Source organism: Equus asinus, chromosome 13 (assembly GCF_041296235.1).
Source record: "Equus asinus isolate D_3611 breed Donkey chromosome 13, EquAss-T2T_v2, whole genome shotgun sequence".
NCBI lineage: Eukaryota > Metazoa > Chordata > Mammalia > Perissodactyla > Equidae > Equus > Equus asinus.
In genome coordinates this window covers 52,987,238-53,131,416 of record NC_091802.1, presented here as the reverse complement: position 1 = coordinate 53,131,416, position 144,179 = coordinate 52,987,238, and the positions used below count along the sequence as shown (strand labels likewise).

At 44.4% G+C, this 144,179-nt stretch overlaps 1 protein-coding gene and 1 long non-coding RNA gene across 6 annotated transcripts; one reads left to right on the top strand and one right to left on the bottom strand.

Annotated features, from left to right (window-relative positions):
* Window positions 1-26,799: 26,799 nt before the first annotated feature.
* Window positions 26,800-32,228, bottom strand: SOX9 (SRY-box transcription factor 9). The gene is made up of 3 exons (XM_044745626.2): window positions 31,406-32,228; window positions 30,221-30,474; window positions 26,800-29,630 (listed from the first exon to the last, which is right to left on the bottom strand). The coding sequence occupies exons 1-3, from the start codon at window positions 31,834-31,836 to the stop codon at window positions 28,786-28,788; spliced, it is 1,530 nt and encodes a 509-aa protein (XP_044601561.1). The 5' UTR covers window positions 31,837-32,228; the 3' UTR covers window positions 26,800-28,785.
* A 143-nt stretch (window positions 32,229-32,371) lies between these two features.
* Window positions 32,372-138,989, top strand: LOC106830240 (uncharacterized). 5 transcript variants are annotated; one of them, XR_011493923.1, is made up of 9 exons: window positions 32,372-32,456; window positions 69,781-69,908; window positions 76,053-76,303; window positions 79,617-79,712; window positions 103,790-103,998; window positions 116,493-116,758; window positions 121,804-121,885; window positions 135,432-135,541; window positions 138,829-138,988. It is a non-coding gene; the product is annotated as an uncharacterized lncRNA (long non-coding RNA). The 5 variants fall into 5 exon arrangements; XR_011493924.1 differs by lacking the exon at window positions 32,372-32,456 and adding an exon at window positions 36,290-36,420 and having other exon boundaries at window positions 138,829-138,987; XR_011493927.1 differs by lacking the exons at window positions 135,432-135,541; window positions 138,829-138,988 and adding an exon at window positions 129,689-129,823.
* Window positions 138,990-144,179: the final 5,190 nt, after the last annotated feature.

The window sequence follows — 144,179 nt, the reverse complement described above, 5'->3', positions numbered from 1 at the left end:
GCTGTAGGTATGGCGGTTCTCCAAGACAAATTACTGATGTTGTCGAGGAGGTCACCCGGGTGTCGTTTGAGTGGGGGATGGGGAGAGAGATGTCTCTGGTGATACACTCCTGGGGCCGCCTCCGCCTCCTGGCCTGTTCAGTTCTTGTTTGATGGCTAAAGTGCTGGGCCCCAGGAACCCAAGCTGCGAGCTGGCAGAAGGGGAAGGAAGAGACGAGCTTTACCTACTGGCCCTGTCATTTGATGAGGGGGAAGCTTGTATGGGGCAGACCTCGGGCAACAGATGTTGGTGGAGGACCTGCCAAAACTGTGTTGAGGGTAAGGGCGTGATGCATATGTTACTTGACACTGGAGGATTAAGGAAACCATGAGGAAGCATGCCTTGTCCCTTCACACCGTGACACCTCGGGGAAGTGAATTATGAGAACAGAGAAGCACAGTCCACGCACATACAGGGAATGACGGGCCAAGGGCAGGCAGCTTGAATGATGCCTTTGCTTTTCTCTCCCTCACCAACTACCCCCAACTCCCCTGCTGGGGCGATTGGCAGGCGTGGTGAGATGTATTGTGCAAGCTGCAAAATCAAAAGCAGGAGTGGTTTGATGGAAGAGCTGCCTTCAGGGTTGTCTTCCCTTGCTCTGCCCAGTTAGCCTTCCCCGCCCATCCCCACAGTGATAAGGGGATGTGATGCGATGCCCGGTCCTTTTCCCCGGGCTTTGCAAATGAAGTCATATGGAAGGCGGCCAGAGGATCCAACCATTCCTTTTTGTTGATGGCACAAGGGAGCATCAATGAAAATGAACACAATTCAACAGCCTCGGATGGTCAGAAAAAACAGGCAATGGGACCATTGGAAACCTGAGCCTGGGCTAAATGAAAACCAGGCAACAAGTGGGAAGAAATGGGTAGATTCCACGGTTCTCTTTGGCCTTGATCTTAGACTTCACTCTTGAGTCCAATTACTCTTCATTCTCCTGCCCCTCATTCATTTCTAGTTTAAAAACATGCCCAGCGCTGTAAGTCTGTATAACGTGTCTATGTTTCCAGTCTTCCAAAGGGATTTAAGCTTTCAAGGGTGCCACATAAAAGCAATATTGCATAATTGTAAAATTTCCCAAACTCTCTCTCCAATCACACGTCGACACACACACGCTAAATTTCTCACTATGGTTATTTCTTATAGTTTCAAACTTTCCAGAAATTTTATATTTCTAGTGATTCTAAGTAGAAATACATTGAGGCCTAGGATTTGCTTTAGTACTAAGTGCTAAGGTAGGAAGGGGTCTGACCTTGGTCCGGGCCATGCTCTGGGTCAAGGTGAAAAATAGTGACCATAGTCTCGATAGCACCTATCATGTGCAGAGCTCTGGTCTAAGCACTTTGCTTATATCAAGTCATATAATCCTTTCTTATGGGATACATGCTCTTATCATCATCATCATCATTTCCATGTTACAGACGAAGAAGTTAAGAAGTAGTTAAGGAGATCTGATTAACTTCTCCGAGGTTGCAGAGTTCCTGGGATTGGATTTGGGCAGTCTGCCCAGCCTACACCAGGAGTTCTCACCCTTGGCACTACTGACATTTGGGACTGGATCATTCTGTGTTGTGGCGGCCTGCCCTGTGCATTGTAGGATGTTTAGCAGCATCCCTGGCCTACCCACTAGATGCCAGTAACACACACCCCTTTCCCAGTCGTGACAGCCAAAAGTGTCCCCAGATATTGCCAAGTGTCCCAAGGGAGGCAAAGTCACCCCTGGCTGAGAACCTCTGCTCTCACCCTTGACCTTGACACGGAGCTAACTATGGAGTTCGAGCAGAATGCCTTTCTGTGATCAATGTCTCTCTAACATCTATTCTCCTCTGAGGTCTTCTTCCACCTAGCCAGCGGGTCCCCCCCTGAATTTTGCTTATCCATTCAACTAGGAGGCTTTAGGAATGGGGTCAAAAGGCTTTGATCCCAGTCCTGACCCTACCAAGGTTACTATTACTGTTATTAGTAATTAATAACTTACCATTTATTAAACATCTGCTTTGTGCTAGAACCCATGTTAGTCACTTGAGATGAATTAGCTCACTTCCTCTCAACAACCCTGATATGATTATTATCTTCAGTGTACAGATGAGCAAGGATGTGTATTACAGCATAATTTGCAATAGTGAAAAACTGGAAATAAACACATACATTTGCAAATTGCAAATTCCTCATTCCTAACCCTTTGTGCACTTATGTGAGTTCATTTTAATCTAGATTCTGAGAACTCGAAGAATGCACACTTAAAATGACAGATATTGCCATGTTGCCCTATGAAAGGCCATAGTCATTGACACAACCCGCTAACAGTGTATGGGGACACCCGTCTCCCCACACTCTCGAGCACACTGGATAATTTTTGCCAGACGTTTAGACCTGTGTTATCTAACACAGTAGCCATTAGCCATGTGTGGTTGTTTAAAGTTGATTAAAATGAAATAAGAGTAAAAAGTCAGCTTCTCAGTTGCACCAGCCGCATTTCAAGTGTTCAATATCCACACGCGGCTACCATATTGGATAGCACAGATCTGGAGCATTTCCATCCCCACAGAAAGTTCTACTGGAAAGCGCTGCTCTCAGACAAGGAAAGGGATGTCCTTGTGTTTGGATGCATGTCCCTGATACTAGTGAGTCTGATCAGCTTTTCACAGAATAAGTATAGCAAACTCTTAGGCACACCCGCTCCATCACAGGCACAATTCTAAGCGCATGATAGAGCTAATCCATTTAATGTATTTATCAACTTGTTTGAATGCTGAAGAGACGAGCGAGCTCAAGAAGTGAAGGCAGATTTGGAGGTGTCCCAGAGAGAGGCCTCAGTGAGGGAGCAAGGTCCCTGCAGAGGATCCGGAGCAACTGGTCCTTGAAGGACAAGGAACATGTCCTCCATGGAGGGAGGGCAGGAGAGGCATGGGTAGTCTGTAGATTGAGTGTGATGACTTTTGTGTTCTCTCTGAAGTGTGACCCGTGATCATCACCCTGGAATAAGGAAACACAGGAAATAGGAGGTTTGAGGAGAGCAGAAGTATGACCTAGCCTTACATTAGAATGGGAAAGCGAGCTGACTAAAGAAACACAGGATTTCTGGCCATTGTGAGGGCCCACTTGAAGTTGGGAATTGTGAATTTATAATGACACTAATCTAGTTATATGATTTTCTCCCAGAAACTGTGCTGACATGAAACTTAGAGCAAGGTATGCCTTCTGAACAGGATTCTTCTCTCATGTGGAACGTCTGCCTTCTGAGAAGCTTAGATGAGATACTTTGCAATGGCTGGGGCACTGTCTGACACCCAGTGTCGGTGTTTGTTGAATGAATGAATGAGTGAATGAAGTAGTCATATTTTCTCTTTTCCTCTTCCCACTTCTATCCCCACCCCCAATTAAGTTAGCTGTGCTTCTTTTTAAATCTGGTTAAAGAAATGAAGCATATGACCAGACCTGGTAGAGTGAACATCAGGCAAGGGGTGTTTTTGGTGCCCCAGGTCCAGGAAGGGGTAGCCCAGTGGCCTCAGGAGTGTAGCCTTCCCCAGCCCAGCCAAAGGCCGCTGAGACCTTTGCAGTTGTGTTGGCTCTTGACCTTGTCTGGAGCTCTTCATGTTTGCTCTTTCTCTTGGCTCGGGGTTAGAACTCCCTTCAGTCTGAGAAGTAAGCTATAGGAATGTCCACTGCCGAGGTCTCCTCAGCCTCTGCCCCCTGACAAGCAGGTGAAATGCACTCCTTGAGGGGTTATGTGCACCTCGGAATCTTTATAGTGAATTCCAAACTAACCAATCAGAAAACAAAATGCAGCTTGGGAAGCAGGCGAGAAAGGAATGAGAATGTCTCCTCAAGGATTTTCTCCCTGGGCCCAAAGTATTTACATTCAGATTTGCATATGATTTGCATAGAATTTGTGTCTGGCCACAAAGCCCGTCTGTTGTTCAGATAATGTTTAAGCTAAAGTGGATTTCCACAATGTCCATCTCTCCCCCATCTATCCTTGCTCCATCTCCCTGGATGGAGGGTAGAAATGGCAGGACTTTTGGGAGACAAGGGCAGTCCCTGGGTCACATGCTTTCTGTCAGCAATGCTGCATGTTATTATGCATTTTATTGTCACAACAAAAGAAACTAGGACAGGGTTGCCCAGAAGGTTGGAAGCAATAAGGAGAGGAGCAAACTTTGGCTGGATTGGAAAGGAGAGAGTTAGCCAGGTAAGCCACAAAAGGTCAAGTCGGGGAAAATTAGTTAAGGACACTAGCTAACATTTGTGAAAGTGTTGACAGTGTGCCAGACGTTGCTCTCAGTGCTTTGTCTGTATTATGTATTTACTCATCATAACAGCCCTACAAGATGAGTACGACTGTTCCCCCTGTGTTATGGAGGAGTGAACTGAGACACACAGAGGGTAAATAAGTTGCCTAAGATCATGCAGCTAGAAAAGAGAACCAGGACTTGAATGGGATCTGAGACTCCAGAACTGTGATTTAGCTAGTCTATCAGGCTGTGTCCAGAACAAGAAGGCATAGTTCTAGAAGTAAGAGAGAGCGCTGCTCTTAACTTGAGGCTGCGACTATAGGACCTCTGGCCAGGAGAGTGTTGGGAACAAGATGTCGGGCTATCCAGGGGGTCAGGGGGTGGAGAGAGGCTGCAGAGCCCACGCCTGCAGCATGAAGGGACTGTGGCTTTCCTCTCACCCCATCTGGCTTTGTCCGAAGCCACCCTTGTTTACTCTTTCTTTTGACAGAGAACTCCCTTCAGGGCAAGAACTGGTCTCAGCCTGTGGCGGTGCTGAGCGGTAAGCCTGCTGATGTGGACAAGTGGGAAATGCTTGGTCAGTGGCCTGGAGGAAGAGGTTGGCTGGCTAAACAATGGCAAGGATGAGTCACCCTCTCTGTAGTCAAACTCAAAGAATCCATCTTATCAGGCTCCGAATGATCAACAGCAGAATGCTGCCCACTGGGAAGAGAGATGCTGCTCAGATAGTCTTCCCACCATGGAAAAGGACAAAAAGGAGCCCCTGCTCCGCGGAAGCCTGGAAATAAACTCTACCTCTCTGTGTAGTCAAACTCTTTGTTTTCAGTATTGATTTGAAATAGGGATTTTCTTCTAGTTTGTATGTATTTTTTCTCATATTTTATTTTGTTTATCGGGATATTGTCAACTGCTCCAGAATGAAAAGTAGCCAGCGGCAGCTGGGAAGTGAAGGGGGTTGTAGCTGAAAACAAACCTTGCCGGAGTGAAGGGGGGAAAAATAATTAATGAAAGATGGTGTGGAGGCCGCCAGTTAGTATTGGCTGAGGCAGTGTGAGAAACTTCCTTGTGCTGGGGTGTGTTGTCGAGGAGAGAGTGCTGTCATCTGAATTAATTTGCATGACAATAGCCAGAAGCCTTATTATGCATAGGGATGCTAATGGGCACCAGCCAGAGTGCATTTCCATGGGAAAAGGATCTTCCTTTGAGGAGGCAACCTCTTCCTCCTCCCACTTCTCCGTCTCCCCTCCCCCTCTTCTCCTCCCCTTCCTCTACCTTCTCCTCTCTCCCCCTCCTCCCTCCCCTCTCCTTCTGGCCTTTCCCCCTCTTCCTCCCTCTACCTCCTCTCTTTCTCCTCCTCCCCTCCCCTCCTTCTCCTTCCCCCTTCCCCCTCTCTTTTTCACCTGCCCCCTCCTCCTCCTCACAGTGGAAAGCCCTTTCTCCTAGGGGAGGACACTCCTAGTGGGGAGGAAAGGGTGCTATAAGGTGGAGGGAATGCTTTTCAAGACCTCCCGGACCCACACTTCTCCCTGCCACGTCTTAGGAAAGAACCCAGAAGGAGGTGTGAGTGTGTGTAGCATAATCGAAAACAAATGGATCCTCAATACAGCCAACCTCGCTGTAATTGGTGATATTGGGGGAGAAGCCGCCGTGGGAGCAGGTGGGGCAGAAGATACCAAGGTTTAGGGTGGGATTGGGGTCCGGGGGAAACGATAGAGACGAAAGTGGCATGGACTTGGTTCAAGGACCTTGAAATCTATTTTGCAGGGAGCTGTTCTTTTGTAGCTTTCCCATCAGTGCTCCCTTGAAGAAGGACTGAAAACTTGGCATGATGTGGCTCTGCTGTGTCTTGCTTCCCTCGCTGCAGTCTAGGAGGCTGTAGTATTCAAGGTGGGGGGGGGGGGCGCGCACTTGGGGCCAGATTATCTGAGTTCAAGTCCTGTCTTGTGCTGTTTGCCAGCCATCTGACTGTAGTCCTGCGACTTCACACTTTATTGCCTCGGTGTCCTCACAGGTAAAATTGGGATAGTGCCTTTCTACATTAAGCAAAGTGCCTGGGACACACCTGGCACATCGTAAGCATCCAATAAATGTCAGATGTCACCATCCTTCTTTTCTTCTCTACTTAGTTCTCCTTCCATTCAATGGTCTCCATTATCTTCACTTCCCTTTATAAATAACCCAAGTGGTCTCTTAGACTGTTAGATGACCGATTGTAGTGACCACCCCACTTCCACTCCTCTATCCATCTCCCACCACTGAGAACGAACAACTCATGATCGAATACTGTTCTTGAGAAGGGAGTGTCCCTATTTTGTCACATCGTATGTAATAGGTCAGCTGAGGAGCCCAACTCGTTTTACTGTGGTTGCTGCAAGTTCTAGAAAGCTTATCCACAAATGTGTCACGGTATGAAGTGTTCTCTGGTCCTCAGAAGCAGGTTTGATCACCAGAGTTGAAATTCCTGCATCTAAAGGTAATTTCGAGTTTCTCAGCTTTGCCCCACAGTGTCCCTGAGGAGGAGAAACAGGACATCTCACTGATGGAGCTGGTGACTCACCCACCTGCTTAGAGAATGAGACCTGGTGCGTCAGCAGCATTTCTCACACATTCTTTTCAAACTCCAGGTCAGTATTGAAAAATGTAAATGTTTGCTTTCCTACTGGTATTTAATATTTCAAAACATATTTTCACTAATTGTAAATCAAACAGGTGGTCATTTAAATATACTTTTAGTGAGTTCTTTATTGAAGAGAGTGATGGAAGTAACAACCAGTTGTCTAGTCTCAATTCACAAAGCTCTACCACCGTATCTGGGTTGTACCCATGGCAGAATGGCATCAGAGAATGGAGGGATTTGAGACAGAAATGAAGCCTGCTTGTCCTTGTGCACAAGGTGTCCATAACTCATAAACATGTGTCAGCTGTTCAATACTAAATTGGAGTTAACATGACAAAAAAATCTCCAGAGGAGGACCATTTGGGTTCTACTCTGCCATGGTCTTGCTCAACATTTGATCAGTAAAAATTAGATGAAGTCATAAAAGAAATGTTTCTGAAATGTGTTTGTGATCAATAATTGGAAGGGGTAACTAATATTCATAGCTTTGCCAATCAAAATCCAGAATGATCTGAGAGTTGGTAGCAGTGGGTCCAAATAAGCCAAATGAAATTCAATAGGGTCAAAAGTAAAGTCCTGAAAATTTTAGTGTCAGAAAGCAACTGGTGATGGTTTTTATGGGAATAAAACGAGATATTTGGGTTAATGACAATCTCAGTAAGAATTAAGAGTATGGAGAAAGCAGCTAAAACTATGGACTCCAATTGTATGGTCTATTAATAAAGATACATGAAATTTCCAATATTAAACTTCAGAATAGACTCTTTTCTAAGCCTTCATTTGTAACCTTCTTTGGAATTCAAAATTTATCTTTTCCCCTAGAAACACTGTTATCAATTAACCAGGCTTTGATATGGCATCAGTTAAAATCTAGCTGAACAACAGTATTAGTAATGACTTTGATTCCCATTTGCAGACAGAAAGACAACGCTGGCTTAACTTATTCCAGACGTTCCACATGTTTGTTCTTCTTCATCCTCCCCAGACCCTGTTCTTCACCTCCTCACACTCCTGTCAGGCAACGCGTCCCACTTGTTTCCCAATAGCTGAGCTGCAGGCTGGAGGAAAGGTGGCTGCTAGAGCAGCCGTCGTGAAGAAAGATGCAGAAAGTGAAGCAAAAGACATGGGTGACGAAATTCGAAGGCAGCCCAGCCTCCATTTTGGGAAGAGTCTTTCTTATTTAATTTGGCTGCAAAACAGATTAGTAACTCTAGGTAGTAATCTGCATTTAAATAGATTTCCCATAAAAGGTACACATTTAAGGCCCAGACTTCATTCTACTATAATTTCAGAACTTAGCAATTTTTACTTTTTCCCTTGGAGATCTTTGAACTGTTAGATCTTGCTGTTAATACTGTCTTTTCCAGGCAAAGCGAGAGAAATCACAGCAACTACACGTTGGTTTCCAGTTTTCAGAGGTTGAAAATTCTTAAGCAGAGGAAATCTCGATGTGGTTTATTTTATTTTACTATTTTATGATTTTTTTACTTTCTAATTCTTGACACACCTAAGTTTTGAATATGGTTAAAATAATGATATGTCACTAATGAAGCCATCTCGTAATAAGATCTTCTGGCCTGCGTGCATGGAAGTTGATGTGTTTCTGTTATGGACTGAATGTTTGTGTCTTTCCCAAATTCGTATGTTGAAATCCTAACCCCCAATGGGATGGTATTAGTAGGAGGGGTCTTTGGGAAGTGATTAGGTCATGAGGATGGAGCCCTCACGAATGGGATTGGTGCCCTTATAAAAGAAATCCCAGAGAGCTCCTAGCCCCCTTCTGCTACGTGAGGACATAGCGAGAGGATGAGGGTCTGTGAACCACAAAGTGGACTCTCACCAGACACAGAGTCTACTGGAGCCTTGACTTGGACTTTCCAGCCTCAAGAACTATGAGGAATAAATTTCTGTCGTTTGCGAGCCACCCAGTCTATGGTATCCTATTACAGCAGCCCGAACGGATGAAGACAGTTTCCCTCAACCATCCCAATTATGCCAGGATGAACCAGAGGCAAGGATAGTTACCAGTCGGGCCAAAACTCTGACTGCTCTTGAAGCATTGTTTTCCTTCCAAATCTTTCGAAGGAATGGGAGTCTCAGTGATTAGGAAATAAAGCATTCCACCAAGTTTCATATTGTCCCAATTACATTCACAGCAGTGACTCAAAAAAGAAAAAAAAGTGGCTACTAAGCTCTGGTAGGTATTGGGTTGTAAGTGTAAATAAAACACTGAAATCATCTTCACAGAAGGCTCAGTCTCATGGGAGAGACAGGTACGCAAACAGGTTATTGCAATACAGTGTGGTAAATGCTAGATCGTAAGGTGCTCTGCGAGTACAGAGGAGAGACTGAACCAGCTGAGGGGGAGGGGAGGCTTCCTGAAGGCAGTGACTCACCGTTAAAGCCGGAGGAGGAATCACGCAGGTGAAGGGGTCAAGAGATCAGCTGAGAGAACCCAGCCATCACTAGGAGAAACAGCAAGGAGTGACAGGTAGTATGGCATTTCTTTCACCTTACAGAGCAAAGCAAAGAGAGGCAAGAGATAAAGCTGTTCAGAGTAGAGAGAGGCCAGGCCACAAAGAGCTTTCCAGTCTCGATGAAAGAGATTGGATTTTATTCCATAAACAAGGGGGAGGTTTTGAAATATTTTGACATAGAGTTTGGTACAGTCAAATCTTTTTTTAGAATGATCACTCCTTAGGCAAGAGCATGACTCCAAGTTCTAATTTCCATAAAATAGCATTCAGGAGCAAATAACAGAAGGCTTCATAAAGGAGGAAACATTTGAGATGAGTCTTGAAATCCAGGTAGAATTTGAATATATAGAGATGGGGGAAGACATTCCAGATGGAGGGAGGAATACAAGCAAAAGCAAACACAAGAGATTTGGGGAAGAGGAGGAGGAGGAGAAGGAGGAGAAAGGATAGGTCATTAAGTATGAATGGCACACAGAGTGGTTGAAGAGGAGAAAAGTAAGAAACCAGATCAACAATGTAAATTGAGTCAAGATGACAGAAGGCTTCCTTGTCTGTCTTTTATCTGTGTTAGTTCCCCACCATCTTGACTCATGAAGCCCTCTGAGCAATAATCAGTCCTGCCCCATCCATTCCTTGACATGACACATGCATTTGCTCTTGGCAGCCCTGCTCATGGTGCTTGGTTATGATGCCTCTCTCTGACTCAATGGCCAGCGCCGCAATGCCAAGGGTGAGAGACTTGCTCTGTGCACCAGTATTTCCTCTGCTTCACTACAGGAATGATCTGTAGACTCTGTCATCCATGCTGGTGCCCCTAGCCACTGACAAACATGTCCATTTGGCCACTTTGCTATTTGCTCCAGCTACGTACACACTTGCATGTAAATTGCCGGGGACAGAGCAGACTGGTAAAAAATATACAGGCTGGTATCTTGTAGGACTTACTTGCACAGTTACTCCAATAAAGTAATTTGGGTAAAAAGAACAACTGGTAGCCAATGTGATTGACTTATAACCCACATACACATATGACATTTGCACAACCCTTCCTCCTCATGGCTGGCTCCCATTTTGAACTTCTTGTCTCCATAGCTTCAGAGAGATTCTAGTTGTGAGACTCGAGAAAGCTTTCTAAGTCTTCCTTAATGTAAAGGAGTTTAGACATGAACTTGAATGGCTATTGAGCTGATTTTCCAGCTGACGGGAGATGGTTAATTGTATGCTGTCTATAGGATTCTTAAAAATCTGTCAGGCCACATTAATAGGGGCTTGAAATTTATGAATCGAGACCACTGGGGATGGTAAGGAACTCAGGGTCCCTGCAACTCAGGTTAATAATCCCTTAGGTGGAAAATAAAGCTCAGTATAGAACTCACAGCCCTATAAACAGAGATGATCAAAAGCAAACATGATCCAAGTTTAGGATCTTGGTGGTATGATTTTTTTTCCTGTGGGATAGCATCTGTTTGTTCAAAAGCATATACAGTCAGTTGAGATTAAGACCATGGGTCAGTCAAGGGTTATCGAACGGCCTGCATGTAGCCGTAGGGATGGCCGCTCTGCATCATTTTCAGGAATCAACTTTCCTGATATGGAATTCTATTCTAACAACTGAAAGGTAGGACAGACAATTTATTATGAGGGGACGAATGGATAGATCTTTCTTCTCCCTTGAATCCTGAGTTGAAATGCAGTCTTGACACTCCCGGAAGGAAGATGCCCAATCTGTCTCCCAGGGAGAGTGTGGAAACCTTTCCCAGAGTTTCTGTAGGATATCTCATTGAGGGGTAAATTCCAGCACACTCTTTGGGAGAGAGGACAGGATCAGCAGTGGTGTAAGCTGCAGCCTCTCTGCCCAGAAGCTTAGAGTCATAAGTGAGGATCTGGTCAGTGGTCCTCTGCTGGTGGCTCCTTGCTTTATGGCCCTGGTTTAGCTCTCAGTCTGCCTGACTCTCAGTGTCTCATTGGTTCCTCTAACTGCTACTTCCTCACCCCAATACCTGGAAAGTGGGACTAATGGGCCCTATTTACTTCATGGGGTCATCGGGGGGTCAAATGAGACAGATGCTCAGCCCAAGGTGCTAAATAGATAGAAGTCCAGTAAATCATGCTGCCCTACTTCTCATTCTTGCACTTAGAAGGCACACGTGCATGGAGTTTCCACTGGGACCAGGAGTGTGTGGGTTCTCTGTTTCTTATTTCTATGTGTCCGCAATTAGTTAATTGTTCACAACGTGCATGATATTTTTACAGTTAAAAAGAAAAGCTTAAATGCCATACTATGGCATTGAGGATCTTTTATTGTACCCAACACATAGTGAAGTGACTCAGGGGAAACCACGTCGTCCAGTGTGAATAGCGATTACTTGGACTCATAGAGCAGACGAGGAAAGGCAGCGGCTGTGACTAGGATTGTTAAGGGTGTCTGAGCTCATGGGCTGAGCCAGTCTCATCCCTTTCTTCAACAGCCGTGCAATTTCAACACACATGTACACAATCTACTTTAATTTAGTTGAGCATCCCCCTTCCTCACCTCCCATGAGAGTGCACCTCCACCTGCAAGGAGCGGGGTGGACCAAAGGCCTCAGCAGCTGCTCTGTGAAACCCAATGCCGTGTTAGTACAGAAGTCACACCTCCGACACGCTGTTCCCAGCCAGGCGCTGAGGGCAACAAGGGTGCCAAGCTAAGGGAGACCTGCTTTTCGGAGACCTCACATTTCCGTGAAGGCTGACTTTGGCTGCATAATTCCCTTATGGCCTTGCCTAGCAGTCTAGGATGCTTTCACCTCTCCTCCGTTCATAGTCAGCCTTGCATTGTGGTCGGATGGCTCTTCTAACTTTTCTGGTTCCCTTCCTATTTTCCCTCACACAGGCATTTCCTCTAATAAAGTCTTGCACATTTAATCCCATCTCGGCATCAGCTTCTCAGAAGACCCAAGCTAACACATTTTGGGTTTTTGTTTGCTTTTTAATTTGTTTTTGCTTGTTTGTTTTTGTTTTCCCATCTGAAACCTCCAGGGTGCCAAATGGGAAGATCCTTGCTGGTTGCTCCCTCTGAGGAGGGAGGAAAATTCCAGGATTCCCTGCATGGCCTCGCATGGCCTCCCTTGGAACCAAATCCTGAGGTGTCCTGATTCCTTCCTCGAGCGGCAGCAGAGTAGCTGCAGGCTTGGCAGTGAAATTTGCTCGTTTCTAGGAGAGTGAATACATTTTTGCTGCTTTAATGAGAGAACTACACTAGACATCCTTTAGAAATTCTTGAGCCCAGACTTTGATGTAAAGATAACGTGGATTCAGGTTCTGTCTCAGCCACTTCCAAGTTGGGACCTGAGGCTGGACAGATGACCGTATGGGTGCTCATCTATAAAGTGGAGATCATAGTGCCCATGTCATAGGGCTGTTGTGAGAATTAAGACAAAAATGCATCTGTCGGGTGGGTTGTAGAGTTTCCGCGCTTAGTAGGTGCAATGTGTTTTGGCAGTTTCTGATTTTTATGCTCTTCCTCATTAATTTGTATAAATGTCTATATTTTTCAATATAAGCTAATATTTTGACATGTATGAGGTAGGCTTTTAAAAGTATATACGTATACATTTTTAAGTACAAAACCAAATGAATTGAATATCTGTACAGGGATTCCTGAAGCCGGGAGTGCTTCTTCATTCTTAGTGGCAATTTTTCATGAACACATGAGTCTGTCTTTATATGTGTATAAAATAAAGTCTTGGCGCTGTGCTAGGTTTGATGAGGAGCACAAAAGTCGATCAGCTGGAGACCATGCTTCTGGGAAGACTGCACTTCAGAAAGGGAGAGAAACACATACGCAGTAATACAATATGGGTCAAATGTATAGATAAGATTAGGTATAAGAACACATATTTTTTTCATTGCTTTTCTTTTGTTTTTTTTGATGAGGAAGATTGTCCCTGAGCTAACATCTGTGCCACTCTTCCTCTAGTTTTGTATGTGGGATGCTGCCACACCATGGCTTGATTAGCAGTATGTAAGTCTGTGCCCAGGATCCAAACTGGCGAACCCCAGGCCGCTAAAGCAGAGCATGTGAACTTTACCACTATGCCACCAGGCTTGCCCCTTTCATTGTTTTTAAAGATGCATATTTTGTCTTTCAATCAATGGCGTCTTTGATTTGATCAGATGCAGCAATCCCTTCCACGTGCTTGGGTGTTTTAGAGGACGGAGAGATTCTTTTAGCTTGAGTGAGAGAGCGGAGGCAGGCAAGGCTCTGGAAAGGATAAGCGAGTGAGACAGACAGATGTGGATGGAAGGCAGTGGAGAAAAGGCATTTTGAGGGAAAAAATACCATGAACAAAACACAGAGACAAGGAAGGGAAGCAGCAAGAAATTGAGGTTGATGAAAACATAGGGGTGATGGGAAGGAGTAGTGGGAACGGAAGACGGGTGACAAAGGCAAGGTGAGACAGGGGCTGGCCCCGTGGCCGAGTGGTTAAGTTCGTGCGCTCCGCTGCAGGCGGCCCAGTGTTTCGACGGTTCGAATCCTGGGCGCGGACATGGCACTGCTCGTCAGACCACGCTGAGGCAGCGTCCCACATGCCACAACTAGAGGAACCCACAACGAAGAATACACAACTATGTACCAGGGGGCTTTGGGGAGAAAAAGGAAAAAATAAAATCTTAAAAAAAAAAAAAAAAAAGGCAAGGTGAGACAGAGGAAAGCTCAGGAGCCCATGAAACTACTGGCATGAGTGAGGTGGGATAACTGTGTGTGAGTATTAGGGCGGTGCTCCAGGATTATTGACTTGAAAGCAGCGTAGAAAATGAATGGGAGTTAGGGTGTGAGATGACTGCAAAGGCCATTATGACAGCCTGTGGAGAAGTAATGAAGACAGATGGAAGCCCATTTCTCGGCCCCATACAACGTGCCAGGCATTATCTCCTGTGCTCTTTGAAATGACCTTGGAAGTTATTGCGAAAATCCAATGAGTTGACTCTGTCTTCCACTCTCTGGCCTCAGTTACTGCCTTCAGACTGACTTCAAGCTTGGCTAGACCTTGCCCCAACCCTAATCCACATGAATGTGTCTCGTCTGAGACATGGGCAATGGGTGTCCATTTTGGTTGCTTGGTTTTTGAGCATTTGCTTGTCTTCCCTATCTTCACCACTGATCTGCCATCTGGATGTGGTCTCAATTCTTCAGAGTTTGTGTTGATGACACCCAAGATCTAGACCCTACTTGTAGCAGCTCCTAAGTGCACTCAAAATGCAAAAGAAAAAAAAAAACCCAAAAACCCACAATTAAAACCACAGATGCCAGAGCTTTTGGTTTAAGACTGTTGCATTTGGGGAGGTTTTCAAATTGGAAATTGCCGTTTATCATAAAACAGGGTCCTATTTGCATCCAATTCCCAAACCAGGGTCACCCAGACTTCAGCTTTCTTGATGATGATTTTGGTGATTCAGGAAGCAGCTAAAAGTAAGGGGACAGAGGAATACCTGGGCAAAGACAGAGATAATTAAGGAAAACTGCTCATTCTCGTATTCCGTAAGAAGCTACGAAATATCTTTCCTCCCTCTCTCCTTCCCTGCCTCCTTCCCTTCCTCCCTCCCCCTCCTTCCATCCTTCTGCTCTTCCTCCCTTTCAGTGATATTTATTGAGGGCTTACTATGTGCCAGGTCTTCTGTGATGAGTGGAATGCTGTATTAACTGTTAAGTGCTATGGGAGATACATAAAAAAAAAAAAAAGAGTTAAGGCATAACTCTGTTGGGCTAGAACTTTGAAAGCAATTGCGGTGAAAGAGACAAACCCATACAAAATAGTTGGGAAACAATGACAAAGTAAAATTCAAGTAAATACCTGGGGGTTATCTAGGTAGCGTGGGAAAAGGCATAGGCTATCCCAGCTCAGGAGTGACTCGCTCAAGGTTTTGGGAGGAGATGATTCAAGTTTTCCAAGTTCTGAATAAGGAGAGGTAGTAGGAGTGTGCCCCAGACCAAGAATCACGTAACAGAGACTCATCGCAATCGTTCTCAACCAGGGCAATTTGGCGTCTCAGGGGCGTTTGGCAATATGTAGAGATGATTTGGGGTTGTCACAACTGGGGACAGATGCTACTGGCATTGAGTGGATTAGAGGCAGGGATGCTACTAAACACCCTACAATACACAGGACAGCCCCCACAACAAAATGTCAATAGTGCCGAGGAAAAGAAATGCTGATCTACAAGGACAAATGATCCAGCAGTGTGATGGGGGCGTGGGACAGATGATCCAGAGAGATGGCTGGAGATGGATCCGTGGTGGGAGGCGGGGGTAAGGGGAGTGGGGCTTGAAAAAGAACCTAAAGTTTCGCTTGGCTCTTTAGAATCCAGTGCCATAGGTTCTTGACCAATCCAGAAACATGAGAAAATTGGTGCTCCAGAAAACTCTGATGACAGCAGAAGCAAGGAGACTATCGTACCATTGCCAGCACGGGCTGCAACAGTTCCCTCCAGCCGGGTGGCTCTGGAGATACACGCTGGAGAGAAAGAATTGGCAGGATGTGAAGACTTACTCCTGCCCCACAATGAAGGAAAAAATAGTCATAAAAAGTCCAGTTTTGGTACGTCAACGTGACAATGTCCTCCAAGACCTAGCTTTGTCCTTGGGGTCTTAGGGACTTTGGCTGGCTTTTACAGTGTCGTTCTTTTTAGGAATGATACTATTTCATTCCATTCTGAGGGGAAAGTGATCTTTTTAATTAGTTTCTGACTTTCCTTAAGCCTGCTAGAATCATTTCTCTTAGGCTTTCTGGGCTTGAGTGAATTTGCAGTGTGGCCTGTTTCTTTTAATACTAAAGTTTAAGGAAAAACAAAAACAAAACAGAAGGTCCTCCCAGGAAGCAAACCTGTTGTTTTAGTGAGAAGGTTTTGCTCCTGCATCTGATGCTCCTCTGACCCTACACGTTTCCTTTAAAGCTTTCTCAGCACGCCACCTCCTCTCCCCACGACTGCCTCTCGTGTCAGGACTCTGGCGCGTTGGTGGGTGGGTAACGTCTACTTCTGGCTCCTGTTCTTCATTGTCCTAAGAGGAGTTTGTGGTGGCCTGGTGTGGAGTGTGTGTGCACGCGTGCATGTGTGTGCTTTGCTTCTGGGAACAGGAAAGGGCAAGAGAGAAACAGATGGGCCCCCTGAGCTTCTCCTTGGCCTGAAAAATGAAAGGCGGAGAAAATCGTAATAAAAAACGGAAACAGCTGTGGCGGGGCCACAGCAGCTTGTGGGGTGGGTCCCAGCCCGAGGGGGGTTGCAGCCTGTCAAGATTCTGCTGCTAGGCGGGGTGGGCATCACCAAAAATAGTGTTCTCGGCGCAGACGTTGGCCACTCCGTAGGGCATTATATCTACCCTACGTCCTTCCTGCCCTCTTCACTCTCCAGGCCGGACAGTAAGATGGAAACTGAATGGTCTTTTAATATATTCTACCAGGAGACTGGTAGGTAGGTCCTGTGGCCTCTGCTGGTAGTTAACTGTCCATGCAGTGTGGCTGTTCTTTCTTCAATCCCATAGCAATTCCCCCAACATTGTTTAAACCTGCTTTTTGTCGGGCTCTTGGCACATAAAGTCAACAGCAGGTCAGCGCACCACATCATTTTTGTCAACAGTTGACCGAGATGATACACTGAATAAGCAGAAAAGACATTTAGTCATAATCGTTGGCTCCCTTTCAAAAGCTATTGGACTCTTTCTCCAGAGGGACTTTTTGGCTGGGTACCTCTGAGAAATCAAGATGAAAATGTGGCAACTTGGGGGAAGAGTGTAGATATTCTATCAGAATAGACAGAGTTTCTGGGAAAGTAAGGACTTTGCCAACCCTTACCCACCGCCCCCCCCCCCCCCCGCCCCCGCCATCAATAACGAACAGTAATTATAGTTTCAGTTAAATCACTAAAGTTGTAAGAAAGTATAACCTTGCCCTGTAGGGTAATATAAATGCTAATCAAATGGAAGATGGCTCGACAAATCAAGATATTGATTTTTTTCCAAGTAATCAATTTATTAAGTAGTCTTTGATTTTTCATTTGGCATTTAAAAGCAATACGCATTCAGATGATGAATTTTAGAAACTAAGGAACTCCTGTCTATAAGCTCTTTATTCATTTAACTCCCTTGACTATATTTAATCCAGGAACATAACTCCCCATAATTTATTAAAATTGCTTGTTTAATGTGGATCTCTCCCCACTAGGTGAGGGGTCTCTCTTTACCACAAGCTTCTAGCATTGAGCCTGTCAGGTGGCAGATGAGAAGTATTTGTTGTTTCGATGATTTTGACCTCCGGAGCAACGTGGCTGAACAGACCAGAGCAAGACAGTTCTTTCCAGATGATATGCCATGAGGACCATTTTGATTAATAGCTATGGGTGCTGGCCTCTAGCTGGACAGCTGAATTTCATTTGGCCTCATGTCCATTGATAAGCTACTAATCATCGCTGATTTCTGATACTCTTTTGGCTCAAATTACTTTCCTGCCATCTTGATTTTAGTGTCTGGCATGAGGTACAGGCTTGGTTTGGATAGTTAACCACTGAATCGAAATTACCAATAAGACAGATGAAAATTGGGCATAAAAGAGTCTTGGTGGAAATAGGCGATCGAGGGGCAGGGGCATGGGGGAGACTTATAAACTCCATATCACTTTTTTTCGAGTCCCAGAAAACAGCTGCAGGTGGAGAATAGGATGGATTTCAAGAATTCTCCATGGAGGCAGGGGTTCAGACAGGGGCCAGCTGGGTGATGAAATCAGCTCAGAGGTCAGATGTGCGCTCATGTTCGGTGGAGGCTTCAGAAATTTCAGGGACTTTCAAAATTGGCTCTGGAGAGAGGCAGATCTGTTGACTAGGGACACGGGGACTACGGCATGATCATTCTGGGATTCAGGGGCCTCAAGTGTTAGGGGGAACAAGGCTCCAGACTCCTTCTCCTGTCTCTGTTTTGGGGAACCCTAGAAGAGAAACACCTCTTTTGTTCCTGAACCTACAGAGATGAAGGACACTCAGAAGAGGAGCAAATCTTACCCTTTCTAGGGGCTTTCAGCTATAAAGTGCGAAAGCCTCACAAATGTCATCTTTCCATAAGGTCCTTTATCTGCCTGGATGCGGGTCAGCTCCCCACAGGTCAGACAATTTGAATAAGCACCACCCAGAAGTTCAGATGTTTATTTGGGCTTTAACATTTCTCTCCCTTATCCTGACTTCCTCCACCTCCCAAGCTGCCTGTGAGGGAGTGGAGGCTCCTGTTTGATGCTCCTGGCTTCCCACCCCTGTTTGCCTCCAGCTGGACCTGGAGGGCCAGTACAATCGGCTCCCTCACAGTGCTTGGCACGCCCTATATGGGTCTAGCTGGATTCATACAGTGCCGAGGCAGCTGCAAAAATGAAAAGTCATAAGAAAAATGGATATCAAAGCTATTTCCTTCCAAAGAAAGGAAAGAACATCTGGGTTCCAAAAGATTGTAGGGGGTCGTGAGATCTGATGTCACATTAATTCTGTAATGCAAAACAGTGTGCGAGGGAATTACACAGGGCATTGAGGGAGGGGGCCATTGGAAATGCAAATTGAAAGCAAGAGATGCCATTTCACACCCACAAAAACGTGTCAAGATTTTAAAATCTGACAGCAAATGTTGTTGGTATTGATGTAGAGGAACTGGAACTCTCTTACATTGCATAAAATTATTTATGCATTTGGAAAATGGTTTGGAAGTTTCTTACAAAGTTGAGTATTTATCTATTCTATGACCCAGCCATAACATTTCTAGGTATTTGCCCAAGAGAGATTTATATCATCTTTGTTCACAATAGTCTCAAACTAGAAAAAAATCCAAATGTCCATCAGCGGGAAATATGGATAAACACATTGTTGTATATTTACACAAGGGAATACTAGAGAGCAAGAGAAAAGAATGAATGAATGATCCACGCAACATTGGTGAATTTCACAGAAATTATGTTGAGCAAAAGAAGCCAGACATAAATGGGTGCAGAGTGTAAAATTCCATTTATATGAAGTTCAAGAACAGGCAAATCTAATGTGTGATGATAGAAATCAGACCAATGATTATCTATGGGAGATGGAGATTAAAGAAAGAGGGAATGAGAGAACTTCCCGGGGTGATGGGTTTTTTCTCTAATTTGATTAGGGTGGTGGTTGCTCAGATGAATATATTTATCAAAAACTATAGTCAAATACACTTAGGATCTGTGTATTTCACTTTTTTTTTTTTTTTTTGGTAACTTTTGGCAATAAAATAGGAGAGGGGCAGAGTCAAAAAGGGAAAGGAAACCTGTGAAGGATCCTTTTTAGAGAGTTCTTGGCACGCAACTCATTCTCTCTTCACTGGGGAGGTGTGGTGGCGTTATTCACTAACCTCAGGTTTAGCAAATGGGGCTTTAAAAAGAGGTGGCTCAAGAAGCTTTGAAATGAGTTCTTAGAGTTGAGGAACAGAGACCTGGTGCCTGACAGTCTAGGGAACTTGGGTGAGATGGGAGAGGTGGTGACTTCTCTCGGGTAAGTGATGTGCTTCCACTAACCCAACGTGGTTCCTCTTCTAGGGTTCCCCAAAACAGAGAGAGCGAGCCTGGGATCATCCTGGGTGCTGTGTAGCGGAGTTCCCTGCGGGGGCAAGGAGACCTCACAGGAAGAGGCTGGAGGTGTTCTGAGCATGCTCAGCAGTGGGGTAGGAGTTGAAAACTACCAGTCTGAATAGGAATGTATCTGCCTGAGCCAAGCACAGAAGAGGAGTCATGAAAGTGCCCCAGAGGATAAAGGGTCAGCTCTGATGGAGTGCTTGGCCCGCCAGGGATACCAGCTTGAACCACCTCCTAGGACCTGACAGTGTGACTGCCATCCAGATAAATGTCCCTTTTGCTTTCCTCTCCTCTCCTCCCCTGCTTGTCCCATCCCCTTGGCCTCTGTTGAGGAGAGAGGAAACAGAACTAGTTAGTGGGAGAGGGGACAGATAGGGGACATGCAGAGGAGGGCAGGACTACCCCTCTTCCCCACTACAGGATTCCATCGGGAAGCAATCACGAGTTAAAGAGACGAGAAGATTTACTATGAAGCCATCTTGTGTATTTCCTGGGATGAAACTTTTCAATTACTGAAATGAGACTTTTTAAAATTTTACATAACCAGAGGACTTTTTCTTTTCTGAGAATGTTGGGAAAAGTCATGTTTTCATCCCCCTAAGTCCACATCCTGCCCCCAGAAATCCCTCAGGGCCAAGGGAGGGTCCCAGCCCCAAAATGAAGTGTAGAGAGACAGCAAGGGCCAAAATAGAGCTGCATTTGGATCACAGTCCACGTGATATGCTTCTTGACTATTATGGGTTCCATGTCTATGCAAGCCCCCACTAAGCATTTCCAACTACGTTCCTAAATGCCACAACTTGTGAAATGGGACCACCTCTCACCTTGTCATCAAAGACAGGGCACAGAGGTTATCCTTTCAGTCCAACTTCTTGGTCTACATCCCACCAGTTCTCAACTCCTGCCACTTCTCCCCCTCGAGTCTCCTCATAGCCACCCTCTTCTCTCCACTTTTATTGCCACTGCTTTGACCTTAACTCAGGCTTCTGTCTCCTCCACAATGGACTAAACAAGAGACTCCTAAGTGGCTCCATTTTCCAAGATTTTGACATTTTGACATTTACCTACCTCTCTCCAATCCTAGTCACACTGAACCAACTTGTAGTTGCCCCGAAGGGTGCACCTGTCTCATATCTCCATTTTCTTGCACAGTCCCTTCTCTGGATCTGAAATATCCTCCATCAGCTAGCCAACCTCCTCTTCCTCCAGGAGGCTCTCTCTGCCTTCCATCTTCTTTATTTTTAAAGCATTCAGTGCATACCTCTAACTCAATACTCAACTGTTATTGGTTTAATTACTTTACTTCCATCCTTTTTCTTGTGAACTCTTTATCTTGTCAGTTTTGGAGTCTCCAACTCCTATATGGCAATATTGTACACTCATCAAACATTCGCTTAATTGGTATTTAATTACCGAGTAATTGACTACTTTTTGTGTTTTCTCCCCTAATACTCAATTCCCACCTGAGGATCTGGGGGAGTAAAAATGGCTTAATATATCAGTGGATTCATGAATAAATAGTTATTGAGTTCCTGTTGTGTATAAAACACTTTTCTAGGTACTGGAGATAAGTTGGGAGTAAGACCAAGTTCAGAGCTTTAGTCAGAGGAGATGAACACATAAATGAGAAAGATAATTTCAGGACGTGATGGTGTTACAAAAACAGACAGGATAATGGGAGAGTGACTGGGGTGATAGCAGTCTGGACCACTCGATCTAAGACGATCGGGTCAGGTCCCTTGGAAGAGATGACATTTGAGCTGAGATCTGAAAGATGGAAAGGAGACAACAGGGAAAATTCTGAAGAAAGAGTGCTTTAGGCCAAGGAAGTAGCAAGTGCAAACGCCCTTACATGGCAAAGAGCTTGACAGATTTGAGAATGAGAAGGAAGGCAGAGGGGTGGGGGCATAGGGAATAAGGAGGATAATGGCAGGAGATGAGGTCACGGAACTAGGCAGTCTCTGGATTGTGTGGAGAAGGAGTCAGCAAACCTTCTGTAAAGGGCGAGCTAGCAAATATTTTAGGCTTTGCAGGCCATGATGCCTGTTCCAACTGCTCAATTCTGCTATCATAGCAGGAAAGCAGCATACGTGATATGTAAGCTAATGGGCATGACTGCGTTCTGATAAAACTTTATTTACAACAATAGGTGGTGGGCCAGATTTGGTCCATGGGCTATAGTTTACAAACCCCTGGAGTCAGGCATAGTATCCCATCATAAAGAATTTGGATTTTATTCCAAGTGACTAGGTAGCCATTGGAAGATTTTTAATGTGGGGGGGGGGTTGTCAGACGATCAGATTTTACTTTAAAGAGATTCCCTGTAACATAATTTACAACATAAGAATTTACTCTCCCTTCCTCATTATGAAACTCTATTTCAAATTCTCTTTTGAAAACTGAGGACTCAGTTGGAGGGAGCAGGTAACGGGGCAGGGGGTGTCCATGGTAATTATCTATGCTGTGTATTAGTTATGTGACTTTAGGTTAATTGCTTAATCTCTCTGAGCCTCAGTTTCCTTCTTAATAAAATTGTAATAGCAACACCTGTCTCTAAGGGTTATTAAATGGATTAAATGAGATCATGTATATAAAACATCTGTCACAGTGCCTGGCAAAGTAAGGGCTCAATGATGTAAATCCCTTTTCCTCTTTTTCCTTTCATTGAGCCTGTATATGTCACGCTCCAGTCAAGAGAGAGGTAAATGTAAAACTTGGTCATTAAGTTTAAAAAATTAATGACACGATTACAGGACAGGTGAGAAATTTCTCACCATAACAACTGGGTGATTTGGCTACTACTGTAACAAACACAATTTTAATTTAAATTAACAGAAGCACAATTTCTGATTACAAACGGGATGGATCTATTTCTATTCCATATTATTCAAACCATATTTAGATCCTGGAAATGCTTCTGGGCACGCTAATTTGAGAGGAATGCTAGTAAGTGAAGTATATTCAAAGAAGAAGAAGTTATGGAAGGGTTTGGAAACCACATAATATGTAAAATGTATGTAATGGAAATGTGTAACACGGGGGAAAGAAAACCTGAAAACTTTACAAATAGCTGAATGGCTGTCATTTGGAAGAAAGACGAGACACATTATATTGATGTAGAGGTTGGTCTCCTTGGACCGTTGGGTGGAAACTGCAGAGATAAGATTTTTCTGCAATTAAGGATCTCTGTGATAGGAGAAGTGAGCTCTCAATCAACGTAAGCATTCTGGAAGAGAGTGAAGAATATTCAACCGGTGAGATATTGTGTAAAGGATTTTTGCAACGAGAACACAAGCAAGCTAAACGACCTCCCATCCTATCTTCCGAATTTCTGATTCCATAAAACTGTGGAGTACATTAACAAAATCTCTGGAGATCAAGAGGCCCTTTTAGGTACCAGGGACTGGATCCTTGTCTTGAGGTCTCTGGTAACAAGAGGATTGTGAGATACGCGGATCTGTGGTTCGTCAGGAGGTAGAGAGACCAACAGAAGGTTATTGTGGGGGGGCAGGAGGAAATGACTAAGATAAAAAGAGAGAGGCTCACTTTTATGTAAATTGGGTCAGAGTAAATTTCATGGCACTGAAAAATGGATGGAGATGAGGAGAGAAAAAAAGAAGTCAGGAAGTTCTCACTAAAATCCTCCCAAAACCCATCAACGCCCTGTCCCTCTACCATCTTAGACTGGGCCACCATCATTTCTCACCTGGGTGGTTACGATAGCCTCCCAACTGTCCCTGAGCAGTGCATTGTTTTTCATAGCATGTGAACAAGAAAATGTCCGGGGGTACTATTTGTTTTTGCCTGCCTTCTCTACCCTGAAAGGTAAGCCCTGTGAGGACAGGGACGTCATCTGTCTTGTTTACTGCTGAATCCCAATGCACAGGGGATGCTCCACGAATGTTTATGGGGAGAATGAGGAGTAGAAATCTTCCTCAAGTGAAATGTGGCAGCGTGAAATCATGGTAATTGGATTAAGTTCAAAATAAAATCCTGAAATTTCAAGGGATGTGTCAAGCAGCGGCTTCAAGGTAATGTACATATTGCCCCGAATTTTGCCTGGTTGTCTTGAATGAATGCGAATCTGACATGGCCTGCCCCATGTTGTATTTGGTCTAAAAATAATTCTTCTCCAGATATCCAGAGTAAGCGAGTTCTAGACTGTGAATGATTGAAAGGAATAGCCCAAGCAGGGCCCAGCAAACTTTTTTCAGCTGCAAGAGTCAATGGGGGACCCTAAAGAAATGCAGAGGACAGATGGCATAGAAAGGAAAAAAAGAAAGGAGTAGGAAGAAGGAAATGAAGGAATGAGGAAGGACAAGTAATTAACATTTCATTCACCCTCTGTTATGCCCATGAGATAATAATGCCTGTGAGCTTGAGAAATGAAAATCATTTGCGTCTCAGAGGGATGAGAAAATTGTGTAAGGTAAGCGGTGGAATATTGTGGTAGCAATTCCCAATAACGTGTTCGTGATATTACCACCAGGTCCATGGATGCAACGAAAGGTCGGTATTTATAAAGCACCTGCTATGTGTCAGGCACTGTTGACAGCAGAAAGAAAAGCATCTTACGTGCAGCCTCTGATGTCATGGTTAGCTGTCCAACAGCTATGGTCATGGGCAGGCTCAGGTTTTGTGGGGCCTGAAACTTACACAGTTTTTGGGGGGGGCGAGGGGCTCTTTAAGAAAAATAATATAAATTTTAAAAATATGAGATTAAGCATAGGGCTTTAATAGGTGCCTGTGCAAGAGTCCTAACGCTTAAGCTCCTTTAGCGTCACAGTAAGTCCAGTTCTGGCTATAGCAATAGTGCATCAACTAATTTAATTTAAAAAGTGCCACAGCGAAGCCTCAAAAATGTTCATTTTGGAAATCAGGGGAAGGGATGGGATGGGGTGGAGTTTGGCTTGGGAAAGTCAAACACATGGCTTAAATTAATCCATAATTTTCATTTTAATAATAGCCCAAAAAAGACTGATTCTAAGTGAGTTTTTAAATTCCCTTTTGGTAAAAAATTCCCTTTTTGTTAAAATAATAATAATAAAAAAGATTTTATTTTGTGCAAATAAGCAAATAACCCTGGATCTAAACACAAGCTTTTTCTGGTCTGGATGACTCTTTCCTAGGTTTCCACTCATGTCTTGTTGTCAGGGTGATAAGCTCTGTGTTTCTGGATTTAGAATAAAAATTCCTCTAAAATATTTTCTAAGCTGGTGATATCGGGCTTTGACGAGAGCTGGAGGACTGGGTGAGCGGATTCAGAGGCATGCGTTCCCCGTGGGAATCCTGTACAGGGCATCTGGATGCAGTCAATTCCCACTGCTCCTTGCTAAAACTGCTCTATTAACAATCCTGTTACATGACAGAGGGATTATAAACGTTCTCAACCAAAGGGGAAACTGAGGCACAGGACAATAAGCAACTCGCCCTAGGCGACCTAGCAAGTTTATATCCGAACAGAACTTTCTGGCTCTAAGAAGGTCTGTCAAAGTCACATATTGAGGAAAAAAGAATATTTCTAGGAGAAGAGAGAACCATCGAGCAAACTATAGATTTGATAGGGAAAGGGGTGATCATGATAGTGTGGTATCTGTTGATTTTAATACACAAAGGATTTGGGCAAATAAGGGTGGACAAGAATTAGTGAACAACGCGGAGACTTTTAAAAAGGACTTTGTGAGTGTTGGCAAGGAGAAAAAAAACTGAGATTTTTTTTAAGAGTGGAAGATAAACTCGGGGCCTAAGTGAATGGGACGCTATGGCATAAACAAGGAACAGAATCTGATGTCTAGGGGGCCGGGGTTGGGGGAGGATTTGCACAGCACTCGGCAGATCACAGGCGCTCAATCAATGTTTGTAGAAGGAATTTGCAGAGGAGGCCAGGTACTAAAGTTGCCTCGATTTGATAACTACCATTTTCCTGGTTGCCATGATCCTGGCATGGGACGCAAGCCAGGAATCCAATAAGCAAAAACAGACAATGTGAGGTAATACCAGAGAGTTTGGACGCAGGTTAAGACTCAGAGACGGGGCGCAGTAGTCAAACCAGCTTGAGGTGAGAGAGGAGACTTGCCTCCTTAAAGACACTTCCCCAGTCAGCTGGGGGGTGGGGTGTCTCTGTGTGGGGGTGGGGGGGGGGGAGGAGTGATTTCATCTGTTTAATGAAAAATGACCTGAACGGTTCTCTGATCCTGGAAACTCCCCATGTAACTGAGGCCAAGGAAAACAGGATTAGGTCTTATTACTTCTGTGATGGCTTTGCATCTTCTCAGAATGAGTTAAACTGGAGGGAACAGAAAAAGAAGGGAAACTCCTTCCAATGGGTTAATAGGACTGACTTCCCTCTGGTCCTCTTCGGATCCCGTTTTACTTTGGCTTTTTTTGCGTTTTAAATGGACACCTATTTTTTGGTATGTGTTGACGACAACAGAGTGTTTCCTCTATTATATTCAGACAACCAAGTCGCCCCCTTTGGCATTCTGTCTACTTGACAAGCTACTGATTTCAGGGCTAGCATTCCCTTCTGAAGTCCACAGGGCAACAGCTTTTGCCCTGAAGCATGCGGGTGTTAGAACCACAACAAACATTTCGCCGGAGACGGCAACTGCTGAGATGTAATTCTCTATGTGACCAAATGGGGTGGCACTTTTCAAGATTTTTCTGCTTTGATTTTTGGGGGACACACAGTCTTTTCCTCAGTGCCTATTTTAAGATTGCCAAAAATGTACATAAAAAATGAAAACGCAGTGATCAGCAGGTAACAATCTCCTTTGTGCCCAATACTTCAAATCGTCCTTTTAACAGGAGAACAGGGTGAATAAGTCCATAGGCCGTTTTCTTTTTAATGCAACGTATATTTATTGTAAACAATAATATACAAAAAAAAAAAGAAGGAAAGAAAAAAAGGAAAGGTAAGTTTCACAGAGAGAACAGAAGGTTTGGAGGGAAGCGAGCGAAACAAACAAAACACAAACACAAACCAAACCTTACCTAAAGACAAAATATGACTTAAATGTCAGGTTTCTTAAGTTACAGAAATATTTTTTTTTAAAGATCTGCTTTTATACAGAAATTGAAAGATGCCATATTATAAGAGTGCTTTAAGATTTTATTCTACTGACTTCTAAAACTGTTAATATATCTTTTTTTAAATAAAAAAAAAAGTTTGCTGTCTTTTTTAAAAAGCAACCCTCAAACTCTCCAGCCACAGAAGTAATTAAGAACTAAGGTCTGTCAGTGGGCTGATTCCCTCCCCCTTCCTCCCTCCCTGGAGAATATGCAGGGGAATATTGATGACACAGGCTTGCGTTGTTTTGTGTCACAACACACACACACACAACTTAGGCAGCCCAAAGATCTGTGGCAGAAAACACTGCAGATGACTCAGTGACACACTACATTTGCAACCTCTCATTTGTACAAAAAAGAAATAAGCTTCCAGTTTGTTTTCAACAAAAACAAAAAAAGGACAGACAAAAAGGTGTTTATACAAATCTAGGACAAGGAATCCAAAGAAACTTGCTTTTAATAATAAAAAAAAAGATTAAAGAGATAAATAAAAAAAAAACTGGTTACAGTTAAGAACATAATTTAACAGATGACCATACCCTTTGAGGAAGGCTCCAACAACCTATTTTAAAGAAGGTAAATTAGAGGAAAAAAAAAAAGGAATTTTTTTCTTTACTTAAAACCTCTCCTTGCAAAATAAATAATTTTAGCACGTGGAATGTCTTGAAGGTTAACTGCTGGTGTTCAGAGAGGCACAGGTGACAGTGTAAGTGAGAGGACTCTAGCATCTGTGTCCCACATGGGGCCCAGGCAGGCAACCAGGGGGCAGTGTGCTGGGGCACCTATTGGCTGCTGAAACATTCTCAAAACACGTCTCTTCTCCTTTGCTTGCCTTTTGCTGCTTTCTTAAGATTGCAGCGAACACGCAAATGCAGGAGGAAATACACTAAAAGAGAGCACAAGTATTTTCCAGCAGCATGGTTTTAAGGTTCAAGGTGTTTTTCTCTTGTTTAAAAAATATATATATGATAAAGCTTACCAAATGCTTCTCTAGACTATTTTGACTTCCATAGTTGCGAAATAAGGCCTTTACTTTTCTTTCTAAGGCAGCTCCTCCTTGAATCAGAATGCCTGAGGAATTAAGCAAAAGCTAACCCCCCAAACTGATCACATAACACAAATCTGTGCTTTTTTTTAGGTTAATACAACACACACACTTTTTTTTTTGTTTTTTGTTTTGTAAGAGAAAGCAAATCTGTACAAAAATACTCTGGTTGCAAGAAAAGCTAGGGCACACTGTTCAACTAAGTAGTTTAGCTGTTGGAAAAATAAGAGCATTTAATTTTTTTATCTAAAAATATGTATAAATCCCCTCAAAATGGTAATGAATCATACACAGTACATACTAAAAATATTTAAAATAGAGAATATTCCTCACAGAGGACTCTTTTCTTTAATTACTGCTAAAAAATAATTACAAAGTCCAAACAGGCAGAGAGATTGAGCAAATTGGTCACACGGTTCTCCATCATCCTCCACGCTTGCTCTGAAGAAGGTTTTCAAGTCCAGTTTTTTGCCGATGCTGCTGGTCCATCTCGCCAAGAGTGGCCTGGCCACTGATTCGCAACAAGGTGGTAATGCGTTTGGATAGCGAATGTTGCTGTCTTGGAATTCGGTACGAGTTGCCTTTAGCTTAAATGTCTTTAAGGAATACGAAAAAAAATGTCCAAAGGAAATTCTGGCTGGTTGTTTCTTTCTTCGGTTATTTTTATGATCATCACGGCCATCGTCGCCCTTTGTCTACGGTCTTCTCAAGGTCTGGTGAGCTGTGTGTAGACGGGCTGTTCCCAGTGCTGGGGGCTGTGGGTCTGCGGGATGGAAGGGACCCCAGAGGTGTCGGCAATGGGGGTGTACATGGGCCGCTGCGCGGGGTTCATGTAGGTGAAGGTGGAGTAGAGGCCGGAGCCCTGGCCCGCCGCGTGGCTGTAGTAGGAGCCGGAGTTCTGGTGGTCTGTGTAGTCGTACTGCGAGCGGGTGATGGGCGGGTAGGAGGGGCTGTAGTGCGGGAGGTTGAAGGGGCTGTACGCGATCTGCTGCGGCGAGTGCTGCTGCTGCTCGCTGTAGTGGCTGGGGCTCAGCTGCTCCGTCTTGATGTGCGTTCGCTGGGACTGGCCCGGCTCGCTGCTCAGCGTGGTCAGCGTGTGCGCCTGCTGCTGCTGCGGGGGCGCCTGCGGCTGGGGCTGCGGCGCCTGCTGCTGCTGCGGGGGCGCCTGCGGGGCCTGCGGGGCCTGCGGGGGCTGCTGCGGGGGCGGCGGCGGCGCCTGCTGCTTGGACATCCACACGTGGCCCGCGCCCGCGGGGGTCGCCGCTGTGCTGCTGATGCCATAGCTGCCCGTGTAGGTGACCTGGCCGTGCGTGGCCGGCACCCCCGGGTGGCCATTGGGAGGCAGGTACTGGTCAAATTCGTTGACGTCGAAGGTCTCGATGTTGGAGATGACGTCGCTGCTCAGCTCGCCGATGTCCACGTCGCGGAAGTCGATGGGGGGCTGTCTGCCCCCCTCTGGCAGGGGGCGCCCCTCTCGCTTCAGGTCAGCCTTGCCCGGCTGCACGTCGGTTTTGGGGGTGGTGGGTGGCGTCGGCGGGCCCTGGGATTGCCCTGCAGGCAATAAAAGAGGAAGAAGCACAGGAAAATCAACAAGGGCTGTGCAAAGGCCCTCGACTTACAAACCCTCCTGGGACCCTCCCTCCCTGCGAAAGTGCCCGAAGGCCCCAGATCCGCGCTGGAGGCGCGCTGCGCCCGAGATAAACCGCGGAATGATTAACCCGCCGGTACACACTAGGCAGTCTCCTTTTATCAGGGGAGGGTCTGAGGCCCCGAGGGTCCGGAAGACAAAATTGCTACTTGTAGAAGAGCCCTGTGTGTGCTTTTGGGGTGGGGGAGCAAAGAGAAGAAGGGAGAAGCCCTGTAAAGCTGTAACGGCATTTTACCTCGCAATAAAAATTAATCTGCTAGGATTCAGGGATTGAGTTTGGGGGGTGTGTGGGCGCTCAGGGGCTGCGTGGGGCCCTGGGCAGGAGGGGAGGGGATTAGGCGTAGGGAGTAGTGTTTCCCTCCCCAGGGAACGCAAAGTCCCTAAGCTGAGCCTACAAGGTGGAGGCCTGGGGGTGTGTCAGGCGCGCCGCGGTGGCCTGGCTCGGGTGGGCGGGCGGGGGATGGCTTGGCCTGGGCTCCGTGGGGGGACTCACCCGAGTGCTCGCCGGGGGAGTGCACCTCACTCATGCCAGAGGAGGAGTGCGGCGAGTCGGCCTGCAGCGCCTTGAAGATGGCGTTGGGGGAGATGTGTGTCTGCTCCGTGGCCTCCTCGGCCTCCGCCTGGCCGTTCTTCACCGACTTCCTCCGCCGCGGCTGGTACTTGTAATCCGGGTGGTCCTTCTTGTGCTGCACGCGCAGCCGCTCCGCCTCCTCCACGAAGGGCCGCTTCTCGCTCTCGTTCAGCAGTCTGGGGGCGGGCGAGGGGGCGCAGAGAGAAAGAGAGAGCGGGTCTGTGAAACCGGCTGAGCTGTCAGGCCGGCGGGAGGGGGAGGTGACCCCGACCACTTGGCTTCTTCGCACACAACCACCTTCCACCCTCCTCCCTGCTTTCTAGCCACTGCCGCAGCTCAAAACTTAAAATAAATAAATAAATAAAGTAAAAAAAAAAAAATCTCGGTTCTTTCAGTACGACCTGAGCGGTCACTCTCCGCCCCGCCCTCTCCCCTTCCCTTCTATTTTGGAAATCCTGGAGATGAAAATAGCTCTCCGCTGCTCCCGCTCTAAATGCCTTTGCTACTGGAGTATAGCCCCACCGCCCACAACACCCTTTAAAATCTTTCCAGAAAACCACTTAATCTGCAAGGAGCTCCTCCTGCATCCCCCCTCCCCCCGCCCCATTGCGCCCACCTATTTCCAGTAGCCTTCCTCCTTCCCTCACCCCCACCCTCATTCCTCCTAGGGGGTCCTCTGGCCTCAGTTTCTCCCCCCCCCCCCCATCCCCACCCTCCATCCCATCTCCTTGGGTATGGGGCTGCACGAGAGCGCAGTTCCAGGGAGAGAGAGGCAAACTTCACTTCCCACCCCAGCCCCCCACTTGAGATTGAACTTCACAGCGACGGGAGGTCGATCCGGCTGGCACCCCCCTCCCACTGTATCTCCTATAAGTCTTCTCCTACCCTCTCACTATCTCTCCCCCCACCGGCCCCCACTTTCCCGGAGAACAATCCAAGAACTTTGTCAAACTCTGAGCCAAGTTACACCTCGTCCCCACTACCCCCCGCCCCACCCAGCCTGCTCTGGGACCGGCAACTCCCTCCTGCTGGGAGGCGGGGCGCGGAGAGACTGTCCCGGCCAGCACCCCCGCCGCCGCGGAGCCCACCCTGTCGCGCAGGCCCTACCTCCAGAGCTTGCCCAGCGTCTTGCTGAGCTCGGCGTTGTGCAGGTGCGGGTACTGGTCGGCGAGCTTCCTGCGCGCCGCCTGCGCCCACACCATGAAGGCGTTCATGGGCCGCTTGACGTGAGGCTTGTTCTTGCTTGAGCCGTTGACGCGCACCGGCATGGGTACCAGCGTCCAGTCGTAGCCCTTGAGCACCTGGCTGACGGCCTCGCGGATGCACACTGGGAACTTGTCCTCCTCGCTCTCCTTCTTCAGGTCCGGCTCGCCCTTGGGGAACGTGTTCTCCTGGGGCCGCGTGTTCTCGGTGTCGGAGCCGGAGCCCGAAGGGCAGGGCGAGCCCGCCGAGTCCTCGGACATGGTGGGGCTGGGAGCACCGGACAGGCCCTTCTCCTGCTCGTCGGTCATCTTCATGAAGGGGTCCAGGAGATTCATACGCGGGCCCGGGGCAGGGGGCGGGTGGCCGGGAAAGGCGAGAAGCCGCGGCGGCTCGGGGATTCGAGGCGCGGGCTCCTCTCCCCTCGGCTGCCCGGTCGCGGAGCGAGCGGCTCCCGGGGAGCCTGGCGCGTCACCCGGCTGCGGCGGCGAGCACTTAGGAGGGCGCGGGGTGGCCAGCTCGCAGCTGCTCGCTCCCAGTGGGGGAAGTCGAATTGGAGAGGGGGAGGAGGAGGGGAAGAAAGAGAGCAAAAGCGGGGGCGCTTGCACCCCTTCTCTTCTCCTCCTGCAACGAAAAGTTCCTGGGAGTGAAACTGGCAAGTCGCGGCGCCACTGAAGTTTCCAGTCAGTTTCAAGCTCCGCTCTCCGCTCTCCAACTCCAGCCCAGCGGCTCTTTAATAAATACTCCCCCTCACCTTAGAGACGTCCAGCCAATCACAGCACGGCATTTCAGGGTCTGGCAGGCAGCTGATTGGATCCGATTTCGGGGGGAGGAGGATGGTGGCGCAGGGCTGGGTGACGAGAGGGGAGGGGAGGAGCTGGGAGGCGAGCGCTGCCGCTGGACGGGTGGGGGTGGGGGGTGCTGCGGGGAAGGCGGGGGAGCCGGGACGTCCAAGTGTGTAAGTTTGCCGTACTCTCGTAATGTCAGAATTTTGGTGCCGTCTCCGCGGGAATCTTTGCGTGTGTGTGTGTGTGTGTGCGTGCGTGTGTGTGTGTCTAGACTAGGATCTACTCCCACTCCCGAGCAGTTCTTTCCACTGCTTTCTCCGCGGTACCGGAGACTTAGCTGGAGTTTGCAGTATTGGAAAAGCCGTCGCTCGTTAGTGCGTAGCCCAGTTTACGCGTCTGGAGCCTGCCTCCTCCGAAAGTGCTTAGAAATGGTCTTTTGAAGCAAATGTTTTGGTGACTCAACGCCCGCTGCTCCTCTGTAATAATCCATATAAATAGATTAACATGCTCTGGTTCGCCGGGGCTGGTGCGGCTGGTCGGGATTCTGCTGCGCTCTTGCAAAGGGAATCAATGAAAACCAAGCTAAGTCCCCGCGAAGGCTGGCGGCGGCGGCCGTGACGCCGCGGCCCCGCGCTTGCAGGAGCCGTCCCGCGCCACACCGACCTTGAACTCTGACAAGTCTTTCTCCAGTGCCCCGAGCCCCCACCCCGCCACGCTCCTCAGTGACAGGGCAACTGCTTTCGCGTTCTGCTCTTCACCTCCCCGCCGAGTCAGAACGTCAGCAGAGTTGCCGCTGGAAAGAGGCTGCAGCCTGCTCCGGCTTTGAGAGATCGCACTTTGCGAATGTGGCAGTCCCGGCCGCGAGGCTGAGGCAGGCCACTTGGTTTGTAAAGGGCCAAACCAATGGGCACCACCGCAGACAAAACACAGAACTTTGGCGGAGTCGTGCTCCTTGCCTGCTTTCGCCCTCCTCTACAAAATACCTGAAGAGGTGAAGCGCCTGTCGTCCTGAGTTTGATCGGGTCCTTTTCTGACTCGCAGACAGTTGGGAGTTCTGGGGGAGGGGGTGGGGGTGTCTCTGATGTATTTCAAGTGTGATTTGCGCACAACCTTTGTGTTTACACGAACTGCTTAGAGCCTTGTGAGGTATCTGTTCTGGGAGAGAAGAAAAATCTTAGTCGCCTGCGGGTTACATGTCTTCAGAATCACAAACAAACGCACAACTGCGGAAAACTCTTAAATTTTAAACTCCCCCTTTTCTGGCTTTCGCAGACGTTCGCCTCGAATTCTATTACTGTTATTGTAAATCGACCCGCATCCTATCAAAGACTTGTTTATTTCTAATTTGCAAAGTGTGGTCACTATTAGAAGATTTAAAAGAATGTTTTCCTTGAAGAATTTTTAAAAGTCTCGTTTTGTTCCTAAGAAGTTTATTCCTAAGACATTTTTTAGGGGAAATGGAACTCTTCGAAAGGTAGTAAGTTACAACCCTGGTAAACAGTATTTACTTTTTAAACGAATGTATCTCACAGTGATTGTCTTAGTACCCTACAGCTTGTTTATGAGTTAGAGACCTCATACAATAGCCTTGTAGTCATGGCTCCGCGAATACGCTCGGAAAGCGTAAGAACAGCTTTATCCTTTCTTGGGAGGAAAAGGTCCCGTGTAGTGTGGACTGATTTCTGTGTCCTCGGGAGGGGACATTTGTGAGTATAACTGTGATTGGAAGACACCTGACCTGGGACGAGACTCAGAGACCAAAACTTAGGGCAAAAGTTTTAACTAGGGCGTCTGCATTTAGTTGCATTTTATTGGAATTCCCATGTTTACTGACGGAAAGGCAGTGAAGACGACTGTGACCTTAAGATGTTTTGGAATATTTCACTAAATATTTGTCAAGATAAATGCGTACATATATAAATATATTTTAATATAATTATGTAACCCGAGATACGCAGTATATGACATTTTTAAATCATAAGCTACGGTGCTTTATACATTTTCTGTTCGTTTGATGCAAGCATTTTGTATTGTATCTTTTTGAAAACAACGATAAACAATCAGTAGACTTAAAAAATGGACTGCAATTTTCAGCTGAATCCGGAGGGGGCGCCAAAAGCCCAGAAACTGTCTAACACAGACACTGCAGAAAAACTTTGATGGTGGTGCTGGGGGAGAGCGTGTTTCACTCAGCCAGGACTGCTTTGCTGCTGAGATTTCTCTCTATAGGAATTCCTACGCGGTATTCCCTCCTGTGCGGATCCATCTCTGTGCAGCCCAGTTAGGGGAACTTGGGAGGTGTGTGTCTCTAGGGCACCGGGCAAAAAAAGAGAACGTTTGAAATGCCTAACGTTTCTATTCTGCACAGAACGGGGAGACGGAGACCACGAGAAAGGACCCCCATCTCCCAGGTGCCAAGCGTTGCCCTTTGCTCGGCGTGCCAGGACCAGGTCAAGTCTGATGCGTGGGCACCGTCGATTAGCCGGTGGCGCAGTCCTACATTTCTGCAGGGGCCTCCCGGTCCCAACTCCCCTAACCCTTTTCAGGGGCTCGGTTCGCTCTGCTGTGACTTTTCCAGGTCGCCCCTGACTTCTCCTCCCCTCCCCGGGAAGATGCTCGCAGTCCCCGACCACAGGACCTGAGTCAGAGAGAGCTAGAGGGAAAGGAACCTGTTCCCACTGTTGGGTTACAGGTGGGGAAACTGAGGCTGTTGGCTCAGTTTTAGCCAGAGCTTTCTGCCAAAAGTTAAACGCGCAGGGATCCTCAGTCTGGTGAGGCTGAGGTAGAGAAAGGGCGCAAGTCAAGAAAAGGGGCAGGCCACGGAAGGCACTTCACACGTATGCACCGCGCATTCTGGCTCCGCGTTCTTGAGAAGCGCTGCAAGGTCTGCCGCCTGGAGCGGAGACACGGAGGTGCGAGCGGATCCCAAGGGGCACCTCGGGAAGCCGAAGTCTGGGATCCCCCCTTCTCTCTCTTTCCGCGTCCGGGGCCGGCGCCAGGCTCAATTTCCCCAGCCGGGGCCGCCAATCTCCCTCCGCGTCTACATGGGAGCGGAGGCAGGAGCCCTGAGCTGCTGGCGCAAAGCGAGTTTCGTGGGCTCTGTGGGGCGGCGCAAACACTCAGTGCGCGGGGTTTTCCGTCTCGGGATGGGGGTGGCGGTGTGGGCAGATGGGGTTCCCTTTACCTGAGGGATTAAGGACCACAGCCTTCCTCTGCAACAATTCCTTGCCAAACGTGGACACCGCGTCTAAATTCGTTTTCGGCAGGGATGCGTGTCCTAGAAAAGTTTGGTTGGGGCGAGCAGCAGCGTTTCCCAAAGATCTCAGCCCTGGGCAAGGTTTTCTATCCAGGCGCTCAAGGATGGGGATACCCCTTCTCTCTTCCAATCCCCCGGGGCCGATCCCCTTGAGGTAAAAGACCCCCATCCCTGGGGAACCTCAGCTCCCCGCGCCGTCCGCTCCCAGCCGCTCCTCGGTAATTAGCACTTTTCACCGGGCCGGGAGCGCGTTCGCTGGTCGCTCTTTACACCGGACACCAGTTCTCCCGGGAAAGGAGCGGCAGGTAAGCCCGACTCCGGACAGGCGTTGGGCTGGACAGCAACCTCAGAAGGAAGAGGGAAAGTACCTGATAGCTTCGTAGGTGCGCAATAAATATCTGATGACCGGCCGAATAAATGTGACCTTTGGACAGGTCGCTCGACAGTGTGTATGCCCCATCACAGGCCTCCAGACCTCCCAGCCACACATTCCCTAAGCGCAAGCGACTGCATAGCCCTACGTGTATATTTCTCCCCAAACGGGCGCCCTACTTTGGGCGATTATCTGACATGTGTCACCCAGGACTCTAATCCCCGCGGCCCCTAAAACTGCAGGCCAAGAGGGGCCATTTCAGGCTTCCTCCCTTTTTTTGTTTTCGAAGAGAAAGAGGGATGAGGTGGACAGGAGGTGTGGGGTGAGAGAGGCGTGAAGCGTCAATGCGCTCCCGGGTGACCCGGCCGGCCGGCCGGCCAGGTCGTGGGGCAGCGGGCGGCTGTCACCCAGCGGGGCGCCCGGGGGTGCGGCCCTCGGCCAAAGCGAGAGACTGGACGCGCTGGCTTGTCCTGGACTGGCTGGCTGGCTGATGCAAAAAGAAGAGGTGAGAGTGGGAAGTCCCAGCCCAAGGGGACTGTGTTTCCAAAGGGAGTGTGCTTTTTTTTTTTTAATCCTTCTTTTTTCGAAAATACCTGTCTTTAGTCAAGATACAAGGGAGCCACGCGTCATTCGGATTCCCTCACTTCATCCCTCGAACGGCCTGCGGGAAATTTCCTAGGTCGTTTTCTTTTTTGTTTTTCCCTCCCCGATTTTCCTCAACTAAAAATCTTTCAGGCATTTTCGCTGAAGGTGCTTTTGCCTTGCTGATTTAAAAATACAAACAAAATCAGCGCTCCACGCAGCGGCGCCTCCCTGGCAGCTGACTCCGCAGGGCCGGGGGGCTCGCACCAGCGGGCAGAGCTTCCTCCGCAGATCGCGGATTCGCACCTGCGCTTCCTCCCCGCATCCCAGCGCCTTTCGGTTTCGGGGTGTTCAGTCCCAGGGAGGGCACCGACGAGAAAGAGTTGAGGTTCCCAGGGCGGCTTTGTAGGATTCCCCGAGGGGAGGGTGGGCACTATAGCGATGACTTCATCTCAGCCTGAAGGGACTCCAGCAGCTACTGCCTCTAAGATGTTCTATGGGGTGGGTGATTATTTCTGATCTGTATTAATCGGGGGAAATGTCTCCATCAAACTGTGGAAAAGGAGAAATGTTATTAATATACAATCCCGAAGGTAACTGTTTGAATTAAAGACGGATTCTCTTGTTTCTTTCTTGCACTCCTTTTCTATCTCAGCGGGACCCGGGAGGCCCCGGGGCAGAGAGCATCTCCTGATTCCTAGAACCTGTAGATTCTTGGGGCCACATCGGGCGTCCTTTCTGCTGCGGGTTGGGCTCCGCTGTGGAGCGCCGTGAGCGAGGCGCGAGGGCAGACGCGCGCAGCCTGGTCGCCTGCCCTCTGGTCGCTGCTCCCGCGGCAGCACCTTCTGCCCGGAGGGCCCCAGGAGGACCAAGCTCCTGGGGTCAGCCTAGTCCGCGAGACTGACGTCTTAAGGCTGGGGGCTTTGGCCATAGAGGGTTCTCGGAGCTGTGACGTCACAAAGACTGCAGCGGGTAGACGGACACGGAGCCTTGACAGCCCCGGGGTTTCGAGAAGTGAGGGGTCACGAGGAACCCGGGGATCGCTGGGCTTCCGGCTTTGTCATTGTTTATTTCGAATTAATTTCGTGGTGTGCGTCTCTGTTTGCAAGCCCGCAGGAGAGACGCAGCGAATACCCGATTGATTCCATCCCCGGTTTGTTTGAAGGGAGAAGCAAGGGGCGCCTCTGGTGCTCTCACAGCCTTCAATAGCTCCAATAGACAGATCACGGATTTTGAGAAGGCACTTTTTTCCTTTTCTTTTCTTTCCTTTTTTTTACCTTCTCTCTTTGACGTTTTTCTTCCAAGGCCCTTTCACTGATGTAAAAGGACTAAGTGGACTCTTACGTCTCTTTTTTTACCTGTCCCCAACTCCTGTTTTCTTTTTTTTTCTTGATGAGTGTGAAATTTGGCCTGGCATAGGTGAAAGGGACCCTTTTTTTGGTCCCTCTCTTAAATCATTAAGACCCAGAAAATTTCACAGTGTCTCTATCACTATCTTTAGGACAAAATGTGTTTACATCCAGTGGAAAAGGTGCATTGTTTTCTTTCACGCTGAGCCCTAGGACTGGAACCTGCTTCTCCACCAGTTTCCAGGTTGGCTGAAAGGTGAGGAAGGGCCCAGCGGCACAGCGCAGACAAGGCCAGACTGGTGGCAGAAACTGCTTCCCTTTGGGGTGTCCCTAAAACTCACAAACTGTCAGCTTGGGTTAGCAGAATAGAAGTCTTTTTAGCCTCATCTGCCTTAATATCGAAGTGCAAAGCAGTGACAAATAAGCAGTTACTCATATAATTTAGGGGGAGAGTTACTAGAGATCCAAATATCAGGGCATTTATTATTGCTCAAAAAGGAGACAGAGTCTTAGAGGGCCCTAAATGTAGGCATCTTCCCCTTAAATACTCACTTCCTTGGAGCGGTGGAGACATCTCGCAGGTGGAGACGTTTTCCTCGGCAACTAGGAGAAAAGCTGTCTGACTGAGGGTTGGTATCTCCAGTAGGAAAGGAAGGCAGGGTGGGTGGTCTTGGCTCAGACACTCTATCCGGGCATTCACCCCACGCCTCCAGGGTCCACTTCCTCCTAGGGGCCTGGCTCCAGCGTCTCCTGAAGGAGCCCAAACTCAGCTTTTGTTTGACCTCAACTGTATTAAACACAGGAGGCATCCTGGGGAGTAAACAAGGTGCTTGGAAATTTGCAAGACATAGACAATCACAGAGGGCTGTGAGGGAACTGGGGAGCGAGGTCCGTGGGTCTGAGTGTTGGCTCTAGGGCCCTAGATGATGGAGCAGAGTTCTGGGCTGGGGAAAGTGCCACAGGGTGGAGAAGTCTTGTCCCCTCCATCCTATATCATTGCCTGACATTCTTTCACTTGTCATCTCTCTCCTTGTTAGCCCAACATTAATCATTGTCAGCCCCCACGTAAATCAATTCAGCAAATATCACTTTAGGGTTTACTGTGTGCCTGAACATCCAGTGGGGATAAGATTGGATCCCTGCTGTTATTGTCTCCGTGTCCGGTTCTCGGCAGAATTCTGTGTCTGTCCACCCATACCCTGCTTTGCCCGCTGGGCTCACTGTGTCCTGAGACCCTCCTGCTCTGCCTTGATCTTGGCTTTTCTCTTTCCTTACTCTGAAAGGACACCTGAGTCACAGAGAGCTGCCTCTCATCCTTGCCGCTCCATCCATGTGCTGAGGGGAAGGGAAAGAATGGGGAGAAGTGGTCCTGAGCTCTGGGCTCAGTGTCAGATTCCTTTCCATCTCTTTCCTCTTGGCCCCAGAAGTCACCTCGTCTTCTATCCCTGATGATGCTGTACTGCTCTTTGCCTGAGCCGTCAGCCCCCCCCCACCCCCGCCTTGCTCCAAGCCCAGAAATGCCTTGTAGTGTGTGGTACACTTCACTCTCTCTTTAGGGGACATCTGCCAACCGGTGCAGTGGTGATGACAGTTTCCAGATGATTTTCCAGGAGCAAAGAAATCTTCTGGGGGAGGAGAGCATGGCATTGGCCAAACGCTGAGTGGGCTGAACATTGTGGTTCCGGAAGAGGCCCAGGGAGGTGGAGCTTTGTGGGGCTCCAAGATTGCTTTTTCCCCTTTAGATTCTGCCTCAAGCAAAAGTCACTAATTGCTTTTTATTTTCCTGGCATTCAGGAGCTGTCTTGATTCTGACTCTCCTCCAGGAATTTAGGTCTGAGGAAAGCGGGGTTTCAGGGTGACACTGGTGGGGGCATTTGCCTCCAAGCTCACCTTCCTCAGGTGAGCTGGCCTGACTCCTGCTCCAGCTGACTCTGGGGTTACTGTGATTGGCCCAGAGGACTGGACAGGTTAGGATGGGGTGAGCGTTCATCGACCCTCTCTCCTTCTGTCCCTGGTCTTCCCCCGCCCAACTTCACTTCTGCCAGGGGCTCTTTGAGTTTTAGTCAAGCAAACCAGGAAGTGGGAGTGAGGTTGCCTTTGAGCCTTAAGGATGGGTTCAGAGAAAAGCTTAGATTCTCTTTTGAATCCAAAAAATGCCAAGCAATGCTTTCTTACAGAGGAGGAATGATTGATTTGCCTTCATTTGCTCATTCTCAAGAGCAGCCCTAAATCCTCAAGTCTCTTCCATGTCCTTTGGTTGTTTCTTAATGACTCACAAGCAGAAATAGCCTAGTCCTCCTGGATTTATTATTTATTATTATTCCCCACCTTCGAGATTTTCCTTCCTCATGGACTGAGGAGCCTTCCTCACAACCCTTTCTTGCAGCACTCCTCTCTCTTTTGAGGGAAGAGTGTCTCTCCCAGATAAAAGCTGCCCTCATCTACTGTTCTCTGGGGAAAGATGAAGACACTCATTCAGACTATGGAGTAAATGACTATATACTTAGTCTAAGAGGCAGCCAGACTTTAATAGTGAATAGAGATCCAGTTCAAATGCTCAGTGAAGACTTGAGATCTCCCCAGGAATTGATACTTGCTCTCATCTCTGTTCTTATAATATTTTGTTCACGCCTCTTTGTGCTGTCACTTGTCCTCTGTGTGTGTGTATGCTTACCATTTAACTGTGATCTCCTTGAGGGCAAGGACAGAGAGTTATCTTTGTATTTCCAGACTGTGTGCCACATAGACTCTGCTGCATTGAGCAAATGTGTGACCAAAATTTAGCCAAAGCAATGAATACCTAATGGTAGATTTCAGCTACCAAGCACATATTGGGACCCTGTGACCAGCTAAATGGGATGTCTTTATGGTTCCCCTCAAAATGTGTTCTGTAGATGGCTGCCTATGTCACTCACAAGGAAATCTCTCCATGTCCTGGAACCCTCTTTTAACTTTCCTACCGTCTGACTTTTTTCTCTAAGAAAGGGTGTTGGAGACATGCCTTTGGAGAATATTTGGAGTGATGGATAGAAAGCTTTCAGATCGCAATCTTTATGCTTTTCTGGCCTGGATTTACAAGTTTTGAGAAAACAATCAAACCACAACCTGAAATCATTATTAACATATCAGAGCCTCTGAACCCCCCCAGACCTTGCTACCCAAATATACAGTGATCATAAACATTTTTTTCTTCCTGGTTTTCTTGCTTGCTTTTCTAAGCGCCCGGCACAGTCCTTTCATGGGTGAGCCTCTGTGTGGCTGACTGCTGAATGCATGGGGGGCGGGGAGGGCTGTGGGCAGGCGGCTCGGGGTGCAGAGGAGACAATGGTGACCGGCTTTCCTCGGCAGCTCCTCTGAGGAGGCATTTTGTCTTCTCTGCAAACGGTGCTGCTGTTTGTTTGGAGGAAGAGAGCCATGGGTATGGAATTAGGGGGTGTCATGTGGGCCGCACGTGTGGCTGGAGCTACCTGAAGTCTGCAGCCTAATCACTCCCAGATGGCCCCAGGGACCATGGTCCCGGGAGCCCCAGAAGCCCAGATCCGCCCCCCAGCGCCTCCTGGAGGGGGAATTTAAAGGGAAAGAGAAAATGGAAGTGTGTGTATGGGGATGTGTGGTGTCGAAGAACTTTTGGGACTTGCCATATGGTTTGGACCTTACATCCTGCATCTTCCCCAACCAGAGGCATTCCAAACACGAATGACCCGTCTCCACCTCTGCCCCTAGTTCCAAACCTGCTTTATTTGGAAGGAGAGGTAGAAGAAAATGAAAAACATGAGGAGGAGAGAAGCCTCGCTCCGGGAACTATTGCATTGGCCTTAGGGTGGGGTGGGGTGGGGTGGGCGGAGTTAATTTCAACAGGTATTTATTTAGTTATTAAATGTCAAAAAGGCCACAGCTTTTTGCTTGTCCTGGGTGAAACTTGTTGCTCAGATGGGTGGGGTGTTGCAGTGTGAGGGGTCAAGGGTGGGCATTCTCTTCCAGCCAATGGGCAGCCACTCCATGCAGGAAACGTGGGGGGCTGGCTTGGGGAAGAGAAGCTTCCGGCTTGGCCTCAGTCTGTTTAGAGCCTGTGTTCTCCCTGCTCTGTCCAAGGCGCTGTGTCCACTTCTAGCCACACCGTGGTCTCTGTCCCTCTGCCCCCAGAACCCCCCTTTGCCTGCGCTCACACAACTGTACACAGTACCCACCGAACACCTGTTTACTCACTGCAGAATCACTCATTCACATAAAGGAGTCCTGGGGGCATGCACCCTACCCTCTCTCTCTCCCTCACATACATGCACACACACGTGTGTCGCTCTGAAGCCTGTATTCATCTGCTCTTGTGTCTTCTCACCTATTGCTGAAAAAATAATTTCATTGCTAATGAATATTCCTTGCTGCTGCTTCCTGCTTCTGCTTTTGAAGTGCCCTACGTCCACTCGTCAGCTCTATTCCCTGGACATGTCTTGGAGGCTGTGAGGGGAAGAAATTACTCTCGTTGCTTTTCCTGTGAAGAAACAGAAGCCCTGAAAATAGCGTGCGGCTTGCTCAAGGTCACGCAGTTAATGGGAGAGGCAGATCCCTGGATCCCGAGTTGCGGGTGCCACGTCTGCCTCCCCCATGAGCCCGTGTGCACACGGAATTCCACACGCCGCTGTGACCACGGAACTCTGGCTCCCAGGCGCGCAGGCCAGCCGGCCAATGGGCCCACTCCTCCACACTCTTGTTGTTCCGCCTGCCTCTCCCTTGGGCTCCGGCTCTTTTTTGGGTCACGCGGAGAGACCAGGGCTCCGCTCTTTGGTGAAGTGCATCTCTGATCCTATCTCCTCCCTTCTCCCCTAATCAGGGTTTGGCTGCCTTTGTCTCGGAGGAGCAGAGAACAAAGTGTGACTTGAACCATGCACATCGAACGTATCTTCCCTTCTTTTAATTTCCTCTTCGTGAGAACGTCTGTGAGCTTGCAGGACTGACGTGCTGGTTGATTTTGTTTCACAGCAATCATTTTACTTCATTTTACTCTGATGAGTGTTGGGATTTCTTCTTCTCTGGGTTGCGTGGCAGCCTGTTTACATCTTGATCCAGGCTTGTCCAGATTTTCAAAACCATTTTGTTCTATAAAGCAGAAATGGGGTGTCACCATTCCCTGAAACCTGGAAGAGTCCTCATAGTTTTAGGAGTGCAGGACCCTTCACCCTGCCCCTTTTCTTTTCTGCCCCATTTGTTCATAAGAGGAAATATTTGCAGAGCCCTGATTATGTGCTCGGCAACCTGTGAAGGGCTGTACCTGCTTATATGACCTGGATCCCCCAGAAAACCTTTCCTTGTAGTTCTTATTATTTTCCCCATTCAACGGATGAGAAAGCTGAGGTTTGGAATGGTTAATTCTCTTGTCCAAAATCTCATGGCTTTAAGCGTTAAGGGGTAAAAATGCACACTAACAACAAAAACAAAGAAACAAGAAAGCAATGGCTACCAACTCTCAGATGCTTACTGTGTAAAAACTTATTAATACCAAGATCAGACGGGCTATGCCATCATCATCTCTGTTCTCCAGTAGGGGAAACTGTTAACTCTCGTTTCTTATTGGCCTTGCCTTATTTCCTTTGGACTCTGTTTTGTGGGGGCAATGGTGTCCCCAAACAAGGTTGTCATGGAAGAGGATGAGTTGAGAGGGAAGAGGGGCTGCTGAGATGCCTGAATCTCAATGGCTGTCTTGCATTTTGCACGGGCCATGGCAGAGACGGTAACTGATGATGTCGCTGGTTCTCTGCACTTCCTATTGGTCCTCGCTGTTTGCTCTTCTAGCTGTTCTCCGCCTTAGCTTAGACATCTATTCGTCCCCTGATGCTGAAGGACCACGTAGGGGAAGGACAATTCTCTTTGGGAGGAATCAAGATTAGAATCTTTTGGTTCAAACCTGGTCTGAATGATAACACATTTCATTTGTACAGCAAAGACTGGTGTTTAAAACTTGATTGCGTATAACACTTGGGGAGAGAGTTGTGGTCCCGGTTTAAGGAAAAAGGAAGCTGAAGCCAGGAACGGTAGGGCAGATAGATGGCTGGGAGGCTCAGAACTCAGATTCCCTGAGGATCTTGTTGAGCTTTCCACCATCCTTTGGCTGTTTTCTCCATGGAAGAGCTAGATTAGAATTCAACTAACTTCAGTCTTAATTTCTTTTTTTAAGATTTTATTTTTTTCCTTTTTCTCCCCAAAGCCCCCTGGTACACAGTTGTATCTTCTTTGTTGTGGGTCCTTCTAATTGCGGCATGTGGGACGCTGCCTCAGCGTGGTTTGATGAGCAGTGCCATGTCTGTGCCCAGGATTCGAACCAACGAAACACTGGGCCGCCTGCAGCGGGGCGTGCGAACTTAACCACTCGGCCACGGGGCCAGACCCTTAATTTCTTTTTTTTTTTAAATTGGCACCAGAGCTAACATCTGTTGCCAATGTTTTTTTTTTTTCCTTCTTCTCCCCAAAGCCCCCTCAGTACATAGTTGTATATTCTAGTTACAGGTCCTTCTAGTTGTGGCATGTGGGACGCTGCCTCAGCATGGCCTGATGAGCGGTGCCATGTCCGCACCTGGGATCCAAACCAGCAAAACCCTGGGCCACCCAAGCAGAGCACGTGAACTTAACTACTTGGCCATGAGGCCGGTCCCCAGTCTTAATTTTTGACAACTAGTCCTGTATAATTGGTAGGAAAAATGGAAAGGTGGGGTAAAGGCAATTGCTAAGGACCGTCTCCAGAGAATATATAGAACGGGGACAGAAGATTTCAAGAGAAGGATGAAGATCAGATAGTTTAGTAACACATTTTATTGATGTTCCCTGAGTGCAGATCCCTCTCAGGGGATCCAGGGAGTCTAGTGGGGATGAGATTCAAATGCTAGGACTCCTCCTTCTGGGAAGCATCCAGTTTGTTCTAACAATGACGAGGAGCTCTTCAAAAAAGCAGCGCACATTCATTCCACAAACATTTCATGAATGCAAGAAGGCTGGCTCAGTGCTATACAGCTGCCCAAATTGACCAACTGCAAGGCAGCTTAGTTTCTGAATCCATCATGTCACACTGTGCTGCTTTCTTAGCTAAGGCCTCGTCAGTCTGGCCTTTTGCAAAGAAACTTTGGGGACCTGATTAGAAAAAAAGAAAGCAACACATCCGTGCCACATAACTGGACACTCCCCTATGCCTTCCCTGTGTGGGTCTGACACTCGGTCACAGACTTTTTCTAAGTCTGTGGCCACAAAGGTTTCCATGGACGAAATAAGTGCTTTGTGTATTGGAAACTGTGAATAAAAAGTTAGAGGGAGGGGGGAAAAAAAAAAGGGCTAACCATCGAGCTCACCCAAACCCTAAACCTCAGACTCTTGGAAGGGCCAGCAGCATAAAACTGTCCCAGACTGCAAACATACCGTCAGCGGGGAGGCGAGGGAGACGTTCTGGAGAGACTGGTGGTTCCGCCACTGCGGAGTCCACACTGAGCAGTGGAGGTCCTTTTTAAGTTCCTGAAAGCAAGACCCTTTCTTCCTGCCGCCCCTCACCTCGCTCCCTCTGACAAGGCTGGCCCTCTCTGGCGGGGGGCTCCTGGCTGACCCCTGAGAGCTAACATCGGCCTCCCCCTTGATAGCAACCACCTCTCTTGCCAGCGCTTCTCTGGTTGAGCAGGAGCCGTCCTTTCAGATTCCCCATGGTTTCTGAAAGAAGGTATTGTTATTTTCTCGAAACTGCCCAGGTTAGGAACAAAGGCAGACTCTGGATCTTCCTTAAGCAGGATAGAATTGAATTGGCATTCCTTTAAAATGGCTTGTTATTACAGCCGATTTCTGCTAACAATTACCTGACAATATAGAAAGGGGACTGACTCCTTTAGGGTCTTGTTGAGTTCTCCTTTTCTCTTTTTCTTTTTGTGGAGCCTTAAAAAAAATCGGAGTTTAGATTTGGATGGGTCTAGTCTGTTTACATCCATGACGTATGTGTAAATCTTTCTAGACAAACAATTATTTTACACAACGTGTGTGTGTGTGTGTGTCTGTGTGTTCTGGAGAAAAGAAAATAGGGATCATTTCTTTCGTCTTATAATCATGTTGTCTTTTCTTGAGAACAGGATTGTAGAAAAAAGAGAAGAGTGAGTTGCTGGATTTTGGAAACGTGTATAGAGACTGATATGATGGTTTGTTTCACAAGCGGGATTTAGTATTTTTTTAAAATTATCTCATGTAAGTGAATGTCTTGCATGGAGTTGGCGCTCAACAAATATTTGTTGAAAAGAATTGCACCTGCTACGCTTGATATTTTCAAGCAGGAGGAAGTCCAGGCTCTGTGCTGGAATTGGTTAGGTGGAATAAAATGTTTTCCTGTTGGTTTGGGACATATGAGAGTTCTGAAAACTCTACTGCAACAAAGCTTAAGCAGATGGTCAGGACATTTGGTTAAACCTAAAAGTGAATTTTTGTTAACACCATGCAACCTCCATATATCTTTCAGGTAATAACCCTCAATCGGGAGTTCCTTAGAACAAAAATGTGACCTCTGTGTCCTTGTAAATATTTTGCATGACCTTCTGTAAGGCACTTTGCTTCTCAACAAGCCAGTTTTCTCATATTAAAAATGAGAAGTTGTCTTGTCTGAGTTTGCATAGATACTTAAGCGGCACTGCCTCAGGCTTACTGGGGATTTTGACCTCTGAGATAAGAGCTGGATTTAAAAAGCCAGTCCAAACCAAACACCTGGCATTATTAGCACTGGTATTCCATTACATCTGTTCACTTGATAGAGAAGCTGGGAGCAGAATTGGGGGGTGCCCTAATGGCCCAGCCTGGTGAGAGGTAGGATACTCCGTAAATATCCCTTATAGACTGACATACCTCTGGAGCTCAGGAGCCAGCTAAACAGAAAATTCCCCAAATACCAGGAGATTTGGTTGTCTGGGCCTGGATGGAAGCTCCTTGAGACTTCAGACATGTGCTGGTCCTTTCAGAAGTAATTTGTGTCAAGAGGGGGTCGTGTCCATGTGACAGTCTTTGTAATGTGAGCCGCGTACCAATAAGCAGAATCCTCTTTGATGAGGATGAATTTGATAGCAGAGAGATAGGTTTGTGTTTGTTTGTTTCCACCAAAACCGAGGTGTCACCTTCCCCTTTCGCCCCTCTGTTCCCACCTTCCTGGCTCCCTCTTACCGGCCCCACACATTGATTTTAATTTTCAACACTTAGCGCCTGACTTAGTGATCTAACACCACTGACTCAGAGAACGGGAAAGGTCAGTCTGACTAACACCTCACCCAGCGTCCTGGGATTAGCATCCAAAACAAACAGATCAGAGATGGGCTGTGGACTCCCAAGAGACGATTCCCATGTGTGAGAAAGCCCAGGAGAAACGGATGGCGTTTCTCAAGCTCACTGATGTCACTCAGGTTCATGATCCAAGGCTTTACCTTACTGAGGTTGGGGGTTGGAATGCTACCGGAAGAGCAGAAGAGCTGGGCTGGTGGATTAAAAAAAAAGCAGAGGGAGGGAGGGAGAGGAGCTCTTTCTGCTAATCAAAGGAGAAACCAAATTAAACGAATGAAGTCCAAGAAAAATACAACTCTATTGTTTTGGGGGCATAAGATGCTGGCTTGGAGGCTTTGTTGAGTAATCTCAGTCACACCCTTTCTCTGTGGGACTGAAGGAATGTTGGCTGTTTTTCTGGAGGCCAGGTGGGAGGTGGGTAGACAGGTCTATGGAGATGAGAATTTCTTGGAGCTAGAACTCTCTGAACATCCCTGTGGCCTTGCAGCTGGGAGGCTGGGACAAAAAGAAGCAGGAATGTGGTGCCGAATTAGAGCCAGGACGCAGCGACCCCAGTAAAGGATCTGGGAGCAGAAAAAGGTGGAAGAAAACTAGGAAACACAGAGAGAAATGACCCTGTTCTTTTTGGCCACATCTGAACAGGGGCTTCTGTGTCCTCAAGAACCCCTTGGCTCCCTTTCATTAAACCTTAGGGCGGATGCCCAGGGAGAGGTGGCGTGTCTGAGTCTGGGGTGCGACGGGAAGCAGGAAGTACCAGTCATTTCACAAGAAGCCTTGACACTGGAGAGAGAGCCAGTGAAAACTGGCAGACCCCCAAGGTGGGGTAGGAAAGTCTGGCCCAGTGTAAAGAACACTTGGCTTCACATAATTCTGTGGGTATATTAAAAAACAGGGCAGTCCACAAAGTTGTTCTGCCAGCCCACCTAAAACATCACTTTCTCTTCCCCATCCCTGATTGTTTCTCTACGATGACATGTCAGCTGCTGGTGGTAAACTTCCATGGCTCAAGGAAGGATTAACGTGACCAGATGTCTTGGCAGGATAGTCCTTCCCAATAGCAAGTTCTTGAATATAATTCTCATGAATGTATGTAGGCTTTTGGTGGACTCTGCTGCCTTATTTCATCCCTCCTTCCACCCCACTCTTTCTCCTTCTCTTTAGATTTTAGCAAGAATCCTAATTGTGTAGATACAGCTCTGGAATCATCTGCAGCTCTACTTTTGGGAGAGCTATACTGTTCAATCAGCCGGTGGTCCGTTTCCTTCTGAACATGTCCATTACTTTTCTAGATCCTTGTCTCTTTCCTGGGCTGGGGACCCCTCACCCAAACTCCAGCTCCAGCTCACTAAACTCTAACTTATCTTCTTCAACTACTAATGGCAAAGATTCAGAATATGCTCCTTCTTTTTCATCTTGGATGTAAAATTTACCAGATTTATCAACGATGTCCTATCTTGGTGTGTCTGAAACTGTATCCCTTTGAAAAAGACAATTTCATTGGGGTGCTTTCAATTTTTTGCAAAACACTTGTTCACAGTTGGGTTTGTTTCAGTCCTCACATCTCTGGATTTCTGCCAATGGGTATTATTACTTATCTTCTGCACAACAGCCCTCTGGTTTGAGAACTCTTGGGTTCTCTCTCTTTTTTTGATCAACTTGCTATGTGACTTTAGAAAAGCTATATCACATCTCTGGGCCTTAGTTGTACCTCTTACTCAAAGGTATTTCTTCAGCAAAAATTAATGTCTACTCACTCTTTCTTTTGCCTTTCCCAAGGCTGGGAGGCTTACCCTGGAACTCTCTGACATCATCCCTGATGGAGGAGTCTGGGTAGAGTGAGTTTGAAGGCACTTAGGATGAAGCAAGAGTTGGAAGCAGTCACGAGTGTTTTGGGCTGAAAGATGGCAGTCTGTTTGCCTTTAAGGAATCCCATGCCTTACCTAGAATCAAAGAAGAGCTAATCATCGATGGGGCTCTAGCCCCAGAACTTTCAGGGTTTGAATTTGTATGGCAGCCACCATGGAAAATATCTTTGAGCTAAACAGATGAGGGATGAACCAGTCTGGAAATATTTCCACAATGTCAATAGCCATGTTTACAGTAGAGCATATGGACAGAGTTTAGATTTGATAAATTTCCATCTCTTTTTAAAAAAAGATGATCCAGCCAACAAAAGGTATACCTTGACAAGTGCTCTTTTCTGAATTCTATTTGTCTGATATGGCATAGAAGTACCCAACTATGGCATTTTAACATTTTCCAGTTCCTTATCACAACCATACCATCCCGTGCTCTCAATTAAAAATCTGAGCACTCAAAGTAGTGCTTTGCAGAGGAGTCTTTGCCAGCTATCCAGAAAACAATTCAGCTATCCAGAAAACTGTCAGTTTGAGGGTGACACTCTTAGTATTGGGGTACAGTAATGGCCTCAACTAAGAATGGAGCATAGGAAGCCAGGGCGGTGAGAAGGACTTATTGTTGGCTATGATCTTAGCTATAATTGGGAGCTAATTGGATGCCTTCTCTAAAAATACTACTACTGCTAATAATAATAATAATAATCCTTGAATTATTTGCTGAAAAGCCACTGCAAGTAAAAGCTTTTCACTAAACGTGCCATGTTCACTGTTGCTCATTTCACAATGGCATCACAAGGTGGCCAACCTGCGTTTCCAGCCCGATTCTCTACAATGGGAGATAACAGTAGGGCCCCTCTCAGGAGGGCACTGTGAGCATTTGAGCTAGTGGGTGTCATGTGGAAGAGTTCCTGGTGTCCAATAAATACTCAGCGTAGGTTAATTGAGTAAGCTCTATGCCCACAATAAGTAGAGGGCAAGCTGAGGCTCAGAACAATAAAATAACACATCCAAGGTCACATAGTGGTAAGTGAAAGAATTGAGATTGAAACCCAGGTTTGTCTGTAACTGTAACCTGGCTCTTCTCATTTCCGAAAGACGATGGTGAGAAGCCCTGGAGAGCAACTTGAATGACCACCGAGTCCTGATTTCCCATGTCACAGGTTTCCCGTGACAAGTCTCTTGAAAAATGTGGCTTGGAGAAAAGGATAAGAATACAAGAGCCATGCAGGAGAGAGTAATAACTTACAAATATGTCTCATGATTGGTTACTGTATGATCTTTTCAAATTTTCTGGATATTTGAAATGTTCATAAGAAATTGTTGGAAAAAAATATGGCACAATGGAAGGAAAATGAGGCTTATGCTGAAGACAAGAGGGCCTTTGCTCAGCAACCCAAACTGTAATCTCAGCATTTTCTAGAGGTGAGAAGGGTAGTGGCCTGAAGCTCTGAGCACCTTTTCGGGGGGCCTGGTCTCTGAGAGTTTCTCAGCGTGATTCAGAGGATATCTGCCGTAGGTGGAAGATAGGTTCTCAGGAACAAAAAGCTTCTTTTCCCAAAACATTGCTGATCTGTAGATTACATAATGTAGAGTTATGTGTCTGCTGGGAGGTTGGCAGGAGCCTGAACATGATATGTTGATAATACATGGAGTCTTGCATGCAAACTTTGTTTATGTGCTGGGCCCTCCCTCCGAGTCTGGGGCAGGTAGCTGGCTGCACAGCCTCCATCAGAGCCTGGAAGAGTCAGTATTTTATGGACACTCATGTTTATTTTGCTGTCTAACTATGCTAGCCAATGTGAGTTTGGTTAAAGCAAAGCACTGTAGAGAGATGGAGAAAGCATCCTTTGATACAGAGGCAACTGCACTTCCATATGTATCTTCCTTGTCAGATGGCATCCCTGTGCGTGGAGGAGGGCCCACCCATGGTCCGAAAGGAGACGAGAGCCCTACTTTGATGCTTTATCTAGTTGCCTAAAAACTTTGTTTTTATGTGAATGCTCATAAATATTTAACCAAGTTTTGTGTCAAAGTTGGCTGTTGTCTTCTGAGAACTGAGAACTGGCATTCCATCTTTGAAGGGATAGCAGAAAGACACAGCGGCAGAAAGTCTGCCACTTCCAAGCCATCAGATCTGAGTGGGAAAAGAGACCAGCCCTTCTCAAGAAGCCTTCGCCATCGCAGCCAAAAGGGAGCTCAGGCCTCAGGTTGAGGCAGGTTCCCATGAAGCAGCCACATGTTTGCAAAACAAGCACCAGGATGAAGAAGCTCAGTCTGCAGAGACATCCCAAGGTTGCGACAGTCTTGGAAGATGTGAGAGTGAGCTGATGGAAGAGCCCTGGGGAGCCAAGGCTGGGAGGCAGACCTGCCTGGGAAAAGCATGGTCCCCCGTGCTCCCTGCCTGGGACGCAGTGTGCTGAGCAAGGAAGGGCTAACTGGCTGAGATAATTGTCCAGTGTTTATATTTGAAAAGGGATACTACACTTCCAGGATAATTCCCTCCAGCCTCCTCGTGAGCTAAGATTTCCAATTGGTCTAGAATCCTGAAGAGAAATCAGGGGCTGATTACCTGGCCGGCTGGGCTGCAATCACACCTTTCAATACTAATTATCTGCTCTTTGAGTTCAATGACATTGAGCATCCAGGCTCTGGCTGGGGTGAACCTTGCTCAGTGGTTTGCATCATTGGCTTAAGACAATGATTTGAATGGACAAAGTACCCGCGCTGTGCCTTGATAAGCAGGAAATGAACGCTTGTTTGCAAATAAGATTGGGAAATGTGATCAGCTTCTTGTTCGGCATCTGTCTTTGGGTAACTAGCCTGATAATACTAATGTAAAAATAATATGTTAGAAGACACCAGCAAGGGAACCTTTTTTTATGACCCTCCCTCCCAACTTTCTGTACCTGAAGCAAAGGCAGAAGTAAATGAAATGTTGTTTTGTGTGTGTTTCATCCCACTGAAAGTATTCTAGCTTGAATGTTTCTTCGTGGGGATTCAGGGAAATGGATAATGATCTGATATAATGCTTTTTCAGTGTTGGGATTTATTCATATACATGGCTTTTTCTAGATGCCTGTCTCTGTTCTCAGCCTTCTGTGACCCCTTCCCCCGGGAAGCCTTCCTTCACGGCATAGAATAAAAATTTTACTTCTACTTTGATGCAGTTTAATCAGGATTCATCTTACATAAACAGCTTTGGTGTGGATTTGTTCAAGTAGCATATTGCTTGGTGACTGGAATGCATTATCGGGCAGCTCATGGAGGATTAAGATATGGGTTGGGTGAAGAAGGGAGAGAGATTATAGGCCAGTTATCTGTTGGAGCTGCCTGCATTGGTGTCCATCTTAATGTATCATTTCTGATGCAGGAGTACTGGGGACAAGGAGTAAATGTTCAAGAATGTTACTTTCAAATCCTGACCTCTTGATCATAAATTAGAGAAAGCTAGTGTCATGAATTTTGTCCCCCTAAAAGCTGTTGAAGTCCTAACCCCGAGTACCTCAGAATGTGACCTTCTTTGGAAATAGGGTGGTTGCAGATGTAATTACTTAAGATGAGGTCATACTGGACTAGGGTGGGCCCCCAATCCAATAGGATTGGTATCCTTTTTTTTTTCTTTCCAAAGCCCCAGTACATAGTTGTATATCGTAGTTGTAAGGTCTTCTAGTTCTCCATGTGGGACACCGCCACAGCATGGCTTGATGAGTGATGTGTGGGACCACACCCAGGACCCGAGCTGGCGAACCCCCGGCCACCAAGGCAGAGCATGTGAACTTAACCACTACACCACCAGGCCAGCCCCATGGTGGCCTTTTAAAAAGGACACAGACACATATGGAAGGAAGATACAGGGAGGACACCATGAGACACAGGATTGGATTGATGCATCTCAAGCCAAGGACACCCGAGGCTACCAGAAGCTAGGAGAATGACGTGGGACAGATCCTTTCCTAGTGCACTCAGAGAGAGCAGGGCCCTGCTGAGACCATGGTTTCAGACTTCTAGCCTCCAGAGCGGTGAGACAATACATTTTGTTGTTTTAATCCACCCAGTGTGTGATACTTTGTTACGGCAGCTCCAGGAGACTAATACACCTAACTTCTACAGATCCAAATAATTTAGATGAGAATAGCAGTGTCAGCCTACCCAAGCCAAAGAACACGTATGTCCTTTCATTTTCCAACTTGGGCAGTGGGAGGTTCCCAGGCTCCTTGGTCTGTTGCCGCTGGAGTCTCCGCAGTTCCTGGCCTGTCTTGGAGGCGTTTAAGTTTCAGGGGACTAAATCAACTCTAAGGGTGCCTTGGGCCACATTACTAACAGAGGTCAGGATGCAACTGAGACAGCTGTTTGGTATGATGGACTTCCACTTGGGATTCCTGCTTCGTCCTCTTAGCTTCACTCCCCTCACCCTGGAAGGGCAGCCAAGAGAAAAACATTTAGGAACAGGGGCTCACTTAATAGTCAAGCATGGTTAAAGCCACAGGTGGTTTTGCTGGATTTTCTTACATACTTGACCAATCTCAGGGCCCTTTGAAATAGGTTAGTGTGTCCTCCTTAGCTTTCTTCCCATGAGACTTCCTCCAAATATAACTGGGACCCAGGGCGAAGTGGAGACCCTCTGGGAGGAAGATAGCGTACGTGCTTCATGTTCATCTGTTTGTTACTATCCTGAGAAGCTTTAGATCTATGAGGTCCTGATGTATTTCTTTGTCTACTTTCTTCTACTCTACGATGGGAAGGACAGCCAGGGAGGAGATTTCTCTTGCCCTGGCCCTTACTTTTTGCCATGGTAGTGTTTAAAACCATTGAACGATAGAGTTATAAGGACCTCCAGAGATCAGTATTAAAACTTTATTTTTTCCTGCTTGAGATGCTAAAGTCCGAAGAGGGAATCAAACTTTCCCAAGATGCTCTTGCTTTAAAGCGGACTTTGAATCCACGTATTCTAAAACTTGCTCTTCGTGTCACACCATGGCCACATTCCTCCCTCTTCTCTGGAAGCTTCAAGGCTGGCCCCATGATTTGACAATGCTCAGTACTCTATCTTCCTCACACGCCCATCCTCCTGCCACCAGACCACCTAAGGTCTATTTCTTTGTGTGGCTTATCCTCTCTCCTTGGGCTACTTTTATCGGGAAGGAAAGGAGAAAATTAATATTTGCTGGATGCCTGCTCTTTGCCATGCATCGTGCTGAGTACTTTACCTGTGTTATCAGAGGAGGGGACTGTGGCTCAAGGACATAAAAGTCATGCCCCAGATCATACAGCTATTAAAAGGTAGAGCTCAAATCCACATTTCTTTGGGAAGGCTCTTTCTCCAGCTAGAGAAAGGGGACCACACCCGTGTTGCCATGCTTGGGCAGAGGAATCAGCAAAGAGAGGGTGAAAATGGTCCCTCCTTGCTGCATTTCCATTCTCTGCCACGTTCTTCCAGCTTGACTGTTTCTTGTTTCCATGTCAACAAGAGCATTTAGATTCAGGAGCAGCAATGCCTGCTATCTGTAAATGAGGTGATTTATTTTTTCCTGCTCCGAACCTTCCCAAGATAAACAGAACACTCTATGGTGGTGGCACACGCAGATTCCTCCATTGCACACTTATAGGTCCAGCATCAGAGTCAAAGCAAATCAACAAGTATTTAGTGGGCACCCACGATGACCAAGGCAAAAGGCGTGATGTGTGAGCTCCTCTATTTGAGTTGGTTACTAGCCTCAAGAGGGATGACTCAGGTGCCGCTCGGCAAGTCAACATGCCCAAAATAAGGATGTTCTATGAAGAAACCAGCCCCTGGCCACCCCTCAATTCACCTCCAAGCCTTTCCTGTCACGTCTCTCCACTCCCAGCCTAGTCCTGTTGCTACAGCCACATCCTGCTCACTCCTTTTCATGCTGTGGCCCAGGATTTGCCTCACCTCCTCCTAAAATGGCCTGCATGATGTAGTGGAAAGACTGGGTGCCTGGACTCCTGACTCCCTGACCCTCCTCTGTAACAGGAACCAGATAGGGGAAAAAACCCTCCGGGACCTCATTTTCTGTACTTGTAAATAAAGGGGTTCTCCCAAAGGAAACGAAAACAGAGTATTGAGGAGATATCTGCTCTCCTATGTTTACTGCAGTATTATTCACAATAGCCAAGATATAGAAACAACCTAAGTGTCAGCCAATGGACGAATGACTAAAGAAGGCGTGGTGTATACATACAATGGAATATTATTCAGCCATGAGAAAGAAGGAAATCCTGCCATGCCTGACAACGCGGATGGACCTGGAGGCATTAGGCTAATTGAAAGACCTATACTGTAGGCTATCACTTACAAGCAGAATCTAAGAAAGCCAAACCTGTAAAAACAAAGTAAAATGGTGGTTACCAGGGTCGGGGAGAGGAGAGGGAAGTTTAAAGGCACAAACTCTCAATGAGTAGTAAATAAGTCCTAGAGATCTAATCCACAGTATAGTGAGTATAGAGTAGATTGTATTATAATCATCAAACTTGCTAAGAGACTAGATCTTAATTATTCCCACCATAAAAAAAAAATGATAGTCATGTGACATGATAGAGGTGCTAACATTTGCTACCCTGGCCATCATATTACAATATGTAAATATATCAAATCAATATGCTGCATACCTTAAACTCACACAGTGTTATATGTCAAATATATTTTAATTAAAAAAAACACATGTAATAATGGGGTACTACTTAATAATAAAACAAATCTTTCTTCCTGTTCTAAATCTTTATCATTTTTCTGTGCCAATCGCTGTTCGATCAAGACTTTAGCTAAAACTCTTTCTTTTAATTTTTCCTAGGTCTGGTTCACTCTGATCTTCAAAACTCTTGACTAAATAGTTTTTGGACACTATTTTATGCTTTTTAATAGGTTCCTAGAATGGTTTCGTAATTGTCCATTTTGTTTTCTGAGCAAGACTGTTAGCGATCGAGTGTAGAGTTGTGTCATTTATCTTTTCATAATCCCACACACTCCACAAATCTGTATTGTACGAATAGAGCTTAATTGTGAATTCCTGTGTATTAGCTTATTGTTAATAATATTTTTAGATTCAGTCTGCTGTTAAATTCTTCAGTGATTTAGGTACTTTTATAAACACAGTCACACATTTGTGCAGGTAAAGAAGATCCCCAAGCAGATGTGGGGAAAGTGTTATATAATTGGTGTGGGATGCTGGCCCCAAATGATAGACTATACAATGAAGAGTTTGTGATGTCTTTTCTGGCAACAGGACCATTAGTTTCCTTGGCTTTTTGCACTTGGATGACACATCTTTCTGCCACTGATGTTTATTGTTGACATGAGCTCAGTTGATGATAAAATTGCCCACAGGGTCAGGGATTCTGTGTTCTGCTGGCTGTTACTGATCTCTCTCTTGAGCTAATTAAGCATGGACAAAGCAAGGACAGTTATTCATTAGTTAAACAGATATTGATTGAGTCCTCATCAAATCCCAGGCACTGTGCTGACACGGTAAAGAGCAGCCCTCAAGGAGCTTCAAGTTTGAACAGGAAGACAAAGCCAATAAGAATTATTAGAAATTGTGACAAATATTTGAAGAAGGCAAATGAATGCCCAAGATAGAGAATAATGGCAGCTGGGTGGTTGGAGGATGACCTCATTTCATAGGGTGGTTGGGGAAAGGCTCTTTAGGAAGATGACATTTAAGCTGACGCCTGAAGGATGAGGAGCACCACTCATGAGAAAGACAGAGTGAAGAAAAGGGGAAGGAGGGAGAGCACATTCAAAGGCCCTGAGGTGGGGAAGACCTTGGTATGTTGGAGGAACCAAAAAAATGTTGACAAGTTTTCAAATGTGGAGCCTGTGGCACGAGGCTAAGTAACTTTTTCAAGCCCACCCTGCTAGCAAGCGGAGAATTCAAGTTTCTGCTCTTTCCCGCCCGCCATGCTTCAAAGCTTGCAGTCTGCTGGGTATGTGTCTCTGTGAGGAAGTCAGAATGGATCACCTGTCAGGCTGGGGAGGCTGGGGCTTGGCTGGCAGGATGTGGAGTGTGTGTGTTTTCTGTTTATTCTTCAAGTTTACTTCCCTGCAAATACATGCCTAACTGCCATGCACCTTTCACAAGGAAGCCAACGCCAGCACTCCATCGCTCATGAGCAGTCCTGCAAAAACAAATCCGTATCCTCCATGCAACCCGAGGTGCCAGCTAGTCAGGCCTGCACTGGCCGGGCAGCTCGGAGCTGAGGAACGGTCTGGTCCTCAGGCAGGGAGGGAAGAAAAACAATTTCAAATTCCAGGCGCCGAGGGCCTCTTACAGACGGCCATTGTCGGGAGAAGGGAAAACTAAACCACGCATAGGAGCTGGTGGCGCCGCTGGGAAGGGGAGAGGATGTTGAGGTTAGGGGCTGCTGCGCGGGGCGCATGAGCGGTGGGAAGGTGGATGGGTGATCTGAAGACAGGGCACAACGGTTTACTCATGTGAGCGTGGGCAGCTCCCCTTTAAGAGCCTCACTTTCCTTGTATTTCCGATTATGAGGAGAGTAACATCTGCCCTGCCTCCCTCAGGTTGGACACAGGAATGAGGACAGGCTTAGGAAAGGGCAAAGTACTCTAGAGGTCAGGCATTGCGAAAGGGGCTGCCTCCTCCTTTAACTGTGCTGTTGGTCAGACCCCAAGAATGTCTTGGTGACTTTCAGCCTCCTGGGCATGACCATGTGAGAAGAGCCCTGGAGTTTCCTACTTCCGAAGATGAGGATGGTGGGTAGATGCTCTTAGGAGTGATCTAGGCTAGGTTAACCACCGCCTCCCCCCACCCCCCACCAGCGGCTTTGGTCACTGCAAAATGCTACCAACTCATCAAGTTTTAAAGCAGCAGCAGCGACCATAGAGAGTGAAACAGGGTTATTTTAACATTTTGATGATGATAATGATGATCATGATGATGATGGTGGTGACAGTTGTTGTGTATTGAGTTGATTGACTACTACTGCATGCCTGGTGTCTTAGCTTGGGCTACTGTAACAAAATACCGTAGACTGGGTAGCTTGTAAACAACAGAAATTTCTTTCTTACAGTTCTGAAGGCTGGAAGTTCAAGATCAAGGCACGGGCAGGTTCAGTGTCTGATGAGGGCCGGCTTCCTCATAGACGGCTCTCTTCTCATGGTAACCTCATGTGGTGGAAGGGGTGAGCTAGCCCTCTGGGTGTCTTTTATAAGAGCATGAATCCCATTCATGAAGGCCCTGCCTTCATGACCTAATACCTCCCAAATGCCCCACTATCACATTGGGGGTTAGGATTCCAACATATGAATTTTGGGGAGGTATGAACACTCCATCCATTGCACCTTGCATTGTAAATAGCACTAACACTTCATTCTTATTATCTCATTTGATCCTCACAACAACTCTGAGGCAGGAGCCGGAGTAGTCCCCACTTTACAGATGAGGAGACTGAGGCATGAGGAGTTGATCATTTGCCCAAGGTCATACTGCTAGGAAATGGCAGAGCTGATGCTCAAAACCATGTATATCTGACTTCGAAAATGATGCTCTACCAATTATAAATGGGTCATTTTTAAGAAATAAATCTTAAAATTTGAGTTATCAGTGGTCATCTTTTTGATAAACTTTATAAGCGCATATAAACTATATTTAACATTTATTGGTTAAAAATTATTTACCATATGGGGTTGCTTGATTTGTTGCTTTGCACATTCTTTGGTCCTTGGAGCTTTTGGAGGAATAAGGTATTAATATAATGCAAAAAGTCAGCTGAGGGCTGGTATTATTTATTTTCTGTCCTATGCTTTTTAGTCCAGGAAGAATTTGGCAGAGAAAGGAAAGGTGGGGAAAGTAAATTCCAAACAGAGGAAACAGAATGGGCAAAACCCAAAGATCAAGAGAAGACATGGCTGGTTCTGGGAACTGCTAATCAGTGAAGTGGCTGGACTTGGAGAAGGCTGGTGGGACCGTGGGTCGGGGGAGAGAGAAAGCTGGGAAAACAGGCTGGTGCCAAGTCAGAAAAGGCCTGATACGCAATGTTAAGGACTTTGGAATTTCTCTAAAACCAATGAAGGCTATGAACTGGAGACAGACATGATCCGATTTGCATTTTAGACTGAAATGCTTGCTGTGACAGATCACTTCCCGTGCCGCAAACCTAGTGGTTTCATACTCCAGGGGCTTCCTCTGAAGGGTTATGCCATTTTCCTCTTTGGTGTCAGGGAATCAAGCTAACCACAGCCTTGGTGCAGCTCTGCCCCAACCCCATGAGAACACGTGCTCCCTTCCGGGCTTTCAGTCCAGGGGTGTGCTCCCTCCTGTTGTTCATTTACGGGATGCTGAGGACAGGGGCTGAGTTTCAGGGCTTTCAGCCTCTTGGCTGTTAGTTAGCCTGTATGCTGTGTTCTGAAGTATGTTTAGCTGAAGCCACTTGGGCGCAGACACTGATGAGAGGCCCTGAGTGATTTTTCAGCTTAGCTATGCCATCCTGCACATCAGGAAGGAGAAGGTTGAAAGGACCATGGCATCTCAGTACTTAATGACAAAATAGAAATGCTGTTTCTTCATCTCTTGCTGGTGCTTAGATCCTTAAATGTAGTCTCCACCCCCAGCTGGGTGACAGGTGAACGGAGGTTTAAAAACTGGGCACGTTGGCCTTGAAGTGTGTCAAGTCGGCTGACCTCTCTCCTTGACTTTGCTTTTCCTTGAAGTCAACGATACCAGCTCCTTTTTGTTCAGTCCACTCCATAGACTGCAGGGCAGTGTGGGAGACTGGAAGGGGGGTTTGTAGACCTGGGCTGGTTTTGACATTGGGAGTGCTTGTTGCTTTTTCTGATTCAATTGTCCAATTCATTCAGATCGCTAAGTACAGATTTCTTGAGGCTCAGTAGTGAAGGCCAACCAGTTGGAATAGAACATCCTAAGTAACGACTGTGCCAGGAAGCAGAGCCAGAAAATGCCTTCCTAGCTGCTTCATAGGTGTCAGGTCTTCAGAAGGTGAAGGACTGTTGTTTGCAGGGTGGACCTTTGTCACCTGAATGAAGCTTGGGAAACTTCACAGCTCTGTTTTGAACTCCCCTGTAAGAAGTCAGAGCAAACAGTGGAGGTCAATGACTGAGCCATGTCTTCAGTCCTTTCCATGGGAGTCAAATTCCACTGCCAGCTGTTTAACCAGGACCTGAGAAACGTGGATGTGAACATTTTGACATCCATTTTTGAAGGGTTAGCCCATTGGATGACCTACCACCACCTTTTGGCCAAAGGAAGAAGAGGAAGAAATATAAATGGCAGAATATGTTGTGCTGTCTTTGATCTAGTTAAATGGCTTAACAGCCTCAGTGGCATATTTGAAAATTGGTCACTAAATAGTTCCATATTTCTCTTCCATTTTATTTTCTCACTTTGAACTTATTTCTAGATCTAAATCTTATCTGTGTTAGAAGTCACGATTAATTTAGGGTGAGAGCAGTACGTTGTGATTAAGCAAAGCTACGAAGGTGCAGTTCTGTAGAGCAACAAATACATTTCATACCTCTGGGCTTCAGTTCAATGGAGAAACGGTTAAAAATTTGAAGACCTTGTGAATATCACTGTGGATATCATCATTCACACCTTAAACATCAGTAATCTGTATTGGAAGGACATGATGACAGACAGACGCATTTGTTCTTGTTATTTCAGACTTTTCCTCACCTTTAGTTTGGTAGTTCTATCATTACTAAAATGTGTTAAAACATTTGGAGATGTTGTATGAGGCTGTGCGTCAGGTTCTGCAAAGACTCTCGCGTAGGTGATCTTCAGTAATGGGGATGTATTGCGAGGATTGGTGTGGATCTGGGGGAGCAAGGGATATTATCTCTTCCATCACAGCGTCTGCCTGGATCGTGGTAGCCCCAGGACTGTGAGGCATATCAATCCTCGTGGAGAACTGCACTTCACAGACCTGCCTACTCTTTGTCTGCCTAGTAGTTGTACTTCCTGAAAGAAAGGATTGGATTAGGCTGACATGCCGTCATCCTACAAGGACAGTCTTATTGGGCAGACTTTAGGAACAAGGTGCCCCAGAGACATAAAGCTTTCTGCGTGTCCAGTCCATATGTGGCTCTCTTTGACTTATCGATCATCCCTGGGACGATCAGATGTGGTTAGAGAGCAGGGTTAGTTTATCCACACAACACGGCAGGCATTATATCATGATATGCAGGAATGAACAATTTTAGCCATTTTCCTTAAATGTGTGCAGACAATTGGAGCACCCAGTGATTTGGTGCTCCTCTAGAAGTCCCTTCCTCATATTGTTCTCATCTTGTCCAAAGTCTTGGAGTATAATGTCATTGGTATTTACCATTACACTTTGTTCCAGTGATAAACTTTGGCCTTTATGGGTATATCTAAAAGACCTCTCTTTGTATAACTTGTGTCTGGACAAACCTGCAGATAGACCAGGTGGAAGCCCAAGGAACACCAGTAAGTCTGAAGATTAGCTCTGAGAACCCCTGGTCTTGCTGTCACTGCAGATTTTGTCCAGAGACCTGTGGGAATCCCCACATTTGCTAAAATGTGAACGTTAATCCTGCTGTTATATTGGCTCTGCTCTTCTCTTGCATCACATTTCCCTCGAGAGTTATGTTTTCTGGAAACTTCAATACACCATAATGCATTTAAAAATTTTTTACACTAGTTTTACTTCTTGTTTGTCCACTTCTTGCAGAGCCAGGACTTGGGTGAGGTGAGCGATGCTGCCAGAGCGCAAAATGTCAGGAGACGCTCAGTCTCAGGGTCATATGGGTGCACGGTTGATACCCGAGGGTGAACACGTTGTTACATTTTGTACCCTAGGTGCTTCCCTGCCTCACCCAAGCACTGGCCCTCAATGAAATAATAAGTTTTCATTAATTTTTAAAAATAACAATATTAACAATAACTAGTACCTATTGAGTGTTCCCCATGTGGAGGAAGTGCTACTTACATATATTTGTAAACTTTTGAAGCAGATCCCAGTTGCATCACCCCTGTTTTACAGACAAGGGAACTAAAATGTGGAGATGTTACAGTAAATGTCCTGAGGCTCCTCATCCAGGAGGTGCCAGATCCAGGAGGTGAATCTGGGTAATCCGCTTTTCAACTCTTGATCTCACAATTTCTGCTCTCTATGTCTTCAAGGATGCTTCTCTCTATGTGACAAGTAGAAGAGTTCCACGGCTGGTTTTCTAACCAGCCAAGTCATCGATACTCCCTAATGCCAGTCTAATCATAGCATGTGGGATTTGAAATTGTGAATCGCTGAAGGTCAAGAGTTTCCAGGGTAGCTCTCCATAAGAGAAATTTCACATATCAAACCCCAGGACTGCTCATTCTCGGCACGGTCTTTTAAGTGACTGATCCTTGGACCAATCCATTGATTGATTCATTCAACAAATATTTATGAAGTCCCTCCTATGTGTGGATTCTGTTCTAGGTGCTGGGAACATAGCTATGATTACAGATTAATGTCTTTGTCCTCATAGAGCTTACGTTCTAGCAGAGGAGGCAGATCGTAAGGAAATAAACAAATACATGGTACAATGCAGGAAGAAAAATAAAGCAGATCTGGAGGGTAGCGAGTGTTGGGTGGTGGAGGGTACAATTTTAGAGTGGGCGGCCGGGAATGCTCTCTCTGAGAAAGTGGCATTCGAGTAGGATCTTGGGTGACATGAAGGAGAGAGGCAAAATGCAAGCCTCACATAGAAGCAGCGTAGTTATTTTGTGAAATAAATTCTTCCTACTGTGCGTTTGACTTTACATTTAAAAAGCACAAGGTCAACATGGACAACGGTGTAATGACGAGAACATCACTCACCAAGGCCAGGCATTATGAGCTACTTTGTCTACTTGCCGTGGTTAAGAGGGAGGAGGTGGGGTAGATGGTTCGTATAACTATTGGCTCCCTGGGCATAATCTTCCCACCAGGGATTTGAGGTCTGTTGAGTGATTCCTTCTTTGTTCCTCTGAATTAGATTAGAATTGGGCAGTCTCCATTTCATGGTTTTGTTTTTCAGTCTCTGGTGGACCAGAGCATCAGCCAATTTTCGTTTGTGTTGATTCACTTGGAGAAAAAAGCTGTGACAGAAGCAGCCTGATGTGTGTGAAATATAACCATTCCTGGTCAGTTGGTGCACACTCTGTTTCCATCAGCCTTTCCGTAGAGCAGCGTTTTCAGGTCTCTGATTTTGAAAGTTGCCCAACACAGTAGTACTCACACAGTGGATTTGTAGGTCCTCCATAGGGCTGGGTGAGGACCAGAGCTGCCAAGACAGTCTTACGTGTAATTGACCGGGCAGGCAGATATGTATTAGGTGAGGCTCCAACTCTGTGAAGATCTAGAAGGTAATGGGCACTTTTGCTTGAAGACAGGGACTGATGTGGGCAGCATCTTTGGTCTCTTCCAGCCGGAGACTCAGAAGAAGTTTACATACAAAAGTGTGGTCTGGGTGAGTGTGACCGTGAGTGACGGTAGATGCGCCCAGGACAACTTTGGCTGGAGGCAACATCTGAACTCTGCTCGGAGCCAAATTTTAAGTTTTGGCAAAAACACATTTTGTAACCCAAAACTTCTCTTCCTGCTTTACCCTGATTAGTTGTTAGTTGAAAATCCTCAGCACCTCGGCTCTGCCTGCCCTCCCTCACATTCCCTTCCTCCCACAACCGCCAACTGCCAAGCCCAAGGCTGTGCCCAGAGCAGACGTGTCTAAGTTGTAGGAAGGTAGATGCGAGGAAAGCAGAGGCAGGAGGGAAGGAAGAAAGAAGACATTCCTAGCCCATTCCAGTTCTAGGCTTGGAGGTGCTGTTCTACAGCACGCGGTGCAAGCTTCAGGTGTTAGAACGGTCACGTGCAAATTTGATCTTCCACGGAAAGCACTGTGTAAGCTCGGACAAATGACTTAAGCTTTCTGAGTCTCGCATTTTCCTCATCTATAAAGAAATAATGTGAGGGTTCATTTCAGTGAAGTAACTTCAGTCAAATGATGCGGCTAAACTGTTTCGCAACTTGCCTAACACGTCATGAGCAAGCAAGTGGAGAGTCATTTCATTATTGCTTTATTTAGACACTGGGCCCCCCTTTTCAGGGGTGGCATTGCCCAGCTTGGGGCAAAGTTGCGCCCGCGTATCCCAGGTCCGCAAAGTCTGTGACTTTACGTAGCTAAGAGGTTTGAACAACCCTAACACTTCTCAGGATACGAGAACTTCACGGAGGTTCAGATGCCAACAAAGCCATTGGAAGCTGTGATGGCTAACTTTGTGTGTCACCTTGGCAAAGCTATAGCATTTCATCAAACATTTCATCAAACATTAGCTATTTCATCAAACATTAATCTAAATATTGCTGAGAAGATATTTTCTAGGTGTGGTTGACATTTACAACTTGTTGGCTTTAAGTAAAGGAGATTACCTCAATAATGTGGGTGGGCCTCATTCAATCAGTTGAAGGACTTGGGAACAAAAACTAAGGTTTCCTAGAAAAGAAGAACTTCTGCTTCTAGACTGCAGAATCAATCCACACCTGAGTTTCTAGCTTGCTGGCCTGCCCTATGGATTTTGGATTTTCTAGTCCCCGTAATCACATGAGGCAATTTCTGAAAATAAATAAATTTCTTTGTATATATGTATATGTGTGTGTCTATACACATATGTATATGTATTATAAAGCCATATATTTATACATTTTCATATAAAATATATTAAAACATATATTTAAAAATCTATATAAAATGTATAAAAATATAAACTTTAAATATATAAAATTTATTTATACATAAAATGTCCTATTCGTTCTGTTTCTCTACAGAACCCTGACTGACATAGAAACCCAAGAATTAAACACGTATTTAGACAATTTTTAGCAAGAATCTTTTTTCAGCTCATCTATTATAGGAATCCAGACTTGAGTTCTTAATGAAAACAAAAAAAAGGCTGAAGGCAGGAGCTTCTGGCTCGGTGGGGACCCGTGTGGGAAAGGATTTCCTAATCTTAACCTGAAAAGGGAATTTCAGGGTGGAATGGACAGCATCCCAAACCCCAGCCCCGTGCTCCGTCCCGGCCCCAAAAGCCTCAGGGAGAAGTAAACAATTTGGGTGGGGCTTTGTCGGCTTCACGGCTTAGCGTTCTGGGCCTTTCCCCCAAGCTCGGTCATGGTGGTTTGTTTAAAATTAGTTCTTGTTTGCCCTGTGGGGAAGAGAGAATTGCAAAGTCTGGGATTTACTCGGAGCCTTTTGCATTTCAGGTTCTGAGGCTGGATCCCTTGTCTATTTTAAAAGTGGAGAGACGTGGGCCCAAGACTGCCATGTGACCAAACCTCCATCCTCATGCTCAGAACTGGCTAGAAGCCTAAACTGAGTCAGAGGCTGTCACCCTGGTCCAATCTGGGAAGAATCTCCCCTGTCCCAAATAGAGCTCCCTACGTCCCCTGCTGAGATGCTCCAATCTTTCGGGAGAGTTGTCCCTTTCAAGAATGACCTGTAAGCAGCTGCCCCATTGCAAAAGTGTCATCTCAATGCCGTCATCGACCATGAGCACACACTGCCATTTAATTTCACCTTTAGGATTACCTGGCACTTCCTCAGGCGAAGTCACCTTGGAACAAGACACGGGAGGGGTAAGCTTTCCCGTGGGGAAAATGGGGACGGGGAGGGACGATTGAGCTATTAATTGCATATTTGGAAAAGAAGTTCCGGCTCTTTGGGAGTCAACATTCAATCACTGGGGCTGGAGAGTGGAGGGTGCTGATAGAGAGAATTCTGTTGAGGGACAAAGGAGCGTAAAACTGGCATTCATTCACTTCACAAGTGTGTTTTCAGCTGGCATGAAACTTTCTTCGACTCTCGAGTTATTTTCTCTAAATATATTTGCTTTCCCCTTTTCTGTAAAGTTGCTTTTGATTCCAATGTCAGAGTAAGGCTACACCCGGCTGACTAGACACATTGCCTGGTCCCTGTGAAAATATCTAAACTATTCTTGAGTTCAGGGGTCCTGCTGATGGCTGTCCTAAGTGGTCTTGCATTGTGCAGCTTTATTTAAATCAAGAACCATATACCAGGGCCGACTCTGTGGCTGAGTGGTTAAGTTCGCACACTCTGCTTTGGTGTCCCAGGATTCACCCGTTTGGATCCACCACCAGGTCCACCCAGGTGTGGACCTATGCACTGCTCATCAAGCCATGCTGTGGTGGCATTCCACATAGAAGAGCTAGAATGACGTACAACTAGGATATACAACTATACTGGGGCTTTGGGGAGGAAAAAAAAGAGGAAGATTGGCAACAGATGTTAGCTCAGGGCAATCTTCCTCACCAAAAAGCCTAGCTTTAAGAAAAAAATAAAAGAACCATGTCGACAAACCATATTGCAAATATGTGTTGTTGGCTTGGGTAGTTTAAACTCTCGTATGCACTTGCTCACACACAGACAAGCACAGAAACAAAACACTTTGCTACATTATAAACTGAGTTTAGTTACATTCATTTCAATCTCAGCGATGCTTGATTTCTTTGCCAGATATCAATGGTAAGAGCAAAAATGATGAAAAGTGATTGGGCTTTTAGTCACTTGATGATATATATTTAAATCTTTGGTGGGCAATTCAGTCTCATGGACACCAAAAAAGAATGATCCTTGGGGTAAAAATCAGCTTGGAAAGAATGTTAGGATTTTAATACCCCAGATATAGCAAAACAGAAAAAGAAGTTAGAAATAATTAGGAATTTTGCTGTAAGTTTATATTGTTAGAATAAAAGGCCTCCACACAACTGGCATATAGACAGTAGATTTCTGTTCCAATTACAGATAACTATGTAATCTGTTACTCAGTTAAGAAAGTTTATATAGTTTGTGTTCAAACAGATGAATTTGAGCAATGAAAAAATATTGTAACTAGGCATTGATTGGTTACCTACCCAGTGGCCGGTCCCTTCTATGTCTTCCTAACAGAACCCTGATATGCTTGGGGTTTAGGGAAGCAATGAGTCAGGGAAGGTGGGCTAGGAGGATGTAAGGGAGGGAACTTGATTGATCTAAGCCAATCATGAGACTCTTGCACTTCCCTTTGCCAGTGATTGGCTTAGACGTGGGCATTCTAAACTTGGCATATGAAAGATGATGGGAATCTTCTGGAGGCTCTTGGAAAATATTGCACAAAAGGATTCACTGAAATAGCCCTTTCCTTTTTGCCTCGAATGTCACCATGTAGGAAGTAATGATTGAAGCTGCTATGGACAAATTGCAAGCATTAGGAAAAGCCAAGAGACTCTGAGAGAGCCCAATTATTGAGCTGCTCAATTAACCCTTCCTGGAGCCGCCTACTGCATGACTTATTGAGTGTCCTTAGCATTTAACCCACTTTTAATTGGGTGTTTTGTTACTTGCAGCCAAAAACATTCCATTGATACAGTTTGCAATATTAATTGAGAAGAAAAATAAATATGGGTGAAATTTAGTTTTTATATCTTTTTTGGTCCTGAGTAAAAGGTAATGGAGTGACAAAAAGTGGATTGTACTTTTTGTAGCTCTAGTAGCCGCCATGTAGGAATAAAGCAATCTGGAAACCACACATGCATGCATGTGCGTGCTCACACACACACACACGTGCGCCCCCAATCTTTTCTTGAGGTTGATATATTGGAGTTTCCAAGTATTGGTTGTTTCACCATTTACATAAGTAGAAAATTCATGAAGGATCCGAGAGACCCAGATCTAGAATTTTTATAGCTCCTCATATGCAAATATGGTAAGTTGGCAATGCGTAAATGGGTAGGGAAAGGAAGCAAGTGACACTGGGAGCAGTGAGGATGGATAATCGCCAGGGGGAGATCAATGTTCAGCCTTGTTAGGGCTCTCCTATGGCCATATCACTTCCCAAGCTCAGAAATCACATTTTCTAGGTGTGCTTTACAGATGGAAAATTCAAGGCGTAGAGAAGTCAGAACCCGCTCATAGGAACTGAGTGATCCAAGTTCTCAGTGCCCCCAGAGGATTGCCATTCCTGCATGTTACCTCTGGTTTATTTCCTCTCATGAACAAGGAAATGCACACATTCTCAGTCCTCTGAAGACCTGTTGCCTCTTTATGAGCTTGAGTAGAAAAGAAGTCAGGCCATTGCTGGGTCCACTCGACTTGAAACTATGAGTTGGTCACAAGAAAAATGGTTTTCATTTCAATTAACTCAGCCATCTGGACTGCTCAAGGCCTGATAGCCAAATGTAAGGAACCGCATTTGGAAGAGATTAATTTACTTTTGTAGTTTAGTGAAGGGGTCACACGGGTCACTCTCAGGCCCTTGCCAACAGCAGACCAGCCACTGATGGAGATTCTAACTAGATGTGACAGGTCTGGACGTCATGCTTCCAGGTTGCTGCAGGGACACACTTCCTGAAAATCACCTCTGATTTCAAACTTTCTCCTGACAGTCCAGCCTTGAAGGCATTGTATCCATGACATCCACCGGAGGAGCTAAAGAAAACATCCACAGGTTGTGGTGAACAGTTCCAGTCCACCAGTATCCAGTGACTCCTTAAGGACAAGGAAGTGTATGAAAAAGAGTGTCACTGAGCGACCAAGATGGCTCAGGCCCCGCTGCATGGGAGCTGGGCATTTCTGTGGAGTGAGAACACCGCAGGGTTGGGAACCATCTTAAACAACCCCCTCTAAATTGACTAGGGACAAGAAATAAAAAGGCTAGACAGATACAAGTGTAGAGGGAAGGAGACAGCAATGTCAAGGGCCTCCAACTTTCTATCACTTACATTCCACCTCTCTCTTGGTGACACTGCTGAGGTGGTCACACTTAGTCCATGGTGATGCTGTTTCCTCTTCCTTATGGGAGCTGGGGAGTGTGGAAAGAGAATTTTTTTCCGTCTTTCTTTAGACCAAGACAGTCTAAAGTTTTTAAAAATAGATTTTTATAAGAAGAAAAATAAAAAACATATAAACAACATGAAATGGTTGAGTTTCCAAAAGTAATTCCTAGAAAATTAAAATATCACCATAGACTAGCTGATAGGACCAACAAGCTTTTGTCCTCATTTCTCTGGTTCTTGTTTCTGTCCCATCTGGTCTGGGACTTTTTTACTCCTTAGAAACTGATTGGCCTAAGCTGATTAAAGTTACACACGACTGGCATTTTCTCGTTTCTAAGATGTGTATTCTTTGGTGTATATTCTTTGTATATGTATGCAGCATATATGATTAATACACCTTGTGCCCAATAAGGGCACAAACTCCTCCTATGTTGGCTTCTCACTTCCACTGCTCTCCAGATAAATCTGTCCCCTCCTGCTGGGAATTTGTTATTTAGAGTCTAAAGGAATTTGGTGACTGCTGCCATGGAGCAAAATATTGTCTCCCCAGATGGGTTCCATGGAACATTGATCCTCTTTGAACTGGTATTTCATGTTCCACCTAATAACACCTTCCAAAAGTACTGTTCTTAGAGTACTTTGAGAAATGTTGGAGTGATGCAATCTTCTGGTGAGACACAGAGGTAGCATTACTAAAATTGCCTTGGAATATTGGAGAAAGTTTTCGAGAGGAGGTGGCATTTGATCTTGATCCTGAATACTTAGTAAGTACTCAACCAAGAACTTAACTAGAGAAAGAGGCTGATGGCATACTACTCCAGACTATGTTCAAGTATGTGCAAGTCAAAGAACTTGAAATATTGGGGAAGCTTTGGAATGTCCATTGGGGAGGGTACTGGTGAGTGAGGGGTGAAAGAGAAGAAGGGAGGAAGAGTTTGAACCAAAACTTGAAATGTCTTCAATACTGTGCTGGATTTCTTCTGTCTGTCTCTCCAGATCACTCTCTGCCCTTGTCCACTTTGTTCTTGGAAGGACATCAGTGGGTTCCCTTGCCCTCTGGCTTCTGGTTGGATTCACCCAATGGAGAGCCCTGGCAGGAGATTGGAAGAAGAGAGGATAGTAAGGTCAGAGTATTTGCTCCATTGGCTCCTTCTATGAGAACTCATCTTGGGTTGGCTGCTTCCCCCAACGGAAGGTCATTGGCCTTCTAAAGCTGGACAATTCAACTTTTCCTTTAAGGATTAGCTAACTTCTGCCTCTCCTCATCTCTTTGGGTTTAGAAGTGGTAAGCCCTAGGCTACTGCACTGTGTCTTGTGCTTCTCCTATACCCACACCTTTGTAAATAGTCCCTGTGTAGACAAACTCTTCTCAAATTATCCTTTTAAAAATATACCATCTACTTTCTGTTATGGCTCTGACTTATATAAATATGATGCTAATGACTTAGAACATAATATAGACAAAAAAGAGAGCCAGTGAGAACTTTTTGTAAAGGTGTGGTATTACCTGATTTACATTAGCAAGAAACCATTTATTTAGGATGGCTAGAGTAAATCCTTTGGAGAAATAGGAAACAGGATTATTTCGATTTGGGCGCAGATTCTTACTGTCCATGGACCCCCGTGAGATCCATAGATAGAATTCAGGGAGTCCATGAATTAGGATGCGAAAAAAATTACATTTTTATTTTTTCTAACTTTTAATGAAATTTAGCATTTCTTCCGATTATGAATATATGCAATAGTATTGGCCATACCTGGGACATTGTCACCCATAGAAATAGCAGATATTTTCATATCATGCTGCAGTATTGTAAAGATCTCAAAATATTATCTATACTCATCATTACTTCAAAATTTTGATAGTTAATAGACCCACAGCCTATTTGTTATCAGATGTGTTGATAAAGAAGCATATATATCATACATGACAATTTTGTTTTCTAAATATTTGGATAAATTCATTTCAATATAATTTATCTTTTTCATAATTCTACATATTTCAAGTTATGCACTTAAATGTACAATTCTGAGAAGGAGTCCATAGGCTTCAACAAATTTCCAAAAGGGTTCACGGTACTCAAATTGTTAAGAAACTCTGTTCATTCACAGATACTCATTCAAGAAAATATAGCAATGGCTGGGTTTCAGGGATCTCTCTTTCCTAAAAAAAATTACCCTCCACTGCTGAAGGCCTGGATAGTTTCTACATGCAGAGTTTCTGGACTAAATTCTTTAAGGTCAATACATTGATTATATCTAAATCATCTTAAATATTTGACCTGATTCTACTTTTTTCCTCCAATTATTTATGTGTTTCATAAATGAATTTCCCGTTTAGTGTTTGACTCTCAAATGTTGAGAGCCAAACTTGTCAATGTTGGCCTTAATTTTCATTATGTCAACTTAGAAGAAATAACTCACAACTTGGTGTCTCATAACTCACTTCTGAAATATCCAATGAGAAACTGCCAAGCTCTTCACTGCTGTTTATCTTGGTCCCAAGACACTGTCCATGCCCTGGTTGAAGATCTCGCCAAATTTCCTCCAATTTATTGCAAAACCAATTGGCAGAACAATGAGGAAACCTGTTTGGGGCCAGTTTTAGGCAATTGATGGTGCCGCCTCTTTCCCCCGCCCCCACTTTCCACTAATCCCTCAAGTTTCTTCCAGACCTAGCCATTCTTAATAAGAATATAACACCTTGGCATGACTCCAAACATGAAAGAAATACATTCTTCCTATCCTTACCCACTTCTCCCCTCCCCTCTGCTTCCTATCCTTTCCTCAAAACAGATACCCTCCAACACTTACTCCTCTCAGCACAGAGAATAGTCAACCTGGCATTGCAACACTCAGAATAAATCTTATTTTGAAAATGGGTGATTGTGCTCTTATCAAAAAAGGAAATGAGAGATTTCAACCTCTTCCCGACAAGGTGTGAGTCTTTCATAAAGCAGCGAATCTGGAGTATTTCCTGTGTGGTAGATATAAGTGGGAGGGGCTGTCTTGCAAAGCCTATTGAGATCAAAACTAGGAGGTGTCTTTACAGCCTGTTGATATTATAAGTAGTTTTGTACAGATGATGGTGCCTTTCTAATACAGGCCTTGAAGCTCTTTCACATAGACTTTCTATAGTTCTGCTGCATTTTTTTTTTTTGAGGAAGATTAGCCCTGAGCTAACATCAGCCACCAATCCTCCTCTTTTTTCTGAGAAAGACTGGCCCTCAGCTAACATCTTTGCCCATCTTCCTCTATTTTATATGTGGAGCGCCTGCAGCAGCATGGCTTGATAAGCGGTGCGTAGGTCCACACCCAAGATTCGAACCAGTGAACCCTGGGCTGCTGAAGCAGAACGTTTGAACTTAACTGCTATGCCACCAGGCCAGCTCCTAGTTCTGCTGCATTTTTAAGACATAGGAAGGGGTTGAGATTATCTGCTCCCATTTACGGTCTGAAGACTAGAGACTCAAGAAGGTTATGTGACTTGAGGTTATTCAGACAACTAGCAGCAAACCCACAGTGAAATTATTTCCTCTGTTAGACTCTGCTGCCATTTTAAGCTAAGAATATGTTGGACTGGTTCTCAGACTTATCCTTAGGCAGAAAGTAGAAAGACTCTTTGGATATAGTATCTGTTAGGGACACAGGCGGGAAAATAGAAACCACATTAGGTATTTCAACAGAGGGCATTTAATATAGGGGATTGGTTATATAGCTGTTGGAAGACTGAAAAAATTAAATGAGAACAAACAAGGTAACATAGAGATAGCATGTGGTAGAAAAAGCTACCCCCCTAAGACTAGGGGAACACAGGAAGAGATTAGGGCTGTGGAACTTAAGAGATCAGAGAAGGGCCCAGAGGAACTTGGGCACAAACCTCTGAGAAAGAGGTTCTGTATGGCTGCTGATGGCACCTGAGGGGCTTTGAGGAGGGCCTTATGGAGCTGGAATTCAGATCTCTGAGGAGGGAGTAATGTACCCTTGCTGGGGTTTATACCTCTGAGGAAGCTCTTTGAGGCTGGCTCTAGATGGTGGAGGCTGCGTCCACCTGCTGCTATTGGGATGGAGGAAGTGCTGCTGCTAGGCAGCATTAAGAGGAACAGCAAGTAAAAAGGAAGAGGGGGATGCATTCTCCCTTCTCCTGCTTTTGGTCTTTCTCTAGTGCCTCCTAATGACAGAACCTATTAAGAAGCAGCTAGCAAAGATGAAATGTCATTTGCAGAGTATCCCCTAGCACATAGGCAGGGTTTAGGAGATTTTAGAGCTGGCGTACAATAGCTTACTAACTCACACAGGTGTGTAGGACACTTTCAGATTACCAGAAGCTGCACCAGTCACCTGTAGGGACATTTGGTATCAGGAAGAGGCTGATTTAATATGAAGACTCCAGGTCATGTAGGTATGGCCTAGAGCTGGCAGGTGAGTCAATGGGACTTCAGATTTCCTAGGCCTCCTCTCTTGTTTTCATAGTCCTGTTGCTTGGGGCAGAGAGAGTGGGGTTGGTGTGGGAGGAAGGAGATTGCGGCATGCAGAGCTGTGGGCAGTGGCACCAGTGCCCCTTGTCTAGTCACGCAGGTACTAGAAATTTCATAGCAGTCAGCACTAGGCTGACGGAGCTGAGCTGCAATCAGGGGTTAGGCAGAGAGGAAACTGACAGAATATCTGAATGACCACACCAACATCATTTTCATGCAGAGCAATCAGCATACTGGTTGAGAGAAGCACCTGTACCCACTTATGGCTCAGGTTTCTGGAAATATGAGGAGTAGAGAGAATCTTGATAATATAAATCTACAGATTCATGTGCTCATCAAATAATTATGGAGTGTCTAGTATATGCTACCCACCATGCTAAGGCCTGGGGCGGTGAAGATGAATCAGGTAAAGAGGAATCTGTCTCCAGGGGAGCTCAAATATTAGTAATTGTGAGCAATAGAGCATTATAGTCACTTTTTTTTTCTGTCAGAGTGGGAATGGAGTTGAGGGACAGGTGCCTTAACTAGGGCACATCAGAGACAGCTTCAGAGGGCAGATGGCACCTGAGTGCTGACGTAAGGAGGGGCGCTCAGTGGGTGTCAAGGGGAGAAAGAGGAAGCAACACGAACAGAGGTCTAGAGGTATGAACAGCCTGGTGCACAGGAGAAACTGGGAGGGATAGGGTGAGAAGCTGAGGGCCTCATTCAGGCAGCAGCTTCTACCTCCTCTGCTCAAACATGCTGCCAAGTAGCAGCCTGACTGGTTTGGGTTTCACCTGCTGCGCACCTCTGATGAGAGCAATAATCATCACTATACCAGAGAGCAACCAAAGGAAGAGAAAATGTGGAAGATTTGGACAACGCACCAGTGGGATAATCAGCTCTTGGATAATTGAGAGAAGGTGGCCGTGTAAACAGTCTTGATTTACGCGTGAAGGCGGGGCCCAATGCCCTTGGCACCTGCCTTTTTCTAGAACCAATGCATATTTCCTTGTGTTTTTCCGAGGTAGAGAGGGCATGTTGGGACCTTTGTTTGGGGTCTTTTTCACATGTTAGAGTGAAAGAAGGACCCTCAGCATCTGGATATGCAGAGTGTGATATGCAGGTCCCTCTAAATGTGCGGGCTATTAGAGTCAGCCGCTTCCAAGAAGCTGTCCTATGATTTAAGCCACAGCAGTAGCCTCTATCAGCCCCCCTTCCCCACAGAACCTTTGGCTTCCATCTGACCGGCCTTGACACTCAATGTCCAAACACTGATAAAATTGATTTGCCTAAGTGTGGGAAAGTCCTGGAGCATCGATTGTTTCCTCCTCTTCACCCGCCATGCCCTCATATTAGCACTCTCCCAGAATGTACCTTGCTTGTTTGGTTGGAGGAGGTCAAAGCCCTGATGAAGAATGAGTGGAATTCCACAGGATCAGGCCAGTCTTGATAAATGACAGCAGGGGATGGTGTGGGGAGGGGGAGGGGCGCAGGGAATCCGGGAGAACTGATTGGCTTAAAAACAATCAAGCGTCCCCTCCCCTTGTTCCACCAGTCTGTCTGGTGCTTTCAGGGTGACCGAAGGCTTGCCATTCTAAATATTTGGAGTTTCAAAAATCGATCTATGGAATATGTTTCTTCTTTCAAATTAAAAATATTTCAAAAAATACTTTTGAGAGTGTTATTGCTATGCCTCACAGCGCTAGAGCTGCCCAAGCAGGATTGGATGTCATTGTTTTGGGGCTTCTGTTTGTTTTGACACTTCTTTTTCCTTATTGCCATGAGCCTGATCAGTCCATTTTCGGCTGTGAAGAGCCCATTGTCCCCTGCCCTGGGTTCTAGTCTTGCTCTGCCGTGAAATAGCTTGTGACCCTCCCAAACTCACTGTAAAATGAGAGCTTGGTTGGTGGTCTATTATGTTCCTTCCAGCCTTGACTTTTATGATGAACTCCAAGGTACCTCATCAAGTCTGCAGGATAGACGTAGGCAGGTTCTAACTCCAGATGAGCCGTCTGCAAGGTGGTACCAGGATGGGATAGAGAGCCCTCACACTATCCTTTACATCTTCTCAAATCCAGCCAGGGATCACACCATGGAGAATCATGGGGATGATTTTAGTTATTCTGCCATGGGTAGACTGAGATGTCCTCTCTGAAGAAGATAACTCCCCACACTATCAGGCAGTTAGACAAAAACATAGATGCCTCTATTACAAATGCTACTCAGATCTCCTACTTAGGATCAAAGGCGCAGAGAACCTGATGGCTCTTGAACATATGGCCAATAGTCTTCTTGGGAAGGCCTCTCCTAGTTATGGGAAATGTCTTTTTATTGTTTAAGCTTCTGCATAGACCAAGAAGGGACATCCATCTCTGTTACTCCTGGGTTTAAAATCATGCCAAAAGTTTGGCATATAGGATAAATAGGATGGGATTATACTTGTGTACCCTCTATACCTCGAGGATGAAGATTTCTGTCCATTTAGTGCGGTGGTTCTTATCTGGGGACAATTTGCCTCCAGTGGACATTTGCAACGTCCATAGACACTTTTGAACATTATATTGTGAGGATGGCTGCTACTGGCACCTAGTGAATAGGGGCCAGGGTGCTACCGAACATCCTACAATGCACAGGGGAGCCCCATACAACAAAGAATCATCTGGTCCCGAATGTCAATGGTGCCTTGATTGAGAAATCCTGATTTAGTGCCTCTAGAGTAATGGGATGGTGGTGGCTGGCTGGGCTAAAGCTTTCCTGTTGTTTCATGGGTAGACTCAAATTCAATATTTATATTTGGTTTTGCTTAAGGCCGACAAGCCCGGCTGGCTGTGGAGTAGAGGGAAACACCTCTTTTATCAAAATTGGCTTCAAAAGATGTCTATCTCCCGTTTCTGGTGAGTCATCTGTCCATTCACAAGTGTTGGAAGTGGGAAGGAGGCCACTGAGAGACTCCCCAAGGATACGCTAATTGGATGAGGAAACTCTGGAACTGAAGGGAACTTTAATGTCCATTTCATTCATCCCTCTACTTTAAAGCACCAAACGAAGGCCCATCCAAGGTGAGACTGAATTATACAATTTTCAACATTGCTGTCTACAGTCCACACTTCCCCCCATCATTTGCACCCTTTTTGGTGCCTTTTCTTCTGGACACTTTCCCCTCTTCTCTAAGCTACATTCTGGCTACTTTGGATCCCTGCATCTATGGGAGATCACGATCAAATTGGTTATTTCGTGGCTGAATGTCAGCAACTCACTGTGTTATTACTAGCAACTCTGTTAGCCTTTTGAAATGGGGTTCTTGAGGAAAAAGTAATGCTTAGCCCACTTTTCCAATGGTGGAGCCCCAGGTGAATTAACACCTGAAGGAAGAAAACATTGTTGTCTCTGGGTGTCTTTCATCCCTCTTCAGATTTTTGTGTGCAGGTGATCATCTACTCTTTTTTTTTTTGAGGAAGATTAGCCTTGAGCTAACATCTGCTGCCAGTCCTCCTCTTTTTGCTGAGGAAGACTGGCCCTGAGCTAACATCTGTGCCCATCTTCCTCTACTTTATATGTGGGATGCCTGCCACAGCATGGCTTGCCAAACGGTGCCGTGTCTGCACCCAGGATCTGAATCGGTGAACCCCGGGCCTCTGAAGCGGAACATGTGCACTTAACTGCTGCACCACCGGGCCAGCCCCTGATCATCTACTCTTAATAGCTGCCTCATCAGAGGTAACATTCTGAGCACGATATGATATCATCTTCCTCAGAAAAACACCTGAATATTTAACAGGATGGAACCCTCTAGATAATATCACCATATTTGCCTAACTCTGAACTCTTGAATACAATGAAAAAGTATCCTATCTGGATTGTCTTGGAATATCCATGATTTATAGCTGCTAAACTGCAAACTAGTGTAAGTCGCCTGGCATTAAATATGATTTGCCTTTGTGTGTGCCTTATTAGCACTTCTCTAGCCCTCTCTGACATAGAATCCCAGGCTATAGATGAAGGCATGGGTGGGCTGCTCCTCTGGACCCCAAGGTTTGCAAAGGGAAGGAAGGTGGCATCTTCCTGATTAGAGAAAGGCAAGTCAAATGAAGCTCCAGCACCTCCGCCTCTCCCTCCCTCCAATTCCCTAAGGAAAGGCTGGGACTCGGCTCTTGGTTCTCGGTTCCCAGTGATGAACCACAGTCCATTGTCATCTCCCCAGGCCTCCCCACACCTTTTATGACTCTGTTTTAGAGAAAGAACCCCACCCTTCAAAGGCTTGGCTCTATCAATTTTCCCTGCCATATGTCCTTATTAACAAGTTTATGACACTCTTTATCTTAGGATTATGATGTTAGGACTGCCATCAATTAATAAAGCATGCTGCAAACAGTAACTTACCATTTAGATTTTTTTAAAATATGGGAATAACACATATATGGTATTAACCATTTTCTAAGCCAGTCCCAAGGTAGCCTCAATATCAATAAAGAACGTTAGCAGGTCATGTTGATTTCAGACTAGAAATAGACTTACTATGTATTTGTTGCTGTTGGGGTCACACTCCTTGTGATGCTGATTGTTATGAGAACGTATAAAGTAGATTCCAAGGCTGGTGGCAGTAGAGTAGTTACTGACATATTTTAGATGTTTTCCAATTGTCTGTAGTTTGTCATTGTTAGACAAATATGGCTGCTATAATTCCTTCGATGACGGTAATTTAGCAGAGGAACACTATGTATTCAGATATTAGCATTAAAAACATATGGTAAACAGCTAGTTCCATTAAATATTTTCACTGATTATTAAATTATGCTGATTGTAAAATTTTGAGAAATATTGGAAAGTGTAAAGAAGAAAACGAGTATCATTCATGATTCCACCACCCATTTATAATGCTAAATTTTTTATATTCATGTGGATACATTAATGTACAACTATATCACATACATACACACATATAAACAACTAACATACATAAATATTTTGGTAATTCTACGACACATACAATTTTGTATACTTCTATTAACATTAGGCTCTGAGCGTTGTCTCCCACCGGTACAGAATTCTTTATAAACGGTTTTTAAGGATGTCGTGGTAAAGCGTTCTGGGGGCACAGCATCATGTTTCTCACTCTGAGCACTTGCGCAAGTAGGCTGTTTTCAATCTTTCACTATTAACAGAAGAGGGCGGGGAGGAGGGTGCGCTCTGGAGTCAATTATCACTGAGTGGGAAGGCCTGTGAGCAGGTTGTCACATCAAATCCTTGCCCACTTCGGCTTTATCCAGCTGAAACCACTAGAGGATCAGCCCAGCTGGTGCCTGAAGCAGTCTTGACAAGACAGGAGGTATATTAGGCATTCCATCTGCTCTAGGGGTCTAGAATTTGGTTTGTTGAGGGTGGTGAGACCCGAACATCTTCCTGTCCACCAAACCTGTTTTATTCCACCATATTTATTTGCTCATAAGATTGGACCTTGCTTGCCAAATTCCTGACTTATACTCTACTTCCTCCTCCCACTGGAAACTCTGTCCTAAACATTAGTCCACTTGGCTGGGGCCTTGAGCTCCTGGCTGGTTCCTGCTGATCCATTCTCCCTGGGGAAATGCAGTCTATTTCCAACTGCATGGGTCACATGGAAGCACACTGCTGTCATTCTGTCACATTGACTTAGAAATTTTTGCTCCTCTCTCCCACCCACAAGAACCAACCTTCTTGAGCATTTACAGTATTCCAGATCAAGGTCAAATTTTCCATTCCTCTTTGGAGTTTTGGCCACTTCTCATCCCAAAGTACTGGCCCTGGGGCTGGACTGACCCATCCGTTTTGAGCCCACCATTCCTAGCATCCTTTCTTCATCATTGGCCAATGCCACTGAGTTCTTAGCCTGCTCACGTCCAAGCCAGCTCACAAAACAATACCCTCTGGTGTATTTCTGGCTATTTCATGGCTGTGAGGAGAAGCAGCAGCTGGCAGAAAACATATTAAATAGACCTGGGTCCTCTGGGAATCACAGAGTTAAGCATTCCCACCCCTTTAGCCACCTTTCACATTTGATTGATTTTTTTCGATTGGTTGTTTGCCTGACCTGATCAGAGAGTTTGGGCAGCAGTTTCTGTTGACACTTTATTTCACTTTGGGTAAAGTTTAAACATGACTTATCACAACTCTGACACATCTGGAAGGCCATGTTTAGCCCCGTTCCTGTTCTCTACCTCTTTCAGTTATGAGAACATAGGGTACGAAGGCATTTTTCATACATCGGAAGCAAGTTCATTGGTTTGGATCTTTTTGGAGAAAAGGCTTAGACATTCCAGGTTATAATCACTGCTAGACATTCCTTCTCTTCTGCTCTAGAGTTAAAAACTGTCATATTTATTTCATTTTCCACAGGTGAAAAGCATCCATTTCTTGGAGAAATGCCACTGTGAGATTGCAAGTCCCAGGACCAGGACTTATGTGTCTCTTTTTCCAGCGAAGTGGCTAAAGGTCTGGAGCTGAAGTTGCAAATGCCATAGTGTCCTTGAATCTCAAGTCTGGACTGAAAAAAGTTCTTAAAGGTCCCCTGGTTCAACCTTCTACTTAACGTGGAAATCCTTTCTACCACATCCCTGCATGGGAATCACAGGTCTCTGTACCTGTCTAGCATAGTCCACTTGGGGGGTTATTCTCCTAATTAAAACATCTTTCTCTTACTAAATGGGAAATTACCTCCAATTTCTATTCACCCCATATTTCTTCAGTTCCTACTATGTGCCAGGCATGCTGCTAGGCCCATGAGATATAAAGTTGGATAAATCCCAGGATTTACCTTTAAGGGGTTCAGAGTGGAGCAATGGAAATGGTCACAGAGTATGACGCACAAAGTTCCTGGGGGACATGGGGGAAGAATGCTGAGTTCTGCTAGTGGAGGTGGGAGAAGGCTTTGTAGATGATGGGACCTCAGAACCGAGCCTGGAGAAGTAGGGTTGGATTTCACTAGGAACATATGGACATTAGCAATATAACTCTCCAGCGAACCAGGAGAAGCAGGGCCTGGGCAGCGTTGAATTCAAGAAATATTGGGAGGTGGGACCACAGGCTTTAGTGATTGTTGTATCTGGAGGGTGACAGAGAACATTGTTGCAAATTCTGCAGTTCCCTGAACTCAGTTCCCCTGCTGCCCTAGGAGTCTTCTCTTCTCTGGCACTCAGTTAGTTTACCACAGACCACATGCTTTCCAGAACCTGCAACATTCTCATCACCTCTCTTAAAACACAGTGGTTTTTTGGGGCCTCTCTTAGATGTGGTCACCAGACTCAAACACATCTACCAAAAGATACATAACCAGGGGAGAATACAGTATCTTTTTAAGCGAACAGGACTTTTCTTCTCCTCTCAATTCCATGTCCCGTCATTCCCTTCCCTCATGCCCAGGGGAGGACCTTTCCCCTTCCTAAGTCTCAATTTGTTTATCAGCACCATCTAGTCAATAGAGCACACGATCACTTAAACGAAAAGTGAATAAAACTGGGTTTTGAACATTCATTTGTTCAGTCAGTAAGAATTTCTGATATTTATAACGCGCAAGGCATTATGAGCATTGTAATTAAATACCTCCTACGCACCAGACACACACGCTGTAATGATGGGTAAATTTCAGGATTTGCCTTTAACAAGTTCAGTCTAAATATCTAAATATCTAAAAAGATGTTTAAAACAAGTTTTTTACCAACAAATGACTTATAGTCTAGAAGGCAAGGACTGCCAGCCAGCCAGACTTTCATTCGTGTTGTAATAATACGTGACATGCATTGAATTCTTCTAAGCGCTTGACATGAATCAACTCACTCCATCCTCATAATAACACTATGAGGCTGGTAGATACTCTTACCAAGATTTTCATTTCACAGAGGAGGAAACTGAGGCACAGTAGCTCAAGGTCACACAACTAAAAATAAGGGAACCAGGATTCAAATGCAAGAATTTTGCCTCCCGAGTCTGCACCCTTTACCAGCATGTTGCATAATCTCTTACAAATAACTAAGATATAAATTAGAAAGAGAGAAATGTCACGAGAAAGAAAGCGAGGAGAAGGTGGCCCTTTTTGATTGCTTTGTAAATGATTCATCCCCACTGTGGGCTTCTCTCTGTGTGCTTCCTGGTATGGGGGAGGGAGGGCATAACCGCCTTTCCTTGTGCATCTCTTTGCTGCCATCTGTAATTTACAGCGGGGGCACAGAGGAGGGCCTCACATCCAACTGGACCTTGGTGTTAAAGTGATAATGTTTTATGCTTTTGCTTTTAGCAGGTGACAATAAAAAATCAATGGATTATAATTACAGGACCTTGAAGTTTAGCGTTGCCCCAGATGGTAATGAAAATTCATTTATGGTATGACAACCACAGATTAGCGATTTCTCTCTCCTCAAATAGCAGGGCGGTTTATGATGCTGCTGGTTTGCTACCTCTTACAGAAGGCACCAGATCGTGTGCCAGGTTGCCCCAGTGAGTAATAGTCTGGTTTTATTGTATGGGATAAATCAGTCACATAGACGTCTTGCGTTGGCTTAATGAGGCTAGACCAGCGAGCGCCAAGCTTGGGAAACACTTGTTGGTCAACAGCCTTGAGTGCTGACAGAGGGCCCTGGAAGGGCTGAATTTGGAGTGACTACTCAGCAGCTTGCTTGCAGGTGGGCGGGAAGAATCTGGGGTCTGGTTTGAGAACTGGCTTTCAAGAAGACCGAGTTCTAAAATACAGGGAGCTTTTGCGCATGACATCAGTAATAAATGAAACAAACCAAAACCAAAATCAAACTAAAAACAGTCTTTTTTTTTTTTTTCCAACTGGTAGTCCTTGTCATCTCCCCATGCAGTGATGGCTTTATCTGGGGATGGGGCAGGGCGTAAGGGGAATGGATTACAGAATACTACAATGGCCTTCCGGAGGAAAGCATTCTGCTTCTCTATGGCTAACATGGCTTTGCATGTGGGGAATTGTTTTGGCACACTATTTAGTGTCTCCCTGTCTTTTCAAGCTCCCAGATGCTGCCAGAGCCAGCCTTTATTGCTTGAGCTAGGGTCATGGCAGAGGAAATTCATTACAGTTTCCCTCTGCCCTTTGCACCCCGGCTTATCTCTAGATGAGTTAGAAGATTCCTCTGAATATCTCTTGAGCGTTTTCCAACAGGGACAAATTGAAGACCATCAGGAACGTCTTCTCTCTAGGGTGAACCCTCCTGCCTAAATGTACCATGAAGCTATTCCATTTGCATCCCTCTGTGTGTACAATTAATGAGACTACCGTGCAGTAAAGTAACCACAAGAGGCTGTGTCAAGGGTGCTGGGGCAGAGAGAAGTAGGGTCAGAGAGAAGGTTCAGGTGAGCTCCACTATTTGGATTCTCTATTTCAGAGTCAATCATGTCTTGCCTTTTGGAATGCAGCCATAATCTCTTAGGAAATTCTGGAAGAGGAAGCCTTGAAGACTTGCTGCCCCAGCTAACGCATTTCATGTTTCTACTTTGTTCTTTCCCTTCCAAGACTTAGACTTAACAGAAAAAAACAAAGGTTTCACTTCTTATGTCAGAAGACAGAAATTTATTGACATCCAAGCAGAAGGGGGCCCATGGAGATGTAAGAAAGCACTTCATCACAGGGACCGTGATGGTGTATCAGTCAGGGCTGTTATGGTGTGGTAACAAACAACACCCCAAACATTTTTTAAACTGTTTAGTATAAAATAAAACACAGAAACAGAAACCCACCTGAAACAAATATTTATGATATTTCTATAAAGCTAACATCCTTGTAACCAGCACTCAAGTTAGGAAATGGAGCTTAGACAGGTACCCAGAAGTCCTCTCACATACCCCTGCCCTCCTCTCCCTCTGAAACTAACCACCTTCCCCACTTTTATAGTAATAACCCCTGAATCTTACTGGATTAAAACAATTAAAATTTATTTCTTTTGTTTTTGGTGAGCGAGATAGGCCTTGAACTAACACCTGTGCCAATCTCCCTCTATTTCGTATGTGGGATGCTACCACAGCATGGCTTGATGAGCGGTATGCAGGTCTGCGCCTGGGATCTGAACCTGTGAGCCGCAGGCTGCCGAAGCAGAACATGCAAACTTAATCACTATGCCACCAGGCTGGCCCCTAAAATTTGCTTCTTATTCCTACTATGTATCTATCACCAGAAGCTGAGGGTTTGGCTCCCTTGTCATTGCATCCTTATTCTGGGACCCAGGCTGACAGAGCTTTCTGGAACATTGCCAGTGAGCATGGCAGAGGGAACAGTGTATCCTGGGGAGACACACACTGGCTCAGCCTGGAAGTGGTATACATTACCTCTGTTCATAACTCACTGGCCAGTGCAGGCCCCGAGGGCCCACCCAACGTCAAAGCCCAGGAAATGTCATTCCTCCATGTGCCCAGAAGGGGGAGCTGAGGACGGAGAAGGAATATTTGACAAACGCCACTGAAGTTGGCTGCAGTTCTGGATTTGGACTCTGGGTTCAGAAGTTCTACCAGTGGCTAGCTGTGTGCTTTGGACTAGTAACTTTTTAAATACTCAGTTACCTCATTTATAAAATTCATCGAGTTCTGGTGAGACTTAAAGTCATGCTTTAAAGCCTTAGGATAGTGCATGGCAATCACAATCTCTGCTCAGAGCTTATTGTGAAAACTGTTTCAACGTCCCCCGTTCAGGTAAGATGTTCAAGATGGAAAGAGAGTCCCTCCAAGCTCCATCTATGCCGGGGTGGGGGAGGGGCAGGTGACCCCACGTGTGAACACGAAGTGACAGAGCTAGGGGCCGTCTTGGAAGCACCTTGGAGTCCTTCTATTTTCCACTCCATGACCTATTAGTATGAGGTGGGGGATGGAGGGCGGTAAGGAAAGGAAAGACGAGACATCCCATTGCTAGGTCCCTTTGGGGTTTCTATTTTGTTGTTGTTATTGCTTCAGGATGTTGATCTTTCCCCCTTTTTTGGATGACAAGAAAGTGATTCATGTTCAGGGGAGGGATCCCATCCCCTCTTTCACTGACAGCGAAACTGTCAAAAAGCCCATCCCTATAAACACTAACCTGGCAAAGGAGACCGAGCCTCCATATGGAAAATCAAAGTAAGGGATCTGGCAGGGAGTTGCAAAGATGGTTTGAATCAGAGGCAGAGACAGCCTGTGGATATTGGGATGGGGGCTCGGGGGCTGTCTGCACCCTCGTGCCAAGATGGCTGGGAACCTGGGCCAGTGAGTTTCCATTCGCTGGGAAAGGCAGGCCCTGTCTGCGCTGGAAGCCAGATCGGAGCAGGTCTCTGGTTTAAATTCGGCTCATCGGAGGGTCCTCCGAGCTAATTGGGACGGAGCCGGACTGTGTTTTCTTTCCTGCTTAATAACAAGGAGAATTGCTTACAGCTCTGGACTTTATTAGGGGGAATTTGACATTGTTTTGTTGGACAGAGGCTCCGTCCAGGGAGCTAATCTCTCACACCTGTTTGGCTTTGTTAAAGAGCCAAGGGGCCCTGGCCTGTTTGCTATTGGTTAAGGCAGAGACTGATATAAGGGGAAGAGAGGAAGGGACAAGAGAGAGGATGGGGATTTCCCTCCTCGCTCCCAATTCTAAAAATCTAGTGCTGAAGATGATACAGATGCCAGTGACAGAGTTAATAAATATGATGTTTGCATCTGGATTAGATCCATCCAACAGCGTCAATTCTCTAAATATTTATTAAGCATCTACTATCTGCAAGGCACTGTCCTGTGCCAGCAGCAAGCAAGAGAGGCAGAGTTCCTGCTCTTTGGGAATTTATACGCTGGTCATCTCAAGAAAAAATTGGAACCTCTCTCATGATTCTAGGAAGCCGGGTTGCTGGGGGAAAGGGGTTCCTCTAGGAAACGTTGCTGGCTCCTTGCCTGTGACTTTTCTTTCTCTGGACTCACTTCCAACGTTACAGGCTATTTCACAAGCCTGGGGAACCTTGCCCTTTATCCTTTGGGGGAGGTTTATCCTCATTAGTGCCCCTAGAATAGTGGTAATTGGGACCTGAAGAGAGTATATGTGGGCATATAATATATACCTGTGGGAGAAGGGAAAGTCCCTCGTCCCGAGGAAGGAGCATAGGACAAACCCAGGGCCTTTTGGTTACTAGTCACACATTCCCTCTTCTGGCTACATGGCTGCTGGCAAAGCAGGAGTCTATCAATGCTGGAGCAAGAAGCTGGTTGAAGAGCTGAGAGAATAGCAAAAAGGTGCTGACTCTCTTGGTGGAGAAGGGAGGCATCCCGCACAGCCAGCTCTTGACTTGAGGTGTCTGGGTTTGAATCTTAGCCAGGTCCAGCTACGTAATGCATGGGGCCTACTGCACAATGAAAATTCGAGGGTTTGGCCAGGAAAGAAGTCATGGGCCCACAGTCCAGACCCACAGTGGACACATGACCTCAAAGAAACGGCAACGTCTGTTTCAGGACGTGCTCAGAATCTGGACTGGGGATGGGGGAGAGGCTCTCCTCCCTCCCCTGAGGTGGGAATGGCTGGGGCCCTCTCCTCTGCGGAAACCCAGGGCGTACACTGGACCCTATCTCTCTGTGTCCGGGCCCCCGCTGGGTACGGAAGATTATGACCCAACAGGAGCTTTTCCTTGTCTACAGGACCCAGGTGCTGCCCCCGGTGGTGCTCAGTGGTCAGGGGCAGGGATGGTGAAGGGGAGGACAGGCAGGCCCGGAGCAGCAGGGATGGGAGGCAGGTGGCCAAGAACCCCTCCCAGGAAGGCCGGCAGGCACCGAGAGGCAGGACCACATGTGAGCAGAGGCCCCAGGCCTCCAGGCATGCTCCATCTGACTTTACTTACAAAACACAAATGCAAAGATAAAATTATTAAGAATCTTAAGACAGTGCCTGCAGAGCATTAACCCCAAGCATGGGCCCTTAGGGTCCCCCTGGGCTATTGCACTGGCCACACGCCCAGGAAGGAGCCGTGATCTCAGCTTCACCTCTTATGAACAGTGAAACCTTGAGAATGTTACTTAACCTCCTTAAGCACAAATTTCATCATCTAGAAAGTTGAGACGATGAGAGTACCTATCTCAAGGGGATGTTGTAAAACAGTTAAGACGATAGTAGCTTTGAAGTGCTCAGAGCAGTGCCTGGCACTCAACACGCACTGTTAGCCACTACTGTGCTTCTAGATTCCCCTGCCTGCTTTTCTATGGTGCCATGGATGCTTAGAGCCTCATTTTCTACTACCCGGTTCTACTGAGGGGCCCCCACTCTTTCTTTTTGTCCTTTTGTGACCAGGGACAGGAGATTGCAAGGTATCTGGCCAAGCTTCAGGAGGAGACCCACAGTGTAGAACAGGGGCCCCTGTGCCCCCAATACACACACACTCACACAGGCACACACACCCCCCCAGCACTCACACAGGCACACACACACACCCAGTACTCACACAGACACACACACACCCCCAGCACTCACATGGACACACACACACACCCAGCACTCACACAGGCACACACACATCCCCAGCACTCACACACACCTAGCAGTCACACAGACACACACACATCCAGCAGTCACACAGACACACACATATACCCAGTACTCACACAGACACACACATGCACACCCAGTACTCACACAGACACACACATACACACACAGACAGCTGCGCATACAACACTCACACACAGACACACACACTCAGCACTCCCACAGACACACACATACACAGCACTCACACACAGACACGCATACCCAGCATTCACACAGACACGCACTCCGTACTCACACAGACGCAGACATACACACACACACACAGCACTCACACAGACACACCGAGACATACACTGACCTCATGAACATTAAATGCTAATGCAGATTTTTTGAAGCCCTTCAAGGAGACCAGAGTTCTTTGGTGGTGCTTTAAGGATCCCCGTGAGCAGACGGCCGTTGCAACCATACCTGGCCACCACGCGCTCACTATCCTCGTTCAACCACAGAATCTTTCCTCTTGGTCTGAATTATATTTTGCTGTTTCATAAAGGATTTTCCTTGAAAAAATAAAAAGGGTCTGCTTTTCTAAAAAAAAAAAGTATGGAACCCAGCACTTTAGTCAATGGAGCTGTGGGACCTGGGCTCCGCCACAGCTGTTTGTCTCTTGGGGTTGATCCTCTGGCCAGGTGGCTGCTGACCCTGGGGGCAGAGGCTATAAGTGGGCCGGCAGACAGACCAAAACCTGGACTCAGACATCGTCGGTTCCTTGCCCAAGGAGATACGGCCACAGACTGTGACTGAGGTTGACAACAATACTTTCAGATTCCCAAATGCCTGCTTTTCCCACTGCACTGCCTCCTTGCTTAAACTCAGGTCTGAGAGGGATGGAACTTTCCAGAAGAGCTGCTCCAAAAAGGGTATTTTGATCCTCCCTTGAGAAACACTGGGCTGGGAATCAGAAGACCTGTGTTCTAGTCTTACCTTAGTCACCCTCAACTGTGTGACTTTGCACAAACTACATAAGCTTTTTGAGCCTTAATAGGCTCCTTTGTAAAGTGGGAATTCTCTTTGTCTTGCCTTTATTATAAAGCTCTGATGAGGCTCATATGATATAGTTTGTGCAAAAGTCCTTTTGGAAACTGCAAAACACCACCCAGATGTATGAAAATTTTAAGGGCCGGCTCTTGCCTCCTTTACTTGTCCTCTCATAAGCTTTGTTCTTAGCAGCTCTGACGAAACAGCATGGCAGGTGGGAATAGCTCATACTGTGTCATTTTCCTACCAATAGGCTTCGTTCATTGTTTTGTGATCTGCTTCTATGAAACCAAAGCTAAATGATGAGCCAAACACATATACACATATTCATATACTTCTATTTAATTATCATCCTATAAATCATTAAAATCACCCCCTTTCTTTATATGCGATGATGGCATTTGACAGTGGTGTCCTGGTAAATGTTTAACAACCAGCTCTCTAAAAAGAATGTATTCATGTTTTTCCATACACAAGTTTATCATGAATTGATATAAAGGCTGTGTAGCACAAATTTGCCAATAATTATGAAATATGCAATACCTTTTACGGTGAATTCTGTATACCTAATTGGTCCTCGAAAAATATTTCACTGACTTTTCTTTTGCAGCTGATGAAAGAGTATAGTTCCAACATGAATGCTGGAATAAGATGTTTTTATTTTTGTTTTTGTTAAGGAATAAAATGAAAGAATGAAGACGTATGTTGGAACCTCACTTCTTAGTCAATGATGTAATTTCTTCACCGACTCAGAGAATAGTTTTTGATGCTGGAAGACTATTTCCTTCATATTTTTTTTTTGGCTACTCACAGTATAACAACTATAGACGTGATATACTGTTATGTGGATTATTAATATTTTCTTCATCATTCTCTTAAAACTACACAACTAGAAAACTGTAAATCAAACCTTGACTTGTAGCATTTGTAGATTTCCATGGTGTTGATGTTTCCACCATGGCCAACTTTAAGCTAAAATGTGAGATCATTGAACACAGAGTGGGGCAGAGCTAGGCATCAGTCACCATTATACAGTGTTTCCGCCATATAGACACGATAGACATAAATAACCCCGACAGCATAAATAATAGTAAAACATTGTCAAATAGTACGGAAGTGATAAGCTTATTTTCCTATGTTTTTAATGTAATTTATTTAATTGTAAGTTCATAGAATTTAACTTTTAATAGTGGCTGCCTTTACCAACTGGCTCACAAAATCATGTCAGTTTCGCAATCGGCCCCTATTAGTGCGTGTGAGCTGGCTCCAGCACACCACACGTTTGGTTTTCTCTTCCTTGTGAACCTGGAATGTTTCAACACTCAAAAAGAGTTATTTAGTCCTTATTTGTGCTAGATGCTGGGGACTCAGTGATACAATCCTTGTTGTCATGGAGCTTACAGCCTTCTTGAAAAACAAGTAAATAGAATAGCCATTTAGAAAACTCAGCCGTTTTCTGAGTGTGTATTTGTTTTTTAATTGCGAGAGAGAGAAAAACCCTGTTGGGTGTTCTAGTGTGTATTGGTCCCATTCTTATTTCCCAGTTACCTTGTATGACTGGCTCTCTCTGTCGTTGCTCGCCAGTTTTCTGGCTAAAACCTCTTTCTCATAATGAGGAACTTTGGCTAAGGAGCATGGAGGTAAGGACCACGAGGTTTGGTCTTCAGTTGGCCTTTGAAGTTTGACTATGACGGGCATGCGCCCCACCCGCCATCCAGAGCAGAGATCGTCCAACACCTCATGATTTGGCTGGACTATAGTAATGCCCCTTCCTTTGCCCCCAGGACTTACTCCTGGGACTTCCACCCTGTTCCATGGGCAAGTGCAAATTCTGGATCTCAAGCAGAAATAAACGCATGAATAACAATGATAAAATGCCCACTTACCCTTTGTTAAGAATAAAATAAGAGTTCACGTTGAGAGGGCTTCCTCATTTTGTAGATTCCCCTCAAATCAGGGACTTTCCAAGCAATGGTCGCACCTCTGCTTACGTGAAAAGGTGTAGGGCTCTGAGAGTATTGATCATTTTGTCCAGGAATGGATGGCTGTGTGTGCACACACACGCGTGTGCACGTGTACGCACACGCAAAGAGAGAAAGACTCTCTTCATGTACGAGCAGAGATTGTCCATCAAAAAGAGCTAGCAGTGAGCTCTCTGTCATCATTCGTAATAGCTCCTGAAATGAGTTGGGAAACTTTAATTATGTTAGTGCCTTATTTTCAGCTCCTGTTATCTTTTGAACTCCTGGAGGGTGGGGGAATGGCTTACCCCGCAGCCTGGGCTTTTTCTAAAGAGGCTTTGTCTCTCTGCCCAGGTATTAAGTTGGTGGCGCAACAATCATAGGTACGTTCGGGTCGCTTTTCTCCCTCCGCCCCCCGCAAGCGCCGTCCTGGGTCTGAATGTGGGCCTGTGTTCTCTGGTCCACCGTCCTCAGGCCTGCACAGGGGACTGAAAGAGAATGGGCCACAGGAATGCACCCAGAACAGAGCCAAATTGTTCAGGCTGCGTGAAGAAGAAAGAAAAACCGGGAGGGTAGGGGCAGGGAGAAGAAGAAAAGCTTTCCTTGTCGGTTCAATTTCTCCGGAGATATTTGGAGGATAACACAGCAATTTTTTTAGCGGGGGGGGGGGCACTGGGGGAGCGAAAAAGAGAGAGCCGAGTTTTATCGGCACAGTGGCCCATACAGAAAGGTGACATTTGAGAGAACAATTGCTAGGTTGTTTGGTCACATTCGCTGCTATGAATGAAGCTTAAGAAAAGCTGTCTTTGGATTGCTACTAATAGTCATCTTGATCATTCCTGCGCCCTCTCTCTCAGTTCCCTTATGAAATAAGGGCACACGGGTAATAAACAAAGCACTATAAAAGATCAGATGGAGGTGTTCTGTGGGCTCACTCCATGTCGGGAGCAAGCATTCTGCACACCACCGCGGGTGCTTTCTGCTCCCAAAGGTGGTTCAAGAGTGAGGACTAGTGGCCGAGTTAAGCTAGACCCCTTTCTCCCTTGATACAACCTCGCTGAATTTGTCAGGGCCGTGTCCTTGGTCAGCTAAACCACACCTGACGACCGAGGGACAGGAAAAGATGGCAGAGTAGAGACCCTTGGATTTGCTCTTTTGGATTTTGGATTTTGACCTGGCTTTATCAATCCTCAAGCCAGATCCAGGTGAGTGGCTGCCTGGGTTAAACAGCTGTTTGTCAGTAGAATCTGACTTTTTCCACAACTTTGACAGATGATTCCCTCATGGTTCTTATTTCTTCTTCTCTTGCCGTGGTTTAGTCTCTGGTGGTGACCTGCCATTTCCCGGCAGAGGCCTGTCTGGCTGTCCGCTGTGTGAGAAGCCGGCCAGCTCTGCCAAGGAATTGTACTGATGTGTAGGAATGAGCTGAGTGGGCTCCTTTGATTTGGGGGGATAATTAGCTATGGGTATACGGAAATGGGTATGAATGATTTTTCTCCCAACAGGCAAGCTTTCTTGCCATGAATCTTTTTATTTCTGGCCCAGCCTCTAGCTTCTGCCTTCGTCTCCTATATAATTCTCCCTGCTTTCAATTTGTGAGATTAACCATAAATGAACAGGGGACCTGTTGGCCTTGTCTGGTTTCAAAGACAAGAAGCTTAGGCAAGTCCACAGCGGGCACCAGCTATGGATCTGGTTTCCTCCTGTGAGTCGCTATGCGGTGCCCTCATCTAGAAAGTTCATCCACATGCAGGTGCTGGTGAGCTGGGTTCCTATAGGCCGCACCTCTGGGTTGACAAGTGACTAAAGATGAAAGGGGGGACCCCAGGGTTTTGGGCTCTGTGCTTCATCAGAGCTTAGCTATTCTTCGCTATGCTATTTTTTCTTCTTTTTCTGGATCACAATCACCATTACTGGGAATACAATCTAGTAACAGACCGGAAAGAAATCACATCAGTTTTGCAAAGGGGAGCATAAGGTTTGAACGAGTTTGTGCTGTGCTTGTGTGTGGACAGGCACAACTGAATGACTTGTGCATACTTTAAAGATTTGCTTTATGGAGCTTTGAAAATGCCTGCGTTGCTATGCACGGTGTAATTAGCTCAGGTGCTTTAGCTCTAAGCATCCTAAGGAGAAGATTGTTCTAGCAGCTATGTATTTGCCTCTATCTTTTCATTAGTAAATAATACCAATTAGTGGTTCAGTATATACATTTTGTAAGATTAGGCTTTCTTATGTTTGTACATTTAGCCTCGGGATTTCAGGTACTTTCCAAATGACCCATTTATTATTATTTATTTTTAGCCTCCATTTTGCGAATAGAGAAACGATTCATCAGGGATTTCGGTTATCTTCCAACTGTTACAAAGGAAGTCTTTCGGGAATTTAACGAAAGCCTTGAGGTTCCCAGATGAGAAAGACTGTGTGTGTGTGTGTGTCAGCACACTCACTCTGAAAGGATATATAGTAGAACATATGCTGTGAAAGCTGTGTACAAACAGTGGTATATTGCTTGTTCTGTTCAAGCGTGTGCGTATGAGAATAAAATATATTCTGGAGAATATTGAGTCATTGTGACTTGATAATTCAGGCTCAGGCTCTAGGTCTTTCAACAGAGACTTTTCTGATAGTCTGCTGTGTGAGAAATGAGGCTGCATGCTGCAAAGACAAGGTATTAATTCGTAGGAACGGGGTTATCTTTAATATCTCATAAAAATGTGTTTCACAGACATGCAAAGTTTAACATATCTAGATCTGCTCAATGATAAACAGGAGATGCTTGAAAGCTTCCCTGATTTGCCATTCCATAGAAAATGTCCTCTTTATTTGCTTTATTTATTGTGGCTTTTTTTCTGTGCCTGCGTTTTCCAAACGGCACTGATTTCTCTGGAAATAACAAGGCTTTTAATATGGCTGCTCTAACAGCAACCCACCAAGCATTAGGTTTTAAGTTTTGCCAGGAGCATGGTAGGAATTCAGTGACTGTTTGAAGAATAAAGTAATAATGGAATAATTCCCTGCCCTGTGGGTAATGTTCACCTTTATATTTATTTACACATGTGTGCACAATTGGGTGTAGAATATTCAGTTATTGGACTAGCTGTCTTTTGGCTCAACTGACAAATCATTTTAATGTCTCATTTATCAGTAACTTAAATTCAATCAATCAATTGCTTTGGAATTATATAAATGTGTCACTAACTTTTCTATCCTTTAACTTTTTTCTTTGTATATCTCCCATCATCATCCACATTTAATCAATGCAGCTGCGTGCTGCAAAGCGATGTTTTAGTCAATGACAGACCACACATATGATGAAGGTCCCATGAGATTAGTACGGTAGAGCCACGTTATGTAGTAAGCTGTACCATCTAGCTTAGTGTAAGTATACTCTACGATGTTCCCGTGATGACGACATCACCTATCAAGGCGTTTCTCAGAATGTATCCCTGTCAAGTGAGGCATGACTGTATATATCACTGATTTTATATACATTGAGTATAAAAACTTCATTTTCTCTGAGACTATGGTTTGAAATATGTATGCAGTGTAAGGATGTGTGTACAAAGTCTCGGAACAGAATTTAACTTCCTTTCTGAATGCACAGCCATAATTCCTGTTGGGAGACTAGAATGGGCAGCAGAGTATAACACGGGGGTCGATGATTGTTACTCATATAGGGTGAAACGGAGAGAAAGCACATCATTGCTGGAGAGTTCTACAATTAACATTGCGACCACAAGTCGCAATCTACAGCTGTGTTCTAGTAAGCATTTTGCCCAGACAACGTTGGGTGAAGCAGTAGCCAATGACGTCTGGTCCCGGACATCTGCCTTTTACATACTTATGGGGGCGTGGGGACCCCAGGGCTCAGACGCCTGCATTGTGTAGTTTCTTTCGCTGCTAGTTAGCCTTGTGGGTAAGGGCGGCGTTAAGCACTGGCTCAGTAGCCTTCACAAACAACGTGGCAAAATGCAGGAGAACACACAGTCTTGTGTTTGGGGCTTTAAGAGACTCTGAGGTGACTTCGTGCTCGGGAGGATTTGAGAGCAGATTGGCTTATAGCCATTACTGTTGGCTAATAATTGCACTAATCTTGTCGAGGGAGGGTCTTGTGTGCGCGCATGTTCCCCCTCCCTCAGTCCCCGAGTTGGAGAACAATAGGAGAATTGTGTTTCTGCGCTATTCCATGAGATAGGTCAGGGAACTGCAACTGGGTGGCTAAGGTCTGCAATGGATGACCCACCAGGCATTAGTCCCGAACTGTCATGAAGGAACCTGAGACCTGAGCGCTACAGCTTTGGCCAGATTATAGGGAAGCATTGGACTAGCTGAGCCATTTGTCAGAGCCAGTGTTCTTTGGTGGACTCAGGATCAAGTGCAGTGCTTGCTGGAGGAGAAAGAGAAGAGGACGGATGTGTGTGTGTGTGTGTGTGTGAGCATGCATGCGTGAGCGCAGGCATTCCTCCTCATGCGTGCGCTACATTTTATCCATTTTTCTATCTAAAGTTTGCTCGGCAAAACTGTTCTGTTTTCTTTAGAATGGATGATATTAAACCCAAACTTGCAGTAGACATGCCAAGTGGAGATGTTTCTATAGAATGAAACATTAGAGTATGCGTGTGTGTGTGTGTGTAAGAGGGGGTGGCAAATGTTTATCTTTAATGTTAAAGTCAAGTTGTCAGCTCTACAAGGAGTTAAAATAATCTACAAGATTAGTGTATGTTGAGGACATACCCTTTGAGGGCAAAAGTGTTAATTTAAATGTTCTGTTGTGACAAGTTTGCTCCTATAATTTAGAAAGTAAGTGCTCAAGTAAATATGACTGCCTAAAAGATCAGAACAAGAAGCTCAAGGGTTATAAGATCCAAAGGGCAGGTAAACCTCATGGTGCATCTGTCACTGTGTGCTAATTTCCTACATTCTCCCCGAAATGGGACACACGATCATGTTAAATATCCCGAGCCTACTGTTTCCTTTTGGTGAATTTCCACGGGCTAGTTGTTCACATGTTAGGCATTGTGAAAGCAGGGGCCTTGCCAATGTATCAATTGGGATAAGAGCAGGCTGTTTTAATTCTCCTCTGCCTCTCGGCCCCAGGTTCCCCTAGTGCGTGCTTTGGGGGTGTTGCACGTCTCTCTCCATCTGCTCCCTGTTAAGCAGCTGCTGGGTTTAGCAACAAGGAGGCTGGCGGATGGAGCACGCTGTTAGTGTAATTTGGCAGGAGGTTGCAGGCTGGCACTTAAGGGCAGTGAAAAGGAGAGGAGGTGAGGATGTTTCCACGGGGCAGGGGGCGGAGGAGAGGGAGGGTGGTGGCAGGCTAACCAACCTAACGGCCACCAGTGGCTGACGCCCTTGGGGAGCTGCTGATCCGAATTAGATTGAGATCCAAGCAGAGACAGAGTTTCTCCCCTCTCAGACCCCAGGAGTTCTCCAGCCTGCGTTTTCCAGCTCCCCACGAACGTTTCCAAATTAAAAAAAAATAAAAATATGTGTGGAAAAATACAGTAAAAGTGACAGCGCCTTCCCAGTTTCCGACAGTTCTGTTTTGACTTCACAATCAGCCAAACTGGAGCCCCTGAGTAGCTGGCTTAATTTGTCACCTTGAGTTATTAACCGTTTCCCTGCCTCTCGTGGTGGGTGTCCTTCTGGCTCCTCGCCCCTGGCTGGCTCAGTGACCTGTTAATCCTGTGCCCTTTCTCTCAGGCTGATGGCTCTGCCTGAAGAGCCCAGTTTCTCTCATGGAGTCAAATTTGAATTCACTTCACTGTCACCTCCCTGTTGGTTTTTGCCAGGTAGTGGCTGAGACAGAAAGGTGGTGGATGAGGGCAGGAAAGAATGACTCTGGAGTCAGCTCTCGCATGGGTCCAGAGTGTTCTTTAGAAGTCCAACAGACAGTATATTTCTCTTGGTTAGGAGTCAACAGGTAGAGAAAGGCTCATTTTATAACTGGGATGATATAGAATATAGTCTATTGGGAAGCAGAGGGAGAGCTAATCTCATATATATTTGGCATCAGCAAAGTTATCTTTGGGGCATCCAGTCACCCCCTCTGGGCATCTTATCTCTCCATTGGCCACCATCCCTCTGGTACCATGTACCTTCATTTTGTCACTTGAGTGCTTGGGATCTCTTTGGGCAATATCATACATCCAGACCTTTACCCAGTGCTTTCTTTTCCCTCAAAACCTCCACGCCCCTCGTACATTCTCCTTGGAGCCTTGCACTTTGGGGCTGTGCAACTTATTCATATGAGAAATTAATCCAAATTAATGAATTCTTTGGGGGCTGCTGGTTTCATGTGTCGCTCAGAAAGAGTGCATTTAAAAACTAAGGTGTTTTTTAAAAACAACAACTTGGATTAGAAATTCTGTTTTATTCCTGTAAAATGTAAATTTTATTATTTTAAAAAGAGGAAATAAATTTGCAGGATTCATGATTGAAAATATAAAAGTGCATACAGTGAAACCTACTCCTTCAGTTACTCGGATCCCCCTCTGCAGGCAACTGAAATTACTCGTTTATTGCCTCTTCTTCCGCGGATGTATCATGCACGTGGGAGCAATTATATAATCTCTACCCCTTTTTAATTTTTAATAAATGTTTTTTTAGAAAAGTTTTAAATTTAAAGAAAAGTTGCAAAGATATTATAGAGTTCCTATATATGCCGGTTCCTGTATACCCAGTTTCCCCTTTAGTTAACGTGCTCTATTATTGTGGTACATTTGTCAGAGCTAAGGAATCAATATTGCGCAATACTATTAACTAAATTCCGTAGTTTATCAGATTTTACTAGTTTTATCCCAATGTCCCTTCTCTGTTCCAGGATCTCATCCAGGACACCACCTTACATTTAGTTGTCATGTCTCCTTGGCTTTGTCTTGTTGTCCTGTCTGTGACAGTTTCGCAGACTTCTCTTGTTTTGATGACCTTGACAGTTTTGAGGAAAGCTGGTTGAGAATTTTGTAGAATGTTTCTCAATTTCAGTTTGACTGATGTTTTTGCCACAGTTAGGCAGGGGTTATGGGTCTTGGGGAAGATGACCACAGGGGTGAAGTGCCATTCTCTTCATGTTATCGTGGGTACGTGGTATCACCTGGCTTCTCACTGAAGCTGTGAACCTTGATCACCTGGCCCAGGTAGGATTTGCCAGGGTTCTCTGCTGTAGTTATTTCTCCTCTCTTTCCTTCCTGTACTCTTTGGAAGAAAGTCACCAAAGGCAGACCATACTCAATGGGTGGGGAGTTATGTTCCACCTCCTTGAAGCGCCTATAATTTTTAACAATATGGCAGCATACTTCACAGTCTTTACTTTGCCTTGTTATTTTCTTTTTTTAACAAAGTATTTTAGAAATTATTCCATATCGATATTTAAAGAACTTCCACATTCATTATTAATTTGCGTTTTTTTATGCATGTATTAATGCCATAACTGATTTTTAACTAATCCCCTTGTGATGGACATTTAGGTTGCTTCAGTGTTTTGGTCTTATAAATAATGCTGAAATAAATAACCTGGTACACATTCAAATATATCTGCAGGATAAATTCCTGAAAGTTGAATTGCTACTTAAAGAGAAAGTGACTTGTAACTTCTCAAGCTGTTGCCATATTGCCTTCCATAGACAGTGAACCAATTTATACTCTCCGAGTAATGCATAATCAAAATGATTCAGTGGATGGAATTTCAAGTTGGTGGAGGAAATATTTTTCAATGATGGATCAGTTGATACATTTGCAAATCTCCTTCAATGACAGCACAATAGGAAAAACTATAGGAAATCCAATTATTCAAGTGCAACCTGTCCTTTGAGCTAATTTAATAAGTCTAGAGTCCAGCCTACACGCTCTGAAGACCTCACTGGTCTCCCGCTTAGTTCCTTAACTAGGGTCCCGTTCATGCCCATTCCCTGGCATGCTTTTGAAACCTTCCTATCTTTGCATAGAACATTTTTTAAAATTCTTTCAAGACCCTCACCTTCTTTCCCAACTATCCAGGTACCTACTGGAAGCTCACATCTGGGTTAGGCCCATGTGGCTCATTCTCTATCATTTTAGCACAGATGAACTCCATCTGCTTTATATTTATTTGCACCTGGATGCTGCCATGCTCAGCCTCTTAAGCCATCACTGCATTGAAGAATGATTTTGCCTCCCAGGTGTACTGTGAATATTCTGAGGTAGAGGAGTGCATCTTTTTTTGTTGTTGTTGCATATTTCCTAAAGGCTCCTGAACCGAATGTAGAGTAAGTCCATATCCTTATTAGAGTTCCTGGCAGAACTTCCTCTCCTCCATCCTCCTCCGCCACCTGCTACAGGACAGAGCCATGTGGGAGGAAACCATTGCTGTGAGGGTCTCTGCCTATCCCTGGCCTCTTAGTGCCCACACTCCCCTCAGAATAACAGGAGAGGCACAAATATTTTCTTTGTGGCTAAGTGATAATTCACCAGAGGTGATGAGAAATAGCTATAAAGGTCACTAGTGAGATTTGAAATTATCTGGAAATGTTGCAAATCACAAAGGCTAACTCAGGGCCACAGAAATCTTCATGGATGGTGGGCCTGTGGTTTCTCCGATGAGTTGGCACTGTTCACTGTCATGAATTTATTTACCATAACTGGGCTGGCTGCCAACTGAGAAGGCTCTCCCACTCATCCTTACATGAGGCTCCTTTTGGTGCAAATTCAAGTCGAAGTTGAAATGCTCTGCTTTCATATCGATTGTCTTTTGACTAAGTCTCCAAAAACCCAAGCTTCCTAAGAACGGAGCCTGGGGAAAGCCAGAGCCTTGCATTTGGGGACAGGCTTTCTGATTTGTCTAGTGAAACATCCCACAGTGTGCTTCTACTTTCTACCCCCTTACACATTCTATTGACACGGTTTTTATTCCACTTGGTTCTCATCCTTTCCGTCTATTTAAAGTATGGGATTTTAGAATCAGAAGGAATCTTGGAACCCCAAGGAAAAGAAACTCAGAAAGGTAAAGTGTCTCTCAAGGTCCCAAAGCTGGTTGAAGAAGCCCAATGGTCAGCTCAGGCAGGTCTCTAACACCCATGAACTAGTTTCTTTCTATTACATTTCCTTATTTATCAAGTATCCAATAATAATAATAATAGTGATAAGAGTAGCTAACATTTGCTGAGGACTTCCCATGAGCCTAGGATACAGTAAATGCTTTACCTATATTGTTTCCTTATGACAGTTCTCTAAGGCAGGCGACTATCATTTTTCCCATTTAGCAGATGAGAAAATTGAGGAAACAGTGATTAAGTTACTCGCCCAAGATCACATGGCCAATAATAGGTGAAGCCGGGACAGTCAGATTGCGGAATGCACAGACTTATTCCAGTTAGTACGCCTTCTGTACATTACACAGCAAAGCAGCACATGGAATGGGCAGCATCAGGATTTGCAGAGAGGACAAGACAGAAAAGTCTGCCGTGAGGGTTTCCATTCCAGTTGTGGGAGCGAGACGTAGCAATGGGGTTGCTGATAAAATACCGAACACCCAGTTACATTTGAACCCTAGATCAGCACCGAATGATTTTTTATGATACTTATGTCTCAAATATTGCATGGGACATCATTATACAAAAATTATTTTTTGTTTATCTAAAACTCAAATTTAACTGGATGTTAAATTTACGATAAAAAGATGAATTTTTTAAAATACGTCTATCCAAAAAAATGTATTTGTTGTCGATCTGAAATTGAAATTTAATTGGATATCTTGCCTTTTTATTTGATAAATCTGGCAACTGTACATGGAGAACACTTAGAAAACATTGAAAAGCTGTGCTGATGTAGTGTATGCTGTATACTCTTCCTTATCCTCCCCTGGGTATCTTCCCCCCTCTTCCTTCTTCTCGTCTACCTCTCTTCCTGTGGGGCCCCTCTCTCCGCTGCATGCACTCTATTCAGCATACACAACCTTGCGACACAGCAGCAAGTCCTAAAGCCATGTCCCAGGCTGTCCAGCAGTCAGTGTGGAGACATTTTGCTTGCTGCCCAAGTGCCCAGCCCTGGGGTGTGTCCTGTAGCTCCCGAGCCCTCCACTCTCCTCCAGGAACAGTCTTCCTCTCGGCTCTCCCTGATGGCGCTGCCCAGCCCTCCACTCCACCCCAGACATACGTTTCACCAAAGTCCCCGCCCCACCCAGTGGCATGCACTGGTTTGCATCATGTCACTTTGTGTCCGTTAATATTCATCTAAGTCATAGGGTGGGGGGCTTGGGGGGGGGGTCAAAGAAAAAGAGGCAGGAAAGTCTGGCTACTTCTTTGTCCTCTCTCTGAGATAGGCTTTCACGGCATTGGGGTGAGCTACTGGGGTGGGGTGGGCGGGTGCTCTGAGCACACTAGTTAATAGTCAGCGCCTGTGTACTCTCTGGGATGGGGGCGTTCCACCGGCTATTTTAAGGCCAGACTGGTGAATGTTGGGTTCCCCTTCGTTTACCTAGGCTCTCAATATTTTCCCTGGCACACTCCGAGGTGGTCACAGAATGTGGGAAACCAGGCAAGGGAAAAAATTAATGCTCTGTGATGACGCCCCTGGTAGCTGCTGCTAAGTTCCATGGAAAAGATGGGGGTTGGGGGTGTGGGGGGCTCACTATCTGTGTCTATGGGTGTCTCCAAAAGCTTTTAGCTGTCTTGGCACCTACTCAACTCTAGAGATGGTGGAAAAAGAAAATTGGCTGCGAACTCAGTCCAAGGCCTGCCTGGTAGCCCCAACTCCACCCACTCCTCTGGAGTCCTTTGCCCACACTGAATGCCCCTTTATCGTCAGTGAGCGATACTGACTTTTTGAAAATACTGTGTAGGCCTTGTGTCTCAGATGCCTGTGGCATGTAGGCTCTGCTTCCCTTTCAAGGGTGTTGGCTTAAAAACCCACCCAGAAACCCGAGAAAAATATCTCCACTTGGCAGCTCAGGAGGCTGACACCAACCGCTTTCTGTTTCTTAGCCCACTGGCCACAAGCTACCTAGTGGACAGTTATTATAAGGGAAGGAAGCAATTTCAGTACTGGGAATTATGCAGCAGGCAAATCACGGTTATTTAAAAGTCTCACGGGGAGCATTCCCCACATCGCTTAGAATCACACGGCCAAGGTTGAGTTTGTCATCTTCCATGAGCTGTAGAGGGCTTTGCAGAAAAGTTCACATTGTCCTTCTGCTGGCTCAGTCCTCTTGGTTAGCACTGTTCCACCAGAATCAATAGTCAAATTGAATCCAAGTATAGGTCTGAAGTTGGGTTGGTCTTTCGCATGGGTCAAGCATTTGTTAAATGCTTACTGTGTAGCAGGCACTTGACCAGTCACTTTGTATACGTTGTGTCACTCAACCGTTACAACAATATCATGTGGTAGGTGTCATTGGACCTGCTTTACAGATGCCAGTTTAAGTGCCAGCTTGACTATGGTTACCAGACAAGGTCGGCATAGAATACCTTCTATGCTGTATCTTTCTTTACACTAAGTATCACTACCAGGAGAACTTTTCTCTTGAGTACTGGCACAACTAATTGCATCTTTGCTTCACTCTTTATGGAAAAGCTGATCATATCTGAAGTTGAAAGTTCCACCTGAAGATTTTTCAGTCGTTTATCACATATTTGTAATGGAGTTCTGTTCAGATACTACAACTCTTTAGTCAAATAGAGTAACAAATGCCTCACTCAAAAGCTGTTGTCTCTCATATCTGGTGGGGTTCTGTTGACTGGAGGACCACTTGGATCTTTAACTGGTCAGAAGATAGAGACTCTTAAACATGGTCTCCAGTTGACTCACATTTCACTTTAAGAGGTCATGAGCAAATTGCTTGAGACTATTAAGAGTGGGTCCAGAGGGTCCATGAAACAATGCTTTGTGTGACCCTTTGTTCCTGTAAAGGGAATATCCAGCATACAAACTCTAAGTGCTGCTTTCTAACTTCCTACCTGGATGTAAGCACTGGGAAAGTGCTCAAAGTCCTTGGTACTTGACCAAGTCTAGGCAAAGTAGTAATTCCAGCTTCTATTGATTACTTGAGCCCCATTGCAATCCCAGTTCCCACTATTTCTTCTATCAACTAGCACACTCTGTCCTCACTTGATCTTATCATTTCTAATTGTGGTGACTGCTGGCTTGTCCTCACTTTGAAAGTCCCGATAGCATCTATAAGTGAAAAAATCCACAGGCATTGGCCTGTGGCCACACTCATTATTAAGAAGTTATGATTTTTAACTAAGTTCTTGACAACCCAGAAGACCATGGCCTCCTTGCAACGGGCAGACCTCTCCCCTCTCTGGAAGACAGAAGTTAATAAAGCACAAATACCTAGAAAAAAATATCATACTCCAGAAGACATCAACCGAGCACCCTGGAAAGAAGGGGAGGTGGCAGTACTGGCAAAGCCAGTCTAGGTCCTGGAATCCTAACCCCGGGACTTGCCCATGACTCTTCATCAGATGGCTTTCCCTCCTTCTATGAATATTTTATCTAACCTTATACATATTTAGAGGGCAGGTTGGCTGTTACTTACTTTAACTGACTACCTTTTCTTCAGATTATTTTCTTATGCTCTTTGTATTATGCAGCAAACGACATTCATTCCATAACATTTCCAATGTACCTACTTTGGACAAAACCCTGTTCTTGGTGCTCTGAAGGACATGGATGAGATCAAGTGTAAATAAGGGAGACTCGATGACCATGCCTATAACTAGCCAACAACTGAAAGACAATAAGCAGATTGTACAAGCACAGTGTTGACAGTGTGTCATAAATAGGTGCTTTTGCCAAAATGTGCAGATCCACTAAAGCTCATGGAAATGAATGAGAACAATACAATCACTCATTCATTCTTAGGTTCATTCAACATATATTTTATGAAGATCTTAAATGTCCAAACCTCTGAGTTAAACACTAACCAAATAAGTTTCCTTCCCTCAAGGAGCTTATAATTAAGCCATTAGGAGAGATTATAAGTAGTTCTTATTTGTATTTTTATTGTAAAACGTAAGTATGGAATCTGTATTTATTAGGAAATATGTCATTTGTGGAATGCAAACATACTTGTCAGATTCAAAAAGACATCACTCTTTCATAGACATCCTTAGATTAAAAAATTATAAAAATTTAAAATAAGAGGGAAGAAACCTTGACATTAAAGTGACTTTTTTCTTTAAGCATTTCTCTATGTTGAGATCTTCAGTTGACAAGGTATGTTGAATGCACAGAAGGGTGGCTGTCATGGAGTATAATTTCTCAGAGAAACCCTCATAGGTGGTTGGGATTAAAGACGGCTTTGAAGAACTTGAAGGTCACGGGGAGACAGGCCTCCAGGAAGAGGAAAGTTTTGAGCAGAATATAGAAGGGTGTGAGGACGATGGCATGGTGGTGGGTGATGGAAATGGGGAATAGAAAAAGATTCACTTAACGTGACAAGAAGAGCAAAGCAGCGTGCTGTGGAAGGGGAAGAATTAAGAAGAAGGGATAAATGTGGGGTTTGAACGCTTGCTAGGCTGAGGATTTTTCTTTTAATTAAAACAAATTTTCGTGTCAGTCCATCAGTCTAAGGCCATGATCTTTCCTTTGCAAGTGCATTATGCATGCTGTAAAAAGGGGAGTAGGAAAAGCCACCAGATAAACAGGGTCCAGCATGGAGAATCCATTTGCAAATTTTACTTTGAAACAAATGAAAAAATATCTTAGCATAGAACGTAAAATGTGCATGAATAGCAAACATAAAAATAGGAGTTGGAAAGAACTTTCATATTTTCAGCTGACCACTCCCAGACCCCCAGAAATCTTTTTTTCACTTTCCTCTGCTATTACCATTTATTTGGTTAAAAATTTTGAGGAATACTGCACTCTATTCAGTCGCCAACATTCACCCCTCAGTTTGTACGCTTCACACAAGACATACCATGAAAAACATTTGTACCTTCAAAACAACATGGTATCAAAACATCTAAAGCAAACACTGTTAGAATATGCAAGAACAATTTGGGCAAAAAACACACTTGTAAACCCAAACAGGCACAAAACCACAAAAAAGGCAGACACAGTAACTTCTGTTGAAGAGTTCTCCTTCTTGAACATCTCTCTCCTTCCTTTCCCAGGAAAAGGTGGTGGTACCCTTGGAAATCTCCAGGAGCAGCTTCAACAGTCAACTACACCAGTAGTGCTCACAGCTGGACAATTCATGCCAGTGGAAGAATCTGTAGTGTCGCACAAACTCGCTGTGAAGCTGAGGAATGTGCCTAATGCCTGGAGCTGAACAAAATGGCGGCCGTTTTTCTTTCCAGGAAAGGAGACTTCACAGCAGATGGTAGGTTTCCTATTGAATTGTTCTCAAATTAATGACCTTGCCCCTTTTCAGCCCTTTCTATTGGAAGGATACAGAAATGCAGCAACTATTTCAAGGACTCAATGGGAGAGAGGAGCTGTCACCATAGCAAGGTGATACTGCTGTTAGTAATCATTTTAATGATAATAAAAATAACATCTAATATTTATGAAACAATTACTATATGCCAAGCACTAGAATAGCGGCTCTCAACCAGGGGTAATTTTACCCCCCTGAGGACATTTGGAAATGTCTAAAGACATTTTTGATGGTGACAGTGGAGGGGATGACGGCATGTGGGTGGGGTGCAACTAGTATCTAGCCAGTAGAAGCTAACGTGCTTCTGAACGTCTTACAATGCATAGGATGGGTCCCCACAAAAAGAATTACCCCACCTGAAATGCTGATAGTGTTAAAGTTGATTAACCTTACAGTAGACTGAGGCTTTTTACACGTTTAACCTTCAAAATAACCCTGTGAGACACATACTATTATTGTCCCCACTTCGCAGATGAGAACATTTAGGCTGAAAGTAAATGGTTCAAGTTGTTTTGGTCTTTGAACATTCTCGTATTTCTTTCTTGAGATTCATTTGGTTCTATGATAATTGCAGGAAATTTAGGTTTTTTTCCACGGCTGGGAATTGGTTCCCTCAAATGTCAGCGTGAAAATTATTCAGCTCAAGCTGGCCCAACCCCCATCCCACCCTTGGATGAGACTGGCTAACAGCTGGTGACTGGGCAGGGGGAAGGAGATATTATATAATGTCTACAAAAGTAATGAAAAGTTGACTTAACTGCTAAGATAAGCAACCGCTAAGATAGAGAACGAGAAGCTACAGTGATTTAAAAATACATTTTCTAAGCATGGTATCCAGACTGTTCCCTCACATCCTCTGTTCTTTATTCCTGACCTCTGATAGTGGTGTGGCGTGTGCTGTTGAGAAAACAGAGGTCCTGATGCCATGAGACTCAGACAAGCCAGGCAATCTTTACACTGCAAACTTATACAGAATTAGGTCATTGAATTCCAAGAGTGTTGGGTCCTCTGGAAGACAACTTCTGTTTTTCTTTTTTTTCCTTTTGATAAATGCCAAACTCCTTTTCAAAATATTTATGACTAGAGAGAGGAAAATCAGACATTTTCTTTTGAATCATTTCTCTGCATCTGGCTTGGGTGTTCTGACAGCTTCTCTGTCCTCTGTGCTTTTTTCTTCCCTCTTTTCCATTTTTAAAACATTTTCACAGTTCTATTTCTGTCTTTTCTTTTCTCCTTATAGTACTTCTCATTGTCCGTGAAAATGTGGAGCAAGAGAAGGGAGGAGCATTGCCTAAATAATTAGACTGATTATCTAAAGGGCAAGTTGGTGTGGTTGGGTCAATGAGGGCAAAGATCTCTTTTGTGTGGTTAGGAGGAAGCAACTTTGAAGTCTTTTAAAAATAATTATAAACTCCCTGAAAACTTTGAAACATAAACTGGGCACAATATGCTACAAATCCAAATAACTTTTCCCCTCACAAATTTCCAAAACTTTCTGCCCTAACCAGCTGTCTGCTTTGTCCTATAACTGACACATATTTAAATATTACTGTTATTTAAATTAATTGAATTCGATGAAACTCAACATACAAGTCAATTTAACAAACATTTGTTAAACATGTACTATGGGGCAAGATGAGTGTGATGTAACTAAGCCCTGCCCTGGAGGAACTCGACACTTTGGTGGGGAAAATGAGCAAATACATATCCAATTGTCATATAGGTAGATGTATTAGTTATCTATTGCTGTGTAACAAATTACCCCAAAACTTAGTGGCTTAAGATAATACACATTTACCATTGCCCGTCTCTGTAAGTCAGGAATATGGTCATGGCTTAGCTGGTCCTCTGCTTCAAGTTTTCTCACAAGACTGCAATCAAAGTGTTGGTCTAGGGTCTGTGGTCTTATCTGAAGCCCCAACTAGAGAAAGATTCACTTCTTACCTCACCCATGTGTGTTGTAGGAACCCATCAGTTCCTAGATGGTTGTTGGACTGAGGGTTTCAGTTTCTCACCAGCTGTTGACTGAAAGGTCCCCTTAGTTCCATGCCACATGGGCATCTCCAACATGGCAGCTTGGCATCAATGTGTGCAAACTGAGAAGGCAATAGAGTCAGCTGACAAAACCAAAGTTGCCATCTTACATAAACTAACTTTGTAAGTGACAACCCATCGTTTCCGTGTATTCAATTGATTAAGTTGAATTAAATTAAATTGATTAAACTCAAGTGAGTCATTAGGTCCAGTTCACGCTCAAGAAGACAAGATTACAGAAGGGTTCCACTACCAGGAGAGGGGAATCGATGGGGAGCTATCTCAGAAGCTGCCTACCACATAAAGGTTAAGAGATTGCTAAAGAGAGGCTCAAAGAAGCTGTGAATCTGTCAAAGCAGGGAGTGGTGTAAGAAATCTTATCTTTGAAAGGAGTTATTTTCTGACTGTACTGATACTGGACTGCTCTAGAAGGTTTTGGTATCTACCCAGTGATTCGTGGAATAATTCTAGACTTGCAGAATTTGTGATTGGAGCCTTGGTAGCTAACCACTTAAAATATTATGTCCCTAATCGTGAAGAAACATAAAACCTCAACAGTGTCCCAAAAGTCACATTTATGGTTGTTCTGTTCAGTATCTGTCTCAAGGAAATTTTTATAGTCAACTGGTCATTTAGTTGTTTATTTGTTCACTCATTTTATGTGTCAGTTAATACTAGCTAGTGAAACTCATAGATGGATTGCCTTTGAGGGACTAGAGAATGAAACTCAAAAACGAGTAAGATTAACCGTTGAAAGCCTCTCCTCGGTGTGGACCAGGGGTCAGCAAACTATGTCCTGTGGGTTCGATCTGCCCCCTCCATCTGTTTTTGTATAGCTCATGAGATAAGGATGGTTTTTACACTTTTCAATATTTGAAAAAACAAACAAAAGAAGAATAATATTTTGTGACACATAAAAATGATGAGAAATTCAAATTGCAGTGCCTCTAAAGCTTTATTGGAACAGTTATTCCTGGTTATTTACGTTTGTCTATGGCTGCTTTTGCTATACCAGCAATGGTGAGTAGATGCTACAGAGACCGCAAGGCCCACAAAAGCTAAAATAGTTACTATCTGGCCCTTTAAGAGAAAATTTGCCCCCTTGGTCTATAGGAAGATGGACATGCAAACAAATGCTTACTGCATTCTGACATGTGATGCACTAGACATACAGAGAAGGGTCATCGGGAGCACGGAGGCAGGAGTTCTGTCACAACTGGCTCTGGGTTGGTCAGTGAAGGCTTGGTGGAGGTCTTCTTGAGGATGAGTAGAGGTTTTCCTGAAATGGGAGGTGTTAAAGGAAAAAATTGTTCATGGCACTTGTTGAAGATGGTAAGGAAGACTTTATTCAATGGGGTGTTGTGGTAGGGGAGAGAGATTGGGCTCAGCTCCAAATACAGTAAGGACTGGTGGGGATTTCTAGCCAAGGAGCAGGATGGCGGTGAGCTGGGGGAAGATTACTAAGAGGAAGCATCAAGAGTAGGGGGATTCTGGCTAAACCAACTTGACGGGATTTTTGCTGCAGGCAGGCCAGAATGATAAGATACCCAGGGTGTGAGATGAGGAATTTGATCAGATATCGAGGGTGGGGGACTTTTGCAAAACTGATCCAGCAGGATTCTTGCTAACTCTAGACCAAATGGTGCAAGGATGGAACCCAAGGTGGGAACCTGGTCAGAAAGAGGACACAGAGCCTGACACAAGTTTGGTCAAAGGAGAAAGTCTTTGAGTCTTTGTCAGAAGAGAAATGAGTAAAAGGGTGATCTTTCAAGGGACCTTAAATTGGTGACCGTGGACCAAGAGGGTTCAGGGACCCTCTGAAATTGTTTGTCCAAACCTGTGTTTATATGCATATGTGCATTGTTTTTTTTTCACCTTAGGGAGAGGATCCATCTCTTTCAACAGGTTTTCAATGGTTTAGGATTCACTATTGTGGGCTGACATGGCAGCCAGAGCAAAATCACAAAGGTGTAAAGGAGAATAACTCACTTATAGGGGTCAACAGGGAGAGTGGAAAATAGGTTTCAACGGGGTGTAGGTGGAAATGAGGCTAAGCAGACGTCACCCTGCACTGAGGGATAACGGGGCCGGATGGAGCAGAGGTCTGAGGCTTACTCAGTATGGTTTAAAGGACTAGCTAGTACAAGGATATTGAACAAAACCAAGTTAAACAGACTTGATCTGTGCTCCCAAGTGTCCACTCCATCAAAAGCAGCTGATGTATGGGCAAGAAGAGCTCAGCCATCCTACAGAGAGGCTGTGGGTTGGCACTTCATGGTGTCAAAGCTAGAGGAGTTGCCCAGATGTCCAAATCTTTAATCAATCTGTGATCAAATCCCATCCCCTAACCCCCTCCAAGCTAAAACAACATTGACTAAATCTGCCTCTGGCCCTGGGAAAGTCTGGCCAAACAGCAAGAGGCCAGCACAAGACCCAGCTCCCTCTTCAAGATCTGACTCTTTATACTTGATGGTTCCATGGGCACATGGAACAACATAGAACTCCTCAGTCCTGGGAGGGAGAGTTCCTAGGATGGAGGGGGATGGAGGCTCTGGACTGAGGTGTGTGGGGAGGAGGTAATGGTTTTCACTGAATTCCTTTTTATATTTTATTTAGATTAAGTTCTGCTCAGCAGGGTGATTTCTTAATTAGAGCTGCCCAGCCAGGCAGACCTCCAGCTCAGACCCCTGTGCTGCCTTCTAAGGTTTCATAAGGGACCTTGTCCTGCCTTATTTCCTGAGTTCTAATATTTGAATAGTATGCAGTGGATTTCAATGGGAGGAAAAGACATGTAATTTAATCATCTTTATTAGATTTTGCCTGTGGATGGGGAGAGGGGAAGGAAGGAGGAGGGACCTGTGTCCTCTCTTTGTCAATTTTTTTTCCTTTTGCTCTACCTTTCTTCCAGTGGTCAAAGAAGGAGGAGACTCAATGGCCTTTTCTTTTTCCTTCATTTTTCAAAGAAAGAAGCTAAATGAGAACATTAAACCAGAAAGAGAATTGTGTTCATTGCAGGACTTTTCAAGGCTTGGTGGAGAGATTGATATAAGCAAATTACGCAGTTTCTCCTTTGGTGACCTTGATCCTGAGAGTGAATGTGACGTTCCTACAGCTTTTTGTCCCCTCCGTCACTGCAGAAGTTGCAGACTGTGCTCAGCAAGACCTCACAAAATGGAGGAAAATTAAAAAGAGAAGTGGTCCATGGTATATTCTCTTACTTGCCATAAATTGGCGTCATTTTGGCCACTGTCCAGGAGAGAAAAACTAGCCTATAGAAACAGCAAAGGAAGATCAGAAACTGATGTAAGGAAGGGAGCTTTGTCATGTTGCTGTCCTCAGGATGGAATAGGAAAACTGAGCAGGAGTTAACAGGAGCAAATAGTCAGCGGAGTCTCTTTTAGAGGAAATCAGTCTAGTGGATTTTCCAAGAAAGAGAGATAGAATGCAGGATGGAACATCAAAAAGAGAGAGAAAAGAAAGAATCATATTCAGAACTCTCCCGATTGTTCTGTTAAATGCAAAAATACACTCCCCTGTTGTTTTTCGCTTCCCACACCAATGGGCACATTTGATGAAGGTTTGGGTTCTTTCATTTATATTCCTTTCCCCAACCCCAACCCCATGCATGCACACACACACACACACACACGCACCCTGCAGCCTATAATCTCCCTCATGTCCCTATCCTGTTGATCTTTCTTCACTTAAAAATTATCGGCAAAGAATTTATTCATTTGGGAGACTTCCAGGCACTACATTTATGTTAGTTCAAATGAAATGGGATCCAGACTTTTCAAACCATGCTGTTTTGCAGATAAAACACAAAGGCAGAACCTCATTATCTCGAGACATGGTCCTTTCTTTTTCCTCCTGCCTTTTGTTTCTAAGCAATTTTAAGTTTGTTTGGAAAAGCTCATAAGAGGGGCAGAACATTTTTCACTGCATCTATTTCAGGAGGGTTTTTCGTTAAGAATAATGAATTTATCTCTAAACAGATGGAAGAGTTTTACTAAAGCTAGAAAAGACACTTTTGCTAATACCCCCTATAGGCTGATCTTAATCCTCTCATTGTTAAAAATGCTTGGTCTAGGAGAGTCTTATTTACGTGCCAAATGTCTTTATTAAATCATTATATTAACACAGAAAAAAATCCTGTTACAATGAGTTTCTCTGTATGATCAAAAATTGTCCACAGTCCTGCTGATAGCCTGCCTATTCCAAAATTTTAAAAGGTGAAATTCCAGTAGAGCCCAATGTTTGGCCAAGTTCTTCAAAATTCATTGTAGTATGGCCAGAGGGGTGACTAGGTCCTAGCCAGGAAAAGGCCTACGTTTTATCAAGGCAGTAGTCCCCAACAAAAAGAAAACTGTGAAAAATAGGCTTCCCATTCACCCATAGAACTGAATTCTTGGCAACATTGTAGTAATATGATTTGACCCGTAGAAACATAATGGGTCTCTGATATCCACTATGATTTAGAAAACCCAAGTGGCAAATTCAAAGACAAATTTCACTGGTGAATCGAGGATTGTGGGGTGTGAAGAGTTTAAAAAGTCAAGAGAAGCAAAGTTTGGTGTGTTTGCATTACTGGATTTTGAAAGTGAACTAAAAAAGAAGGATTTTTGAATGTAAAATTAATGCATGTTCATTATAAGGGAAAAATTACTCATAATCCTCCTGCTACTGAGAAGGTACATTTATTTTGGATTCCTAGACTTGATTTCTGCCTTCATATGGAAGGGAGCACGAAAGGCTGAGTGTTAGGGCATAGGCTAGAAGCATGGGGTCGATGGATATTAGGGGAACCTAAAAACAGAAGGAGAGACCAAACTCAGAGGGTCCAAGGACTATGGCCTGTCAGGGGGAATTGGAGGGCTAGCTCGACCAATAAAGGAAGTCAGCAGGAGGGTCCAGATGAAGCAGTAGACACAGTGGGACCATGCATGACCGTGCATGACGGAGGATCTCGAGCGCCACCAAGATGTCGCAACAAAGGTGGGATGGATGTGGCTGATGTCAGGGAGACAAAGAGGAGCCTGCAAAGGGCTTGGCCCTGGACATACATTTAAAACCCTTTAGCCTTTCAAAGATTATTAACCCCAATTACTTTTCTCACTTATTCCAGATGCCTTAGTATCTCATATTATTACTAAGTAGCTACCACGTTAAAAATAAACATTTGGGAAGCAAGAGTGATTTTTCTCTTTGCTTTTTAATTGCAAATGTGATGTACTCATGGCCTGACATTACGTGAGGTCTGGCTTAGATTAGCCCCTGGCTGAGAGACCCGTGCTAATTTAGTGACTGCAATTATGCCTGCCTCTCCAGTGGTCTGTTCTTTGTAGCACATCCCGCTTGAATTGTTTTTCTCCAGCAGAAGTAGTGGTTATGCTGGGCCATCTATATGTTCTTGCCCCCGGCCCCTTGTGACCCACCTTGATGACACAACTGGCCAGGATTAGGGGTATGATCTGTGACCCTGAAACACAGTGAAATTAATTGGCAATGAGGGGCTTGATCCCACAAAAATCATGAACACTGTAAGTACCCTAATAAAAGCCCCCGACTGCCCAGGTGTGCACCTGCCTCCCAGCCATAATGATTCTTCCAATAAAAGAAGCAAAAAGGAACAAATAAACTTTTTCTAAATACCAGTCTTGTTGTTTAGGGTCTCACCCAGCCACAGGCTGCAGGTAGAGATATGCATGTCAGCTGAGAATCCAGACTGAGCCAGAATGAGCAGCAGCCTTTGCTTCCGGTCTGCAGAGGTTGGCAAAGAGGAAAGGAGCTGTGTAACCCAGGGCTGGCAAAACTGGTGCGTGAGTGCGGGAGTGGGTGGGTCCCTCCTCCGGCTGTATTAAAAACCTGCAGAAGCTCCAAGTTTGAAGTTTACACAGTTTGACCACAGGGGAAGATAGAGAGATGTATATTAAAAACCAACCAATTCTAAACCAGTTTTAAAATATAAATTAAAAGGCACTTGTCCCCCAGCACACTTGAATATTGTTTATTAACAGAAAGAAGTATATGCTACATGCTGTCTTTGAAGCTGCCCTCCAGCCTCTAGATTCACAAACGATACCAGGAAAGCAGCTGCTTGAGTCTCTGCATTTGGGGACCAGGGTGTAGAGGGAAGGGTTCAAAGCTCACTATTACTGAGCTCCATCTCATTTTTCCTGAGAAGAGAACTTGGCTGTGAAGCCACAGGAGGCTGGAGCGGTAGAGGTTGGGGGCAGGAAGAAGAGGAAGTGAGTAAGGGGGCGATGCCTGGGGGACTCTGGGAGAGTAACCAATTCCTTCACTGGGGGCAGGTGGAAGTCTCCAGGGTCATTATCGGGCAACCTGTGAAGGGAAGGGAGGAAAGAGATTTCCGGAAGTCTCCCGCTCTCTCTCCTGCCAGCTTCCCTCCTTCTCCTAGTGGCCGATTGCAAGGAGCAGCGGAAGGAAGGATGTATCAAACCCAAAGAAGAAAGAACCCCTGCCATTCGCCCCCGTGACACGGACTCTGAACGGCAGCAAAATTGTGGCAGCGGTGTGTTGCAGATTAACAACAGCCGGGACAGGAGGCAAAGCAGAGTCGGAAAGGACTGACTGTTTTCTTTAGCGCTGAGAGCCGAGTGTAGGCACAGGTTCCATATCAAAGGAAAAGGGGATCAAGTCTGTGCAATCTGACATCAGGCCCTGGACTGGGGGTGGAGCCAAGTCCCAAATGATGTCAGTCAAACACCAGCTGAGCTTCTGGACCTCATTTCTGTGCTCTTTCTACCGAACAAATGCGCCCATCAAAATCTAGTCGGGCTGCATCTGCCACAATTAGTACAGAGAGGACTGAGCCCCTGGGAGGGGCTAGCGCTGGCTTGTCTTCGAGGCCTTCAGCTGTAACTTTCGTTTTATTCTACTTGATTTTCACCTGCTAGAATTGCACTCTTAACTCACATTAAAATGGGTTTCCCCTCCCTTTATAGGATGCAAAGGCATGGAGGAAAATGCCAGGAGCAAGCATTGGAATTTTTGGGGGGATAAACTATGGGCCTCCAAATTTGTGCATCATCAAGGGACAGCTGGTAACACAGTGACTGCCTGCTTTTTATTTCTAGCTCCTTCGTCTACCTGAGCAAACCTTAGTGGGCAGGTAAGCATCTTGATCCTCAATTTTCAGGTGGACCAAGAGAAACCCAGCTAGGGGGAAATGATTTCCTCTCAATTTCTTAGGATGAAAAGGGATCTCTTTGTGGTAGGAGTACCTATTTATTTCTGCACAGTCTCGAGGTTTGCCTGGGAAAGGAGAGTGAGAGAATGTGTTGGAATTGGTCATCTCTGATGTCTGTCCTGTTCCCTGTTGATAACATTTTCTCCAGTCGCCAGATCTCACCAAGAGGAAATATGACTTATCAGGCATCCCAGCGCCTCCATATTTTTCTGGGTCTTTCTGTGTCTGCCGGTTGCCATCAGGCTGTTGCTATGGTTGCTTTTCCTTTCTTATATTTTACTGAAAAGGCTTAGGAGCTTTCAAGAACTGGTGGCCACCAGAAAGGTGTACAGAAAAGACAGGAATCTTTCATTTTCTCTCTTTGGATGTTTCATTGCTGTACAGCTCCTCATCTTTCCTACGAAATGCTAGTAATCTTTTGTGTGGAGAAGGGGTCTGGGTTAAGGGGACTGGGAAGGGGATGATATCTGGGGGAAAGGAATTTGCTTTATGCCTGTCTCTGTCAGTCTTTGAACTTTTCATTCATCTGTGCAACTTTCCAGTGAAAGAGCTATTGTTTGCTGACTCACTCATTCATTCACTCACTTATTTAATAAACATGTATCCAGCACATGCTTTGAGTAGAATAAGGCCGAATGCTGTCTTTAAAAGGTACATTTCTCTGATGATCGCCTCCCCAACACGCAGGGCCCTGCCACGCTTTTGAGAGAGTGCTTCTTTGAGAAAGGATGAACAAGGCGCAAATCCATGTGAAGAAAGCACTCTGTTGCATCCGCACTCCTCCTGAGCTAGAGGTCATCGGAGGCCTCCTCTGAAATACTGGAGACTGCAAAGTCTCCTAAAGGGGATGGAGGATGTGAATTTTGAAAATAATACTAAGAACAGCTTACGTGGAGATGGCTCATCGCGGTTCACAGAAAGATTTCACATGTTGTAGTAGAATGAGAGTTAGACGTGAGCTCAAATCCGTGATCCCTCTTTGCTGGGCCCTGCGATTAGTGCTGGGGATAACGATGCCTAAGACAGGCCTCTTGGTTACCGGGAAGCACAGAAGTGGAGCACTGGACAGCTGACATGTGTCAGCAAAGGGTTAGCGATTGCTCACGGTTGCAACATCTCTGACACACATCCCCAAATGATCGGGTCACCTACATGACACACGAGGACAGCATTGAAATCTTGCCCACCTGGCTCGGTCTCCCTAGTCAGCTGCTCACCTAGTGTGGTTGTCCATTCCCAAAACAAAACCAACAGAAATGAAAAACTAATTTAAAAACTCAGAAGAATGATGATTTTAGGGATCAAATCCGGTTTCAGGATTTTTGGTTGTTTCTGTTCCTGTGGGTGTTTTCTTGGACCCAGAATCAGCCTTAAAAAAAACTCTGCCAAAACTACAGTTTCTCAAGTTTTGACCCTTGTACCATTTAAAACCGGAAGTCATGGGATCCGCAATTATAGGACCCAGAACTGAGCTAATCTTTGAGGGACAAACTGTGGTACGTTCTGTATTCTGGGACTGTTTCGAATCTAAATATCCTTGTCAGTGATTTATGATCTTCTATGATTGTTTATTTAGTTTCCTTCGTCTGAAAAGAAAAAAAGACAGCTTTTAGGGTCAGCCTCCATCAACAGAAGCTGGGCATCTCCACAGCATCAGCCCAGCCTTTGGTTTCTGCTGCGACCCAAGCGTGATGACCAGGAACGTGACATATCCCCAGCCAGCCCGGTCACCGTCTGGATATGCTACTCCCTTCATTATAACTAGTGTTCTCAGGGGGGTGGGGGAATCAGTAAACCTGGCTGATTCAAATGGATTTCCACTCTTCATGTTCAAGCATTTTGGGTTTGAGAAAACCCCAAACACTTTGAGCCTCGGGCACTTTTTCCATTAATTTTTTAAACTGATGTGTATGTCAAGGGAAATTTAATACGTAGGTTTCTGATTCATTTACACTTAACTCATCAAAATATTGTTCTGTAAGAGGCATTTGGTGTCCAAGAAATCTTAAGAGCCTTTTTATAAGCTTTTAAACTTCTTTTCAATGTTAAGAAACAGAAGTTGCAGTCTCCCCAATGTAAACAGGAGTGAATCCTTGGTGTGGGGGAGGGCAGAGGGGAGGGTGGAGGGAGGTGGAAAGAAGGCGCCGAGACACACTGACCTCAGTCCCTGAGGGACACCAACACGGAGCCCAATACTTTCCAGTCCCCTTCTGGCGCTCAACGTCTCACGCACAGTCAGGGGAACAAGTGGTGGTTTACATTTTTGAATTCTGAAGGCAAAGGCAAGCTCTTTTAGGGGTCCTGCTGTTGGCAGAGAAAGCTCCCAAGTGTTCTCCAAAGAAGGATATAGACTCCAAAATTTTACTTCCAGGCAAGACCCTTTTTTTTTTCCTTCAAAGAAAGTGCTCATAATGTGTCCTTTCATTTATAATTTTATGAAGGTCTCAATTGAACATGTAAAGAAAGTGGAAAAATTCTAAGTTGCCATGGATGTTTGGCATTTTTCCCACTCTACTAAAATCTGCTTTCTCCCCCAAGCGAAATGGTTTCAGAGATTCCAATAAAGGGGGCGGGGGACAGTGAGGGCAGCTGTCTGGAATCAGAGTCTTCACGAAATACATTTGTATTTTCATTATTTGAGGATGATCTGCTTAGGTTTTCACTCTATTTCACTTGGCTTCCTATGTTAAAAGCTAACTCTGTTCCAGTGAATAATGCCTGTAACTTCTATAAGTGGGCACTCATGCAGTGTATCATCTTTTACCAACGCATCTGCAAAGTGGTAAATGTCGCAGAATCTAGCATCTCTTGTTTAGGTTTGTTTGTTGTGTATTGTTTTTATTTCTCCAGTTTTCTAAAAAGAGGAAAAACTCAAGAGTCAAAGAAATCATCACAGATAAAAATTTTGTTCTGTTTTTGGATTTTTTTTTTTTTAATCTTCATAGTCTTGAGCAAATATGGAGAACGTTCATAGTCAGAAAAGGAGCCAAGGAAAAATGTTAGACAACATTTCAGATTTATCAAAAATACTATGTACTAGGTGGAGGCTTTTTTCTTGGTCTGAGTTTTAAGTTATTGGTATTAGCAAATCTGTTTTCTCCCTACCTTGTTGTAAACAGATTCAGGCCTTCTAAAAACTGATGGTTTACTCAGATTGAGATACATTTCACTCTGTTCTCTTACATGATTTTAGGTGCAGAGACCAAGATCTTTCATACGCTGTGGACATTGGTGGTAGTAGAGCCGGTCAAGAAATAAGAGAAGTTGGAGGCCAGACAAAATGCTTGTCACAAGAGTGCGGAGTGAATGAGTCCGGCAAGCCTGTGCCTTTCCTCTGGGTCAGGTGCCAGTATAGACTCTGCGTGGCCATCTTTCACAAGGAACTTTCCAATAGAGCCTTGTGTGACACGTGTTTTATAACCTGGTCAAATGCGTGTTGCTGTACCGCCGTCCTCTTGGGTAAGGAAAGCCTGACACTGCCGTGTTGTCGAATGTAGATGTGGGGATTTTTGAAGAAACTGGATGTAGAAAATCTTCCAGGAGTTCCAAAAGGGACATGAAAAACATCCTTCTGAAAAGCAGGGTAGACTTTTGGGTATTTTGAGACACGTATCTCCCATTTATTATTTAAATGTCTCTTTTTTAAGTAAAATTTCAAATAGCATTACTCCTCTGTTCCCTCCAGCTATACTATGGTATATTTCACTGTTAAATTTTTTGTATTCTTTTAATTTTTCTTCTTTTGAGAAAAGCTAATATGACTTGATATCTTTTTTTTTTTTTTTTTAAGATTTTATTTTTTCCTTTTTCTCCCCAAAGCCCCCCGGTACATAGTTGAGTATTCTTCGTTGTGGGTTCTTCTAGTTGTGGCATGTGGGACGCTGCCTCAGCGTGGTCTGATGAGCGGTGCCATGTCCGCGCCCAGGATTCGAACTGACGAAACACTGGGCCGCCTGCAGCGGAGCGCGCGAACTTAACCACTCGGCCACGGGGCCAGCCCTTGACTTGATATCTTTATGACTGCTTGTGCCTTTTTTAAAAAACTCTTTTTGAATGTTTCATTTTACAGCATCCCCCAAAGCTTAGGTGTGGGGTGTGCCTCTTAGTGCTATCAAATATCGGTACTATGAACTCCAGTATTTCTTTTGTGCTACTTGAGTTATCAGTGGGCAAAGGAAATTCTTGTCCTTGGAGAGTAAGGCTACACAATCTTCAGCAAGGTTTTTTTATTTTTTTCTTTCTTGAATCAAAGTTCCTGTAACAAGCAAAATCAACTGATGTTAATGTAGCTGACACTTAGTGAATGATACTTTGCTAGATTTATGATCATTCCATTTAACTGCCACGACTGTCTCATTCATAACTGAGAAAACTGGGGCTTAAAGAAGTCACTTGATGCAGATATTGATTAGATACACTAATGCAGCTGCTTGCAGCGCCAGGCTCTTTGAGAATGTTGTCTGGACAATCTCCTTGTGATGTTTGTGTTGGTGATCCGGCATCAGTACAGGGACTTCTGGACTGACAACATGTAACGGAGCTGTTCACGTTTTCTTTAACATTCAAGGTTTTTTTTGAGTTCATAGGAATAATTCTTATACCTAGGGGTTCATCTTAGTTGTATATGTATATTTCTAGTTTTTATTTGTTCATTGATTGACCCACTTAATGAATACTGACTATTAGCTGGATAAGGCTGGAAATAGAAAGATAAAGACAAGGCACCCGGCTTTGGGTATATAATCTACCAGGGGAAATATAGAGAGAAATAATTAGAAAGCCACATAAGAAGGTCTATTACAGGTATTTTGCAAAGCACTTGGCTTTATCTGATGGCTTTCAACTTGGACATGATTTCCTATTTAGAAAACCTGTATCCTATTTTACTAAGAGGGCAGAAGAACCTTCGTAACACGTACGAACACTCCAGATTTAACATCTTTCCTGCACTATATACTTCATCTCAGGGTTGGTCTTTGGTTTTGCCACAAAACATCAGATCAGCCCAATTCAAACTATGTTCCTAATTCTGGAAATATGCAAATGATTGCAAAAGGTATACTTCATTTTCAGTCCCTTCATGGCTCTTAGTCACCAGGAGAGGAGAGAGTCAATTTCCAATTTATTTCCAACTTTAAAACCTTTATTTGAACACTGAACATTGTTTTTCATTCTAGCTGGATCTACAATCCTAAACTTCTCTTATAGCAATGGTAGAAGCCCCTTCCCCAAATTGCTCTCTTCTTTATGGACCATTACACTGGCAGAAAACACTAATTAAATGATCATTAGCTTGAGGATGAATAATTACACTTAGATTTACATGTTGCCTTTTATGTTCAAGGAACTGCTTAGGCATCAACTAATTAATCTACAAATGAAGAATCCTCCCAGCATCGCTCTATAGTTAGCCAATCTCGGGAGGACACCAGAGCTGCTGAGGGGGAGTCAGAGAGTCCGTTTGAAGGCCTCTGTGGCGTTTGTTTTTTCATTGCTCAGGTGAAATAGCCAGACCTGAATCCCACTGCCAACTCATTACTCTTGTTTACAAATAAATTCTTTTTTAAAAGACCAAAGTTATGTAACTGATGAGGAATTGGAAATAAAAACAAATTAATAACCAAAAGTATTGCTTTTCATCTGAGCCTTTTGGGTTATTTTTTAGGACTTTATTCCCCATGAACAGTGAACTTAAGTGAATTTGTTTCATGAAATGCGATAGACTATACTTTCTTTTCTTCACCAGTGTACTCATTCACAAAAGTTATTGCCGTATGTGTGGAGGGGGGAGGCATAGAGAATTAATACTTATTAATACTGGGTTTTCTGAATGTTAAGGATTTGAGCTAGGACATATCCTAAATATATATTGAGAAATTGGCAAACGAAATCTCTTTGGTGTAATGATGGATACGATAAAGTGGAATATATCTTTATAAATTCATGACCAAATTATAAAAAACAAAGGCCATTCGTAGTAACAAAAGATGGTCCTCAATGTTCTCATCTGTATATTGGGTTGGTGAGAGTGCAGTATTAAAATGTTTGGCCTCTATGGTCAAATGGTTATTTATCAAACTTTCCTGGCGTGCAATCAGTCTTCCCAGCTTCGAGAAATAGAGGATGTAACAAGAAGTGAATTCACTTCAAGTTTCTGGTTTTGGTTGGTTTCAAATGAGCTGTTGAGTGTTGAATGCTAACTGTTCTCCAATCCAGCAACTAGCTTGCATGTGAAAATTAAATGTTTGGGGGTAACTCTCCCCATTAATTTTTTTGGAAACTTGTAGCTCAGCGATTATTCGTATTAACTTCCCTTTCCCCCCTTCACTTACATGCAGTAAATTAAAGTGATGATCTGTTTTTAAATTACAATTAAGTGGGTGTCTTTGGGAGTAGCAACTTAATTTTCTCACTATAAATGTGCAGTTTCCAACCTGTCGAGACAAGCATAAATTTACGATGCCTCACAAGCATTCTGATAGGAAATTTGGAAAGTTGGGATTGTTAGGAGAGCTAGAAAGCACAGATTGCACTCAGTTTGGGCAAAGATAAACAGAAAACATGCTTTTGTACGAAATCGGAGATTAAATGAGTTGATGGAATCAAGCCTAGACATCCACATAAGCCAGAGTGGAAAATTATAGACTAAAATCCATCTGATATCAAAGAGAATGACTCTCTCCAAAAGCCCTCACTTTTTATTTGAATCAAGGATTCTTTATAAGCTCGGCAACCCCTAGGATTTTAAAAAGAAAAATAAAAGTCTCAAAACAGCATGGCTTCCATCCAACACTTGTGATTTTCAAATGACCAGATTTGAAACTTTAATCATCTCACACCTAGGGATTTTTTTATGTGTATTTTAATTTGTGAAGCATGTCCACAGACAAAATGACTCATGAAAAACAGAATCAGTCTCAACTCCCAGTTGGCCCTATTCCTCTATCAAATCAAGAAAGTCAATTTTGCCCTGGGATCTTAGAATCCCCAAGTAGCCCTTAAATTTAGGCAGCGTTCATCTTGCAGCTACGATCGCCGGTTTCTTTTGAAATGCGTTTAAGCTCTTGCTTAAGTAAATCCATTCATGGGCAATTATTTGGGAAATTGGAAAATCTTTTTCCTTGCGGAAACTTTCTTCCTGGGCCTCTTTATAACTTGAGATGATGTCTCTTGGTTCACACAACCCGTGGATCCCCCCCGTGAGACTGTTTTACACAGGCAGTAGAGTCGGTGATGCATAGCCTTGAAAACCATTTGGAAAGTGTGTAGGACCTAAGATAATGCCTCTGAGAGTCACTGGTGGCCTTTGGAGTTACAATTCACAGAAAGTCACTGCTAGGTAAGATCTCTTTTGAGGGGGTGATGGAAACCAATATAATAGAACTCTCTCTTAGGGAATCAAGTCTTGATTCTCTTGGAGTTGCAAATGTTAATGTCACGTTCTTTTTCCTCAAAGATGGAACGACACCGATTAAAAAAAAAGAAAAGTCTGTTAATTAACATTTCAGATTATGCCCCAAGTCACTTGGCAGTTTAACAACAACAGAACAGAAAAAGAACCACAGCATCACCAACAGAGATACACAGTCTAGGAGAAGATGAAACTCTTTCTAATGAGAGCAACGGTTAATTTTACTCATTGGCTGATGGGCTACAACTCTCCCCCAGAGGAACAGGCTCTTTCTAGCTGGTATCTTATAACGGTTTAAAAACACAGGTTGAAAAATCCCAGCCAGCCTGGCTAGCTGTGTGACCTTGGGACTCCTCAAGCTTCACTTCTTTCATCTGCAAAATGGGATGGATAAAGTACCTACCTTGTGTAGGGTGACCAGCTGTCCCGTCTTGCCCAGGCCTCTCCCAGTTTCAGCACTGGAAACTCCAGGTCTTAGGTAACCCCTTGGTCCTGAGCAAACCGGTACAGTTGGTCACCCTGCTTATGAGAAAATGTGTGCAACGTATATGGCAGGCTGCCTGGCACATAAGAAAAGTTTAATTTGTTCCAGCCATCATTAAATGGGTTGGAAGGGATCAAACTTTGTCTTTTTTCCTCCCGTATATTTTGGGTGTGCTTTTGTAAAACAAGAGGGAAATACAACTTTCCACGATCAGCTGTCAGATTTGGTCAGAATCTGCCTGGCAACCATGAGGGGCTTGTGTCCTCCATCCTTCTGAGGACATTCCAGGGTAGACTATGGCGTGTGGATGGGATGGCAACTGAACAGCTATAGGAACAAGCACATTTTGTTGTTCTTGTTTTCTCTGTGCTGTGATGATGTGGATTTCATCTCAGTGCAAGGCTTTTTCCCACGGATATTTTTAGCTGTAAGGCTCCTTGGGTCCCAGATTTTCAACTTGATACCTTTCCTCATAATTGCAATAACCAACACATATTAAACACTTTCTATGTCACAAATGATCTTTAAGCACTTTCACACTGAAATATTTGCTCATTAAACCTAAGAGCAACCTCTGAAGTAATGACTGTTGTTTTCCCCGTTTTACAGGTAAGGACAAGAGACGCAGATGGATGGAGGAACTAGCCCAGGATTTGAGAGCTAGTTGGCAAGAGTTGGGATGCAAATCAAGGTGGACTGACCTCCTTCAGTCTCCTTTTTCTCAGCTGTAAAATGGGCTAATAGTAACTGCTCACCTAGCGCCCAGCACTGTTGAAAGAATCGAATGATTTGTCTGTGTGAAAACACACTGTCAGCTTCCAAGTATTAGGCAAATGTGCCCTCATTATTCTTTCATCACGCTTTTATTTACTCACCCTTGCTGCCTGGTCTGAAACTGCAAACATTTTGAAAGATAACAGGACTGCCCTGACTAAGTCGGTCCCGCCTGTAATCAAAGACACAAAGCCTTATTTCCTTGAAATCATCCCCTTGGGGATGAAATTGAGAGCAAAGAATTGTCCCAAACTTCTCAGGTCAGTGATGACCCTGCCTTTTACCCCCTTTCAAACAGGACTTGTTGCTATGAGACACAAAACACAGAAAGAGGTGCCTAGCATCACTGTTGGGCAGTACGAAAGCAGAACGTGCAGCTTTGAAGATGGGAACCAGATGATAAAATTTAGGCGAGGACTGAGTTACCATTATGCAGCCTCTAACTGCAAACTAATTAGAATTCGGGCCTGTTTCTAAGAAGCCAAGCAAACAACGATGTTCTTAGAACACAAAATAAAAGGAGGACATTGGAGCTTGGGTTTGCTTTGGATTAGAAAGCTCAGCAGAGACGGTGTGTGCACAGTGAGCAAATTATTCACTATTCTCCAGTCCCTGTTTAGCACGCACCCACACCACACTCACTCTGATTAATGGAGGCTATATATGCACACTGACATCAGCATTGGAGCTCCAGAGCATTAGAAATCTCACCAGGTGTGGCTAGTTTATTTTCAGGTGTGGACAGCACAGTCATTAAAAACAGAGCCAGATTTGGTCTCCTACCTAAACTCAACACCTCTGCTGCCTCGCCCCTGGCAGCGTTTTCATGCCTGCGGAGCCTGCCTTTTCCTTGTTGGGCATGCAAACCTTTCACTTGTCAGAGGCCCAGAGTACTTTGGAAGCCTCGGATGTGTCAGTATCAGTCTACTAATGGAAGCCATGTGTTTGCAGAATGGAAAAAACCTGGCATCTTAGGGATCCAGACATGTCTCGCCCTAAATGGGTCGAAAGCAGAGACTCTTTTTGAGTACTTTTCTTTTCTTAGTAGGTTGGTGGCCACCTTGCTGATTAATTGTCAGTAACGCTATTCCGAATGACCCCACTCCTAAACATGAAGGGCCCTTTCTCCAAGGGCAAGTGAAGCAGCTGAGATTTATTGAACACATATTAGATCCTATGCAATTTATTAATATAATAATGATCACAACGATTACATCGACGGCCACGTATTTAGTGCCTTTACCTGCTAAGAGCTGCATGTTGGCTGATTTATTTAACACGGGCCCCAAGTAGGGAGGTCTGTATTCTCGTCCCCATTTTCCAGGAGGGAAACACTTCCTCAGGAGGGTCCAGTAACATTTCTGCTGGTGGAGGAGTAGGGAGAGTCAGTATAATTTGTATACTTTTTTTTCCCATGACACAATAACTTGGAAAGATAGGAATTACGATGCTAATTTTATAGCTAAAATAGCTGAGATTTAGAGAGTTTGAGTAAATTTTCCAAGGACATGTGGCTGATAAATGACAGCAGAGGGATCTTCATACAATATGTACAAGTCAGTTTCGTCTGCTGTCTTTTACCACAGGGCAGAATTTCTATGGTCAGAAGCTTTAGATTTCCCAATAGACAGATGAGGTGGACGCTTAATGTACCACTATAGTAGCATAAGCATAAAGGGAGGGAGAGAAATTTTTGGAAGAATTCGGTTATGTCATTGAAATGTCAAACTATCAAAGTTAGCATTTGGGAAACAATCAGAAATCCTTTGGACTTATTTCTTATTATTTCATATTTTTGTATCTTCAATAAAAAACAAGGTCAGCAATCTCAGTGGCTGAAAGTAACAGACATGTATTATTTATCTGTACGCCACGTTCACCGTGGGGCAGCCGGCTGGGGCAGTGGGTGTTTAGGGGTGGGAGTTGGTTCTGTACCACTGTGTCTTCACTCAGGGAAGCAGACTGGTAACTGGAACAGCCCTGGCCTCGGTGGCACCGGGGGAGCGGACAGCATAGGCAAGTCTGCATTGGCTCTTAAAATCAATCTTCCACCTGAAAGTGTCTTATTTCTTGGATGCTCACATTCCATTGGCCAAAGCGAATCTCCTGGCATTCCTGACTTCAAGGAGATAAGGAGCGGCACCATCACCATGTGCACAGAAGGGGAAAACTCAGTGCAGAACATTACAGGATAGCCTGATAATCACAATTTGCAGAGAGATAAATAGAAAGATAGACGGGCAGATGACGACATGATAGATAGATAGACAAATGATGATGTGATAGATAGATGGATGATGACATGATAGATAGACAGTGGGATAAGGAGGATAGTAATCTTTTCAGTGCTTGGGCCCCCCAAATGTCTTAATCCTTCCTGGAAAGGAAGGAGGAAAGGCTGGAAGCCCCTCCCTGGATTTGGATAAGTGCAAACAGTAAGATTCCATAATCCCCCCCTTCTCCTCCAGACCCTATGATTCCTACTCCTCCCTTTCTGTCTCCCACCTCAGTACACATTGGTGAGGACCTGTTTTCTCACTGGAGTAGGAGCTGGGCTGATGCCTTCTTCCACTGATAGTGTCTGTGCTGCTTTCTTGGGTGCTTCTATAGGAGACCTTGATGTCTGGATTGTCTTCATTTCAGAGCGGAGCTGAGGGGCCTTGCTGCTCTGTTGTGAATATGGCTCCAAGCAAGGGCTGCTCCTCTGCTGAGGCATTATCTTGGCTCTGATCTTCCTTTTCCCCCACCTCTTTCCCAGTCCTTCCAGTTGATCTTCTGTTTTCACATTAGCATCTGAATCCTGGAGAGGAGGTGAGGGTAGCCGCTTTGGGGGCCAAAGGGTGCTAAAGGCTTCCAGTTAAGGGGGCCAGTAAACCTTGGGAGTCATCTGTGGGTTTCATTCTTTTCCACTAGCCTGTGTAACATCCCCTTTTCCTTCAAATGCATAATTATAAAAACAAACTGCTTTCCCAAGGAGCAGCCCACTGTCCACCCTGACACAGTTACCCCCAATGCGGTCTGGCACCAGGCTCCAAGGCCCCCTCCTTTTGCTCCATCTCACTGGCTCTTACCAGCTTCATCCTTTTTGGAGATGAAAGGCTGCGTCTGAAGGATCAGTTCTGATGATTCTGGTCCCTTTAATTAAAGTCACCTGAATTGCTCACTTCTCTTCCCAGTCATCCTAAAGCCTGGTTTAGCTCTGACAGCTCCCAAAGGAATACTTGGACATTTTTTCAAAAATTGGTTGCAAACTGAGCTGTTTTCAAAAGTAAGGTCTTATTTAAAAAAAAAAAAAAAGTACTTCCTTCTTTTTCTTTTGTGGTTCATTAGCATCTTCTGAGTTTCTCTCTCTCTCTCTCTCTCTCTCTCTCTTTCTACTGGAAACTAGAAGTATTTCACCCTGGCTTGCCAAATGATTTTTATCTCAGAAGAAAAAGAACTTGCTATTTCCTGAAAATCTATCTCTACCACCACCCTCTTTTTTAAAAATATATTTTGTGCTGGGAATCAAAGTCAGGTAACTCGATAAAGAGTTAATGAAAACAAATTAATTCTGTCTGTATTGAAAAGAGAGACAGCCTGGCCTCACGGAATTATCTTTCTTGCTTCCCTGGACTTGGCGCTTTCATGGTGTAACCCTGTTAGAAAGTCTCGGTGTTTGGGGGAAATGACAAGGGCACACAATTTTCCCTCTGGACGAAGGTGATTATGTATGTGTAAATTATTCAGATAATTTTGGGGGGGTGGGTGGGAGAAATTCCATTCCAACACATCTGGCTAATTGCATCTAAATTATCATTTTGACCCTCTGTTATGTGGACAATTTGCATTAAATCCTGGGATACAGAATAGGAATTTTAAAGAGCGTTTGGGAGACAGCTGCAAAAACAGTATTTTAATCATCCTAGGTCTCTCCTTCTGGAACAGAATTGTATAGCAGTAGGAGAGGTGTCCTGATCTTCACACCCTCCTCCTCTTTCTAAGCCCTTATGCTCCCAAGGACAGAATACGTTCACTCCGTAATCTTTCTGGACTTGGAGGAAGAATCCTCAGTTTGAAGAAATATGTATCTTTCAAAGCTGGCAGCTTTCTATACTTTTGTAGAGCCATTGAGAAATGTTGCTCTAACAGTGACACAGAAAGGAGGTAGTATAGGGGACAAGAGGCTACATCTTTGTATCCAGTCGTGTCAACTCACGTATCTATGTGTGTCTTTGAGACGGGAAGAATGGTGGCAACGCTGTGGAGAGAATTATTGTATGAAGTGCTGTGGGGAGTGAAGGCTAGAGGCCAAGTCCTGCCAATGTCACTGCTTGAAGATTTGTTCTTACTCTTGACTTCCAAACAATATCAAACCATAATGTAGAGAGGACCAGAGGCTAATAAATGGTGGCATTCTAAGAGCCTTGTGTGGTTTCCTCTGGCCAAAAATAACTAAATAAATATCAAGGCACCCTTCTTTCTCCTCCTTTTCCTCCTCCTCCTCTCCCTTCTCCATTAGCAGCTCTTTCTAACTCATATAGAATGGATGATGCTAGAATTGGACAGGGTTGGGGGGAGTAAGTTGGAGATGTGGCTGATGCCGCTCCATCTCTTTGTCCAAATGCAGTCTCTCTCTTCCCTATAGGGATCTCCAAGGAAGCTACACCTTCTTCTTTATCAGTTTAAGGATTTATCTTCAGCTCAGCTAGAGATTTAAGGGCTCTCGTAGACTGAGATGCAATTCCTAGACTAAAGCTTAAATATTTACAGAAATGCCTAAAGTGGACATGTCACATCAATTGTATGTGAAGGATGCTTTCCAGATCATTTTGCTTCTTTATGGATCTCATTCTGAAAAGTGGAGGGAAGGCCATTCCAGTCCTTTATGATCTCAGCCAAGATGTTGTATAAACCATCCCACCTCTTTTTAGGGTTCCCTCTACATGCTGGGTAGCTTTTAGCCAGGATGTTCATAAACTGCTCCAGCAGAAACTGCCTGAATCTTCCTTCGGCTCTGGATGTTTTGGTGAAGTGACTTGGAATAGGGATGGATATGTGGTCTGGTCCCGAAACCCAGCAGACTGCAACAGCTATTTGCCTCAGGATTCTGGGGTTTGAGGTGTTTGGTTGTTGGTTGAGAATAACAGAAAGGGAGAAACCCAGTAGACCAAAGGGAGGATGCTGGCAATGCCAATGGAATTCAGATGGGTAGGGAGGGGGCAAGAACTCCAATATCCTCCAAATAAGGTTCCCTTCAAGTAACTGGGTATTTGCCTCTTGAGTTTCTGGATTCCATTCTCAACATGCATGCTGAGTCATTCCATTTTCTTCCTAGCGCTTTTCAATTTGCCTTCTAGGATTACAAATCGATTTTATCTGCTAAGGTAGACTCAGGCTTGTTGGTTCCAGGGCTATTTAATGTTAGGAAGTGGCCATGAGATCTTGGGAAAAGTGCAAGAGAGAAGTATTAAAGAATCAATTTAGGTAATCTAAACCCAAATCCTCTTTGTCCCAAGTCTGTGGATGTCTTCGGTAATTTTTTTGGTTTGAGTTATCAATGAGTCAGACAACCAGCACTGCCTATTGATGATGTGATTTGTGCTACAAATGATTCAGGTAAATACCTATATGCCTTTTATGCAGACTAACAACGTATTTTCTTGTGGCCTATTTATTAAATGCATTCTCTTTCATTTCAGCCCGTTTTCATACTAAGTAGGGATTCAGGGGAATGATATGGGAAATTTAGGATGAGACATTAGAGGACTTGAACTCAAGTTTCTGATTTACTACTAACCAGCTTTGTGATCTTAGCAAAGCCATTTAACCTGAGAGTCAGAGATCTTCAATGGGAACTGGACTGGCTAAGATGCTATGACCAAATAGTAGGAAAACCAGTGGAAGGTGCCGCTGATTTCTAGTACCTCTGTATCATCCTTGCATAGTTCTTCTTTCTGCCAACATTTTACTATAACAAAGGTGGCTGCACTCTGGCCAGGATATTGAGGTAAGGATGCTGATTTCTTAAAGGCAATTGTAAATACAGGTAGACCCGGGCTGGAATTGAGGGATGCCCTGTCTACAGCTATCTGTTTCTTCCCCCAACATTTACCCCCATCCCAGGCTCTTCTGAGGCTCACTTGAAATTTGTTCATTTGCATTAATAAAGTTTCCTCTCAGGCGTCTTTGGTGTTGGCCTGTGTTAGTTTTCCACTGCCACCGTAACAAGTTACCATAAACTTAGTGGCTTAAAACAACACGCATTTATTATCTCATAGTTTCTGTAGGTCACAAGTCCAACACGGGGCTCATCAAGCCAAAATCAAGGTGTTGGCTGGGCTGCATTCCTCACCGGAGGCTCTGGGGGAGAATCCCTTTCAAGTCCAGGCAAATGTTGTCAAATTCAGTCCCTTGGGATTGTAACATGGAGGCCCCGTTTCCTTGCTGGCTCTCAGCAGGGAGTTGCCAGCCTTCCTTGGTGCATAGTGGCTCCCTTTCTCCTTCAAAGCCAGCAACAGCAAGTCAAGTCAAAATTCAAGGTTTGACCTCTCCCTTGGCCCCCTTTCTTGTGCTCACTTCCACTATATCTCTTCTGTTTGACTGTCTGCCTTTCTCCTCTTTTAAGGGCTCCTGTGTGGGCCCACCTGGAAAATCCAGGCTATTCTTCCTACTTTAAAGTCAGCTGATTAGTAACCTTAATTTTCTCTGCAATGTCCCTTTGTAACAATACCTAGATGAGTGTTCGATTGCACAACCGATGGCTTGGAATCATGGGGGTGGGGAGGAAGCATCTTTAGAATTCTGCCTAAGGAATTGTCCTACAGGGTAACGTATTAAGCAATTTTCAGTCATCAGCACTTTCTTAGAATTAGCCTAATGGGTGGATTTCCAGCTAAGGAAGTAGAATGTTTTTGTTTGTTTGTTTATTTTTAGTGCTAAATGGGACATTCCATGGGAGATTACTTCAGTGTTTGGGATCAAGGGTTAGAAATTTTTGGTAGAGAGCATATGAAGGTGGTGGACATCTAAACTAGGTGATATAGACGGAGAAAGCATCACCTCTTGGAAAAAGAATAAAATAAGAGAGATTACCAAGGGGGAAATCATGTATGTAATACTACTCTGAGATGTTTGAGGTTGAGAGGTACCAACTGACCTATAAATAATGGAATATCATAGTAATATACACTGTCCTCACTTGAAGTATAGCTTTTAAAATAAATGAAAGACTATTTGAGGAAATATTTGAAGAAATCTGTATGAGCTGAGTATGGAAGAAATCCTTCCAGGTCCCTTTTCACCCTCCTCAGTTTTTAAAATCGAGCCCAACTGCCACTTAAGCCTAGCCACGTGAAGTATACTCTTTATAGTACTATGTAAGTAGTTTTACAGATATAGATATATAATGTTCAAATATAATTTATGCTGTTTCAAAATATCTTCAGGAAATAAGCATCCATTGCCTTTTTCGGTGACATAACATATACATACACTGTATGTGTATTTCTGTTTGTTCATATATATTGCGATGGAGATAGATAGATACAGATATGGATAAATGCAGAAATTGATATAAATATGCTATATTATCATTATATAGACCTAAATACAAGACTTTGTGTTCTCAAACAAAAGCAATTGCAACATTGCATAAGAAAACAAAAGACTATTACAAATTTTGTTTTCACCCAGATTCTATTATCATTTGACTCTCTTTCTTTTTCTTTTTTTTTTTTAGGGGAGAGGAAGATTGGTGCTGAGCTAACATCCGTTTCCAATATGCCTCTTTTTGCTTGAGGAAGATTGCCACTGAGCTAAAACCTGTGCCAATCTTCCTCTATTTTGTATGTAGGATGCCGCCACAGTGTGGCTTGATGAGCAGTGTGTAGGTCCGTACCCAGGATCTGAACCTGCGAACCCTGGGCCGTCGAAGAGGAGGGTGTGAGCCCAATCACTATGTCACCTGGCCGGCCTTATCTTTTTCTTTTTTTTAATCTCCCTTGGGGTAGATATAGGTCTCATCCAAATATCCAAACAGATTCATTCCTCATTGCAATCCTTTCCAAGGCATTGGGAACTGTATTCCTTCCACATGTTCATTTTGTGGTCATCAGCGTTTCCTGTCCACGGGCTTTCTGTGAATTCTCTTTGGACTTAGCTTGGCCTGTGTTTGTAGGAGTGACTGGAAGACAGCCTTGCTTTTGATAAAAGAGTATCATTTCATCAGGTCCCACACATACACAGAGTCCGACCCACCCGCGCGGTACCTGGGGTTTTTCAATCATACATTAGTCTGGGTCAAGTTGACTATTGTCTGGTGTTCAGGTCCTTGACTGGAAGTACCAGGCTAAGGGAGAAAAGAAATCATATCCTGTCAATAAGCGCTGAAAATATTTAGTGTGGCAAGCTCTGTGTTTTCTTTCTTATGAAAAGCTGATTAATATTCAGTGGTTGAAGGTTAATACCCCATTCATTTTATTCACTTTACATCCTGCACACAGCAGTGACTGTTCCAATTTCAACTCCTAATTCATACAAATCTGGTTCCAATCAGGAGATTAGTAACTTACTGCTTAAGCAGAAACAAATCACACAATTGCTGAGCTTATCTTCCTACCCATGCACAGACACGTACGTGCACTTGAAATGGACTCATTCATGGACACATGCAAATGCATACAGACCAGCAAAGTCCAGTCAAGGTGGCTATATCTAGGAAACTTACTTGCTTGCGCAAGCATACGATAGGGACAGATAGATGAAACTGACACCAGAAAGCATATGTCTGAATATATTCACATGTGCAAAGGTCTTTAACCTGACTCAGTAATTGTGTCCCTGTGAAGTTTTCTATATCACAAATATTCCTACACTGAATCATATTTTAAATATATTAGGATAAGTCATTCTTGAAAGACTCTCTATGCTACGTCTTTTTGTAGAATATGCTATTATTCATGACAACTCAATCTACTTGTTTACAAATTCATTTCTATGTTTGAGGGGTTTTCGTAAAGTTGACACATCGCTTTTTTAAGAAGGTGAAATTGCTGCAGGATGAGCTCGGGAATCGTGATAATGAAGGTTTTTCTGATCGTATGAGTAAAGCTACAAAACAGGTCACCAAAATAGGGAGGGAATTTGCATTTCCTGAAGATCTTTTGAAATTGTATCTCCTTTGTCTGGAAGGGATTAAGAACAGACCTGCCGGGGTCTGCGTTTAGGTCCCTTCCATTTGAGTGAGTCCATGATTTGGGGAAACATGTCTGTAGTCACTGTAGGAAAGATAAGTTTAGGTGGACATCTGCACTCAGGATAGGAGGCAGAGAAGGGGAAGAATGTCGAGTTTGCGTTTTCAGACCATCGCACGTGACAGTTGACCTAAAGAATTACCACCCCAGTGATTGGCCATCTGATGGCGAGGATAACTGGGGCTAAGCTTTTTATTGTGGTTTTTTATTGTATTTACTTCTCCTCAACATGTATGTGGTGCTGCTAAAAAATGATACTGTGGGACTCAAAAGAACATTTTAATATTTAATACCATGAATGATTTTTTGGGGGGGGGGAGTCTTGATTGTGATTTCTTACCCAAAGGATATTTCCCAAAGCCTTGGAGACACGGGAATCAATAAGATGCTGTGCCAGCTCATTTGAAGGCCTAAAACCCACCTGTCACCTACAGACTCCTGGATTCTATCTTTCTTTTCTTTCTTCTTTGACTCTTACATTAAGGAAGAAAGCAAAGTACAGAATTTTGAGCTAAGAAAACACTACTTCCACAAGTAAGAAAATATAAAAACCCAAACAATCCTGTCTTAGAATCGTGTCTCTTGTGCTTACTAGGCCAAATGGTCTTGGCCTCTCTAAACCTCTTAATCTAGGCTGAAGATGAAATAATGCACAAGATAAAGATGACAGTCGGCCTATGGCAGGCCCTCAGTGGTGGCAATTAATCATGGGTTCATTGGGAGGATTATGTGGTTTGTATTGGTGAAAATATTTGGAAATCTTTACATTGTTAAACAAATTATGCATCATGATCCTTTCTCGGTGTGGTTATATGTCAAATGGCCTGAGTGGTTTTTATCTGCCTGTGTCTGTCTGCTCCTCAGCCAGACTCCAGCTCCGGTCAACTACTGGACTGTGTCCTCTTTGAATTGTAGGAAGCACAACGCCTTAACTTTTCAGCAAAGTCTTAAACATCTTCTCACCTGCTGCCGAAGGCCCGGATCGGCAGGAGCCTGAGGAACTGGGCAAGTTGCTCTCAGCAAGAACTGCACTTTTAATAAAATTTTTAGCATCCTTGTCAAAAGATGCTTGAGAACATGGAGGCCCAGGTCTCAGGTTAATATCCCTGAAAACCACATTTCATTGGTGGATGCTAATTCACACTTACCTGGGGAAGAACTTGGAGTCTTAACTGGGACTTTCCTAAGCTCTTTCTGAACGGCATCATCCTTTTAAATTGTAAAATACACATAACGTAAAATGTACCATCTTGACCATTTTTAAGTGTACAGTTCAGTGGCATTAAATACATTCATATTGTTGTGCAATCATCCCCTCCATCCATCTCTAGGACACTTTTCATTTTGCAAAACTGAAACTCTGTCCCCGTCAAACGATGGCTCTCCATCCCTCTCTCCCAGCCCCTGGCTCCCACCCTTCCACCCTCTGTCTCTGCGAATTTGACTGTTTCTATGAGTGGAATCAGACATATTTGTCTTTTTGCGACTGGCTTATTTTGGTCAGCTTTATGTCCTCAAAGTTCATCCATGGGGTCTGCATCCTCCCTTTCCACGTGAGACGGGAGTGGCAGCAATGCCCCTCAGAGACATGGAGAGGGTACCAAGCAGCCAAAACGTTCCAAGTCTCCATGAGGTCACTGGATACTGACAGGAGTCCCGGGTGTGAGAGCGAGATCAGCCTCGCTCCTAATTGGTGATGATAAACCACGCTCAGCAGCTTCAGACTGTCCAGGGTTCTGAGAAGAATTCTAGAAGACAAGGGCTCGCGGCAGAAAAGCACACACCCTCAGTGCTTCGGGGGAGGCCACCACTTCGAGGGACTCCGAGGTTGTGGTGGGAGGGCGTTTCTCACGGCAGAGGAGGACTTCCCATTGTGCACTATCTTTCTCTGTCTCAGGAGGGATGCTTTGGCTTGTGGAAATACTATGTTCTCTTCCTGCCTTTGGGTGACCGTACAAACTTAAAAAAAAAACGAGTCCCAGCTCCAGCACAGCTCCACACAGCGTGTCTAGCCAAAATGCAAAGTTTACCGCAGCACACAAGCGGACAGTGTTTCTCAAGCGAGAGAACAGAGCGAGGTGCCTTTCAGCACCTTTTCCGGCACTTCTTTAAAAATGATTTAAATTGGAGGCAATAGCATCGAATGCTGAACATCTGACACTCAGACAAGACTTAATGAGTCATACCCTTTAACAACACCACTCTCCTCCAGCCACTTCACTTGGCATCCGTGGTGGTTGTTTTTTTTCCCACAAAAACATTTGTTCTGCAGACCATTTGCTTGTGAGAGTATCCTGGGCAACTCTTCGTTCGTGGCAGAGAGAAGTGGCCCAAGGGAGGCTGCAAACCTGAGTTCCTCTGGCATCCAGTCCCTCTGGGTCTGAACTGCAGAGAAAAAGATAACAGTGTTCCTTAGGAACCAGCCGAAGAGCCACATTTGGTCTCTCCCCAACTCAGGCTCTTGCAAAATACATAAGCTACACTGCCAAAGGTTGATCCCAACCCCAAGAGATCCAGCATTGCCGTTTGACTTAAGAGACTTCTTTGCATCATAATAACAGAAGAGTGAATGATTTCGTGTAGGAAAATACCAGTACTGGGAAAAAGACGCCAATTCTGGGTGTTCGAGTGAGAGCGAATCATTATCCCCTGTCATAAATTAAACCTCTCCCAGGGGTATGGCTGTCTAGCTCAGTTTACCCGGCAATTGTTAAGGACACAGGCAGAGTGGACAGAGGCTGCCCATTGCTACGTTTGTGTCATCTCCACCTTTGGGAGGGTCGCTGTCTGATGCAGTGCCATTGGCAAGAAGAGCTGTGGGGCCTTTCCCTCCGTGGCTGCAACGTATGCAAACAATTTAATCTCCCAATCCAATCCTTAATGTAAATGTTTAATATAAACCTGATGTTAACACGATGTACATGAATTTACTGGCAGGCAAAGCTGGGATTTACATCATTCTGAAAATCAGATGTTTTTTGCATCAGGCATTGGGGAAATCTTTAAAGATCGAAAGATTTTCCTTCTGACTGGCAGGTGCATCCCCAAAGTGTACACGCCCAGTGCACCACAGCGAGATCAACCACTCACAGATGCCCGATTCCCATGTGCATCATTTCTTTGCAGACTGCTCCGTAAACCGCAAGTTAGACTCTAGACCAGTGGCTGGCAAATTAGGATCTGTGCACCAAACTGGACCCACAGCCTGTTTGGTTTTTTTTAACAGCTTTAAAGATATTTACAAACATTAATATTAATAAATTAATTAAATAATTAATAAAATTAACATTTTGTAAATATTAATACTTATAAAAATAGCACGTATTTAATGTATCCAGTTTGATGAGTTTGCACGTCATATGCAGAAACTCATGAAACCATCACTACAGTTAAGGTAATAGGCATAGCCATCACCTCTGACAGTTTCCCTGTGGCCCTTTGATTTTTGCTGTTGTTGCTGTTTTGGTGGGATATTTTGGGGCTAAGAACACTTAACATGAGATCTACCCTCTTACCAAAGTAATATTTCTTTCTTTATTTTTATGGAAGCATAGTTGGCATACAGTATTGTATTTAACAAATTTTTAAGTGACATTGTTCAACTGATATAAAGTTTTGGTTATGTGGGGCCGGCCCCGTGGCCAGGTGGTTAAGTTTGTGCACTCCGCTTCAGCAGCCCAGGTTTTCGCTGGTTCGGATCCTGGGCGCGGACATGGCACCGCTCATCAGGCCACGCTGAGTCGGCGTCCCACATGCCACAACTAGAAGGACCTGCAACTAAAATATACAACTATGTACTTGGGGAATTGGGGAGAAAAAAGCAGCAAAAAAAATAAAAAGGTTGGCAACAGTTGTTAGCCCAAGTGCCAATCTTTAAAAAAAAGAAAAAAGTTTTGGTTACGCAAGATGAATAAGTTCTAGAAATGTGTCTATAGTTAACAATTCTGTATTGTTCACAGCCTGTTTTTTGTATGGCTCACAAGCTAAGAATAATTTTTACGTTTTTCAATGGTTGAAAAGAAAAGAAAAATAATATTTTCTGACACGTGAAAGTTATATAGTTATATGAAATTCAAATTCCAGTCTCCATAAATAAAATTGTATTGGAACCCAGCCATGCTCAGCTACTGTCTATGGCTACTTTCGTAATACAATGGCAAAGTTAACTACTTGTGACAGTGACTTTCTGGCCCATAAAGCCTAAAGTATTTACTCTTTGGCTCTTTACAGGAAAAGCGTGCCATACCCTGCCCTGGACAGTCCATACATAATGATGCTCCCAGTGATGATGATAATGATAATGGTTGCTTGCAATTATTGATGGCTTCTTTATACCAGTGGTACGTATATTGACTGACCCTTCAGCATGTGGCATGTAGTATGTTAATTTTAACTTAAAAAATTATATTTGCTAAGTGTTTATGGGATTATCACCTATGTGGACCCTACCTTTGTCTGCTCCTCTAGATGTGGGCTTTGCTACGTGTTAATGATTGTCTAGAAGGAAAATTTTAAAATAAATCCTTCAAATTTTACCATATCCTCAGATGTTCGATGCTTTATGAATTAGGTAAGTATTTCGCTAAATTGGCTGATCGTCACTATTGCCAGGGGAATGTAAAAGATGCCTGGGCTTAACAAAGCAGGATCTTGGGATGGAACCCAGAACTTGGTTTGGTTTTCTTTTTTCCTGCTGAGGAAGATTCGCCCTGAGCTAATATCCATGCCAATCTTCCTCTATTTTTTAGTATGTGGGCCACCAGCACAGCATGTCCACTAAGAGAGCAGTGTAGGTTCATACCCAGGAACCAAACCCAGGCTGCTGAAGTGGAGCGCACTGAACTTAACCACTAGGCCACCAGGGCTGGCCCTGGTTTTCATTTTTAAGTTCTTCCAGTGATGCTAAGAACGAGCCTGATTTGGGAACAACTGACCAAGACAGTCATTTTATTTTATACTTTTCAAAGGGATGTGTATTGTAGATACCACCTGACTCGAAACTCTTTGAGAGTGAAACTGATTTCCCTAATTTTTTTTTTTTTTGGTTAGGAAGATTGGTCCTGACCTAACATCTGTGCCAATCTTCCTCTATTTTGTATGTGGGATGCTGCCATGGCGTGGTTTGAGGAGTTGTGTGTAGGTCTGCACGCGGGATCCGAACCTCCGAACCCTAGGCCGCCAAAGCAGAGAGTGTGAACTTAACCACTACACCACAGAGCTGGCCTCTGATTTCCCGATTTTTAAAAATCTTTTGCCTCCCAACCCCCAAAGCCAACCCCCCTGCACCCCTGCCAAGGTAATGAAACAGGACTTTGTGTATAGCGGACACCCAAACCCAGTCACTTGACGGACTAGATGGCACAGTTCCTGATAACATGAACTGACTTCCTTCCCCTCCTTAGGAAAGACTTTCCCTATGAAGATAAAATTGCACCCACAAAACATTGGATTCTTACGTGAAAATATTTGCAGCAGTCTGGGACTGGCTCAGGTTAGGACAATCCTTTTTTTTTGAGGAAGATTAGCCCTGAGCTAACATCTGCTGCCAATCCTCCTCTCTTTTTGCTGAGGAAGACTGGCCCTGAGCTAACATCCATGCTCATCTTCCTCTACTTTATATGTGGGACACCTGCCACAGCATGGCTTGACAAACATTGCATAGGTCTGTGACCAGGCTCTGAACCGGCAAACCCCAGGCCGCCGAAGCAGAACGTGCGAACTTAACTGCTGCACCACTGGGCTGGCCCTAGAGCAATCCTTTTGTTCCCAGCCAAATTTTCACAAAAGAGTCAGATTGACCTTAATGGGAACTGAAAATTCCTACCTGGCCTTAATGTAACCCCCTAGACAGATGAGAAGAAATTATCAGCAGATTTAATATCTGTACTTTTATGATAGAATCCTAATGTTTTTCCTCTAAGCTTTTAGGATTAATTTCCCTAGTTTATAGGCTGCATGGAAATGTCCCAAGGTCCCTTTGGCTCCTCCTGATGGAATAATTAGCTGCACATGCTATCCAACACTCCTCTGTACTTCAGCCCTCATTAGTTTCAAATCTCAGTTTAATTTCCAGGAGAAATAGCTCAGGGTTTCCTGAGACTTAGCAGTCGAATCTCACCAGCTGCAGGGGTCTCATACTCAGACTGCCTTTTTCCTGGTCCCCCATCCACCTCTCACCCCCTCCCCACCCAAATCAGATCTCTGTAAGATTCCATTTTGCTGCCTCTGTTTGCAAATGGGACAGACCAGAAAGTGTTTCCTGAGAGCCAAATGCTTCCATTTGCTCTCTTCCTAATTACTCCTGGAGTTTGATTTGAAACCAGCGGCTTTCTGCAATAGATTTTCCTAAGCCGACCTGCAGTAAACTGATGCAGCTCTAGAATCAGTCTCATTCTAGAAAAGCAAATGCTTAGAATGAGTAGGTTCTAGGCAACTTCATCCTAAGTAATGTGTTCAATTCCTTGGCATCAGCTCTTTCCCAACGTTATTCCAATTTATTTTTGTGTAATGGCTTGAAGAATTGGTTTATCACAACCGTGTCCCTTAATATTAGGTGGGCTGAGGCCAGAACTCAGATAACCTGGGCTGAGTTCACCTACGTGTTGTCATCAGTCGTGGTACCTTAATGAGCATACCGACAAATCTCTCTTTAAGTTATTAAAAAAGTGTTGTGATGGTTAATCCCAGATGGTATTAAGATCACCTACTTTTGTGCTCAGTCTCCAAAAAAAATTTAAGTGAAAATTTTGCGATGTTAAGAAGCCACGAGAAAGAAGCAGTACATAAGGAGGACAAGATACAAGAAATGGTCTTGAAAGGACACTGGCCATCTGTCACGTCTGGGGAAATATTAACATGTCTAAAGTGCAATGCTTTGTGTGTATAATTTACCTACAAATGAGGAGGCAAACTCAGTGAGTATGCTGCATTAAGTACTACTTCTGGAAATTTCCTTGGCATCTTTAATCAAATAAAGTTTTGGGGTTTTTTTTCCTCCTTGCCAGGAGGAAATTTAAGGCCTCTAACAGCTATATTCTTTGCCAAGCAGAGATACCATGGAAAAAGCATAGATTTTAGTGTCGGAGAGAAATAAGTTGAATTCTGAGTTTTACCATTTATCAGCTATGCCCCGCTGGGCAAGGGGCCTCAAGCTTATTAAGCCCCAATTTCCACATGGCTGTATTTTTCCTGTATGTTCCTACTGAGAGTTAATGAGATAAGGCAGACATAAACTGAGCACACAATATGCTAGTAAATATTAGTTCCATATCAAGGCTCATAGTTCAGTATTCCAAAATGCGGCCATTTTTATTTTAGGCACATGAGTTCTCCTTGTGCTTCCCTGGACATGTTGAGTTTCTTTTTTTGCTGTGTAGCTTTGCTCATGTTGATCACCTGCCTGAACTGATCTTCTTACCCTGGTCAGGGTCTTCGGTCCATATTCATTACTTCATTTGCAACCTTATTTAACACCTAAATCCTCCAGAAAGTTCTCTCTGACCGACTGCATTTTATGACCCATCATTGTTCTACCCACACTGAGGAATGTATGCGTTGTTGTATAACACTGTTGCTTTCTTTCTACATATAATTATTGGACACATACCTATTTTCTCTTTCCTTTTAGGTAACAATAACTCTAAAAGCTGGGATTATGTTTGACTGTCATGTTAATCAGAGGAATGAAAGGACCCAGAAGCAGACTGATCACATAATACGCAACTTTGTAATGCCTGTTGAAGTGAATTTACTTGATTTTATATTAAAAATGACTACAGAATGACCTATTGATCTTGTCCTATTGCTTGGCTCACAACTAATTTTATTGGTTACTTTAGATTATATTAGCTGAAAATGGAGGAGGTTGATTAAAAACTGCCATTATTATACATTAAGGCCAGCAATGCAATTTGTTCTCAAATATCAGGCTAATTCTGGAGCTGACCCTTGGCTTCTTGAAGCTGAAAGAGATGAAAGCAGGATCCGGTGACCCTCACCAGAAATTTGCTTCAGTTTCTGGTCCACTGATTTGCAAAAAAAAAAAAAAAAATGAAATGGCTTCAGGATGAAACACCTGTGCCGTGCCCTATTCTTGCCTAGTAACCTTGGTTATGATGCAAAATGGGGGATGCTAACTTGGTGCATTATCCCCAAAAGAACAAAACATTTTGAGACTGAAGTCACACTGGATTTCAGTCTGACGTGGTGACTCAAGTCTTCTTTCCTTCTACATATTATTTCCCAGCATTCCTCTTCATCTTTGGTCCTCTGCAATCCTGAATCAGTGATCACCTTAGAAATGGACAAACAGAAAGAATTGTATGAAGATCCCCTTGGGTACAGGGAGAAGAAAACTGTGACACAACTGTCTTAATAAGAAAGATTTATAAAATCATATAACAAAATGTCCTGTGATAGGGAAATGTAGGTTTGATTAATTCTTCTGCTCAGAGACGGTCTTCGAGAGTTTGGCTTCCTTCTGACTGTTTCGTCATCCTTAGTATATTATCTAATAATATCTTGGTCCTTGAATTTCAAAGATGGCTGCTGCAGTTTCAAAGACAGACACATCACCATGAGACAGAAAGGAGCCTTTGCTTTCTGGCTCTTTTTAGTAACAAAAAAACCTTTCCTTAAAGACTCTCCCTTTTCAGACTTCCCTTACATCTCATTGGTAAGAATAGGGTCACATGTCCTTTTTTAAACCAATCACTCTCAAGGAGACAAGGATTATACAACTGAGTGGGACTAATCAGTATTCAGCCCCTTTCATTCATAAGTTGGAGGAATAAATAGTTGAACATAATAAGGACAGGCTGGCGTGGAAGGATGGGGGATGGGTGGGAATCTGGGTAATGTGATCAATAAAGGACAGTGCCTGTCCTACAGAACAATGTACCACAAAAGGGACTTCTGGAATATTTTCATTGAGATGAGGTAAAAACTGTTGTGCTGAAAGATGACAAAGGCTAACTGAGTTCTTAGAAGTCAGCCATGTACGCTTCCTGAAATATTCAAAACTGTGCTTGCTGAGTGGATTCCAAACTCCAGAGGATTTAATTGGCCCTGTTTCTCCCTTATAAGATTGTGACGTTGGTTCGGGTAGTGTTACAGAAAGTGACATTGAATTCTTGCTATTTGGTCATTGCCAAAGTCACAACATGATGAACCGGGGTTCCTTCAAGTTTTTACTGGGTACCTACGTCTGACCTCAACAATGGTAGCAATACTGTGTAAGACCTGCATTGAGTCTCCAGTTTGACATAATGCCAAATCCTCCCCAAAAAGCTAGAATTAAGGGAAATAGAGGTAATCAGAAGTTTAGACCTCATATTGAGTTGTTTTTGTTGGCTGGCGTAATGCATGGATTATTTTCCTCTTCATGGAACAAAACATCATACCACATTTCTTTACAATTGAATTAAGGCTAAAGAACAACAAAGCCATGATCATTCATATGATGCATTGGAAGATATTGTTTGCGCTCTACTGGAATAGAGTGTAGAATGCCTTTACTTTGTTGCTCTATGAAATGCCAAGTTTTCAGGGCAAATCCTATTAAGGGGTTTTAGTTCCTGTCTGATATTTTGCTTTCTCCTCTGCCAGCTGCCACTGCATGGAGATGCCTCAGGATTGTGCAGCCTGCTGTTGGACTTAATTTAGAAATTAAAACTACTACATCCAAGAAATTTGTCCATTCATTCATTCTCTCATCTATTTATCTATCAAATAGCCGTCATATCTAGTGTAAGTTTATTATAACTGCCTCCTTAGCTGTCATTTCCCTCCACTAGTCTGTAAGCTTCTGGTGAGACTTGTTCCTAGTTCTATCTTCAATGCGTGATATATTTACTGAGAAGTCGGTAAATATTTATTCAATGTTTGAACTCTCAGTGAGATTTTAAGCTGGAAAGGAAGATAAGATGTAAATTAAAAAAAATAATATGTTGGATAGCGGGCTGTGATAAGAGATAAACAGAAATTCACAGGAATTTTGAAGACAGAGAGAGATCCCAAATAATACACTCATTAAGGTTTTGGGGGAAAAACGATCTATCTATTTACCATGTATCTATATCTATCTATCTATCTATCTATCTATCTATCTATCTATCTATCTAGTTACTTAGGTAGGACACTCTAATTCTCTAATCATAAGCCAGAAACAAGCCAAGCAAATCAATTGTTAAAAAAGTGCTCACGGAATATAAATGTTGAATATATTTATTGGTAGTGTTTACTCAAACTGTTTGCGTTTAAAACATAGGCGAGCTACATGAGTTTCCCATAGACAGCAAATAGTTGGGTCTTGCTTTTTTATCCAAGTTAAGCACTCTAATTTAAGTGTTTACTCCATTCATATTTAACATTATCATTGATTTGGTTATATGTAAGTCAACGATCTTGCTACTTTTCCCCCTATTTGTCCTATATGTTCTTTCCTTCTATGTTTTTTCCTTTTCTTTTTTTTGCAGGGGGTGGGGGGTGATGGGATTAGACTATTTTTACCTGTCCATTTTATTTCTTCTATTGGCTTTTTATAGTCCACTTAGAATTGGTATCGTGCCACTTCATTTACCATCCGTCACAAATATAAGAACTGTAGTAGTCAGGGCTCTCCAGAGAAACTAAACCTCTTTCTCTCTCTATATTTATCTATTTATATTCAATGTATAAAAATGTTATATATTTTATATATATTATATACAATATATTATATATTATATGAAATATATTACTAAATATATTTATTTAAATTATAATTTAAAATTTAATATATATTTATTTATTTATTATGAGGAGTTGGGTGATGCAATTATGGAGGCAGAGAAGTCTCATCATGTGCCATCTATAAGGTGGAGACTCGCGAAAGCCGAGGGTATAATTCCATTCTGAGTCCAAATGCCTGTGAACCAGGGGAGCCAGTGGTGTGAATTCTAGTCCAAGGACAGGAGAAGACTGATGTCCCAATTTAAATAGGCAAGCAAGACAAAAAGAAGGGAGAATCCCTCTGTCCTCTGCCTTTTTGTTCTGTTCCGCCCTCTATGGATTGGATCACACCCACCCACATGTAGGAGGGCAATGAGTCCATTGATTCAAATCTAATCTCATCTGGAAACACCCGCACAGACACACTTAGAAATAAGATTTAATCTGGGCACCCGTTGGTGCAGTCAAGTTGACGCAGAAAATTAACCATCACCAAAACCTTATCGCAGAATAATTTCATTCACCATGCTCCCCATCCTTTGTCACACATTTTACTTGTACATATATTATAAACCCTAGATTGGATATTATTTTTGTTTTAAACAGTTATTGGTTTTTTAGTGAGATTTTAAAAATAGCTAATATTTTATTGTATACCCACATATTTGCCATTTTTGATGCCTTTCTCTCTTTCCTATAAATGCAAGTTTCCATCTTGTATCATTTCACCTTTAGTCTGAAGAAATTTCTTAGTATTTCTTGTAATGTCCTCTTGATAACATCCTATTTCGCCCTCATTTTTGAGGAGTATTTTCACTGGGTAGAGAATGATGCAATGACCCTTTTGTTTCTTTCATCACTTAAAGATGTCAGTCCACTGTCTTCTGGCTTCCCTCACTCTGGTGAGAGGTTAGCAAACATTTCCTCTGTTGCTCTCCTCTCTATAATGTGCCATTTTTCTCTGGCTGCTTTCAGGGTTTTCTCTTTATCTTTTGTTTTCAGCAGTTTGACTACGATGTGTCTGGGTAGGATTTTCTTTATATTTATCCTGCTTGGAGTTTGCTCAGTTTCTTGGATGGGTATATTAACGTTTTTCATCAAATTGGGGAACTATTTGACCATTTTTTCTTCAACTTTTTTTTGTTCCCTGTATAACAGTTATACATACGTTAGATTCCTTGATATTTTCCCATAAGCCACTGAGGCTCTGTTTATCTCAATCTTTTTGTGTTTTCTCTCTCTTCTTCAGTTTGGATTATTATTTATCTGTATTCAAATTCACCCCTTCTTTCTTCTGCTATTTCCAATCTGCTATTATGTCTCCTCATTTTATTTTTTTGAAGTTCTAGGATTCCCAGTGGGTTCTTTTTCTTGTGCTTGACACTCTATGTCTATTCACTCATTAAGACTATATTTTCCTCTAAGTTCTTGAACAAATGTTTAATATCTGTTTGAAAGTCCTTATTTGTTATTTCCAACATCTGGGTCATCTTGGGATCTATTTCTACTGTCTGCTTCTTTGCCCCCTGATTATGGGTCACATTTTCCTGCTTTTTTTGCAGGTTTAATATTTTTATTAGTCATCTGATGAATATTATAGGTGATACATTGTAAGGAGTCTGGATTATATTGTCTTCCTTGAAAGGGTGTTGGGTTTTATCCTGACAAGCAAATAATATACTAGAGGATTCCCTTGGTCCTGTTGGAGCTTGGTTTGAGGCTTTGTTAGGGCAATCTACAGTGGTCCTTACTCTAGTGCAGGGGTTGGCAAGGTTTTCTTAAGGCCTGATGGTAAGTATTTTAGGTTTGTGAGCTATAGTGTCTCTGTTGCAACTATTCAAATCTGCCATTATAGCATGAAAGCAGCCATAAAAATATGAAAGCAAATAGGCATGACTATGTTTCAATAAAAGTTACTAAAACATATGGTCAGTCTGTGGGCCATAGTTTGCTGATCCTTGCTCTAGATCATGGGCTCTGTTCCTAAAGAATGACCTCACTGGTGTCCAGCTGCACACCTGGGATGTTAATAGTATCTTTCTATTCTAAATGGGACAATAATGCAATGTCTCTCAGTACTACGTGACCTCCAGAGTCGCCACTCCATTCTCAATCCTGAAGCATCTTCTTTCTACAAGGCCTCAAGGAATCTCACCAGGCATATTTGCAGCCCAGCCCTTAGTTAAGATCTGGTGAGAACCCTACACTGACCTCATACCATTCCTCACTTCCCCCAACCCAGGCACTTCTACTCTTTCTAGTACCCTG

Bases quoted from the DNA above. Each gene is read 5' to 3' on its own strand.
- SOX9 (XM_044745626.2), bottom strand. From the start codon at position 31,836: ATGAATCTCCTGGACCCCTTCATGAAGATGACCGACGAGCAGGAGAAG. The intron at 30,475-31,405 runs GTAGGGCCTGCG...GCCCGCCCCCAG, and splicing joins ACGCTGGGCAAGCTCTGGAG to ACTGCTGAACGAGAGCGAGA. The intron at 29,631-30,220 runs GTGAGTCCCCCC...TATTGCCTGCAG, and splicing joins CTCCCCCGGCGAGCACTCGG to GGCAATCCCAGGGCCCGCCG.